Consider the following 144,179-nt stretch of genomic DNA (forward strand, 5'->3'; position numbering starts at 1 on the left):
ATGTCTTTCCCTCACATTTCTGCTAGTGGCACAAAAAGCAGGTATAGATGCATCTTACAAAAAAGTAACTCCCGTCCAAGAGATTATATTAGTACATTAGAAAACTGAAGTTAGAAAGTTCCTCAGTGTTCCTAGTTTAATAAGCAATCATGTCATAACTTACTTCCAGGAGTCCAAAATCTAAAGAAGATGCTTTCTGTTTTCATGGTAACTTTCAATTTTCAAAGCCGGCAATGCTTTTTCTAAAAAAATCAAGTCCGAATGGGCATAGTTTTATGAGTTGCATTGATGACATTTATTGTTCAGCTATAAACGTGAGGTCTTTAATGGTCTTGAGCAAGCTAAACTCTATAGCTCTGTCCATAAGCATACAAATATTGTTCCACCCATGTTGAAAGTTATTTATTGACACTTAGCAATTTATATGAGGTCATCGACCTTTAAAACAGGTCTCTTTTTGAAAATTTTATTGCTGTGTTACATTGCATGACTAAAAATAATTAACTATCTACATTGTTTAATGACACTGCCAAACTACCAACAATATGATGAAACAGAAATGTGAGACCTTGGAAAACTCTGCCTCCTGCTCACTGACCTTTTTTTTCTATTCCCGAGGGATTTGTATGGTCTAATAACTGAAGCATCCATACTGCCTCCTAGTCTTTAATATATTTTCCTCCCAACACCTTTACGAGAGAGCAAAAGGATTTTTTTTTTCTTTCAACAGATGGATACCTGAGACATGGAGTAAATAGGAGTGGACATGACACGGGCATGGACTGAATTGTGAAATGCTGCTGGCATTAGTTTAGACAAGCAGGAAAACATTTTGGAAAACAGTTCTTGCAGCAAAATGCCCAAGTACGTAACTAGTTTTTCACCCCATAGGCAATACTTGAGCAACTGTTGATAATTACTTATTGCTAAGTGTCTCGCTTTTCCTGTTGCAGTGATCATTAAAACAAATAAAAAAACCTTTCACCTGTCTACCCCTGCAGCTGTCTATAACTGGGAGTATCTGGGCACGCCTTTAATTCTCTCACATGATGTTGTCTATGACATCATGATGGGAAAATTCCCTGTGACAAGCACTTGCAGGAGATTTCTGGAAGAACCAAACACTGCCTAATGGATGAATTATGAAGGATGGAAGCACAGCCAGCAATAAGACTACGCTCAAGAATTTTAGTAATTGATAATGAATAAATACGATACCTGACAGTTGAGTGAGGGCGTGGAATAATAATCTTTTCAATATCTCGCAGATGGTTCAGTCTCATTAGCTATCTTGAAATGCATGAGAGAGTGGGATCTTTTCATATTCTCCCTTTCTCAGAGCTTTCTTTTATAAACTTGTCTGTAAAATGAAAATAGTAATTTAGTCTGTCTTTTTGATTTATCTTTTCACAGAATTAATAACCCAATCTTAAGTAACAGAGATTCATCCCTCTCCGACAGCTTCAGTCTCCCTATGTCCAGTGGAATATGGGAGATGGTTTAGCCCAGGACAGGGCCACAAGCAAGGGCTTGGGAAAGAGGACTGAGAGTTTCTCTTGTGTCTTTTTTTGCCCCAGATCCCAAGTCAGCTATATGACCACATATCAGTGGCTCTGTATCCAGTAAAAGGGCTCTGCAGCCATTTAGAAAATCAGTTCTGAGGGTTTCTGGCTTGCTCAGTTCTCTGCAAGTTAATGTGCACACAATTTCACAGTTGATTTCAACCCAAGCCACTAATGATGGTAATAAATATTTTCCAATTTTATTAAGTCAGACGTAATTAGATTTTTCAAAGAAACAAGAGGAACGAGACAGATTAGATCTATGAAAATATGAGATTAAATTCCTCTTTCACTTGTGGCAGCCCTATTTGAGTATCAGAATTGGTGCCTGTGTACTACAGGTTTAAGTGTACCTATTTATCAGTAAATTGAATACCTGTGCACATATATAATGGACCTCAGTGCTTTTAAAAGCAGAGTTTGCCTTATTCTCTCTTGAAGGAAATGCGAATTAGCACAAGTCCCAGAGGCAGTGGCAAGCATTTTGCTTGGGAGGCACTCCTTGTTCTGCCTGTGCCCTTCAGCCCTTGCAAAGTGAAACTTGCTCTTTTTGACTGAGTTTAAGGGGAAGAAAATCCAGCCACAGGCTTTGCACATGTTCACAGGAAAAGGACAGCATTGCTCTACCTGTTAAGCATGCTCTGAATGAAGGAGAAGACAGCGTGTGTATGTTGTGGTGGGTATTAAAATTGACTTTTGGGTATTCTGGAGACACTCTGCCTCCCTGCCCTGCCTATGCCAGGAGTCTTTTCCCGGTGACTAGACACTACCTACTGAATAAGAACCGCAGAGACCCCAGAGCCTGCATGTCTTTAAAAGAATAAAACATTATTGGCAGGAAAAATGGAAACAAGAACAAATGCATATTAACTTCAGGGCTGACAGGTTTTTACCTCAAAGTTGCAAAGGCAGCAGTCACTGAAGTAAAAGCATGAACCATTTAGATGTTAAAGGAAGTATTTCTTTGCAAGAGCCAAGTTGGATGATGCGATTAGTTGGAGGGCTAATATGACTGACTTAAAAAGTTAATCCCACCCAGGTGTCAGAAAAGACCTGCATAGTGCCTAATGCATGTATACATTTTAAAAGAATCACATTTTAGACTCACAGGCTGGAAGGGAGCCCTGGAGGCTGCCTGGCCCAGCTTCCTGCCCAAAGTAGAGTCACTGAAGCATGGAGTTGTAGACAGGAATCAAGATTTGACAGGCCAATAGCTTATTCTACTGAGGGTCCTAGAAGAATTAATAGAAATTGAAACTACACAATGATAATAAATTATATTATTTACATTATTCCAAATCAATGAAAGTTGAGAATTACTGAGTTTGATTAGGCTGAAAAATAAATGGAGCAGTAAGGCTAGGTATTACTTAACCAAGGATGCTGTGTGGCAGTGTTGCAGATATCATACGTTTCTTCCCACCAGCATCCTGCCCAGGTCTGAGATTCCACTGCCTTTAAGAAACATATGAAATATTAAAATGCATAAACAAATTCCCAGTGTAACTGTTGAAGCAGTCTGCATGACAGTAAGTTGGACCAATTGCTTTCAGATGAACTGGCAGTCTTATCGTAAATCATAACATCATCAAGCTACTTTCATGTTCAAGATGATAATCATTTGAGTGTCACAGAAGAATGTGAGGCTTCTACAGTAGAGTTTGGACCATCCCCTCTCAAATCTATTTTTTCATCCCAAGTTGGAAGGACTTACCATCCACTTGTGTTTTCCTTCAAACAATGACACTCTCTGAAGACTCTAGGTTGATATCTTGAGCAGAAAAAATAAAAATGGATGCCTCTAAAGGAAACTTATCTCAAGGGAGTTTGGTAGCAGATCAATATCATATTCTGAATATCTGCCCAGCCTCTTATAAGTTTTTATTATTACAAATGTATGGAACTTACAGGAAGAAAAGCTAGAAATTGTATAACTATTGGGGTCTTTTTCTACCTTTCTTCTTTTTAACCACTTTTTTTATGTGACATATGCACAGTTTTGTATTACTGAAGTCCAAGAGTGCATTGATCCATTTGTGCCTGAGAATCCTTTAAGGTACTGTGCTGAATGCAGACTAGGTAACATTTTTGCAGCATGAGAAAAAAAACACAACTGTAAGGCTGATCACTTAAAAGACTGAATGTTTTGTTCCTCTTCCTTCAGCATGAGCTGCTCTAGCCAAGAATATTAACCCGAATAACAAAAGGGATGGCTGAAGGGGAAGTGCAAGATGAGGCTTAACATCCTCCAGACCTGAAAGTACTTTCTGCAGCCGAAGCTGCTATTGTTGCTAAAGAGGCTGTTGTCAGTTCAGGGGCACAGGAGCCTTTATCTATGTTGCTTTGACTATATTGCTTGAAATTCAAGGAGAGTAAATTACTGGAGTTACAGTATGAAAAGAGTGTCTTGTCATATGAGAACACCCAGAAGATGTTCTCATATGCAACCTTGTGAAGGTCCATATTTTTCTAGTTGTTAAGGATTCATTCCTTAACAGTGAGTGTCCTCTGAAAGCCCTGAAAATGTGTCCCTGAAAGTCCTGAATTTCACCCAGTCAGGCCATTAGACAGCCGTGCTGTTTGGAGGAGGGGGAAGGAGTGGAGCAGCCAGCTTGTAGTGCCTGGGTCAGCTGAGCCTCAGGAGACCGCAGAGTAGAGAAAGTGTCTCTGCTTGCACATCCCACCATCCCCATGGGGCAACTGTATCTTTCTGTTTTCCGTGGGTGAACTCAGAGCCTTTGCTCAGGCCGAGATGCAAGTTCATCAGTGTTAGATGAAGTACCAAGTCAATGACTGGCCGGAGACCTGCCTGGTGTAATTGCCCAGGCATTGGACCACAGAGGTGTTTCCCCCAGGGTGCACCCATGACTGTCAGGCAGGGACCTGCTGGCACCCTGACTGTGATGTTGAATGCTTCTGGGGCTGCTCACAGACATGATGAAATGGGAAAAATTGTGACTCATTCAAATAATAGCTGGCCCTCTAGTCAGAAGAACCCGTTACCAGACACAAATAGGCAACCTAATGCATATGCTTTTTTTTCCACTACCCCCCTTTCACAAAAGAAGCCATTTAAGGCTCAGAGAGTGTTTCCCACAAAGGCAGAGGGCAGTGGGTTAGTGGCTTCCTTCCTTAATGGGATGTGGACTGTGAGGCTCCCTTGGCTGTGTCGTGGCAGGGGGCAATGAAGGAAGGAAGCGGATAACACACAGCCATCCTGCATGCACCAAAGGGGCACAGAGGAAAAGTTAGATGTTGTGAGCTGAGAATATCTGGGTTGAAGAATAAAAGCCAGGTGATCTGCAAAAGGGGCTAGAGATCCCTCCCAGCACCGCTGCAACATCTATGAGAATACACAGGAGCTGAGTGCCTCCTGCACCTCTTAGGTAGCACCTATCATCCAGCCATCCTGCCATTCTGCCATCCTGCCACCCTGCCTCTGACATGAGCCAAAGGGACAGGCTGTTCAGGGAGTGGCATGTTGTGATCAGAAAAACCCAAGCAGGAGACAGGGAGAAATTTCAAAACAAAGCTAAATAGTCAACAGATACCATCCTCCCTCCCAAAAATCTTGAAGGAAATAGTTGTATCCACACTGTTTTTCACCCCATCTGTGGTTTTATACCTATTATCTGTCTAAAAAACAAGTAGTGGTGTCAGGTCAATGTATCATATATTATCGTCTATATATAAGTTTACTTCTCTGTTCAGCCTTACTATTTGATGAACAGGAAGCAAGAAACAGTGACTGGTTTTGGTGAGAAATTCCCAATATTACAGTTAGTTTTGTATTTTAGATAATGCAGAAAATTGGAAAAGCACTGTGCCTACAAAAATTGCAGTGAAAATCACAAATTAAGTATTATACCAGTATCTAATTACACCGAAATCTGAAGGAAATGACAGAACATCTAAGTAAGGTGAAATCAACAATAAAACTCTCTTTCACTCTTGTGGTATGCCTTTCCCCAAAAAATATACCAGATTAACTAAAGGATTAAAAGCAAAGATGAGGAAGAAAAGAAAGTGGGTGAAAGTGGCAGCAAATGAACAAAAAAAGGAAAGACAGTAAGCTCTTATGCTTAAATACAGCCTTCCACAAGGCTAGAGATTGGTGTAAGATAGATTGAGAATACTTTTTTTTTAATTCATGTGTCTCATGGTTCAAAGATGAAACACTGGAAACATCTGTGCTCTTTTCTGCCCTATTTAAATCACTTCAGGACAAATCCATCCCTGTTGTAAGTGGGTGTAACTCTGTTCAAGCCAGTGGAGCTGCACCTGCTTACACTAAGGCGAAATTTGGCTCAGTTTGGATCCAAATTAACTCAACATTTGGAAATAAAAATGAGAGGCTTGGCATATTCCTGTATTTCATCTGGAATCTCATAAAGCTTGAGATTAGTTTATCTAATAGATTTACAGCTTGAAAAATATTTTATTCTGCTATCAACTCAGTCCAAAACTCTCCCTTTCCCTGCTCCCTTCATCCTTCTTCCCTCCTCTCTCTGGGCAGGAGGATCGGTCCTGCCTTGGCCCATGTTGTCCTGTTGCAGCTGGTGGGGAGCACAGCTAATAACAGCACATCCTTTATGATCTCCAAAGTGCTCCACAGGAGATTGTTCCTGTCGGTAAGGCTGGCCCTGCTGCACTCATCTGCCACCTTCTCCTCAGACCGTAAGGATGTGAGTGCCTGAGGAAGAAGAATGCTTCCTGTACCAGCACTGCCAATGACTGGGCCTGCAGTGTCTGGCATCACCAGGAAGGAGGAAGTCCCAGGAAGGAGGAAGTCTGGTTTCCTCCTTTAAAAAGAACTGATACAGAGGCTTGTGTGGGGAGGAGAGTTATATCTTTTTTATTATTTTCTTATTATTATTTTTGCAACTTAGTACATCTACATTTCTTTAGGAGTCATCAGGGCCAACTAGTTAAGCCTGGGAACTGGTAAGCATTTAAAGGGATGTCTTTCAAATAAATGTAAGCACGAGGAAATGTCGAAGATCCTCCACACCAAACCCACCCATTCAGAAAAAGCCTGAGTAAATAGATAGGCTCTGCAATGTGTTGGGAAAGTCAACAAACTCGGGCTCTCTCACAGGAAGGGGGAAGTGAATCCCTGAATTAAGGATTCTCTCCTGAGGAGACCCTGCCCACTACTCTGAGAAGTATAGAGTTACAGCCTGTTGATACAGTTTCTTGCTTAGCCCTCCAGAAAGACTAGTCCAAAAAAGCACCCTGGAGAATCTGGCTCAACAGAGGAGAGGAGCTTGTGTTATGCTTGGAAATGACCAGCAAGACAGATTAGTCTTTGCATTACATGTTTGCTATGTTTGAACTTTGCTATATATGCACAGATAGGTGTATGATACCCCAGCCTTCAGGGATAACCAAGTGAGCACATTGTCATGGTCCAGGAAGGGCTGTGAAACCACTGGTAACATTTGCAGATTTGGCAGATGGTAGGAAACACTGCTTGGAGAAGAGGAAAAAAACATACGGCTCAGCCAGGAAGGTAGTGGTCTTTCTTGGATTAAGTACTTGCAGAATCACAGAATGGCTGAGGTTACAAGGGACCTGTGCAGGTTTAGGCTGAGGTACAATTAATTTTCTTCCTAATATGGGGCTATAGTTTGGATTTGTGCTGGAAACAGTGTTGATAATTCAGGGATGTTTCTGCTATTGCTGAGCAGTGCATACACAGCCTCCTCTTCACCCCACCCCACCAGTGAGGAGACTTGAGATGCATAAGAAGCTGGGAGGGGATACAGCCTGGACAGCTGACCATAACTGACCAGAGGAGTATCACAAACCATATGGTGTCATGCTTAACCTATAGAGCTGGGGGAAAAGTTGACCAGGGGCAGCTGCTTGGAGGCTGGCTGTTCATCACTTGGTTGGTCGAGAGCAATTTGCATTTGTACCGTTTGTCTTTCTTCTGTTTTATTTTGCTCTCTCTTTTTTTTTTTTTAATTTATCTTCCTTTTCATTACATTATTGCTATTACTGTTGTTGTTATATTATTATTATTAATATTGTTATTTTTACTGTTACTAAACTGTTTTTACATCAACCCACAAGTTTTCTCACTTTTACCCTTCCAGTTCTATTCCCTCTTCTCCTGATGGGCAGAATGTGAAGGGGCTCCTGGGTGGTGCTTAGTTGCCAGTTGGAGTTAAACCACAACAGTACCTCTGGAGCTGACCTGGACCAAACTCTCAGCTTAAGCAGGGCCATCCCTAGATCAGTTGCCCAGGACCATGCCCAGACAGCTTTTGATATCCCCAGGGTGACAGACTCCACAAGCAACCTGTGCCAATGCTTGATTAATACTGCCCTGGTAGAATTTCACAGCCCAGCATCTCTTCATCTTTCAATCACAGGATTGCCATTTCAGCCACGTCTCAGCCCAGCAAGGGAACTGAGCTGCTGCCTTGCCTGTGTGGGATAACCGGTGGGTCACCCGATGGGTCAGAAAGGTGCTTATGCCACCACAGGACACAATGTCCCATTGCTTCCCATATCACCTTCATATCACATGACTGTGCAGGTTATATCTATCCAGAACACACCACAAACCACAAAATTCAGAAGTTAATAAGTTCGATTTTCTCTATGTGGAAAGAAAGCAGCAACTCAGATGGAGCATGATGGCTTTAATTCATAGATATGTTTCTGTCATCTCAGGACCATCAGAGCAGCATCTCATGGTAGATGTTTAAGAATCGTCATTTCCGCCAGACTTTCATCTCTTATGAGAGGGGGAAAAAAGTGCATGCTAGTGCATGGACATCTGTAAGCACAACTGCAGCATCTATCCCTAATCTCCACTCAAATATGAGTCAGTCAAATGATCCACCTTGTCTTTGCTTGTATGCTTTTGTCACTACATGGTTTTTACAAATACTGTTTTATTAAACCTTTTTTATCAAGCAGAAGACAGGAGCTTGTTGATAATGTTGTCCATGTCAGGATAAACCTGAACACATTATTTGTCAAACGGTGAGGCTTGGCTTTTCTGAAGGAAGCTGTCAACAGCTGTCATGAAAGCTGTTTGAAAGAAACCGCTATTTGCCTATAAAAATTTTGTCAGCAATGAAGAATCTACTTTAAAACCACAAATAACAATCAGCTCACCTTCCAGTTCCTGCTAGAGTTTTCCTATTTAAAGCACACTGGATTAATTTCTAGCAGCATGCAAAGAGCATAGTTTGTTTCTTTGTGCTCTTCTTTAGCTCATTGTTGATTCAGAGAACTACACCACCGAGACCAGGGCACTGAGAATGAAGAAACCTTATATTAAAGCAGATGTAAATTCTTGTGTAATGAAAAGAAGTGGGAATTTTGCCATTTACTTCAAACTCCTCTGCTCTGATCCATAAGAATTTGAATCTAAACACAAAAATACAGCTCTAAAAGTTTGGACACCAAGAAGAACAAGATAAATTAGTTGTCAGCAGACGTGAGATATTACATATTTTTTGGCTCTGTTTGGGATCTTTTGGAGCCGAGAACTTTGATAAGTATGCTTACTATTTTACTTTATCCAGGAAACAAGCTAGTTTTTCATTTTTCCTTCAAATGTTCAGAAGTGATTTTTAGAGTCGGTAAGTCCACAATAAGAAGGATGAAAAGTCAAGCCCATTGTGGTGTACCTTGGATGAAAGATTAGCAAGGATCAGCAAAAAAATTTTAAAGAACATATCAGACTGTTTATTCTATAATAATTCATAACTGGAAGTTAACTTCTTCTATGAAGAAATCAAGAAGTACTTCTTCTTATAAATGGTTTCTAGTATCTCTGAATTTTCTTCCTGTCACATGGACTGGTTGAAAGATCCAGCCAGTGTAGCTCGTAACACAGATTAATTGTGTCATCTGATACATAAAATCTAGAAAAGAATTTGTTCATCTTGGCTTCTGATGACTCTTGTACTGGTCATGTCATCTAACTTGAGGTGGGTTTTTTTGTTTTTTATATTTCACCAAGATGCAAAATAGAACCATCAAGTTTCGTCTGTCACTGGCACCCAGATTCCATTGAAGTCACTTATTTTCAAGTCTGGAATTTACCCAGAAAGCAGGAGTACTTTTGTCTTTCCTGCAGATGTCTGTGTGACAAGCCTATCAATCTGTACAGCTGATAGTGATTCCACATGCTTGTAAAAAGCATGCTTGTAGCTGCCTATGGTAGTTATTTGCTTTGTTTTGACTAGCTCCATTACTTATTTTCTCATGTCTTGCAGTCAGAGAAAAGTAAAGTTGCTGATAAACAATACTACAATGAAGTGTTCAGAGTTGTGAATTAAAGAAGCTGGAAGGAAGGGGGAAATAACAGAGGGGAATTTTATCATATATCTTTGACCTGAAGCAATAATAAATGTGAAGTCTGTATAATCATGGGTGATGTTTTTATATACGTGTCATATTTTAAATGGGTTTGGGAGAGAAACACATAAAATTGATTGGCTGGTGATGTGGCAGTAATTATGCAAATAGAGACACTCGACCATAAAACACTTTAAAGGGGAGAAGGTAGTTCACTAACAAGTAAGCATAAAAAAATGTGATTATTGCATCTGTCCTAATGCCCTGCTGTCTCTCCTGCCAAAGCATGAAAGCAATGGATGTTGTGTAACAAAATTAAAACTTTATAAAATGTCAGATGAAGGTCATAAATAACTTTTCCTTATGAAAACCATGTCTTTAATTGTCAGCTGTGTCTTTCTTACAGTTTTGTTCAGTCTTGGGCAAAGTTCAGTTTTATGAGACCAACCTTGTGTAGCAAACACACCTTTGCTCTGCTGCTTTACTGCAGCGTTAATGTTTCGTTTGCCTTTGGGGGCGGGGCAAGGTAAGGGCTGTTGCTGTTCTAGCCTTTCCCTTATGCTGCTCAAATGAGAACTCTGAGGTAATAGTTCATGGAATCATTCCATGAATTATTCTCAGTTCCTGCGATAGTAAGTAATGGCAGAGTGTTCCCTCGCTGCCCACTGCACAGTCCCTGTATTCTTCAGCTGCATGAATTGTGGTGTAAAATGGTGGATGCTTGAGAAGGGGGGGAATAAAATTACACACTTCTTCATCCTGATCCTAAATGAAGCCTGAATAAAAATAGTCTGCTTTTTTTTTCTTGCCACTCGCTTTTGTCCAAGATGTTTTGACCCTATCCCGGGCCACATGTATCTCTATGTGTCATCATGACCCCAAACAAACTCAACCCCGGTCTACATTTGCATGTACCAAATGCCCACAGCCCTTCTTCAGCACGTGGACTGCATGCTCTTGAGGGATCCAGGTTTTGAGGTATTAGAGGCAGTCATTTATCAGAAGGGGCTTGGCAAGGATCAGCTGTCCAGAGTATCTTCAAAAGTTGACCTAGGAACCGTCAAATGAAGCTAATAGCATCAGGGTTCATGGCAAGCCAAAGGCGGAGGTTGTTCTTGCAGCAGGTGCTAGACCTGTGTAGTTTCTTGTCAAAAGACACTGTGGATGCACATGATTTCCATGGGCTCAGGGAGGAACAAGACAAGCTCTGGACAAGAGATCCATTGCAAGCTAATAGGTAAACAAACAGCAGGGGCTAGGAAAGTCCAAAACATTCTGAGCTGAAAAGAGTGTAAGGGAATTAAAAGAAAGCATACATACTTGTCCTGTTCCTATGCTTCCCAAGCATGTAGCCAGTTGTTTGTATGCAGTTTTATAGATGGAGTATTGGGCTAGAAGGATGTTTGCTAAATGCTTTTCTGCCATCTAGATAGGACATAATAAATATATAAATAAGAGGGATTAAATCTTGGACCTTTTAGTCTCTCAAGTAGAAGATCACTCATACCTCCATTATTTCACAACTAGTTACAGAAACTAGTTGAAACCAAGACTGAAAAGGTGAAGGAATCTCAGCCGCTCTCAGTGCTGTTATAAGGCAAGACCATAATCATGCTAAAAATGCTCATGATTATATAGTCCAATAATCAACATGAAACCAATAGGAGTTGATTTCTCCCATGTGTAGAAACTGTATTTTAATACCGTATGGTGAGATCAATAGGTCATAAAGCAGCAAACACCATGTCACGACATGCAAAAGTCTGTCTGCTCTGGGAAACCAGGAGCTCCTGCCCTGTACAGTTTTCAAGGTGACAGTGCACATACATTTATTCTTTTATTCTTATTTCGTTATCATGCAGGTTTCTGGAGCCCTTATCAGGCATGAGGTCACACAGACAGAGAGAGCCACAAGGGTAACAACTTTCATGGCTCCAGTAAACACAGTAGCTCGGTGTTACCAGGTGAGATGCACAGGACTTGGTAAGGCCATGCTTTTTAGCCCTATTGTTGTCATCTGCATTTAGTCCAGTGTCCATCTGGACTAAGAGAGAATTAGCTTAGGAAAGATGTATTTATTTTCTGACACCAACAGCCAATATAGTCAGGAGATAGTCCTTCAACACAGTACATATCAGACACCAAAGAAAAGGCATCATTTCAGCCCATGTCCTGCAGCTAGTCCAAACACAGAAGCTAATTCCTGATGGAGTCATTTAGCACTTAAAGGTAACTAGTAGGGAAGTGAAAAAAAAAAAAATGTCCATTTCTGATTTAAAAGCAATGTTTGAATCTGGCGCAGCAGAAACAATAGCCTGTTTCCCCAAGTGGAGATCAGGTATATTTATTTTACAGAAATATATGGGTTTGTGACAATCAAAAGCAGATGTTCATTAACAGGCGGGATGTAGGTAGGTTTCCAAGGCATAAAGCATGAGGAGAGCAAAGAGGCAAAACATTCAATCTCCTGCCTTGCACCTGAATCTGCCCAGCCCCTTAAAACAGTTTTCAACCATGCTTTTTGATTTTCATTTTTTTTTAAGTTACAGCTATGCAGATGCTGTTTCTGCTAGCCTTGCAAAACATGTATTTCAGAGATCATTTTGTTTCCATTTCAGGATATTTCTCGCTTGCCTTTAACTTGACCTAGGATACAGAGCTAGATTTGAAATCTGATGGCTGAAGATGTGCAGAGCTGAAAGACTTCTTTTATAAACCCACTGTGACCTTCAGTTTGGAGTTGAGTTTCTTCAGATCCCATGTTTGGTACAGAGGGATCCCTGTGGACATGTTATTCCTTATATAGTTTTTTTGTGTCTCCTAACAGTTTGAAACTCCCTGACTGGAGGTGAGTGATGTTGCACTAGACCAGGGCAACCTTATTTCAAGCAGGAACTGTCAGCAGAATCGGTGCAAGGTCAGCCTCTCCACTTGTTCCTTTCAGGAAACAACTCCTCTTACAGACACCCTTACACTAAACAAACCACCTCAAATACATGTGCTGCAGCATTCCTCCATATGCTGGCGTCATGAAGACTGGCAAAAATGCCATGGCAGCAAATGTTAGCAGACTTCCAGACCAAATCAACTCCCATTTTCCCTTGTACAAGGACAATGCCAAGATAACTTGCCAGTTGGCTGTGTTTCTCTTCCCAAACAGTGCGGCAGAGTATCAGCAAAAAAAGTCTCAGGAGTGTTTCTGCCAGGGAAATTGACTGATGGAACTGGTAACTGGATCCAACACACCGGCAAACGAATTATTTTTATCGACTGACCCTGAGTACGCCTATAAGATCATGGGTTTTAATTTTTGTCTGCAAGGGTGTCTGAATCGCAGTTCCAAACCAAACTGGGGTCTACATGCTGCAGATCAGTCACTTGCATGCTTTAAAACTTAAAAAAAAAGTCGAGAGAAACACGGTGGATTTTGGCTTGTGAAAATTCCCCCAATGGCACACTTTCCTTCATCAAAAAGCCTGAGACATCTCTGTCCACCCACCCAAGTGGTTCACGCTCCCAGAACATGCATGGTCTCAGACCAAGAAGGCTGGTTGCACATTAGACGAAATGTGGCCTACGAGTTATCCTCAGTGGAAATGCTCATAAGCCCACCTTGCAAAACAGCTCTGAAGAGGAAGGGACTCAGCACCTTAGCTGCTGCATTTCAGGGATAATGGTCACAGTAGCAGAATCCTAGTCGTAACTCCTGCACAAATCTTCCAAACCTGTGCAGTTATACAACATGATACCACTAACATAAAGATAATAATAATATTGACTATCTGAAGCAATAATGACCAGGTTGAGTCCTGGTTCTCATCAGCAGTGGCTCCTGGGTCCCTGGTACCCTGAGAGGGAGTTGGCAGAAAGAAACTTCAGGACAGATGAGGGAAGGACTCCAGGGACTCTGGTGGGCCAAGGAGCTCCTCAATGTCCCCCTACACATGGTGCAGAGAAGCATTTTGGAAAGGTCTGGGAGCAATGGGCATGTAGGTTCCACTCCTGGCACAGACCCTGAGGCCATATGAGTGGTTAGTAGGTCTATCATCCACATACATGGGGGATGCAGGAGCTGGAGTCTGAGCCATGGAGAGATCTCTGCACCCCCCGCTCTGCTCTGCTTCCAGTGCCTGATCCCTGTACTACAGACCATGGGACAGGGCTAACAAAGTTAAAACAGGTATTTGTCACCACAGACCTTATTTCACTGTGTTATGGTAAGTCACACAGAGCAGTCTTTATTTCCCAGGCTCAGCATTCAGAGCAAACACACTGCTGTAATCTTTAGCAAATACATTTTTGCTTGCACAATAAATCTGTTCAGAAATCACACATTTCCATTCAAACTAGTCACTAAAGAGTCACGTGTTGGGGCCTATCTCTGCTTTGTGCTGACACTGCATGGGCAGAGAATCACGTGCCTTCATGAAAACATATCCCCAGTCTTGAGGCAGGGCTTGGCTCAGGGTCACATAAGACTCATCCATATTTCATATCATGTTTACTCTTCTTTCTTCACCAACAAGTCTTGAAATATGTCACTTCCGTGCCAGCAGACCGACACACACCACAAAAACATGCCAAGTGGCTGTATCTATGCTGGGAAATAAAATGGGCCAGCGAACAGTTAAAGGAGGAGTACTGCGAAGAACAGCCCATGTTCCTCTAGCTAAGCTCTCACCCTCCAAAGCAGGGGGGGCAGCAATCCAAACCAGGAGCACTCTCTGGCCCAGCTGCTTTTCCCTAACCATGGGCAGCAGTTGGGAAAGTGTAGGTGGTCCCAACCAAAACCATGCCAAATAGTAATATGAGCTGGCACACACCACTGCCTGTGTCCTGGCACTGGTGAGTCCACCATCGGGGACACCATCTGAGACCCAGAAGGTGCTCAGTAAATGTCTTCTCTATGAATGACTCCTGTGAAATTTTAGGGAAACTACAGAGGCTTTCTAATCCCTGTTGATCCATAAAATGGAGATAACAAACCCCACTGTATGTCTCAGCAATGGAGGGAGGACAGAGCATTTTGCATCTTAAAAGTAATGGGAAAACATGAGAGCACCCCGGCTGTACAAGTAGGTTTATCCCATTGTGTTTGATAATTTTCATCTGAACAGAGAGCAAATACTGATTTAAGTGAGTAATTCATAATCAGAACAGAACTTTGGTTATTGCTTTAAATTACAAAGAAAGCCAGTCATCTGCATTGGAAATAGACATCTTTGAGATAAACAGGAATATATACCCTTAAAATATACAGTTAAAAATATTTTGCCATATTCTGAAATGAAGTGTTCTGCATTTTATTTCTTTTTGATATATATCTTTTTTTTCTTCTTTCATTTGTGTGAGTGAAAGATGATTATCCATTCTATTTTTATGACCTACTTATTGCTGCTATGTGGAATCATATCGCTACATGAACTTCAGTAAACACAGACACAACTTTCTTGTATTGAAGAATCTAATAAGTGGGGTGGAAAAAATTCAGGAATTGATTTTATACAGTGCTGTGGATTTAAAGATTTTTTTTCCAATCCCTCAATTGTCCAGAAAATATATGGGAGACAAACCTGTAGCTGGGAAGAAACAACCCAAAATGCATAGGATGGAACAGAGTGGGAGAGGGAGAAAAAAAGGGAAGGAGTGGAAGAAGGAAGGAGGCAAAGCAAGCAAAAAGAAGGAACCACCTGGGTTGATGTTCTCTTGTTCACTTATGCACCCACATGCCACTACAGCATTCACAAGCCAGCAGCTCCACAGGATGCAAAGCACCCCCAATTTTCAGACTTCAGTGCTGAAGATCGTCCAAATTTTGCAGCCCATATGTACAGCTACATAGAGATATATGTTTGGAATACCTAGTTTAGCTATAGATCTTCCAAACTACCTGGCCTTCCCCTTATATATTAGATTTCCATTAGATTTTGCAAATTCTGAGGTATGAAACACTTTCAAATGCATATACTTGATGGGTGTGGGAAGCCCTAAGTGTAAAACTACATCTTCTGCTGCCATGGGTTCACAAAACTGCAGTGATGCTAGAAGATGGAGAATGAACACTTGATACCAGGTGAGGATCAGCTGCAAAACATATTTTTCCATGTGGAAGAGTTAACTGGAAAGATGGTTAAAAAGCAATATTCCATGACGTCAGTGGTGTTTATGACATGTCCTTTAATTACCCTTACCAGTAAATCAGTGTGTGCACTTTAGTACCACAAAGTAGGGCATACTTCAGAGAAAATAATAGCTCTGTTGATTAGCTAATGAATATGCTATCAGAGAACTCGAGGAGCCTTTTCACTACTGCTCACTTTAAATAATAATGCTAATTAAAAACATACTGCAGGCCTCAAGTACACTGCTTAACTTTTCAGACAGTGAATCTCTCACATTCATTCTTTCAGTTATCTGCTCTGTATTTATTAGTAGAAGGATGTTGTCCTTTTCCCTGCCTACATGCTTAATTCATAGGAGCGTAATAGTATACAAAGAACAGAGGAGTGAATCTGTTCTGTGATCTTATCTGTGTCTAGAAAATGAACCTCTCTTCTCCATAGGGCCAGGGAAGCTCTCTCAGGATGCACACTGTCCAAGCCTGCTGACTGAGACACAGCCTCAGTGTTCATGTATCAGGGGCCATCCTGCAGCTGAGGATGACAGTGTCAGTGGCTTCCTCTTGCCCCCATTCACCTGCTGATGAGGCTGAAGACAGCATGGCTGATGAGGTTAGGTGATTGAGAGAGCTCAGATAGTCACTGCTGTCTCTCCCCGGTGCTTTTACCTTGTCTGCTTACATAGCTAAGTCCCCTCTCTGCTTAGAATGATTTTACCTAAAAGATCATTTAATTTGGGCTATATTTCCTTTACACATCCCTAAACTCAGACTTTCTGGGCCAGGTTATGCCCTTCTGGAGGACTCTCTTTTGGGGGCAGTTGTCTTCAGGACAGCATGTAGCCACTGTGTCTGTCAGTGTCTAAAAGTATTCTCAGATGCAAGCAAGGGAAGTGCAGAACATGCCAAAATTACTGCAACAAGAAGTCTGGCAAATTATAAATTTCCCTTAACTCCACTAAGAAGTTTGCTATCAATAGAAGAGACAACCAAAAATTCATTTTCTCAACCAAAGAGGTTCTGCAAAATATTTGTATTCCTGTCATAGAAGCCTGGCTGTAATGAAAATGTTTTGTTGTTTTTTTTTAAACCAGATACTTTCAACTCATGGAATTAGAACAGCAAATTAAATATCTTCAAAAACTTCTGCTGAAAAGACTTGATCTTCTGATCACACTACAGCTTCTGGTTCATCCTGCTTTTTCTCTTGTGCTGCATCTGTCCTTAATCTTAAATCTGAAATCTTCTCCCTGGAAAGGTATATTCCCACTGCCTTCTGTTGCAATGCTTTTTATTAGCAGAGCTCCATCTGACCCTTACTACCTTGCTTCCTTTCCACCCATGCTGAGTAGGTAGCACACACATTTTTTTTAAACACGGGGGTATCCTTTAAACTGGCCATTTTTGCTCAAAACCGAATTTCTGAGCCTGAAGTGCAAGTTCTCTCAGCAGCATCCCAGATGAGCACCGCTCTCCTGCACCACCACCTGGGTGCTGGAGGTGGGAGTATGACATCTAACGCCCCAACAGCAAAGGGTTAACATATCCTCCCCCAGGTACAGGTGGTAGTCAGGGCTTCCGATGGCCAAGATTGCCTGATAGCTCTGGCACCTGGCAAGCCCCTGAACCACAGACTGGCCAGCTCAAACTGCTTGGGAAAGCTGGCTGAAGCCTGCCCTGAATTCCTCTGCTTTTTACAAGGCTCCTCCCAATGACTGGGGCTTGATCTAAGTAGCTGCCTCATTAATTACAAAGGTGTCAAACTTGCCTTTGTTGCTAACACAGGTTTCACCTCAAACCAGGCTACTTGCTGCTTCCCATGTGCTTGCCTGCTTTAGTTGGCCATAATGTAGGGCTGGGCTTGTCTCTTTTGAAGTTTCCTTATGGAGCTCACCTATGCCACTGAGCTGTGCAGAGTTCCACTCCTGACTGCAAGGGGAGCAAGAGCAGGCCTAGGGCTGGGAGGGATATGGAAGATGTCAGTGTAAGTCTATAAGAATAGAGAGGCTAGGTTAAGATTTATCACAGCTGTGTACGGCTGAAACCTCAGAGTTAACATTTCACTCCCATAGGTTTCCCCATCAATGGAGTACATTGACTCATGACTAAAGCATCCTGACCACCTTTCAGGTTGCCCAGAACAGGAAAAGCAGAGTGTACACGAACACCATAGTGCCTCAGTATAAAACAGGTGTGAAATAGGAGTTTCTTTCAGTTTTTCCCTGAGTTTTCTTATATGTGGCTCATTTCAGAAGTTCTAATCCTTTGCTTTAGATAAGAAAGGGTTTTGCAGAGTGGCAGATTTGACCCTGTTGCCCAATCCTGATGCAAGCGCTCCAGCTCACATCCCTAGCTACCTGCATAAGGGAAAAATGCACGCCAAAAACTAATCCTGCAGTGGGATCAGGACTGATTTACAATGGAGAAGAGGTACAGAATACAGCTGTCAGTGCCTGTCCATGTCTTCCCTGGTGAGCCTGGACGCAGAGAAATGGTAAGACATCAGTATCTTGTTTACAAAACCCAAATCTGCTGGAATCTATGCTTAAAGTCTCTTACCTTTGCTGAAAACTGATCATGGAGGCTTAGAAAAACAAGTTGTTTTTTCCTGAATTTCCTGCTTATACAAAGCTTTCATTTAGTCCCAGGAATTTTATCACTACTCAGAGCGAAGCATAAGACTGGGTAACAAAGTGGGAGCTCTAAAGACATCCTTTGCCTCCTTCTGCCTTGAGCACATTTAATCCTAACAATGCTTTCTGAGAAGTCGCCTTTTTTAATTTTCTGAGAGTTCCTGAAGTTTAGAGAGTAAAATTGTTTCATGCCTATTCTGAGTGATACCTTGAAGGTATCACTTGGTGGTTGCAATAAGAATAAACATTTTATTGGTCAGACTTTTGAGCAATTTTTTCTCCCTTTTGTTAAAATTGTAATGCTATTTTCCAGTACCCAGGCTCTCACCTTGATCTGAAAAAAAAAAAAAAAAAGACATGTCAAAGTTATTGGAAACTATAGGACATCATCTTCTTATAAAGAAGGGAGTGTTGCTGTCTTTGGGAGACTGTTTCAGGCTGAAAAGTTCCTAACAGTTTAAAATAAAATAAACTTAAATGAATCTTGTGACATACTTCATTAACTCTGTGAAGAACAGAGGGTATGCCTTATTTCTTGTCCAACTCATGAAAAGTCAAAGAGGTGCCCCAGGCCGGGTGTACAGAGTGTTGGGACAGGTGGGTCTGCCCAGACCTCATAGGTGCTACTTTTCATCTCTGTCACCGATCTAGAGGTGGGCCATCATCCCAGAACTATTTTTAATAAACTTTGATTCAGGTAAAATGGAACAATCACAGGCAATTGTGGATTATGGTAGAAAAAACCCAGAGAGTAAAAGATCTAATTTTAAGAAAACATAGACACGTGCACACGCACACACACATGTGCACGCACACACACACACACATAGAAGATGGGGATCCCCAGCTTGCCAGAGGTCCTTCCAGGCTCAGATAAGGCCAGTTTCAGCTTCTTGGTCCTCAGGTACCTTGAATTACAGTGAGCAGAGCCTGCCCATGAGCAGCTCCTAATGATGCTGCAGTTGAGGCACAGCACACCTCCCCTCCATCAGGCCTCCTTCCCTCTCCCCTCTACAGGCCCCTGGCCAAACATGCACACCCTCTCCTGTCAGCAAGGCCACTCCTGGGAGGCATGTCTGCCAAGCTTGTGCAAAACCCCTTCAGAGTGGGAGCACTCACCAGGATCTTCCTGGCTGGTTTGGGGCTCCTCTCTACTGCAAAGGGATCAGATGAATGACCAGCCAAACAGATAAAGCTCATCCCCACTCTCTCATGCCACAAGACCAGGTCCTCTGCAAGCAAGGCACAGAAAGCAGCATTATTTTAAGTGTTATTTATTCCCATTAGAGGAACAAGTAGAATTTGGATCCCAAGTGGGGTTCAGTGCATTAACAGAAACCTCCCATCATGCTGGTTTTTTTTTTAAATTGCTACATTCGTAAGACGACCCACATGCCTCTGTTCCTTCTTCAGGCTGTGGTCTTCACAGCAGCGAAAGGTCACAGACTGAAGACCTGCAGACCACAGTCTTCAGAAAAGGTTTCCTTCCTGCTTCTCCAAGAGCAGGGGCTGTTTAGCAGCCCCTGTCTGCGTGCTATGCCATAAGACGGGACAGAATTTCATGTCTCGTTTGTTCAACTTTAAACACGGCCTTTTCTTCTATAGAACTCAGGTTGTATTTAACAGGAAACAATAAAGATGTGGGACAGTTTTGGAGAGGAAGTAGGACGTTTTAGGTAAGCAAAAAAATAATTACTTACACTGAAACTGGGTCAAAACACCACAGTGTTTACCACTGCTCTCAGGAAGAGTGCCATAGTTTTTTTAATAACAACAAAAATTCAAGATCTCAGCATTGGGTCTCATCCCAAAAAGTTATACGGTTTCAGACAAAATGGAAACTAATACAGCCTATAAATCATGATGCAGCAGATGTAACCCGCTCAGTCCTGAACCCAGTCACTTTTGGTCAGCTAAAGCTGGTCTTCCAGCCAGCTTTGTTGCAACGGCAACAAGAGATTGAGCACTCGTCTTCCTCCCTTGCTCCCATCACTAATTATGTTTGCTGTTTCAGCTGAAGCTAAATGATCGTTTTAATTAATCCAGCTTCACCTTCTGGCCACTAGATCTTGTCATGTCTTTCTCTACAAGGTCAAAGGCCTCCTAGCACCTATCATTTTCTCTCCATGAAGGGACTTACTACACCAGTCACATTTTAGTCTTCTTTTAGGTATTCTAAGCACACTGTGGTCTTTAAATTTATCAAGACTAGATATTTCCCCCAGTTCATCAATCATTTCAGTGGTTCTTTTCCCTACCTTTGCCAATTTTTAAACACTCTTCAAATGTGGATGCCAGGTCTGGATGCACATTCCAAAGTAAAATTACCTCCTTACTCCAACTCACTGTTTTCCTGATTCTTTGTTCAAGGGGTACATTAGCGCTTTTGGTTACAACATTGCTTTGACAACTCTTGTTTGACTGCGTATCCACCCAGGCACCTAAATTTATAGGTCAAAGGTTGGACTTGATGATCTTGAAAGTCTTTGCCAATCTAAATGATTCTGTGATTCTGTGAAATTCTACTCCCCTTTCCTACATATGATACCAACTTCCACCAGATCTCTTTAAGGAAAGACTAAGAAGTGTTTCCAAAACACATTACAAATACACAGTGAAGATCTCAAGCCTTTTGCAACATGTGGAGCAGAAGGCACATGAAACTGCTCCTCAAGCCCTCAGTTTCCTTCTCGCTGGCCCACTGCAATAACCCTTGCCCTATATTTTAATACTGAATTCAGTGTGTTTGACACAACCCTGGAATGTCCAGTGTATACAGATTTAGGAACTGGAGGATCTGTGAGGAATGAAGTTCATGACAGCTGGATAAAGGAAGTTCTGGAGCTGTGAGCACACAGAAGAGTTGAACATTTTGGGTTTCTGCAGCCTATGCTCAACTAAGGCTCACAGTAGCAGGGGCAGGGTGTTACTCTTAAATCTCTTCTTCTCTTAGACAGAAGCAGAAGTTACATTATTTTTGTGCAGGAACAGATACTATATTACCCAAGTTCTATACAGCAAATCAGCTACTTTGGTTCCTTACTTCACACACAGGTCCTTGCCCGCTGATCATTCATATGAAACAAAGTCCACTTGCAGTTCTAGAAACAGACAGGCACCTATTACTCCCTTTGGGCAGCATCCAAGGCTGCTTCTCTTTGCTTTACCAACCAAAACCCAGCAGCTGTTGCACCCTCAGGTACCTCTACAGCACTCAAACCACAGCAGTATACACCCTAAATGCCATGCTGAAAAATACCACTCTGAACCACAGTACGGATTTCAACTTATTTCAAGCAATTTGAACAGGGAAAAAAAAATATGAGTGAGGGTGTCAGTAAGACTACTAAAACAGAATCTATGACCTAGGGAATATTGGATGCCAGAGTAACACACGTGGCCAGGAGCAGTCTGATCTTGGGGGGCCACCCAAGCAAATTTGAGCCTTTGAGTACTGTTTGGTGGGGGACCCTGAAGCAGATGCTTTGGGACACTGGCTATTTAATTTTTACTGTTTTCAGAGAAAAGGTACTAAAGTGACAAGTAGCCATATGCCTTCTTTTCCCCCACAAATGTCAATTCTGAAGCTTCATGACAGTACTAAAGAGATGCTCTGGGGTCAATCTGCCTTGTTCAGCCTCACTAGTAACCAAAACTCACAGTCAAACTCTTTCTTTGTTCTTTCTCAGCCCACCCCAGGGCTGTCACTGAAGAGAAATGGAGATAAGAGAGGAAAGCAGTGATACTGATGATGTATGAGCCACAGCAAAGTCCAGCTCACACACTCAGAGAGCTATGCCAGCTCAGCAAGAATAAAATGAAAAAAAAAAAAAAAATGCAAAAAAAAAAAAAAAGGAAAAAAAGAAAAAAAGAAACTTTTATTTCATCTAGGAATAGCAGCTCCAGCAATCAGTACATTTGGAGAGGAGTTTTGGTAAGTAGGGATGTACTCTTCTTACGATCTTTTTCTATGTAAAATCATAACAAGGCACCTGGCTTTGAGCTCCTCAGCACCTACACAGTAAGGCAACATGGTACTGCATCTGCCTTTACTCTTAACAGAGGGTTGAAAACCTGATTGCACTGCTTCTGGTCCAAGGAGGCAAAGTATTCCATTCTTGATTTGTTGATGGAAAAAAAATTGGAAATACCTTCCCTATGAAATATTGGGGGGTTTCTATGGTTCTTTTGCCCCTAAAAGAGCATTTTTATCGTCAGACCCAAGAGGAAGGTTCATATGTTCCCTGCAAGACTGTAGGAACCACCCTTAGATAGACCCCGGGTCAAGGTGGTACTGAGAAGGGAGCAGGGCCTCCTAGGAGTGCTCTTAAATTGTGCCACAGGGTTTCAAAGCAATGTGGCCTTCCACAGGCTACCAGCAAGAGCATCAGCAAACAGCAGCACAAAACTGGAATACGCTGCTCTAAACCTTCTGTTTTATGATAACTCCAAGAAACGCAGCTCCGACATACCCAGCAAGTATGAGTTATGTGCTAGGCTCTTCAGAATTGGCACACCAAATTTCACCCTGGCAAGAAAAAGGGAAATAAAAAATGATGCCGACCCTAGCTAAGGCTGAACACTCTGCACTTAGCAACAGCTTACTGGAAAATCACAAGTAAGGGCATTTTAGTCAATAAACGCTTCAAAACAAAGGATATTCACCCTTCTCCACATCTGTTGCTTTCTAAACCCAGTGTTTCTCTGCATGGCTCACCTTGCACTTAGATAGGTATTTATTTTTGTAAATCACAAAATCCAAGGCCCCAGGGCTAGCAGGGCTGGGGTACCTGGCCATATCAACCCACAGGCAGCAAGGATGTGAGGTAGCCCAGTACCAAGTGTGGCACGAAGGTCATGCTAGGAAGGGTGAGTGATCCCCACTCCTGGCTGGCCACAGCAACTTAAACCCTAGGTAAGGCTTGGCCTGACTCCTTTTTCCTGTTTTCCTGCTGCGGCTGTACAGCATCATTCATTCCACGGTCCTCACAATACCCCCGGGGTAAGGAGGCAGCCTCAATGGCGAGGTTTGAAAACCAAGGGGCAGATTCTTGGCTGGTGCAAGTCAGCACAGCTTCACTGCAGGCCAAGGAGCTATCACAATTCACCTAAAAAAAGATCTGGCACAGAGAGGCAAAAAGATGCATTGCAGCCACTCTGCAGGTCACTGGGTATGGAGGTTGGGCATCCTGGCTTCCAAGTCCAGCAGTACTGGTGACATAGCTGGAAATGTCACACATGGCAGTAAGTCTTGCTCCAGTCAGCTGAGCAATGAAGAAAGAGGACCAGTTCTCAGAGCCAGCAAAAGGTTTTCCACTTCCCTCAGTATCTAAAATTCACTGTCTTCTCTTTTCAGCAGCAGTGCCATCAGTTTTTGGTGCCCTTCACCTTTGGTCACCGGAGGATGCCAGCAGGCACACAAATGCTCTGCCACTCAGCAGCTGTGTCTGCAGTGGGTGACATTCTGGTATTTGCCCACTCATCACTGGGTAGACCCTTTAGCTACGCTGTGAAGGCCAAGAGAAACCATGATAGTCCTCACAGGGCATGGGCTCAGTTCCCCAGACGTCAGAAAAATCTCACATGTGCCCATGTCGAGCTTATATTCATAGGTGAAGGCCCTAGTTTTACATATCATCAGAGGGTATATTGAGGGAAGCTGCAGAAAAGCCACACACAGTGCAGACTTAGATAGACAGAGCAGGCACTTCAGCTGGAGACCTCTGGGGAGCCATCAGACATGCCACCTGTATCAGGTACATTTCCATAGCTTTTAATGGAGCTTAACAATTGTGTCTGAGACAAAGGAGAAGGCACACTGTACAGGAAAAAAAATCTCAAAATGATACCCTTTTATTTTTAAAGCTCTGATGAAACAACTTTCCAAATGACATCCCACTTAAAAACCAATGGAAACCAACCTAACTATATGTCAGTCACACTATACAGATTGCATCCTACATTTTCAAGATGCCTTCAAGATATCTCCTGTAGTATTTACAAATATTTACCTAACTGATGTTAGGTAGTAAAGGTTCATTGCAATTTGTTTCTTTCCAGCACGCAGTTACTCAATGGCAAAAAAAGCCTTGGGGATGCATTTGCATTTTTGTACAACACTTTTGAGCAAATGGCTAGGGCAATTTTCCTGAGAGAAGGCTTGTTCTTTGAAACTCTTGCTTTAACAACTGGAAATACAGAAAGTGGATGCATTTTTGTTGAGCTAAAAAGCCTAAGGATGCCTAGTTAAGTTTTTCTTTTAAATTACTTACGTACCATTAAGTTAAAATGTTTACATTCATTCGTATAAAAACCGTTGTTAAATCTTATGCAAATGATTTAACACTGATTGCTGCAACGCAAATTGCACTTCTTTAAAAAAATTATTGTATATATGGAAGAAAAATATCTGATTGCTACCCTGTTTACAAATTTTGACTGACTCTATACAGTTCAGCCAGAAAATATGAACTTTTCATAAATCTCAGTCACAGTGTACTTTAAAAGTTATATCGTAGTCTTGCAAAGTGAGTAAATATCTTAAACCAGGAAAAAACCAACCCCAAAATCTCCTTAACCAGCTGGACCTTGTGGGACTTGTACCAAACATTGTGATTTCTTCCAGGGGCATAGCTGGGCTCTGAGGAGCAGAGCAAGGCACACTGAAGATGGAGGGCAAAGGAGGGAAGAGGTCTGACAGGGCGAAGATATCAAATGTTCAGTGCAAGAAGTCTGTGCCGACTCAAGCCACACGCACTTCTGTCACTCATTAAAAAGTATCTCACTATCTCTGGTAATTAAAGTCTTTGTTACTTCTTCCCCGACAATGATGGCTTCCACCAAATTCTTAGGGGAAAAGGCGATGAGAGAGTGAAAACAACTATGCAATCAGAAAGGCAGCGCTGCTGGGTAAGTTGAAGATGTATTTCTGGAACCCGTCAATAGGTCTAGGTCTATATGTTTTTTTTTCCTTTTTCTTTTTTTTTCTTTTTTTCTTTTTTTTTAATTTTTTTTGTGGGGGTTTGAGGGTTTTTTTGAGATTGTAAGGCTGCATTAGCTATCCCCCGGTGGTCGTTTGCTTTCCCTATATTTTTCTTGCATAGATGAGGAACTGGATGCTTTGGCAGAGCCTCTTTCAGAGGTTGAAAAACACCTCTGCCACCAAGGCTCAAAAACTATTTCAGAGGAATGGTCTTTGCCAGCACTCTTGCTTCTGCTGCAACCGCTCCACAGGAGAAACTGTGTGTGGACATCTGGGAGCTGCCGTGCAGCACCAGGATCCAGCTTCCCTCACATCGGGATCATGCCAGAGCCAGGGCACACCAGGGATCCTGCCTCACAGATGCTGTCACTTCAGCCGTGGAGGTCAGGCTGACTCCTGTGTATAGCCCATCTTGTCCTGAATACTTAAGGTTGCTGCTTTCGGGACTGGTGCTCTCTCCTGGGCCAGACATCACTGACGAGCTCGCCTAGAGGGAGGGAGAGAACAAAGAGAGAGGCATTGAGCAGGTGAGCTTTGCACACACTGGGTGCAAGTGAGAGCACAGCAGGCCCAGGGCACAGTCATTATCCCAGGATTTCTGCAGAAAAACAGGGTTTGCCCTCTGCTTGCCCCTGTGCCTCCAAATCCTGAAAAAACCCATGTCTCAGCATCAGCCCAGTCACTGAACCCTGCTGATGGGAGAGATATCTGTGTTTGGAGAGGTGGAAAAGAAAGCACGTGATGCGCACAAAAACCTGGAAATCAGACCATGGTGAAGAAGCCCGTGTGTGTGTGTCCCGCTGCCCCCTACTGAAGAGACATAAGTGACAACACCAAAAATGTGATCTGGGAGTGGTGGCACCTGTAGTTTTTCTTCCACAATTGGAGAAGCCTGATACATCCCAATTCTCCAGCAGTAGATATGGAACATCTCCTGGAGATCAGCCTTCTTTGGGTCCCTCAGACCCTGAAATGCCTAAAATCATTCCTCACCCTTCAAAATGCTAGCCACGACCACTTCATCCCTGGACACTAAAGGAGATGCTCTTTAATCTCCGGCAGAGAAACACTATGCCTTTGAAGCAGGAGACTTTTTGTTCCGCTGCCTATACAAGATAACGTGCAGGGGAGCCCTGGTAGGCACGAAGATGAACCTCTGAACTTCACTGGAACCAGTCCATTTATTTTAACAGAGAAATGGAGAGTTACAAAGACAAAGGAACAATCATTTTTTCCATGAGTCTGAGCAGATCTACTAAAGAGGAAAAATTCACTGTGCCAGACAGAGAAGGGGCAACATTTTCACCTGATAAAGGAAATGTTTAAGAGCTGACTTCATGCAAAATTAACCCTTGGATATGTCAACTTTAAAACCTTAATTTACTTGTTAATGGATAGCCTTCGGATGAAATTCCTTAAAAAAAAAAAAAAAGGCTATCCTAAACTGTGACTGCAGAAGCTTCCTGCCTGCTGTTTAAGTGAAAAGTATACATATTTAATCATTTTACAAGAGTAGAGCTCTTGGCTCTCCTGGACCCGTGCCAAGCTAGCAGTCCTGACACAAGAAAAGCAAGGCTTCATTTATTCAAAGGTAATTTCCAAATGGTGCAGTGCAGGGTTCTTTTTGCCATGCTTAACCCAAGGAAAACCTCACCTTCTGAAAGAGATTCTCACTGTTAGCAGTCATTTTTTTCTGAAATAACACAGACTGCAATATTTTCTTTAGCTTTCATTAAAATGACTGACAGCCACTACTCTTCCACCCAGTCATCAACCCCGATCCCACTCCATTACTCACTACCCAGAAACGCAGAGAAGGAAGGAAAAACTGCCTGTCCCCCAAAACCAGCCAAATAGCTCTAAGAAATATGTTTTATCGCTCTCTCAAATATACAATTGCCAACCAATGATGATGAATCTCTGTATCCTCTTTCCCTGTGACTGTGCATGGAGAATTCAATGAGGCAGGTTCCATGTCATCCTTTTCATCTGGTTTTGGTCTTGCATCAGCCTAGCTTTCCAAAGCCTTTTTTTTTTATTTCTAATACAACAAATTGACTTCTATCAGCACAAAATACATAATTTTTAACAGCTTCAGAGTCGTCTCCCCACCTTGGAAGGATTTAAATTAGTGTTGAGCAGTGTTTGCTCAACTTGAGCTAAAAATACTTAAGATCTGCTTTGAAAGGTTCTCGTTTGCCCATATTTGCCACTGTTGTTCCGGTAGGCAAATACCTTATCAGTACCTGTTTTTTTCCAGGCTTGCAAAGTGTAATTCACTCTTTTCCTGATTCAGCCCTACAAAGGTGGCATGCATGGACCCACAGTTTCCACGTGGGATTATCAGGTACCCCTCCCTCAGGCACCCCGGAAGGGAGGACTTGAAGGCACGTCCTGTTTGAAGACTGCCCATCCCTGCCCAACCAAGGCTGGATCCTGGCTCTGTTGAGCCAGAATGGGCAGGACCTGGGCAGGGCTGCCAGGCCTGGAAACCCCACCCCGGTAATGTCATGACGAATCCAGGCAACTTGGGCAGCTCCCAGAGTGAGACACGAAAAACAAACTTTAGCTCATGAAAAGGGACGTGACTGAATCGCGGCTCTGTTTCTGAGCCTTCCTACCTCTGCTTTTACTTCTCCAGCTTTAAGGGATGGAAGATGACAGAAGTTGCACTTAGTTATTAGAAGACATTTATCACCTAGAATAAATAAACTGAACAATGCTGCTGAAGTCAACAAGATCTAATTCACAACAACTGGCTCTATCAGTAAAAAGGTAATGCATTTATTTTCATTGTTGAAATCTGGTAATAGAATAGGTAATCAATTGACGGTCAGTTTCCTGAGGAAAAAAAGAATGAAGCCCATTGGGAAGACACTGCCTCTCAAACAAACTGGAAGGTTGTGTTTGTATCTACAGAAGTTCTTTTTACCCAACCAGCGGGAGCTGGTCAGGAGTCATTCCCCCGGTAGGTTGTCCAGATCAGAGGACCTGCCCACCATCTGCACAGGGAGACTTCCACTAGAGCCACAGAGCGATTCAGACACCTAGATCGTACCCAAATCTGCTGTCAGCACCTTGGAGCCGAATTTATCCCTAATGAAGCTGCTCCAGATCAAAACCAGGCTGTTCAGCCTGTGCTGGTCAACATCAGCAGCTCTGGCAGAAAGAGTCCTGCTTTCTTCCATCCGCTCCTTTCTGCACCACCTGCCTACCACAGAAAGTAGGGAGAGAAGAGGGACTCTTTTCCCCCTGGCCTTCTCCCACACCTCCGCAGGCAAGAGGGAAATGCTCTGGGCAAGGACAGCTGGAGGGGGTGGTGAAGGGCCTTGATCCAGACCTTTGCGCTACCAGATAGACCTTTGCTCTATCCATTTCACAGGTTCAAAATGCTCCATGAATTTTGGACATTACGCTAAGTCTGTAATAAGCAGAGCCTCAGCTGAGACTCTCTTTCTCCTCAGTTAGCCTAGTTTAGTTTTGCTACACTTAAATGATATCCATAGTCAACCAAAACACATTTGCAAAGACTGCTTTCGCATATAAGGTGCTGTGCCAAACAGTGGAGTTCCTAATTTTCCAGTCTCAGCCTCCCTACAATAACTGCCATCCTCATCAGGAGCACATTTTCCCAATACTGTCACTCCCCGGATTCTGAAGAACAAGTCTCAGCACTGCAAAATGACGGCTTTTTTTTCTCATATAACGACCCTCTTAGTACACAAAATTGTCATTTCTCATTAGTCCAATTGATCCTTTTGTTTATACGGCAGACGTGTAAGTTTACATATCTTCTAATCTCTCCTTTGTATTATAGCAACATAAATCTGTGGTTAATACTTCATTAATTTCCTAAGGGAGGCAACTTCCAGCATGGCTTGGAAAACTGATGACCCCACTGCTGTCAAGGGCTGTATGAGTAACCGACTTTATTGCTTTGGCAATAAAACAAAACCAAGCAAAAGGTATGTGTCCATATGCATATAGAATTTTGGGGTAGAAGCAAAAATACTTTTTCCTTGGTTTTCCCTACTGAAACAAAAAAGATGGATTGCTTCCTTCTGTTTCATACAAAAATGAAATGCTCTCTTTTGGATACAAGTACACAGAGCAAAGAAAATTAATGACTCCATGTATGAAACTGGGGGGGAATAAAGTAGCTTCCCATTTCGTCCAGGAGTGAGGACTAATGCAGAAGAGGTAGGAGATCAAGAAAGATTTAAATTAGAGTGTCAGATCTCCCACAGTGCCCTGTCTACCACACTATTTGGTATGGTTGCCATGTTCCTCATACCTCCTCTTGATCTTATTCCACCTGGTTTAGATAAATATTTATTCATACCAGGACTAATGCACTGTGTTCCCATTTTCCAGATGAAAGTCCTACCAACCATGCTGATGAGCCTTTCTCGTGGCAACTGTCTCAATGGCTACAAAATTATTCTATAACAACTGAAATCTTATCGTCAGATAATGTGAAGAAGACATTCAACTTTCCAATATCTAGGTGACTAGTACATTGTTTTAAGAGATTGAGTCTCTGGTTCATCCAGACTCTGGGACATATTGTATGGAGCCTGATTCCCCTGCATGAATGTCCTACCCACTTGCTGGCTGAACAGGAGCTAACAATGCCATCTCTAACCAGATCACGAATCTTCTTCTGAAAACAAAAGAAAGCAAATGCAGGAGAAGCTGTCCAGATAATCCAGCTCCATCTGTTTGGCATTTTGGGGACAGTTAAACCTGCGTTTTCCTCCTAGCTTACCACCTGCCAAGGCCATCTCAGTCAGCTCTCTTACTTCCCACCCTAAAAAACAAAAGAGCCAATCCTCTTTGGTTTTGGAGGTTGAGTAAACCTCCAAGGGAAGTAAGCACTTGTTTTACCTCCTGTGATATTCTGTGGTGTGTGATTATGGTCCTTCTGAGAAAGCTCCAAACTGGAGGCAAAGGACACAGAAAAGACTTCTCAACGCTGCTGAGCCTTTCCTGACATCAGGCCTGGCTCAAGGAGCCTCCATGTCTGCCATAAAAAGCAGATTTTACAGCAGGTTTCATACTGCCTTTTATCCTAATAAGGGAATAAAGTCCTTCTGGTTATCACAGTTGTTGGAGCTCCTGCATGGAAATGGACAGGTTCGCACTACAGACTGTGTCCTTTGTTTAGTAACTTATTTGGTGGAGCTTTTCTCTGTACAGTTTCAGCAGCATCAAAGGGAGACCAGGTATAGATGCAGATGCAGACTGTCTAAAACCTTCAAATCTTCTTTTTACAGGGATGTAAAGCAACTTCATATATCATGCAGCTGGACCCTTTCCATATTAGTAACACAGGACACCCAGTACTTATACTTCTTAGGAAAACAGAAATGGGCTTAAATCCTAGATCCAGATGTGAATTTGGCAAACAGTCCCTTTACAATGGGACAACAAAATGTCTCTGATCCAAACACTTCTATACTTTTGGATGTTTGAAATCAACTTTGCCCTCACAAAAATTCATTAATCATATCTTTTAAATGTTTAAACTTCAGTTAGAACGTAAAATCAACATTTAAGGTTCTTGCTAATTTGTCTCAAAATTGGCATCATGTAAGATTCCCTCCATGAAATGGATATTCTCAAAGACATTGCCAAGAGTAATTGCTGCCCTTCTCTTTTTCTGCCCTCTCTTCTTTATTTTACTTTAACAGAGATAAAGAAAGGTAGGGCAAAAAGTGAATGTTACTGACACAAATGAATTCTGCTGAATTTCATTTCCATTAGATTTCTACATAACTGGAAACTTTTTTGGCAGCCTCCCATAAAAGGCATAATAAATTGCTTTTGTACCAGTACAGGAATTCATTTTCTCTGTTTCATTTAGCAACAATATTGCTGTGAATTTCACACAACAGTTTCTAAAACGTCATCAGATTTCTCTGCCTAATGTCAATCTGGCATTTTTCCCCTCTTCACAGAATAAAGGCTAGAGAAGTGAAAACAGAGCAAAACAAAAACAAGTTGCCATGCCTGTTGTGTAACGTGGGGAATGAGCCAGGTTTGCTCTTCCAGCAGGTGCCTGTGTTTCGGCTGTGTCACCAGGACCAGTAACTGGAAATCAATGCTGGTCTTGTTAAAGTGACCAAAGATTACAGACTGGATTCATCCATCTGAGGGTTTCTTCCCTCCTGACATAACCTGGAGAAGTTTATTCTCCTTGTGCAAAGCCATTGCCTATTCTAGGAATAATTACAAACCTTTGACCTATCAATGGATCAACTCAAAAGGGAAAAATAAAAATAAGCAAGGAAAACAGAAGTCTAGTAGAGTATCTTTACTTCAGCATGTGACCAGATTACAGCCTGCCTCACTCTAAAATGCTGACACCCCTTTACTCATGACAACTTCAATGGGCTTTATGAGTGCTCAGTCCCTTTCATGGGATTTAGGTCCCTAAGAAATTATTTTGCATCCTTTGCAGTCAAATTACATCTGGAGCAACAGGATCCAGTCTTAACAGCCACCTCCTTCTAATTTCAACCTCCAGTCTCCCCAGTCCTCAGTGCTTTGAATTACAGATTCTTGGATAAAGCCAGGAGCTCAAGTGAAGAACATGAAGACGTCATTTACATAGTTACGGTGTCTTCATTTACATAGTTACAGGGCTGGGGTAGAGGGGTGGGAGATCAATAGCCCTTCACACAGTTTGGGAGGGAGTCGGGGGGATGCCCATATATTGGGTTGCTGCTGCAAATTCCCCTCTTCAGTGTGTCATAGCCTCTCTCCATTACTTCCTTTCATTGAAATTTTCCACGACAGGGAGGGTATTTGCAAATGCTTTGCATATGCAAGGCACATCTGATCAAATCATGGTGAGGATAAAGCTGTGCAGGTTTTATACCCACAAAACTCCACACAGTAGAATAATATTAAAAATGGTACTATTACAATTCTAACATAAAGATTATTAATAACATGTTTGATATACTTTTCTAGGGAGAAGGACTACAGAAAGGAAGTCAGGCTTTAGCCAGCCAAGAAGGCAACAGCATAGTGGAAATGGGATCTCATCTATATGGCCTCTCCTTCCCCAGGTAACACATGGCTGTGCTGCCACAGCCTACACCGCTGCCTTGGTCTCAGCTGGGAGTGTGCTTCCATTTCTACCCATTATATAAATCTCAACATATTGCTCAGGGTCACTAGTACTGCTTAAGGTAATGTAAGGAAAATTTAAGGAAAATTTGGCTACATTTTTTCCTTTGCAAGTACTAGGGGAGAGCCTAAAATAGTGCGTAGTAGTTCACTGGGGAAGTCTGAAACTCATTCTGAAACTGAAACAGTTCACTTTTCAGTTGGTCTTTCTCTTTCTTTGATGTGATCTGTTTATTTTATTGGATTGACAGGGTTTTCTCATGTCAAAGACAAGCCCTTTTAGTAATATCCTAGTCTCATAGGATCCAAACCCCAAACCCAATGCCCCTGAAATTGGGTGGCCCTGTCAGTCCACAAACAATCACATTTACTAAAAATTGTTTTTTTTTCTTCCCCTTGTACAATGAAACTTTGCACATCAGAAATTAAACTTTTGAAAGTAATTTGGATGTGGGGAACGCCAAGACATTGAAAAATAGTTATCATAAACTATGTCTTCATTTTATTAATAAAGAGCTACAGAAAGCCACATTAGGAAAGCTTTTCAAAGAAATTGTGTGGCAGATTAAGGGATACAGAAGGCCGAGAAGTGAGTGTGGATACAGGTAAGTCTAGCCAAGGGGTTAGAAAATAATCTACATGAAGCTCCACAACTTTAGCAGTAGTATTTATCCCACATGCTAACTGAGTAAGAAAGGAAGTTTGAGATGGTTGGAGTACAAGACATAAAATAAAAACTAAAGCAGGGGATGATCAGCAGTCCTCTGGTGCCACTCTGGAACTCGGTGCTGCCAGATGCTGAGCATCTGACCCCTGAGGAGCTGTCTGTGGGGAGAGGGCTGAACCGCTGTGCACTGCAATCAGCAGGACACTACAGCCTGATTTCAACTGGGTCTGGATCGAGATTTAATCGCACATTTTAGTTTTACAAAAAAGCTTTTATGATTCACTTCATACAGCAGGACAACATTTTGCTGGGGTTTACCAGGTATTCGGGATAATGAGTAAAAATGCATATATATATATGAAATAGCTTTTGAAAAACATGACATCAGCAGCAGTGCCTGGAACTATAAATTCTTATCAAATCATATCAGAAAAAAAGGGGTACATGCACAATTGTTTCTTGAAAGGATCGGCTGGGCATGAGTTATTGTCTTCCCTCCTAAAGAAAACCTTTGAAATTAAAGAACCTAAACATCTCGAAACAAAATGTCTAGGGTTAAGCTGTGGCTAACTTAATCATAACAATTATATAGATCTTAATGAAGAGGTTTGTAAAGTACTTCAGCTTGTCGCTCTGTTTACAGCTATATGTGATATCCTCTGAAAATCTTGTTCCAGTATCAGCTAACAAAACTGGAAAGTTTATTTAGATTATTGTTCTGTTAGATAAGATAAAAGCTGTGATAACACTGCACAGTGATCAGCCTGCTTACAGATACAGACACTTACCCCGGAGGCTGCAGTCTGTGCGCTGGGAGAAGCAGTTTTGCTACAGTCATCTGAGTTAGTAGAAGATGTGGATGTTGGAGTCATAGGAACTGCAGCAGTACTGTTCCCTGAAAGATTGAGAACTGGTATTAAAAAGAAATATTTTCCAGCCAGAGAAGAAACAAAACTCCTGAAAATAAACCAAAAAACCTGAAACAACTATAAACTACTGCTATTACACTTTCTTATCTTTTTATATTTACCAGAGCATGCCTTTGATTTATTTATGTTCTTAGGTTTTCGCTTCCTCGTCTGAATTCCTTCTTTTTTCATAGCAAGAGGTCGGGGAACCTGAAAAAATTAAATTTCCACACCAATCATAGAGTTGTATATGTACCCTACTATAAAAAATCAAAATACACTACAAGATCAAGTGTGGTCTTTGAAAATGCCTCTATAGCAACTCACTTTTTCCTATGCCACAGTACAGATTTTATAAAAAGTTTGCATTTTATTTGGGCAAAGCAATGGTTTGATTCAAGGGAAGTTTTAGATGAATAAAAAAAGTAGGGAAACTTCTTGATGTAAGCTAGACAGAAAACCAGCATACATTTAGGGAAAATCAGCATCATTCGGGAATAGGTCATAAGAAATTAAACTGGATGGGGTATATCTGATCCTTGACTGTTTATTTCAGTCAGTTAGGAATTATCTCCAGTGCCTGATTCTGGAAAGGAAGAATGCATATGAGAAGAAAAAATACTCCTCGTCCTGTGGACCAGCTGCACAAACCAGATCATCACCAGTAAATGTCTTAGGATGGAACCTTTAGGCCATCATCAATTTAGTAATTTTTCTTATAAGCAGTTCTGCCCCTAATACAGATTTATATTTTCCAAATTTATATTTATACTGATAAATTTATATGTGCTCAAAAATAACTGTTTTGTTCTGTGTGATCACAATGATAATCATTATACAGAAAAAATCGATTTAAAATATATTTTAACTTAATGACAACACCAGTGTGGGGAAAGACAATTCAGGTGCATGCTTACTATCATTATAATGTTTAAACCAGTGACATAATTTACTTTTTTCTTGAGGCCTAGACCATGTCTCAATCACTCCTAACGCCCTTGCTCTTCAAACACTTTTTGCTTGACCATAACGCAATCCACAGGGGTATCACCTAAAACGTACTCCATCACATTCAGGATAGAGCTTTTTTCTTCATCTTTTATTGCCTAGCAAAGGCTGAAATTGCATTTAAAGTTTTGCTGGCATAGCCATCACTTGAATTACATTTGAAGTTTTGTTGGTATGGCTATGAAAAACTGTCTTATTAAAGGTCTAGGGTTTTTCTGCCCACTGAAGAGCTGTTTTAAATCCCAGTGGCAAAAAGACCTCTGCTGTTCATCCAGAGGTCGTTACTTTATAAAAATCTGTTGAGAGACTATACTGCCAAACACGTAACTTGTCAAAAGCACAGCATGCTAAAGTGGTATAAGTATTTTCTAATGTCACACAATTTTCAGTTGTTTTATGCACCGTTTTTTAGCTCTATGGCCCAAGCCACGAGTCAAGACCATTAGGATCAACAGAAACATCTCTCTGACTTGAGGATGCTTAGTGCCAGCCCCCAAAGACCCCAGGTACCTGCCAGCAGGAGGACCCCCCCCTTCCCCAAAGGAGCACCAGAGCTGGCAGGAAATCTCCCTCAGCAAAGCAGCCACTTACCCCATGGAGCTTCATGTAGAGGCCGCAGGCGTTGCAGACGGGCTCACCCTCCGCATTCCTGCGCCACAGGGTGGTGGTCGTGGTGTGGCAGTTGGCACAGGACAAGCCCAGCCGCCGCGACGAAGGCTGGAGGTAAGCACAGGCAAACGTGCATGAACAGGCAGGCGGGAGCGCATGGTTTATGTCTTTATGGTTTATAAGAAGTACTTTAACACATGGTGGGGATAGTATGAGATTTTTTTGTCATATCTATCAGCAACATCCCAGAATTAGGACAGAATTATCCTCATTTCAGAGAGTGGAAAGCTGATGTGAAGAAATACTGAGAGTTTGCAACCCCAGGCAGTCACGGCAGAGGCACAATTCATATTTGGGAGCTGCTGACCCAGAGACCTGTGTTCAGACCTCCAGGCATTAGTTCTTCTTCCAGCAGGACAGCAAGGAAACATCTTCACTATAGCTCCATCCAGCTGACGAGAAGGCACATCACTCCTGTGCCGCCTCTCCAGTCAGTTCAGGGCACTCTCCCCTGTGTGGTGGGTGAAGAGTCAGCTCTGATCCTGCCACTGATACTCCCAACTCATTGGAAAAAATCAGTCACTTTAATCACCTGCCTTCAGTGGCACTGTAGCTGAGAAAAACTTTCCTGGGCATCCGAGGGGTAACACGTACAACAGCATTATCTCTGTAAAAAGATCTTTTTATCATCACCCATTTTATCCTCACACAAAAAGCAATGTGCCTTGGGAGCGTGTTTTACCGAGCTGAGCTTCCCCTCAACCAGCAGAAAAACTGGAGGGTGACAACAAGGTCCCCATGGCAAACAAGCCATTTATGACACTCTTCCGTGGAGTTTGGAGCCAAGATGAAGCAATCTTGTATCAGAAATAACCATATAACCTAGAGCTTTATGGCCGCAGGCTATATATCATAAGCGAAGGCAGTCCTCATAAACATGTGAAATGAAGGTGAATGGGTTATAAAAGTTTCTGTAACAAGTGATCTCTTTTACGTTCATCACAAGCAAAGAATTCCAGCTACATCATAAATCTAGTCTTTTTCAAAGTATCGCATTGTCAAAAAAAATATAAAAAAATCTGTGCCTAGCTCTGTGTCTGGCAGCTGAACAAGTTTACATGGAGAAGTCAGTTTTAGAGGATTGCATTAATCTTATTCTGACTATAAAGCACCTATAACTGAAATTACTAACTTAAGGGTACAATGCCCTTCCTCTTGAATCATTTACTGCTGGGTTGTTAGATGTAACTGGGTCACCTTTGATACCGCAGATCTGCCTGCCACTTGGGAAACTGATAAAAATGTTTTGAGAACGAAGAATATTCCAGAGCAATAACTGAGTTTCTTTAATTTTATCTGTTTGAGTGTCTCTAGCAGTAAGCCATCATTTTACACTGCAGCTCCAAAAGAGCTCCAGATTAAATACAAATTTTGTAATCTTGAATCAGTAATCCATTATTAATTGCACTGAAAACAAACCAAACCACCCAGCCAAGTGTAATATAGGCTGAAGTACACACATATAGTTTTTAATCTTAAAAATCCAAGTCTCACGAAATTTTTGACCTCGCTATTAAATACGTATGCACACAGTGTTCAAATCACACCCTTGATTCAATATGAGTTTTATGTGCATCGAGTGAAAGAAAACTGGTCTTAAACACATATGCTTCATTTTCTTTCTTTGCTAGTGAAATGCTGTCAGATGTTTCACTCTGTTAAATCCTTCTCTTTCCTATGCAGCCTGGTATAAATCTTCATATATTTTATTTCAATAGCTTTAGCTTATTCCCGTATCTAAACAAACAGGGGAATTTTGGCATGTTTTGAAGCTAAAACGACTTTTCTGCTGCAGGAATTTTATCAGAAACTTCGGGGCAATCTAAACATATTTAGCGTTTTCAAAACATTTTCTCTTCTCACCTACATATTTCCACGGTTGATTTATAGTTATGGGCAGGGTACTCGGTAGGGATTGTTACGCGGAGCTATTTCAGAGTTATTTCGCTGAGGTGTCAGGCTGAAATCAGGTTGTAGTCTGACTCTGCTTTAGTCTCCTCACCCCCACCCCTCCCTCCTCCTCCAAAAAAAAAAAAAAGAAGAAGAAGAAATAGAGAAATGCTAGAGCCGAGTATCAGCTACTTGAAATCTGCCTTGGGCCAGGATGCCACAGACAGTGGGGCTCTGATGCGTGAGACAATTAGCAGATCTGTTCCCTCCGCTGCTGCCTTTGTTGCCCGTGATAACACCTTGTGTCACGAAATTTACTGAACGACCAGATAGAAAAAACGGGCACCTAGCAGTAATTAACGTCTGGCTTAAAGTTAAATTAACTCTTTGGCTTAAAAAAAGGCCTTTAAGCAGGGGCGGTTTGATTCTCGAGCGCTTACTGTCTGCTCGGATCATCGTTCGTTTTGTTTCCCCTCGCTCCGGGGTAAGGACCCTAAATTCAAACGGTTGTGAAATAAAGAGCGGTAGATGTAGTAACACAAGGAATATAGTCACGGAGCGAAGCAGCTGGCGTGACTGAAAGGCGCTTGAAAAGCTGACGGGTTTGATACACTGTCTCCATACACAGGGGTCCAAACATCAGCTTGGATTATACCGGCGTGATTTATTGTGGCTCGCTCGGTAACAGCCATTACTGAAGAGCATATTCTTTCTCACTGCTGACCTCCACCCAGATTTGCTAAACATAATGTGCAGTTCCCGCTTGTTAAATTTTCTCCTTGCCTATTCAGTGCCAGCCTGAGTTATAAACAGGGGTTCTGGTTTGTACTATTTATTTCCCCCCCTAGTTTTATGAGTATATTTTTAGAAAAATTGTCGCTCATTTCTTTGGAGTAAAACAAAACAAAGGCTATTATCATTGTTTAAACAATTGGTTTTCTTTGAATTATATACAAAACTTGCTTACATTCCCAAGGATCGAGCTGTCAGCAAACAAAGCAGGTCTGGAGAAATTCCTAGCCCTCTGAACAAACACTTTCCAACCTTGATTTTTTTTTTCTTTTGGAAATGCCCAACATCACCAGCACAAATTTCTTCCAAGTCACTGAAGCCCCCCTCACTGATGGGGTTCATAGCTCAAAAAGCCAGACTGGCCCATGCCCCGTGTGCAGCTCACTGGGGACGCAGAGGGCGATTTCGCCAGTGCAAGGCCTGAAGGTGGGTCTGAAGCAGTTCCCAGAGGGCTGCCAGCCCTTTTGCTCCTCATCGTGACCACTTTGGCCTGCAAAACTGGTCAGGAGCCCCACTCGGTTTTGAAGCTGGGCAGACCACCAGGCTAATACACTCTGATTGCTCTCCCACATCCTTGCCCCCCGTTTCTCCCTGGCTAGCGCTCACTGGGGGCTCCTTGGGGCCCAGCTCCTCTCGCCCACCTCCTCCCCTCCCTCCCCACTCACCACTCTCTTTTGGGGCTTGATGAGGGGTCGGCTGAGGCCGTTCATTTTGGTGTAGAGCCCGCAGGCGTTGCACAGGTAGTTGCCGGTGCCATCTCTCCTCCACAGCGGGGTCTGGATGGAGCCGCAGTTGACGCACTCCCGGCTCTCGGACAGGTCCTCCAGCAGCTCTGGGAGGCAGAAGGGAGAGGCGGTGGGGCACGGCCGCAGGCGGGCGCGGAGCCCAGAGGAGCCCCGCGTAGCGCGGCCCCGGCCCCGCCGCGCCGAAGGTCTGGCCCCGTGCGAGCAAGCAACCGGCGCTGTTCAGCCCTCGGAAAAGCAATTCCCCGGCAGCGACGGCGAATATGAGGTGATTTTTTACAAAATCCATCCCCTTTTCCCCTTTTTTCTTTTTTTTTTTTTTTTCCTTCTATTTATTTAAATGTACCGACCCCGGCGCAGCTTTTGCTTTCCAAACCCCAGCGGAATCGGTGCGCTCCGGGACGGGCTGGGGGACACCGGCCCGCCGGAGCGGTCACTCCAGGCCCGCCTTGCACTCACGTCGGGATGTGGCCCTTGGAAAAGCCGGCCGGGGTCCGCTCGAGGGGCGAAACCCCCGCCGTGGTGCCCACCGGGTGGAAAGGGAGGTGCGCTTGGCTTTTGAGGGGAACAGAGAGGGGAGTTAGATGCCTGCCAGAATAGCCACTCGCAGAGCCACCCTGGGAGCCAGATATAAGGAGTGGTCGTTTTGCCCAATATTCCCCATGGTCGAAGCTGGGCAAGAACTTTTTTACCCCGACTCTTATTTTAAATGCCTCGCAACTAGTAAAGCTTTAAGTTTAGAGGCAGAGTTTGAGGCTCTGGTGTGCCAAGGCAGCGACGGGCAGCGACCACTTTGCCTCGGCTATTTGGTCAAATTCGAGCTAGTTGGTAGGAAACGGAGGAAATGGAAAAATACGCGGTATTCTGCCTCCTGCTTTCATAGTTACTGAACACTGAGAGGAAAATAAGGTCTAAATGCACGGGGAAAAAAAAAAAAAAAAAGAGAATCCACCTATAAAAGCTGACACCTTCACCCCTGCGAATCCCTGTTCTGATTCAACTCCCCATATTTCAGGGAGGGGAGGGAGGAATAAACACGGTTTTTACATAGACGGTGCCACGTTGTGCAGAAATAAAAAAGGAGATGTTTGGATTTCTACAGCAGCTTTCGAGTCGAAGCTGGGAATGTCTGTTTCAGACTCAAGAGCTTCATCACTGATTGTTTTTTCTTTTTTTTTCTCCCTCCGCTACCTGCTTTAATTCATCATTGGGTTACTCTTTTACGTTTCGCTGTATAGCGAAAAAGAGCTTATAAACCTCGAGCAGCTTTGGACACAGGGCTGAGGTGCCACGGCGGGCATTCAGCTGGGAAAGAAACGGCCTTTTGGCCCGCACCCACCCAAATACTTTTCTCTCCTCCCTTCGTTTGCAAATTATTAGGCGCTAAAGAGGAACGGGCACACGGCACAGTCCAGAGAGCACAGTTCAACTGACATTGTCAGCGTGTAGCTCTTAGCACATCGCTAAGATTAATAAATCTTTGCACTAAAAGCGCCATAGAAGACTAATCAGGAAAATGCTTAAGGCTTCAAGGACGCTGAAGTTAAACAGTTATTTGTCTCAGCTATTTACTTTATAACATTGCCTTCGTGCCTCCAGAAACAAATTCTGCCGTGACAATAATTCTCGGGCATTTAAAAAAAAATTTTTCTCTTACCGCGTAAGAGTTTATCTTCAAAGAAAAGAAAATAAAGTTTTAATGTTAGATACTGTTTTAATATCTCTACGAGTAACATTAAACAAGCTTTGTCAAACTGTCTAATAGTTAACCGTAAAAAATATATTTCCTCTACAATTTCCCTGACAATTTTCCTACAATTTTGAAAAGGGAACATGCGTGGCTTCGGCTTTGCTGGCGCGTTTTGCACTGTAGTACCAGAAAACTCGCGTGGCCCAGGAACTGCGGACTGCTTTGCTCCGCGTTACACCGCGATGCGGCTCCACTGACACCCGTCCTTTCCCTCATCGAAAAATTGGCTAGCTCCTGCCCCACTGGTTCCCAGCACTGGGGAACAAGGGCAGGAGAGAGACCCCCGGGACCAGGGGAAGCTGGCGTGCTCCTCCGCGGCTGGCTTGGCACTCCTGCCCCAACCTCCTCCAGCGCCCGCCTCCTTCCCTTCTCTGCTCCTTCTTACTCATCCTTCTCTCAGTTCCGCGAGATTCTAACCCCATGTCTCTCCCGGAAAAAAAGAAACAACAACAAAAAACCTAACAACGAAAACCCCAACAGATTTATTTTTCCTTCATCGTCTAGTTTTATAACTTTTGGAAACTGAGTTAAAAACTCAACTTCCGTGTCACCCTGAGACCCGGCTTTTCTTAGCACCACTACTTCTCTCTGTTATATTATTAAACACCAAGTGGGAAGCTTAAAATGCTTAAATCTACCGGGTACCATCGAGAGAAGGGACGAGTATTACGTATACCCCTAAAGAAAGATAAAAAGCCATGGGGTCATTATCCTCAACACTGCACTGAAAGAAAATCACGATGTCTATAAAATATACCCACCTGGTGGGTAGTTTACGACTAAAGCGAGTGTTGATCAAATCTGTGTATGCGCGTGTGTATGCATACACACGTATATATAAAAACATATACATAATATATATGCATAATATGTAAAAATATGTATACATACCCACACACACCTCTCTATACACCTTTATTTATATATACATACATATATTCTAAAGATAAAGAAACTGCAATAATCGTTAATCTTTCTACCTCTGACTAAATCATTGCAGCTCAGCCTCCACTTCTACAATTAATTTAGTGACTCCAAGAACTTCCCACACTAAAACAAAAAATAAGAACGGGACACCTCGGAAACGAAAGCAAAACCCCATCAGGAGGTGCTGTATTTTAACAGCAGTTTATAAATGAAATTTCCTAGTTCATATCCGAGGTTTTGCTTTGTTGCTTTTCTCTTCTAACGAAGCAGTGTTTTGTAGTTGAAAAAATCCAAAATGGGTTAAGGGAGCCCTAGCAATTTTCGTTTACGCTACAAGAAAAACCAATTTGCAGTGAATTTGTCACCATTTCTCGGCCAGAAAACCACACATAGGAAAAGGAGGAACGTAAGGGTTTGGAAAAATTAAAAACTAGGTTTAAACCGGGCAATTCCTTTTGGGATCTCTGGGTTTGTAACCCCGATCGCCGTAGTCCAAACAACGCCGCTTTGGGGGGCTGTGTTCCCTCCTAATACAACACAAACGACGAGAGCTACCTTCACTCCAAAAAGCCATGGTGTCGGGATTGCCATCCTGCCACAGGCACCAGGGCCACCCCACGCCGTCCCACCTTGCCAGCGAACCCCGCGCATTCCGGCACCCCCGTGGCCCCTCCAGCGGGCAGCCCCGGCATGCAGCGACCCTCCCTGCCCTACCCTACCCCGCCCCGCCCTTGCCCGCGCCCCCGGCGACGGGTCCTACCTGCGCTGGGTGCCCGGACGGGGATGGGGGCGGCCCGGCCCTGGAGGCAGTGCAGCATGGAGTTCTCGAAAGGCGCCGTGGGCCAGGCGGGGGTGAGCTGCGGCCCCACGTAGGACGTGTAGGGCCCCGGGTAGGAGCCATTGAGCGGCCGGGCCAGGGGGCTGTACTGGTCCCTGGCGCCCAGGCTGTTGCTGTAGGCACCGGGCTCCCGGGAGGCCCCGTTGGCCACCGGCGGGCTGGGCGAATAGGGGAAGCGGCCCGAGGGGTGGGAGCCGCCGCCGGTGCTGTACGAGGGGCTTTCCGCGGCTGGCTGGGACCAGACGGCGTGGCCGCCGCCCGGGTGGCTGGGCTGGGCCGCCCCGCTGCCTTGCAGGTACGGCAGCGTGGGCAGCATGGAGCCCACGCGGGTCGTGGGCACGTACACGGGCGAGCTGGGCGTGGAGTGCATGAAGCCTCCCGGAGATCCGTCGTAAGGCGTGGGGCCCTGGGCGGCCGAGATGGCGAGGGTCTGGTACATCTCCTCGGGTTGCTCGGCGCCGAGGGCGCTCAGCTTGGGGCCGCGGCTGGACCAGATCAGCTTGTTGGTTTGGTCTAAGTCCGCGAAGAGCAGAATGTCCTCCCAGCTGAGCCGGCCGGAGGGGTGGGGGGCCCCGAAGTGCACGTAGGGGGCGAGCAGAGACCTGCCTTCGGCGGCGGGGGGCGGCGGCGGGGCCGGCCGGTGACTGTCGTCGGTCTCCGGCCGAGGAGTCTTGGAAGAGCCGCGTTCACCCTGGGAGCCGGAGGAAGACGAGGAGGAGGGGGGCGAAGGAGGAGACGGGCGCGGCTCCCTGGTGGCGAAGGGGCAGGAGGGAACACCGGTGTCCGCAGCGCACCGCTTCACCGCGCACCAGCCGCCTTCAGCCACGGCCATCCAGGTCCCCTTCTAGCCGCTGGGTGTGGATGGGGAAGGGGGAGGAGGGGAGGAGGAGGAGTGGAGATGGGGGTCCGCAGGGCAGGGCGGGGAAGGAGGACACAGAATAGCAGGGAAGGGGGGGAGAGAGAAACAATAATAACAAAGTTTGCAAACAGGACAGCACGTCTCCCTCCCGTAATGAGATTCATCAGGGCTTATCTGGACCCTCTGAACGCTTAATCAGTCATGTCGCCTCGGCGCTGTTGTCCCTCCCCCCGGAGGTATGGGATCAGGCAGACCAGATCAACACGGGCCGGGAGTCGCCAGTCCCGCAGGGCCAGGGCTGCGGCTTCGACGCCGCTCCCCGCGCTGCGGGCGGGCTGCTCCCTTCTCCTTTCGCATCCCGGGCTGCGGATTTGAACATGAAGCACGCCGGGGAGAGGTGGGCGGGAGGGCGTGGGGAGAGAGGGGGGCGAGGGACATTTTTCCCTGTCTGTGCCGCAGCCCCTTCCTTGGCTGCTGTCGTTGTTATGATTATTTCAATGAATGAGTCATTTGACTCGGTTCCACCGAGAAAACAATTAGTAAGGCGATCCCTTTAAGGTTACTTCTCCGGAGAGCAATGTTAGCTTTTCCGCGCATCGCCTCGCTTGTTTGCTTATTTCCAGCCCAAGGTCACGGAAAGGAGGAGAAGGAGGAGGGAAAGGCACCCCTGAGACGGGAGATGCGCACGGCCAGGCGCCGAAGTGTGCGCGGCGGCGACGGGACACGGACCGGGGCAGGGGCCGGGCCGGGTGGCATGTGCCTGCCGCGGAGGCTGGTGCCAGCGGACAGTCCTGGCTGAGGGCCTGCCTCCAGTCCGAGCACAACTCTCGGGGCTGACACCCGTCCCGAGTCGACCGGTCTCAGTTCGGAGCCGCCGGCATGAGAGAGGCTGAACAGACAGACGGACACAGAGCGTCCGGTGCCCAGCCTCAGGGAGAAGGGGCAGAAAGTGAAAGGGGACGCGGAGAAGTGACAGCAAGAGAAGCGGGCGGTGAGGCTCTCCGCTCTCAGCCCACCTCGGGGCTCTTCAGATAGCCATAGGCACAAGAATACAGGACACACACAGAGCCCCCTCGCAGACAGGCACCAAATACGTCTCTCCCTCCTGCGAGGTAACTGGGAGATAAGGCTCCGGCAGATAAGGGCTCCAGGCACCGGCATCGGATATTTGCCCACAGAGTCTCCCTCGGGCTCCCCCAGCAAGGCGCAGCCGCCGCTGCGCCGCGCTGCCCTCAGAGCGGCCGAGGACGGAGAGGCAGGAGCAGAAGAGCGAGGAAAAACAAGGGAAATCGCGGCGAGGCAAGAAAAGAGAAGGGGGCCAAACCTGGTGCCGATGCCCCGCATGAGGCCGGGGCGCGAGGCCGCGGCGGGCGGTAAATCCAGTGCGGCGGGCGTGAGCGGCGGCGGCGAGTCCGGCGGCGGCGGCCGCCGGTTCATGTATAAAAAGGAGAGAGGAGGCGCCTCTCGCAGCCCTGCCGGAAAACTGCAGGCAGCCGGCCCTGATTGGGCTCGGCCAGCCCTAAACAAACACGGGACTCCGCAGGGGTGCCAGTCCCGGCGGCCAGCCGGCCCGCCGCGGCGCAGTCCCGGGGGTGGGGTGCCCGCAGCTACAGGGCTACGGACCCTTCCTTGGGGAGCGGGAAGGAGCAGAGAGGGGACTGCCCTCTCAGATGCCACAGTCTTTTATCTTCCTGTCATGGTTTCAAACCATGACACTTCCTTTTTTTTTTTTTTTTACCCAGAAATAATACACACTCTTCCCTCCTCCCCGGATAATATCTTCTTTATGGTGAATATTCAGCGTTTTGGTTTTTTTTTTCTTCACACCTCCCGGCATCTCAGCGAGCATCCCCTGGCAGCGGCCCGGAAGGATGTGTGCTTGGCTCCCGCCCTAAGCAACCAGGTTTCCCTCCTCCAAATCTCCCTATTTTTCCTCCTTAAAATAAGAGCTATCCGAGGGTAAAAAATGCGGCTCCTCCTTGAGTTGCCCTAACCGTCAGGTGAAGCCAAAGCAAGCTGTGGGATGTGTCCATCCCAGCAGCTGGCGGTAGGCATTTTCCCTCCGTTTCTTTCTTATCCCCCCCCCGGCCCTCTTATCTCAGCTGTGTACAAACTGATATGGTACTTAGCAGGAAAGTGACTGGAAATTAAAATAACTTCGTTCACCAGAGGTTATCAGTTGGATATCTGTCATCATCAGTTTGTACAGAGAGTCATCGGCGGCTAAAGGCTGAACTAGAGCAGAGCCCGGCTCTCGGCAGCCGGCAGGCATGAGCCCTCCCGACAGAAACCGAGCCCAAACCTGCTGATGCGCGGTGCTGCCGTTCCTGGGGTAGGCACGGCTTTTCTTTCGGTCTTTCCAGGCAAGGTGAACGGGAGGTGAAGAATTTGCAGTGCTGGGGGTACGGCAAAACTCTGGCTGTAGCCATCCGGTCTTCCGGTGTGGGTGAACCGATTGTGATTTGGAAGTTTTATTATGCGCGTTAATTTTTGTCGTATAGCACGGCAGACGTTTGGTCGGAAAACAATCAATTTCTCGATAAACCGTTTCTCTATTAAATTGTACGATTAAAGGTTATACTTCTTTCTTGTCAGTTGTCTCTAAATAATATCCTTAAATAATATCGATCACCCTGTCATGTTGAAGTGATTTCTTTTTATTTTAGGTGTATTTTAGTGGGTTCAATATTAAATAGAAAATAAGCTTTTGCAATCATGGGCAGGGATTCGTTGTCTGCCAGAGCCCGGCTCGTTTTCCGATCCCAACTTGCAACGTAAAATATTTTCCCATGGTTTTTACCTGCAAATGTGCGACAAGAGCAGGAGAAGACGCGGGAATAGATGCCCACGCCACTTCTCCCCAGCTTGGGTGCTGCCACTGCAAATTTGTGTGTTGAAAAGCGCCGAGCTATCGGCTTTAAACCCTGCATTTCCTTTCAGTCATTTGGATACCTCTTTTCCATTTAAACCCGAGAGTATTTCAAACACGTGTAAGGGTGCATATAATGCGAGAAATACCGTGAGGGTTTTTTTCAAGCCAGCGGCACATGCCGGTGCCCGTGTAACCCCAGAGTGGGGAGTGGGAACCTGCCCGGGCCGGGGGGTATCTGCCCGAAAGTTGATGGTGGCTGTGAAGAAGAACGGCCGCGCTGGCCAGGCGGGCGCCTCTTTCCCTGACTCCAAAGTGACCCGTGTTTTACACTTCAGGCGCCTTGGGTTTTTTTCTTTTTTTTCTTTTTCCTTTTTTTTACTGCCGATTAGCCTGTTTACCTTATAGCCGGGCTACAAGTTTCATTTTATTTCCTCCGACAGATACGATAAGAAAACCCGGCTTAAACTGGGACCAGCGTGGGAAACCGTTTTCAGTCACCCCTTTCCTCTCCTTTTCGTTTCGGGTTTGCTCTCGAACCGCTCAAATATAGTCTTCGGTTCCTAACTTTTCATTACGTCACTCCTTTCCCAAATCCCACTCTTCTGACGTAACTTTCGCCCCGGAGCTCCGGGAGGCTCTCAGGTATCTCCTGCCCCGGGCCTGGGTTAGGCACCCGGGGGTGCACGTGTGGGAGCATTTTTGGGGCCGGGGGGATGCTCGCTGTGGGAAGACACCGCTGGGGAGGTGGTGCCAGCAAGGTAACCGTCGCTCCTGATCGCTGTGACCAAAGAGGGAAGAAGGCAGATTGGGGAAAAAAAGAGAGTTTCGTATCCAATTAAGGCAAATTCCCTCGTGGGCACTTCAGCCTCCCAAAAAAGGGTTGGGGGACAGACATGTGCACGTGCAGAGCAGTTGCTCCTTCCCCCACTCCTTGGTCTCTGCAAACGTGATCCCTTTGCAGAGATGCACTAGGGAGGAGGGGCAGGTTCGGTCCGGCCGCATCTCCGCCGCCCCGGGAGCAGCGGGCATCGCCCGCCGTGTCAGGCCGCGATGCTCCCGCGGTGCTGCGGCCGCGGGGGGCCGGCGGGTTCGGGTGTGAGGCGGTACGAGGGGTCACCTCGGTGACTATCGCAGGTTGGAGTGTGTTCTTTTCCGAGACGTGTTTATGTAACTTAATGTACTTTAGAAACTGCTGGGGAGTTTAGGCCGGGCTGATAAGCGCAGCGGTTATTACGGGCGACGTGCCGGCACCTCTCCGCCTCTCTTCTCCCCTTCGCTTATCCGCACTACTTAAAATATACTTTTATCAAGGCCACCCCACGATATGGAGTGTTTCCATCCCGCAGCCGCTGTGACATTGAAGCGGACTTATCGATCGGGGCACCGGCAGCGCTCAGGCGCGCCCAGGTCAGCGGGGAGCTGCCGGCCGGCCGGCTCCGAGCAGGGCTCACGCTCCCGCCGCAGGCACCGCGGCTGAAGCCGGCGGGGCAATCCGCATCCACCGGGAAAGAGGCATTTCAGAGGGATAGGAGCCTTTGACATCACCCATCACCTCCACCTCGGGTCGGGCGGGACAGCCCTATGGAGCTCAGGGTAGTGGTTAATCAAATTGACCTCCAAAGCAGCAGTGTACTGTACACAGCGCAGCAAGGACGGGGGCGGGCATAGCGAACGTGCCCTTTGCAATAGATCAGATGTGCCCCGTGGGGAAGGGGGACACCCAAATTCTCAAGGGTGAGGAGGGATTCTTTTTACTTTCTCCGAAACTCCTAGCGAAGGGCTGCCAGGTGCTCACAAGTCGGGTTTGAGCTCCAGCCTTTTTTGCTGGACGCAGATAGCAGACTCCGAGCCCCGCGGCTGCCCCGGCCCTGGACAGGACACCCTGACCAGGCTCCGAGGATCGTTGTCCGCTCCTGCCCGATGGTTCGGCTCTCCCCTGGGTTGAAGCCGTGCCCAGTGGTGGGGAGTGGGGCAGAAGGTTATTCCCCACTGCAGTAAGCAGCCTCCCCGTCACTTGTGACCTTGTGCCGCGTGCTTTTGGGTGATTTCCACGGTGTCTTTCAACCCTTGACGCTCAAATAAGCATCAGGCAGCAGAGAGCCCACATGGACATTTATGCAATAGGTGTCCAAGCATGTGGGTTTTGCGGTTTGTTTTGGTTTTGGTTTGGTTTTTTGTTGTTGTTTTTGTTGTTGTTTTGGGGGGGTTGGGGGAGTTGTTGTTGGGTTTTTTGTGTGTGTTGTTTTTTGGGTTTGTTTTGTTGTTGTTGTAGTTTTTGGGTTTTTTGTTGGTTTTTGTGTGTGTGTGTTGGTTTTTTTTTTTTTAATAATGATCTACAGCTTCTTTTTATTTGCCTGCCCTCCAGTATCCGAGGTCCGGCTGGTTAATGATTTCAACCTTTTAAAAAAAAAAAAAAGGAGAGAGATATTAAAATCAACAAAACGCGCGGAGGAGGCTCCTGTTGCTGCGTAACCTGACTCCTGGAGCCGGCGATCCGCAGTACCCGCACGCTGAGCCCCGCTGGGGCGCACAGGACGAAGGCAATGCCCTCCAGCTCTCGGGGTCGCTGGGAGGCAGACCCACGCAGCACCCTAAAAAACAAAGTTATGACTTAGATGCTTCTGTCCAATGGGCCCATACGCGCTTTGTCTCTTTCCAAACTCATACACGGGGACTTTGAAAATGAGTTAAGGATTAGTTGTACTGCTTCTCGGCAGTTTTAAAGGTTTTTAAGGGTCGGTGACTAAAATGGCCTAATTTTGACTCTTTTATCAACGGGCACCTCCATGCTTACTACGAAGCATTGGGCCTGTGTTGCACTTATGCCTTGTGGTGAAGAATACTATATATATATACACACACACACACACAATAATTGCAGCAACCCCTTTCTGCGCACAACTGCAGAGATAAATCAAGTACCTCGACTCTGTGTGTGGATTGGCTTCTGGCGCCCCGGGTGAAAGAACCCGTTTCGAGACAAGGCCAGAAGGAAAGGCCCCCACCCTGTGTCCCGCCGCCTCGCCGAGGGGACGGGGCGGCAGGAGGGTGAGAGCCGCCGCCCCCGCCGCCCGGGGCCGCGGGGTGGGAGCCCGGTGCGCTCCCCGGGCCGGAGCCATGGGAGACCCCTTGGATCACTGTCTTTTCCTGCCTGGGTGCTAGGGAAGGCTTTCATGGCTCTCTTCTGCTGGATCTGACACGAAAAGCCCGGGGGAAGGTTTCTGGGTGTTCTTACTGTGAGAAGTTGTGGGAGAGAGGGATACGGAGGGATGCAGAGCATGGCGGAGCGGCGCTTCTCTTCCCCAGCGCTTCAGCGCCGGGCTTCTCTTCATCCTCCCCCGTTCCCTATCACGGATGTTAGGCGATATCAAATCCGATCTGCAATCAGCTATCCTACCTCCGCCCCTATTCCCGCAGCACAGGTTGCAGAGACTTCTTTCTTTCTCACTTAAAAAACCAAAACAAACAAACAAACAAACAACCCCCCCAAAAAAAAACCCAAAAAACCCCCCAAAACCCAAAAAAACCCAAACCCAAACCCAAACCAAAACCAACCAAACAAAAAACCCCCACACCCCACACAGGCAAAATCCACCGTCACCAACTGCTCCCTGGACGGTTGTCGCCACTGCCGTGAAAGAAATATCGTTTTATGCATCGAAACCTGCCATACAACACTCCCCTGCCTTAGTTGTCTTCTTACTTCTCTGCCCAGGAAATAAAATGAACAATCAGAACAGATAAAAATCTTCCAGTTAAATGTTTTCCACAGGACAAAATGAATGCGTCCTCCTGGAAGCATTTTTCGGGAGTAGTTCTGTTTCATGCGTGTCCATGCTGAGATCCGGCGGGGCCGCTCCATTTCTCTTGGCATCGCGACAGACTCTCGCCTTTCTTTTTGAAACCGCTTTTCTCGCCATTTACCTGCCTGATCGAAATGTCTGAGACCTAGTGCCGAATAATAATAATAATAATAAAATTCCAAACAACGACATTCGCAATCTTAGCTAAGCAAATCGCTTCCCTCCATCCGAACTAATAATGTTTTCACTAATTGCTTTCGTGAGAAATGCCAAAATTTGAGGACTTTGTTCCTGCTTGGAATGAAAGTTGATTTTAAACGTTAAAATAATATCTTCCAGAGCGAGTCTGACCAGTTCTATAAATGGAAGCCCTACTGGATTGGAAAATCAAATCAAAACAACCACATCACAGAATCAGAGATTTCAGAGTTAGTAGATCGGGGTAATTAGATAGCCTATTAATAGCCTTGCTCCGCGCTGCTATCAAAAGTAAGTGGATGACTCCTGCCTTCGGAAGGTATGCGTTAAGCATGCCACGGGAGGTAGCATGCAGACCGAGGAGATGAGGAGAGGTTTCCGACGAGACGTGTGGGGCCCCACCGACAGGCAAAATGGGTGTACCCCCCTTGGCCTATCATCCCCGCAGACGCTGGCTCTGCCCTTCGTTTGATAGATGGAGGTGTCGAAGGGAGCCGCGGAGGCAGTTCCCGGCCGTGTGGGTCCCATCCCCATCGGCCCGAAGATAAGCGATGCTGCTAATTCACCTCCGGGGGCGCGACGCCTTCCCTTTTGCCTTTCTTACCCTAGGTGTTAATGGCTTCGCGGACATAGCCCTCTATTTGCAGTTAAAAGTACAAATATATACGTTCGCCGTGGGAATACCGCAATTCCATTTCGTTCATGTAATCACTGGCAGTGTTTATCCATTTCGCTTAAGCCTCCAGGACCAAAGAGGGCGTGCAATTAAGTCGCACCTTTCGATTACTTTAGGAAAAGGTTGGTTTTATGCAGCCGTTGTTGCTGCTCATGTTGAATTAATAATTAAATATTAAAGGACACCAGTATTTGCAAACCATAAGAAGAACAATTAAAAAGCCGATTGTCCCCAAACTGGGCGGTTATAATGTACTGTTCCCCTGCTGTTATTGACTGATTTTAAAAGGTCACAGATGACTGAATTTTAAGGAGTCAAACGACTTTCTTTTAATTCTAATTAGATGAGCAAGAAGTAGTGTAGTTTGATATACATAAGGCATTTTTCATGTTGTTATTTTTTGCATTTTTTGCATACAAACACTTTCTTAATTTATCTTTCTTAATGGACATAATAGTTTTACTATTACAGATGGAACACCGTAACAAAGTAGATAGGTGTAATTCTGATGTTACTCGGGTTTGAGGGTTTTTTTTTGGTGGGGGTTGGGTTTTTTTGTATCCTTAATGTGGATAAAGACAGCAGCCTTTTTCTGAAGTAACAATCTTCAGAGTAAATCAGTGTGATGGCAGGCTGTAGAGTGACTACTATTTCCAAGGAGAAAAAAAAAAAGGACCTGCTCACTTTCAGTAAACTCTAAAGATAACACCATGCAACAGTATTACAGGATAACTTCAGAGGGTTGCTGCTAACATCCTCTGCCTGTACTAACATCCACATCCATCATGGATGGTATGTGGATCATGCTTTTAGCATTTGCCAGTGACCATCAAACATAAGTTTAGCCACGCACAACTTTAATATTCACCTGTGAAATAATGCAAAACCAAAAAAAAAAACCAAAAGAAACAACCCAGTGTTACTATAAATTCACATGTATTATTTGTTTTGCAGCAGTGCATTTGCATTGTGATGTTACTGTAGGCTGTTTTTGTTGATAGTGCATGTGAAACAGGGCTTACAAAGAAGCCCTGCTTCTGTGTCTCTGCTCATTTCTCCAGATACTAAAAATGTCTGAGGCTGCTCATTCAGCTGGAATTTGTCCCACGATGACTTAAGCATGAAGAGCCAGTGCCACAGACCTCCATGGAAATTCCTCTTGAAGCAATAAACCTTACTAATGGATCCGTTCTGAAGTTCACAATGAGAATTGCCACTTGGCCCTTCAAGTCATGGTTTTAATTTAACTAAGCTGGCTTTAAGCAGATTCTGTTAAAAACTCCAGATGCATATTTGGTCAGCTAATGCCAAGTTTTCTGCTGTCACAGCTCGGAAGCTGTTGGTCCCAAACAAACCCAATCAGCCCTAACTCAGCAGCTACCATAGTTCCTGTAATGAACTTAATAGTAAAGGTAATGTAGATGCTCTCTGTGATTTATGTCAGGCTCTGTCAGGTTTAACAGCACCTCTTTATGATGCAGATGTCGTGCTGTTGCATGGACACTGAAGATGGCAGATCCAGCTCTGTGGCCAGTACACCCTTATAAACTTACATTGTGTTTACTTCCGGGGGCCAGTGACCCCAGCAGAAAGGACAACAGTGAGCACTGACATCAGTGGCATCTCTTGGTGCCACAGATAAATCCAATAGAGGTGGGACTGTCAGAGCCTGGGAGTGCTGGGAGATGAAAACTTTTCCCTAGCTACTTTCGGCTTTCCTCCAAGCACCCCATATGTGACACCCTATGCAGTACCACTCCCCACAGATCTCCAGCTGGGCTGTAGTGACAACAGCTTTATGTAGCACTACTTAAATCAAAGTGTTTCATCTTCTATACTAAGCCAAACTATTTGCCTCCAGAAAAGCTCATATCAATCCAAATGTTTCATTTTATCCAAAATAAAGTTTTTGTGCTGTTTTTTGAATTATTTCACCCTTTAAAGAAAATCAACTTGGAATCAAATTAGCAACAAGGTTCATCTTGAGAAGGCAGACAAAGTGGTTTGCATTTTCCTCTCTCTTTCATTTTGGTAACAGGCTTACACCTGGGTAGGTAGGAAAGGTCTGTCATGCCTGAACTAGAAGCCAAGAACCTCAGCTCCTGATCCCTGCTTAGCCACCAGAAACTACAGCAAAGCTTTTGTTTTCTGCTTGGACAGCAGGACACAGGGAAAGCAACAACCCCTGAACTGGCTGAAACTGCTGTCTGTACTCTGGGTTGAAAGTTTAAAACCTTTTTTTTTTCTGGAAAAGGTAGAGTCTAACATGAATAAGTTCCAAGATATTTCACTCATGGAACTGGAGAGGAGTATAATTCAGCCTAAAATGAGAATTAATGCTATACTCTTATTTTAGTTCTTACTACCTATGAGAACCGTTCCTACTCATCTCACAAACTCTGTGATCTGCGCTGTTTTCAAATGAATTTGGTTTTGCTTTTGATAACTTCAACAGAATTGTTGAATGAAGTTTCCTTTAGAAGGAGTTTTCCAAAGAAATTAACCTAATTTCTGCTTGCAAGAAATGGAGAAAACATGTTTTTCTTGTGCCTGCTTGGAACTACATGTACCTCTGAGGTCCAGAAGGTGACATATCTTTCACAAGTGTTTCCTTTAATAAGTGTAGATAGGAGAAACTAATGATTGTGACCTGTAGCTACTGGAAGGGTAAAAATATTCTATACTGAAATATGCTAACCTTAGCTCAGCATTTGGACTTGTGGAGCATGGAGCTGACTAGGTTGAGCCCATGGAGAGAACTGGAAAGCAAACAATTAAAGCTCAACTGGAAAAGGAAGCCCTATGAATTAACCAGGATTGGACCAAGTCAGCAGGACAAACCCTACAAGAGCTTGGCTGAATGGTAATATGAGTATTTTTGGGTGAATTCTTCATGTCGTCTGGGCCTTTTGGATATAGCCAGCATTATTACAGTGAAAGTAGGATATGTTAAACATTTTGTTAGGATTGAGGGTAGGATTGGAGAAAAATACTAAGTGGATGGGAGGGGGGGAGAGTGATGGGGACAATCCTATCCAGGGCTCTGTGACTGTAGCTAAGTGAACTGAAAAAATACAAGTTTGGATTCAGCAAGAGCTGCAGTAACAAGGGGGAGTGCCATTGCCCAGGTGCAATGCAAGGAGAGAAGGACCCACCATTGTCCTTGCTGCTTGGAAGATGGGGTGTACAACTCAGTCCCTGCATCCCTGGACGGCAGCAGGGCCCAGGTGAAAACACAGCCCCCAAATGTGCTCTTCCTCAGCACAAGGAAGAAGTGCTGTCTTGGGTCCATAACCCCAAAGCAGGCACGAAGCTATGGCCAACAAACCCATGGGGTTTCAGTGGCTCTGGTTGGCTCACAGGTTACCTTGGATGAACCCAACTCTTTGCATAAAAGTAGAATCCAGTACACCTGAAATTACACTTTACTAAGAGGAATAACAATGCATATCCTTTATGTTACTCAGCACTATGATACTTCCCGTATCTGTCAGTCTGAATGTCAAAAATACGCTGTTTAACAGATTAAATTATTTTATCATTCCTGTATTTGGAAGACAGAAACCTGCTGTGCAAAGCTCAAGGAGAAAATAAAATCTGTTGATGAAGGACCAGACTCCTATGGGACTTTTGCTGGAGAAAGGCCTACAACAAGTTTACCTGTTTAATTAGAATGCAGTAAAATGCAATTTCCTTTACATCATTACACTCTAATGTCAACCTTAGAATCACAAATTCATTGAAAGCTGAGCAAAACAGTTCATCTGTGGTTACCTCTTGGTAATAAAAAAACCCACAAAAATAAGCTTTTAAGGAAATGTGTTAATAATTAAAAATAAATTTAGTGTTCTAAATGAAGAGTACTGATGGTGCTAAAAAGAACAGCGACTTAATTATTCTTGTTGATGTCAGTTATTCATTTGTGGGCCATCAAACTATAAACCAAGGTACTTTATTGACTGCAATATTCGCTGGATATGTGCCATATTATTCAAGCAAAACAATACACTGCAAAAACAATACAGAGAAGAGGTAATTTGTACAGAGTTCATGAGACAATTATATCATCTAAATACAAAAGTGAGTCACTATGCCCTTGGTTCTCTTTATTAAAAGAGAATTGAAGGATATACTAAACATACTCAGACCCTAGTAATTTCAATTTGAATCCTGCCCATACACCCAAGCACCCAGGGATTGGTGTGATCCAGCACATGGATCATGAGTCCCAAAGAAGGATGCATTGATGTGGGACTCAGGATACTACTTCATTTTCCTGTGTGCTGGAAGTTAAACTACTGCCCCATTTTCCTGAGAAGAGCTTTGAAACTCACTCAATATCATAGAACAACATGAAAACATACACACAAAAAAGTACTTATTTCAAAAGAGGACAGCAGTTTGAAAGCTGCCTATATTTTACAGGCTTCAATGGTGCAGAAGCATTTGGATGCAAGTAGATGTGTTTCCTGTTCAAACAGAAGTGAATCACTGAGATGCCTGAACATAAGAGATAACCAAGGCTTTGCACATATCACTTACTTGTTCACAGAGAAGCTCATCAAAGCACAGAAATGACCAAGGCCAAAACAAAAGTAAGTTGCTGAATTATTCTGCGAATTTCCAGATTGTAGCTACACTGCAACATTTTGAACCCTTTTCAGATATTTTTCCTTAAACTTTTCATGCTGTTTAAGGAACATATAAGTATTTCATTTCTTGATCATGTAATGAACTTTATTCAATAAAACATTTTTTAAATCTCTTCTGATGTTTTTTATGCTCAGTTTACTGTGCATTTTGAATAGACTTTAATGGGTGACATCTAACCATACTATAACAAATTGTGGAGGAGGCTAGTATTCAGAATGATTATAAGGGGTATTTGTTTATAAAACAGGAAAAAACCTCAGTGTCTCTTTATTTGTTTTTGTTAGTAGTAATGCTGGCTTGCATACAATAATTTTTAAAATGAATGCTAAGACGATCTAGGAGACAGAATAGCAAATGGAGAGCCTGGGATACCCGAGTCTGGTTTTGTACCAGGCAGGGAAGACATAATTCTGCATATTGGAAGGTACAATTCTATAGCACATTGGCCTTGATGCAATCCTTGCTTAAAAAGTCTTCTCCCTCTGCCAGGAGGGAATCTTCTGCCTGGAGGAGTCACTCCAGTGCCAGCCAGTGCAGCAATCCACTGCCTTCTCCCAGTTGTGTTAATGGAATTCCTTGTGAGCCCACACTGGAAGAAAGACCATTGAAATTATTACAATCAAAAATAGCTCTCCCTCTTTTCCTCCCACAAAGAGTTTATTTTTAACTTCCATCACCTCAGTGTGCTGATTTTAGCACTGCTGTACACACAGTTGTTTTGGCATGACTGAGGAGGTGACAAACTGCAGGCCGGAGGTGGAAACAAACATCTGGGGCAGGAGCTGGTTGCAGCAGCTTAGCTGCCAAAGGCAGTGTATCATGGGACTATGGTGTGATGGTTCACAGAATGAACTTAAACTTTGCCTTTCCTGCCATGAGGCATCTCTGCTCCAAATTCCTAGTGCAGAAGTGCTGGACCAGTGTTACTTTCCTACCCCAGCCTGGTTCATTTACATTAGTGATTTGCAGTCATGTGACCTATATCACTGGAAAACACAGTGCAAGTGAAGCCTCAGCTGACTCATGAGGCTTAAAGACATTTAGATGGCTAACTTTCAGTCAGGAGAAGGCTTAAATGGACAGGGTTAGGAGCAGGCATATAGTCAGTGACAATGCCTTGGACACAGGACAGAAGCCACCTAGGCTTACAGCTTTAAATGTTTTGCTTACATGCAAAGGATCAAGCTGTGTATATGACTCAGGACTGAGTAAGAACTTCTGCCAGGTCATTTTGGATTCTTCCATCTTTTCTTAAAGCACAGGCCATGAGTCACTTGCCAAAATCTTCTTTCTTATCTCTCCAACTTCCTGACGTTTTTTGGACCTCAGGCTATGGCGGCCCTTTGACTTCTTCAGTCCCCTGCCTGTGCTTTTTGTCTTTTGAGGACTTGAAAGCTACAGCCCAATTCAAATTTTTGGTAACACCTGTGTAAGCACTTGGGTGAACTTGCATAGCCTTTAAGCATAGGGGAAGTCAGATAATATCTAATCTTATACCCATTAGGGTAAAAGTGTGTCCCTAGCACATTGGTTATTAACCAATGCATTGTAGAGCAGGCAATACGCTGCATCACATAACCCATCCTACAGTTTCCTATATTAAAACCAATTATCTGACTGGTTCACATGTGACAGCGTCACAGCATGATATCATCTAGAATCCACTGAAGTCAATGGAAGAAACACCAATTCAAGTGAGTTTGGAGATCTCCTTTAATGCCTCAGGTAACCTACCTTACATACACATCACAGTCTGGCTTTTGAGCCTCTACCATGTTCATAAGCCTTTATTTTTCCTGCCAGTCTTGACCTAGACTAGGAAACTGGATGATTTTGTTAATCATGATGATTGGCACTTCTGGCAGATTTAAGACTTCAGTGTCAAACTTTTCAGTAAGAAGACCTTGTTTGCCTGCACAAGCATATGGCTTCTCTTCTACTCCATGTGCACTGTTCCAGTCCTCCCTGAGGTTTGCAGACCTTCTTGTAATGCAAATAAATTTAAAATATATAACATCGCCATGGCTCTAAAGGAGCACTTCCATGGCACTCTACTGTATCCTCATGTCATAAACAAAATGCCGAATTAAAAGTCAACCTTGAAAATCATCTAGCTCACAAAAGCATGATTTTGTGATGGAATGGAGTAGCCCAAGCTTGGCTGGACTACAAAGACCTCCAATCCTTTAAGAACTCAATAGAGCTTTAGTCCATTGTCTACAGAATTAGCCTTGGAACTATTTCTTCAAAGGGTCTCACTGATTTCAGGGACTTTACCTTCACTGGAGTATTTTTCTGTTTATCTGTTAACCTCCTTCATGCCTTTTCTGTCCTCACTTCACAGGGGTAAAGCACCAAACAACCTGCATGGAATATACAGAATCTACACACTCCGGAGAGTGCGATACATGGCATGCAAAAAAATTTTTAAAAAACAATGTATTTTCCTAGGAATCCTTACATATCCATCAAGCTGCAAGTTATTTCAGAGAATACTGATGCTACTCGTAAAAAGCCATTACCAAAGTCAGCCAAAATTCCAAGAAAAAAAAACCAGAAGGGCAGGCAGACAACTAATCCATTTTGGAGCTGTCAGGTTGTGACCTGCGGTATGTTTTCACAGGAAAGGCAAAAATGAGGTTCTTTCCCAAATGAAGAACAACATGGTGATTTAAATAAGGAAGGATAAATGACAAACATACAGTTCTGCCTGCACAGAAAACATTCCCAAGAAGAGGACTGATCCGACATGTCAGTGTTGAATCAGAGCTCCCACTCCTGAGCTCCCTTTCCTGGCTGCAGCTTGTGTAAAAGACTATAAGGAAGGAAAACCCATGGAATAATGAAGATGAATGCAATAAATATACCTGAGCCTGTCTACTTGTTCTAGTTGTTAGTGCCACTAGAGAAACCCTGCAGGGCTTTAAGCAGTTCTTAGTGATGAAGATTTATGAAGCCCTTTTAAAAACTTCATTAAGGGGTCAGAGAGATTTAAGTGGCTTTGCAAGCTCCACGCTAAGCCAAGAGAATCTCTTTGCAGAAACTCAGCCAAAGGCAGCAAGGGCATAGCTGGCTTGCAAGGGCTCTTCACACACTCTGGCCTGGGAGGAACAACGATGGGTACCCTATGTATCTGGGCAGTACAGCATAATGCTGAAGTCCCAAGCAGGGTTGTGGCAACTAAGATCGTTAAAGGAAGCTGCTTAGCGAAAGTATTTCCTCTGAACAGTGTTAAGGCCAGCATACTCTGGTAAGCAAGCCAAGTCTGCATACACTGCTAGCATAACTTTCTTCTTCCAGTTTCCCTTAGTTTGTCCAAAATATGGTAAAACATTTTTTTGGAATTCAGACGTGTTTTCCTCCGTCTGATGGCAAGTGCTGCCCAAACCTCATAAAATCATTGCCCAGAAACATGCCTTCCCTACTGATGCCTCCCAGCAGTTGTTTAGGACTATGATTATTTAGATATAAATAGCAGTGCTCATTAATCTAGCAATCACTCCCAGCTACGAAAATGCAAATTGGATTGGCTTGTTTGTGTTTTCAAGAGAGAGAAGGTGGTGGTGGTAGGTGGGAAGGGGAATGTTCCCCAGGTGCTGCTGTTTATCACCTTTTTGTCTCACTGTGAGCCAGGGAATGTTTCATCTGCACCCTGCAGAGCTTTGCTGGGCTCTGTTCCACCACCATTGAGGTGGGTGTGCATCATGCACATCTTGTAAAAGTGGTTCTTGGACTGACAGATTGGGTCAACCCCATAAAAAAAATTCTGGACTTTTTTTTTCTATAGGTATGCAGTGGAAAAAGCTCTGGTAGCTGGCAGAGCCAGCGAACATTGACAGAGCAAGAGATGAAAGCTGCTTTGGTAGCTTCACGGGTAAAACTACTATTCCCTTTGTCTCACTGAAGCTGCTGGGCCAGCAGGAAGCAGCCATGATGGAGCAGACCTCATGAGCTGTCACAAAATTTGGTATAACCAAAGCAGAAAATCTTCAGAAGCTGTGTTTCAGCTTGACTGCCCACCTGAAGTGAACACCCTTTGCTAGATGGCTTATAACCCAATACACTGTGCTTCAGATGGAGTGTGGGAGGCAGTACACAGCCTCAGTGCCTAGCAAGGAGGAGAGGGCCTCCGCTGGAGCTAGAAGGAAAAAAGGTAAAAAGAGAAAGACAGTAGAGTATGGAGAAAGAGAGACCTGAAAAATCTGCAGCAAGAAAAGAAATGCTAGACTGAGCCCTTGAAGACCTCCCTCACCTCACATCCCATTCCTGACAGCTGCCACTTACAGACACCTCCCAAAAATGCAGTATAAGGCAGCTCGTCTGCTTTTTTTTAAATTGTTATTATTATTATATCCAACATGTTAAGTACCTTCAAATCTAAATACCTTTAACATGAATTGAAGTGAGCATCTGAATTTTTGCAGTGTGTTGGACAGAAAGTTTAATAATGGAATCAATTGAACAACTAATTTTCTAGATTTTAAGGGAGATTGTTCATACCAGCCTTCATTTAGAAACACACTTTTTAAATTCACAGAGCTTAAAACACCTGCTTTACACTAAAGGGGAGGAATGGGTAGAACCATGCATTTATGAACAGGGCTTGTCAATGAGGTTTCATGGCAGAATGGCTCAAGCCTGAGGTAGCCTCTGGTAAGGGTTAAATTTACGAATGATGCAAGAGGCAACTCTCTGGGTGACAACGCTATCTGGCACTACTTTAGCATCTATTAGAAATACAACACTGGCTATAGACTTTCCCAGTTGAACTGTAGCAATACTTCCCAAACAGTTATTTGATAAATGACTCAATATTAATGAACAGCATAAGGAATTTTGTCTACCATTACCCCCATCCTGCAGTTTCTTATAGGAGCCTTACCTTTCTATCCTCATTTGAATACAATCATTTCTGGTGCATTCCTGAAGCTAGCAACAAAGTCAGGAGGTGTCTTCCCCTCTGCAGGAGCAAGCAGAGACTCAAGAGTGAGTGGATTATGATTATGGCTGACAGGAAGGAGAAGCCTCCCTCATGACAGTGAGTCATGAGATCTCGGCCTTGACAAGGAGAGCTACTACAGAAGAGCCAATTGCGTAATATCCCAAAGAAGAGCGATTAAGTGGTTTCATTGATAGAGGCTTTGCATGAGCTACACACTACAAATAGCAACTTCATTCAGGCCATTTCAATGACACATGCTAGAGACAGGAAGATCCAAGATAATGATGTTTTGCCATGGCATTTTGGGAAACTGGAGATCAGGAATTTTTCCAGAATGGGAAGCTTGTTTTGCTCCCTGAAGGCTTTGTTTTGATTTCAAGCACTGCCGACTATGCACTGTTGTCACATTGTTTAGATACCTTTTTTTATTGCTCCCTTGATCGTAGGGCACAGGGAGATTTCTTCAGTAGACAAAGACTTTTCTGAGGCATATGCTATAACAGTGGAAGGAATCTGCTCCAGAACTTCCACAAATACAGGGTTAGCTCACGGTATCTACATGCCTTTACATCAGGAGCATTGTTCTTGAATATCCAATGGAGACTGGAGACATAGGGTGACAAAGGGAAGCAGTGGGTGGTTCAGGCACCCGGTGGCTGAGTTCCTGGGTGCCAGTGTCAGCCCTGGGTGCTGACAGTTGCCTCCACAGCCCTGAGGTGCAGCAAGTTTCATCTCTGTTGGTCGTGTCTGGCTGCTACCCCTTGTGAGATGTTACAATGGCTCAGGTAGGAGAGTAAAGCTGTCCTGGGTCTGCTGTACGTAAGCCTATCCCTGACCTGTATGGTTTAGAGTAATAGCAACTTGGATGCTATTAGAGTAAAAGCACTTGGATGGCTTAATAACAGTGCCAGAAAACATATTACAGTGAAGTGTACCCTGATCCTTCATCTGCAGCTGTATTCATAGTCTGCCAGAGTAGGAAATGTCCAAAGTGACAGGAATCCATGAATCAGGGGGCCATTTACATTGTTGCTTGTTTTTCTTTTTTTTTTCCCTTTCATTTTCCACATGCAAAATAATATAGGTTATCATTAAACTTAGGGACTTTTGATGATCCCCAGTTAGCACTCTTAAACCTTCTGCTCCCTTCAAGTTTGTGACTGAAACAAAAGATAAACCAAAGTAGAATGCAGTCCCGAGTTTCCTTGAGTCAGCAGGAACTTTGCCAGCACTTGATTTTTTAAAATCTGGTTTCCTCAGCTAATTCAGTCATGCAAAATTAGCAGCCTCAAGAAGAAAAGGGTAAATGTGAGTGTGCTACTCCTGTTATACCCAAAAGTGGGTTATGTTTCCCAAGCAAAACCTGCGTACCTGTGAAGCACTGTATTTTTTTTTTCCTGTCTCTCTCTGATGAGACTTTAGGGACACGTGAGCAACAATGTTTCTTGCAAACTTTCTTCTGGGCTTTGGGTGCTGTCATGGCTCTTACCGGGGGCTGTCAGCCCAGCCATCATATCTTATTTCAGCAAAGGAGAAGGAGAACATTACTCTTTCCTTTCCCCTCCATGTGGTAAAAAGCCAAAGGGAACCACAGAGCTATGTCATCCTGAATTGCTGTGACCGATTTGCCGGGGAGCTTTTCCTACTGGAAGGCCAAAGTACCACAAACTGCTTGTCTGCCTGTGTGTGTACCCTTGGCTGTGTGTAGGAAATGGGGTTGGCAGAGCAGGTCCTGCCCAGCACAACACTGTGAGTGGTTTCCTTGTACCATCGTGGCTGCAGGAGAACATGGAGCACAAGCAGGAGTGAGAACATCTGGCAGTGGCAACTACCTAAAACTGCCATGTGGGCTCAAGTCTCGCCTGCTGCATTGTCTGAAATGAAACTGAGTATTTCAAGGCTGACTCATCAAATGAAGGAAAAAGTAAGTGGGTCTTCAGGTAATGGGCTTCAAATATACAAATTAGGCTGCTGCAAAGAGAAAAGGAATATTTTGTCTCTGTTGGCAGATGAAAGGTACAGACAATGTTGAAGATCCATCAGAGAAAACTGGAGAATTGCCATTGCCTGTGCTCTTAAAAGGAGGTTAAACACCCTAGGAGAAGGCAAGACATAGATAAAAACGCATTTGTTATCCCTCTGAGGTCCTTCCCAAGGGAAGACCTCTGTGGCTCTGCAAATGTGTGATTATCCACATCTGTCAATGGATAATGCATTCACGGGGAAGAAAAGTTTCATCCTTGATGAATCAAACAAATGATTCATTAAAAATCAGCAGCCCACTCCAGGAACAATCCACTGTCAATGTAGTCATGAAATCAAGAGGAGTTGAAAAACGAACAGCTGTGGCACAGCAATGAAACCTCTCAGCAATTAAAGCCCACCGATAAATATTGGCGAGTGCTGGAATGAACTTTTATATTTCTAGAAATTATTTTAGCTGTGGAAAATGTAAACAGTGTCTTCCCTGCAGACAGAGCCAAAACTAATCAAAATACTCCTCATAACACAAAGGAAATACCTCTGGGCTGCGATAAGAACGATGAATGTAGTTCTTTTATGTCTCCACTACCTAATAACAATAAGATGGACTGGTGGCACTGTTTTCAGCACAGAGATTAATAGTCAGGGAGAAACTGAGAAGGAGAAAGTACACTTTCAGTTTTCTTTCCGATGGCTAATTAAAAAGCCCATATCTGAGAGGAAACACTGTGGAAATGAGAGTTATTTGGATGTGCATTCTCCCATATACTATCACTCTGCTTTGTGAGGAATGCTTTATTAACGCTAATCTCATCTCTGTGCTTTGACAGAAGTTACAGTTTCCTTCCTTTGCAGCCGCTAAGGCTCAGTTCTATTACAGGGTTTGTTTAATGGGAGCTTTATTATTTTACTAAATTACCTCATCTTCTGGGAACAAACTTAACCTTGAATGTCGAAGCTAAATGTCTTTTTAATGATGCAAGTCTGTTTGGAAATTGTACTTTGATGACTCTAAATTTTCTTCATTCTGCATGTTTAATATGTGCAATATGCACAAAAAAGTAATTAATTTCTGCAGGCTTTCCTGATTCAGTATTTAAAATCAATTTGCTGCAATTATTAAGGTTAAGAGAAGAGGGAACAAACATTCTTAATGGTATTCAGGCACCAGAGAGGAGCCCCTTGCAATCACTAGAGAACCCATCTTCAGTAAACTGGAAAATTATACAGTATTGATGCTTAAATATTCCATACTGAAATGTTTAAATTCTAAGATAATATAAATAATACTCCTAGGTGCATTTTGGAATGGAGCTTTCTTGTGCTGCCATGAGACCTAATGAGAAACTGTGAGAAACAATGAGAAGCTACCATTAACCCAAATGAGATGGTGATTTGATCCATACTTTGTAGTCAGGCCAAATGAATGTGATTTTCTAGAACAGTCTGTGATACAGTGGATCTCTCTGATTCCAGGGAAACAAGGCTTTGGTTACAAGGTGGTTTTCTGAGCACAAAGGTGTGAAGCAGGGTACGAGGCTATTTTGTTAAGATCTGATGTACACTAGAGGAATTACTGTCTTGGTTCCTGGTTGATTCCCTCCCAAATGCCTCTGAGTTGCTGCAAACCCACACAAAAGGCTTCTTGACTCTAGAAAAGTATGTGTCTATGTTTAGGGTGTGTGCAGTTTGGGTACTTCTGAGGCTGTATTGCCCAGAGGTCACCTTTGGGCTAAGTTGGGGGCACTGTTTTTTGTTTGTGTGAGACTTGAGTGGGAAGAAATACATGAAAATCAAACAGAAATATGCTGTTTGCCAGTGGGGTAGATACACTGTGATGACTTATCTATTTAGGAATATTGTTAAAGCTTGTGAACTTCTTTCCACATCTCCATTCAGAAAAGTCCTGTACCTTCCTGAACTAGGAGCAGAGGTCTGGGCACTGCCTCCCCTTCCTCATCAAGCCCACACAGCCAGGCACAGTCTCTCCGGTGCTTCCTGGAGACACTGAGTTGCTCCAGACCTGCTGCATGTGTGTGCACACACGTCCCTTGCCTGTCACCTGTGAAAAATGGTGCAGGCATCTGGGCTGGTTAGGGAATCAGCATTGGAAAGATTGATGCTTTGGGGAAACAGCAATTTCTTCCCAGCCACTATATCTTCAAGTGAGAAGAGCCCTGAAAGAAATGGCAAATGTGTCAGGTTGCAATACCAGAATAGCTCCTCTGGGGTGCCAAGAGGTTCCCAGGAGAGAAAGATACCAGGACCAAAGGAACAGGCTGGATAAGTTGTTCTGAGGGCTCCAGACAGCCCTTACCTGCATCAGGCTTCCAGTTTTGCCCCACACTGCTAAGGTATTAGAAGTAGAGTTGCCATGAGCAGGTCACTTTTAGCACAATTTCCATTCAGCCTTTCTCATCCTATGAAATAGTCCTGGCACATCTTGTGAAAGCAGATTCTCTGACAACAGCCTCAGAATTGACACTAGTTATTTATTCTGTTGTTAGACACCTAAAGTTAGCTAAATATGATCCAGAAGAAAAATCAACAGTTCTGATACCTGTTTTCCTGGTCCTTAGAAGTTGCAGACTTCTGTCTGAACTCAGAGGAAGAGAACTGGATAATCTCATCAGATGATCCACTCTTCTACTATAATGCACCCCAATCACTCCAGATCAAACTTTTTATCCCTTTTTGGTGCCATGCCAGTAAAATCACCTCTCATTCTCTTACTGTAGCTTTTTTATACAGAGACTTCTGCACTTGCCCCAAGGAATGCTAGTTAGTTGACCTGAAAAGATCACAATCAATCAAGTGCTTCCCCACCCACAAACTTTGTATTCCCTCCAGCACCCCCATTCCTGTAATAGTCTTGGGCTGCCACAGCGTTATGAGTCTCTGAAAAACTCTCTTGCCCTGCTAAGCAGGAAGGCCAACTTTCCCCTAGGCAAACTTTCATAGATGTTTTAAAACCTTTTCGAGGCAAAAGGCATGAGACAACATAATGCTGTGGGCATCAGAAAGCTGAGGGAGGAGTTCTGGCTCAATTCGTTATTTGAGGATAGCAGCTATTCCACATTATCTTTCAATGAGATGGGGATGATTTGGATGTGGACTGGGTTACAATGTCATTTAGTCACATTAGTACCAATTAGTGCCATTTTGCTTCCCCCAGCACCTGGGATTGCCCAGGAGCCTTATGCCAGTGCAGGCCCAGGGTGTCTCTGAACTGAGTATGGAAAGAGCACTTGCCTTGCACAAGGGCTCCCCTTGTGCCTTAAGCAGCTTGAGCACCTGTGCTTTATTCCATCTCTGACTGTAGTGTGAAGATAAAATGCCCTGCAAGAAGCCACTGAAAGTGAAAAGTCTGTATTTCCTGCAGATCTTTTACATGCTAAGAGTATATTTTCGTATTTTCTTCTCCCTGGCTCTATGGTTAGGTACAAGTTTTATGGCATTGCTTGGAAATTCAGTTGACAGACAAGGTCCTGCTGTGCTACTAAACATAAACATTTCACCTTCTTGTTGTGTTAAGCCTTGGTTGGATTTCTTTTTATCATTTTTTTTTTCCCGAATGGGAATGCAAGCAGCTGAAGCCCAGGGAGAAAACATGAAAATAGATTTCTAGGAAAGTAACCAAAAGGGCTTTACCAGCACGACAAGTTGCTTATCAAGAACTATTTTAGGAACGTGAGGAAATGAAACTTTGATGAGAGAGTTCCAAGAGGGAAGATTTACTAGGGAGCTGAGGGTTCAAAGCAGGATGACAGCACAGATATCAGGAAACCTTCTCTGCACCTGTTTTTCAACCAGCTGCCTAACCATACTCCCCCTCCTTTCTGCTGGCAGCTGAACAGCCGAGATCTCTGCATCCTCTTTTGTACTAATCCGCTTCACCGTCTGTCTGGAAATGTTTGCCAGTCAATTCATTCCCTCCTCCTCCTGAGTAAAGACATAAGACACAGTTTCTGATTTTAATGCCCAGCTGTGCTCCAGAGACCTCATATAAATCCAAGTCACACTCTCAGAGAACAGGGTCTCAACATGCCTCAGTTTCCCATCTGTACAAGGGAAATATGTTACAGCTTTCCTTTCTTCTTTATACTGTCTGTGTATTATCTAGTGAGGCATCAGGCTCCTCAGGCTGGTAGATACTTCCTTCGCCTCCTTCCTATACCCAGCATCTAATACCAAATGAACCACCTCAGCTTCAGTTTACAGGTGCTGTCATGATTTAATGGTGCCTGAAGCACTTCTATTATGGTCCTTTGGTGCAAATTTACTGCAAATCAAAGCCCTTTTAAGGATGATGATGATGTGTAGTCTTCCCCTGTGCCACTGCTTTGCACATGGGCATTTTGTGAGATCTCCTCCAAGCTGCATGACTGAGCCATTGGTTTCACAAGCAGGAGTTTTGCCTTCCTCCTGCAGGCTCCTGCCCTGGAGAAGTGCCCAAAACTCCTGCTTGTTGTGCCAGATCCCAGGATCCCAGAACATTGCACTTCTGCCCCTGTGCTGTGATAAGCCAGCATGGATGGCCTTGCTGAAGTCAGCAGATCATCGTACAGTGTCTTGGTTTCACATGGGATTTTGGAGTCAGTTTAGGATGATGAAGCTAGACACCTCATAGGCACCAAAGAAGGCTCACATCCCCTTTTTGTGTCAGCAAGTGATTCTACGTCTAGATGAGAGTAATTGGGAACAATATCCATTTCAGCCAAACTCCAGCTCTATCCCAGATGGAATTGTTGGTTTGCAGTGGTCACAGCACCAACCAGCCTTCCCCACTTGTCAGCTTTTAGGAAGGAGTGGGATTGTGGAGGAAATAGCGCAACAGACTTCTTGTCAGCAAGCCTGGGACAGGGTGACAGAGCCTGGTGGTCCCAGGGACATCCTCAGATGCTCTCCTCAGAGCTGCACAATGGTGGCCCAAGCTGCAGTGTGGGGTGGATGTGGTGGTTGGCAATGTCTGAGTTGATAAAACCTGGAAAGCAAACACGGCTGCAGAGCCTGCTTGCATGCATCATGGGGGAGATGCCTCTCTGATCTGTCATCACCCACACACATAGGGCGTGCACTGGGCTGGTGACAGGCTCAAAGCAGTGAAAACAACCACCTACAGCCCAGCATCCGTCTGCCATCTTAGCACAACTGGTGGTGTGAGCAGGATATCGATAGGTCCTTGGGCACCTGCTCCAATAAAGTCCAGGCCAGCTGTTCGAACACTCTTGCTTGAGCCTTGTTCTTGCTTGATCCCACATTAGAGAGGGCTCCTGGGTTCCAAGCAGCACTAGAGAGGCTGATCTTGGGACATGACACGTGGGAAGTGACTCAAGCCATGGTGGTGTAGCTTGTAGAGGAAAGACCAATCCGGAGGGTCCACTCCTCAGCCACAATGAAGGGATGTCAGCACATCTCCACTTTGGGGGGTGAGGACCTTATGGAGACCTTCCTTTGAAGCATGGGCCCATTGTTTTGACACTGTTCATCGCAGAGACAGAGAGGGCAGAGTTGGCTCCCGTCTGAGCATGACCCAAGCAATCTAGGAGAAGACCTAGAGGACTTCTCTCAGAAGAGTGCTGTCCTCTCTGAACTTGAACTAAATCCCATAATATCAAATAAAGGGTGGCCCACTTAGATAGCTGAGGAGTCTGCATCAAATTCCCAAGCTTTTCCTCCTCCCTGACGAGAAAATAACTTTTAATATCTCTTATATATCAGCTTCATGGCCTCCTTAAAGAAAATTATTCTCATTTTAACATCCATGGCTGAAATACTTTTATCAGTGTGTGAGCAGTTTTAAGGACATAGCTGTCTCAATCACATTAGGCTCCACTTTACATGGTTTCTTCTGCTCTTTTCCATCCCTGTCCTCCCTTTGCTTGCAGACCTTGCCCTGGTTGTTGGCTACTGTAAGGATGGCAGAGGTGGAAAGAGTAGCTGATTGCAGATGAGAGGCAAGGTGTGGGCTATGCACTTGGAAAATTTGGTCAGACACGTATCTTTCATTGTATGAATGCCTCTGTGGTTTTCAGCAAACTTATGGGACTGTTGCTCCTGTCATTGCTATTGCTGTTACTCAGGAGAACCAGAAGATTCATCCCAAGTACCAGACCTTTTGAATTAGGGAGAGAGGTAGAGAGAGTGTGCTACAAAAGCTTCTGGTAGGAGATATATACATAGTGCAGAGAAATTTGTACCAGTTAGATGTATGTAAATATATAAGCATGCACATTTTTTGCATGTGTATTTATCTTACATGAGTGTGTTTGTGTGTATATATATATATATATATATATATATACTCACACACACACACACACATATAGACATCTCCTATCACTTACAGCTCTCTAGGAAGCAGGACTGTGTTCTCAGTGCCTGGCCACAGTGAACATGTCTTCAGTGTCCCCACTGCATTCACTATCAGGAGGACCCCCTAAACTTTGGGGCTCTCACGACCAGTTTCCCCATATCTGATTGTACAATCAACGGCTGGCTTTGGCTGATCTCTGCTTTGGGCATCTTTTCTGCCTGGACAGGGAGCTCAGCCTGAGCTACAGCCTGTTCAAAGTACCACACTGATTACATCTTTGATTACAATGATGTCTTTGAGACATCTTGTAGCAGGAAGGCTGTGCTTCAAGCTGAAGAGGCAGACAGAATAGAGTGGATGTTGTTGCATCCTCTGCAGAAAACTCCTGGGAGAGTAAGACCAAATCTTGAAGCTTTCACCCAAGAAGCTTTGACGGCCTTGAAAAAAGCTGCCTTTTCCCTCTTTCCTTCCCCCTCCCTTAGCAAAACTCTGAGCCTGTGCCAGTCCTGGGCCTCAGGACACTGTGCCACTCTGGTGCAGCCGCTCTGTGACAGCCTGATGGGGTCGGTAGGCGTTTGAGGCCGAGAGGAAACCCAGCACCTTTGCACACTGGAGCCGTTTACAATGACTTTTGTTGCTGATGGCACATGTTTGGTTGTACTTGTTAAATCTTGTTAAACAGGAAACAGGTTTTGAGGCGAGAGGGTCCCTTAGAGTTCAAGCTCCCGCTTTCAAATGTTCTTACAAGATGCACAATTGGCACCGACTTACAGGAAATATTTAATTGGAGTCGGAAGGCGCTGGCTCCACCGACCTTGTATTACATTCCTCTGTGTGCTCCTTTCACAATGATTTTCACCTATAGCTTAAATCAGTGTTTTATTTATACCAGCCAATGATGAATCCAACACCATCAAGGGGACGAGCAGACCATGGATATGCAGTGAACTAAAGGGAGGAGCAAGCAGCAAGGAATAGTCTTATGAAGGAGAAGGGGCTGCCGCAAACCCAAGAGTGACATATTTATGAGTCCAGTATCGGTTGCCTGCACTGATAAGCTGCGGTCATTAAAGGAAGGAAAAGTCACCTTTGTGTATATAAAATATACAAGATTCATAGTCTGAAAAGACTTGACAGGAAAACATTAGGTAAATAAAGGATATCCCATAAAGCATAATGTGAAAATTAAATTACCTCAAAAGGAGGGAGGCTGTCTGTCCCAGCAGTGAAAGTGAGGAAAAATGAAATTCCTCTTTTCCATCTAAAAGCTTATTTGACTTTAGGGTTTTGGGTGGATCTAGACACATTGTTATTGATGTCTATAAAAAAAGCATTAGAGTCCATTATATTGGACTGGAAATGCTGCAGCTTCCCATAAATTTTCACTACATGCTCACAAGGTGGTGAGAAGCATGTTATGCGTTGCTGCTCACAGTGTCCAAATAAAAGAAGTACTATTTCAGGGGTGAGTTGGACTTTTAACATTATTTCTAGTTTTCAGATCTCACCAGATTTTCTTTTCATCTGATTTTGGGAGCTGTAGTTGTAAAACACTTGGAAATTTTCTGCCCTCCTCCCCAGACTTTTCTTTTCTGGTGAGTGAAACATATCCAGGATCCACCTATTTTTGCTTTAACTGGTTGGTGCACCTCCAAAGCTGAGGAAATGTTGAAACATCAGGGAGAGGCAAAAGGAGGGAAATTGAAAGAGTTCACTTATTAAACTACTCAGTAAAAAAAATAATAGGGGGGGAGGGGAAGAGAAAGAGAAAAAGAAAGATAATCCAGTATTTAAAAACTTCATAATTAAAAAAGCAATTTTTTTTAAATTTATTTTTACAGAATGAATAATTTCACAAGTAAGAGGTCTGCTAGAGGCTGTCTCCATGGAAGGCACGCACAGCCCCTGCCTTGCATACAGGTGGCCAACAGGTGAGCAACGTATGGGTGTGAAGCCTCAGCAACAAGTCCCTGCAGGTGCAGCCCTCAGCCCCTCCAAAGCTGATAACCAAAAGCCTCACTGATGCCCAGGGTCTTGGTAGTGTTTTTGCTGGGGAGGAGCTGATTCAATCTGAACCAAGCCAGTCTCCTTTTTTATTTTAAACCTTTATGCTGAAGACACAATCCCCACAGTTGTTAGGTAGATCCAAATACAGTTTGTAGCCACTATTAAGGTCACATTGATTTTTTTTCCCAACGGAATTCACAGACCAACATCTGTTTATGAATGTGACAGTCTACTTTATTTGTCCATCTTAATGAAAGTCACTTCTCCAGTGTGCTGTGGGATTTTGGAGTCATAACTTAAGCAAAGAGCTCAGCACCAGTTCCTTGGGTTTCTGTTCCCAGAGTCATGTGCCAGAGTTGCTGATCCAATTGAAAACCATCTGATTGTGGTGCATCACAGAAGCACAAGTCTCTCTGGTGCCCAGTCAGGGGCTCAGGAAAGAGAGGCACTTATTCAGCATAGCCTGCTTTTTGCACTGGAGTTTGCATCAACACCTCTTCCCACCCACTCTTCTGTTTCAGATCTTTTCAGGTCTGAGTCACATTACTGTCACATCTCAATCTGCCTGTGAAGCCCTTTGCTCTCCAGGAGCTGACAGTGTCCTCTCCAGAGCATCTCCAGCCCCTCAGGATTCTGCATCAGGCAAATGTACTGAGCATTATTATGGGTGACCACTGAAGGGAAGAAAGAGACCGAGGAACTTATTCTGGGCAAACTGAACCGAATCAGGGAGGGTGAAACTTCGTTATGTTTGCAGACCAGTTGTCTACTGGCATCACTTTTGCACATCAATACTACTATTAAAGGGTCACCATAAAGAGCTCTTCTCCCATTTTTGAAATATCCACATCACAGATGCACAGCGTTAAACTTAGAAGTTTCCTTTCCAAGTCAAAGCAAACACAGGGCTTTCTGATCTTGGCAATCAAGGTTGCTTCAGTGACCTCCACTGACCTGGCTTTTACCAGACAAAGCCCTTGCTCTTCTGGAGCTGCCTTGTCCTTCCAAGTGCATGGGAGGAGGTCCCTTGTTTTTATCATATATCTTGGAATTGAAAGGTGCCTCTGAGCAAGGCAATCACTGTCACATCCAGGTTTGAACTTAGGAAACTGTGACTAGCAGAACAATAAATCACCGATTTTCCACCTCTGGAAATACAATTTAGTTCAACTGTGTGGCATTTATGCACAGCCCTTGGGGATATTTCTTTATTTGTAAGGAGTTTACTTTCAGAACTCTGCATGTGATCCCCCATTAGATAAACAAAGTGAGATCCAGAAGAGAGATCAGGTTTGCAAGAAGCCTGCTAGATGAGGCAGCTTCGTTTCATTTGATCGAGAATTTTTCTTTTATTCACACTTTGGCCCTTTGCTGATGTCTCAGCTCCCTCTCTAATAAATAACTGGTCCACATCACTAAACTGCTGCACATAACTCAGAGCAATTTGTTACTGTTGACAATGTCTGTGCAGCAGGGGCCCAGGAACAGGCCAGCATAGAAGCAGTAATACCTCCCACTCTTCAGGAACATGATTTCTGCCTGATTACAGGAGGGGTCATTGGTAGGACAATGCAAAGAAGGTCATATACAACTGCCTTCACACAAATTGTATATGCTGCAAGATACTCACATGAGCTGCTTTACCCAGGAGTAGCTGACAGGAGAAATCAGTTCTGTGATATCAACAACAAAGATGCGGCAGGACATTAAAAAAAATTAATACATATTAATAATAACCAGAACACAATTAAAGTATCTGAACACTTGATACAGCCCTGGGCCCAGAGGGTAGTTTAAAATACAGAAATTCCTCTAGAAACAATGATATAATAAATCCAGTAGGCCTAAGGTCCTTCCAAAGATAAGACAATAAACACAGTCTCCAAATACTTGGTGAGACTGTAACATTAAGAGTCATGTATAGTTTTAAAAAGAAATGAGAAAGGACTACGTTTTTCTTTCCCCCCTTGATCCTCATCTGTCTGTCCTTCATGAACACTGAGCAGTGCAAAGAGGACACATTCTCACGGCATTGTTACTTTGATGGCACCCACTGAGAGTCAAGATGCAGAGAAAGAGGTAGTTTCAGGGTCTTTGCTGGAACAGGAGAGCCCAGCTGTCCTCTGCCTGCAAAACAGTTTGAGGGTTAGCTAAGGGTATGTGGAACTATGTACATGGGGCACCTACTTTTTCTCTTCCCAGAAAGGTCATGAGAGCTGAGGGACAAGGAAAAGCAGCTCCTGGTCTTGGGAAAAAAACCCTCATCCTTGTACATGCCAATTGCTCCAGTTCAGTGGGGCCTTTCTCAGCTTTCCTTTGTCTACACACTTATCAGCATATAGTGCCTAATGCACCTTTCTCATTATAGCCACCTTCCTTGGGAGCCCTTTCAGACACACGACATGGAGAGGAAGCAGAGGGAACATTATTTCTGTACACACTCCGGTCTTCTGTTGCCAATTGGCGGGTCTCTGTGGATGTTGGTGTTTGAGCCTGGAAACCTTGGGGCTCAATGGAATAACATCAAATGGAAGGTGAAAAATAGGTCAGCAGAACAACTGGAGGGCAACTGTGGTTTCCCGGGGCTGTAACATCTGGGCTTAGTGGCACCGTGCGCCAGTGCTTTCCAATTTCAAAGCTGTCTTATTTGTTTCTGTGGGAATTTCGGGGAAGTTTGTTATTTGCTGTTGGTTTTGTGTTTTTGTTTTGCTTTTTAACAAAGCACCTTTAGAAAGAGTATGCTTTCCAAAAAGACATTGTTTAAGGTAATAATACAAGAGGGAAAATGGAGGATGTGGGGTAAGGCAAGAAAGTAGCAAAGCAGACAGAATCTCCTCAGTTGCTCTCAAAAACACTGGGTCTATAGGGTTTGTCATGGATTAAAATCAAGAGGGCCTCCTGGAAATTTTCAGATACATTTCATGGAAGACCATTTATTTGGGGAAAAAAGAAAAACCTCATTTTATTTCTTGAAATGTTATGTTGTTGTTTAAGATCATGGGAGAGGCAAGCAAGGAGGAATATCAAACTCCCAGAGCTCTCATGCACAAAGCAGAAAGATCTATGGCAAATTGGGTGTTGGCTATGGCTGCACTAATGATCAAAATAAAGGCCATTTCCTGAGGGAGTTATGGAAGCCTTGAATAAAAGACACGGATTACCCAGGACCCTCACAGCCTCCACCACTTGGTCTTTGGCAGAACTGGCTTGCCTATTTCTGAGGAGGCAGTCAGCTGGAAGAGGAAAGTGATACAACTCAAACTGGGGAAATTAAGGTAATTTGAGCTTCTTGGCTCCAAATGCAACAGGAGGCAGCAAAGGGAAGATGAGGGAGCAAGGAGGAAGGCTGGGGCTCAGAGAAGTATAACATCCCATGACTCCACTCTGTGAAAACAAGAGCAGGCTTCCTGCCCTGTATGCCACCACTTTGGCAAATTCTAGGAAGGGTAAGAGCATAAAAGGTGACCAAGCTGGTGATGGACCCTTCCTACGTCAGTCATCTGCAGAAAAGAACAACAAAAAGCAAACCTGCTGTTTTTGACATCAAGCAGAAAGATAAACTCTAATATCAGAAGGGGCAGGCAGAAGATCATCTCTTTCCCCATCCTTTTTAAGATTTTCCTTGATCAGTCAATGATTAACACTAACATGCAGGTACCTCAAATAATGCACAAGGTTCAGATAGTACCAATGGTTACCAATTAATTGTAGGAAGGCAATAACATGCTATTCATGAGAGGTTGATATTAAAGTAAAATTACTAGTTTTACTTGCATAACTTATATTAGTGACATCTTATTGGGCAGAAGGGTGAACCCAGGCAACTTGAGATGAGGACAAACTTGACAAGATGGTGGCATTCACCTCATTCTGGATGTTTCACAAACATCTGGATACTTAAGAAGATCTCATAAAAGAAGAATTTTGCAGCGTATCTCTCTACCTTGTAACACTGATCCTCTGCATTAGTCGCACAAAATAAAGGAGCTACTCACACTCTTAAAAGTCAGACACAGCTACTTGTCTTGCTGAATCAAGATCAAATCTCTTGTGTTTCTCAAAGAGAACTAAATGAAACTAAAAATCACAAGTTCTCATGTGATTTCCAGTATTTCCTATCTTGAGGCAGGCTACAAATCTTGCTTGAACATTTAATGGCACTACACCTTGCAAGCTAATTCTGGTCAGACACAGTATTTCCATTAAAATGGAAAATAGTTCATGTAAGGTATCTATGCACATTCAAACTCCAAGTTTCAATGTAAGCTTGGTTCAAGTCTGGGTTTTTAAATTAACTTTGCTTACTTACTTATTTTTAAGCTATATTCATTTGCCTTCTCTTAACATGATTTCTGACATGTTTATCCTTTCCTGCTCTTGCCCAGCATTTCCAAACTGGCTAAATCTGTCCCTTTTACCTGACTTATTTCTCTGGAAAGAATGAGCCCCTCCTCCTTCCTCCCCCTTATCCCTGTGTAAGTAACATCCATCACTGTATCAGCACCTGACTGAGCAGCACCAGGGAAGGGTCAAGGTATTATTTCCTACCCTTGACAGGTGTTATAACAACGTCGAACTACCTCAGCTTATAAAAGTTTCCATTCTAAAATCTGCTATGCATACTTTTCTTCTTTCTGTTCCACCCTCCCTGGAGGTTTCTTGGCTCTGCTTGTGCCAAGGCAAAAAGCCACTCACACTTCTACAAGTACAAAAGCAAAAGACAGACTTTCCCCATGTTGTGCAGTGCCAAGAAGAGCCACCGCACATGAAAGCAACCTCAGGGGTCTTCTGTGATAGCCACAGCTGGCATTGCCCCTCGTGGGTCAGGTATTGTCTGAGGGACGATGCTGGGAAACCCCTCACCAAGCAGGGCCATGCTTGGACTGAAAGAGGAGACCCAGAGGTAAAAAATAACCACACAGAGACACAGGACAGCTGATAACCATTATGGAAAAGCTGCAGACTTCCAGCCTCAGAAGCAACTGAATAGTTAAAGATTGACTGGACCTTTTCAGAGGTAGATTGACAATATTTCTGGCATTCTGAGGCTGGCAAGCCAGTGGAGAGGATCCAAGCACAGCCCCAAGCATTAGTTATTTCTACTTTCCACTTGGACTCCTGCAGACTTAGAGGTGAAATAAATGACATTACAGCAGCCTTTGTCCATCAGAGGCATCCCTCGAGCTGAAGAATCCTTGCAAAGACTGCCTTTTTAGAAAAAAAAATCATCTAATTAATTCCTTAATTGTGATTAGTTGTTTAACTTAGTTTGACTATAATTCATAAAGTGAGTTTAGACATCTGTGCAGCAGAGACACACACAGCTTCTTTGACAGTGGCACTGAATCTCCTTATGCGCTGGCAAAAGTGCTTTCAGTAAAACCCAGAAAGAAACTGAAAAACTCTATGCAGAGGACAAAGAAAAGGCTAAAGTCAGCATTTTATCTGATAGACTGTCTTCAGGAAATGCCTGTGAAAACAGTTTTGGAAAGGAATAGCTGATCTGGCTGCAGATATTCCCTGAAATAAGAAAGGTGCAAAATCCTGGTGCCTTTTTTTAAAATTTTTTTTAAAGAAAACAAAATAGTTCTCACCAGAAGAAAAGTATTCTGCCACCCCTCGAAGTCAGAGTGCCTTATTATGGGTAAAGTGTTAGAAGATACAAAGGTGACAGGAGAAGGATTCATGTACTTGTAAGAGCAAAAGGAAATAGCTCTGCATGAAAAATGAGGGAATGGAAAGGGAGAGACAAATACAAAGGAGGCCACTATGATGTTGAAGTGTTTACCTAGCTAGGCTCTTTCTGAATCTCTGAGTGCCATCATCACAGTTTTCCTCATTCTCAGAATTTTTTATGTGGGTTTTTTTTGCTTTTTTTTTTTTAATTGACAGACAGTTGTACCCATGAAAACCTGAACCCTGATCTGCTCTGCTGCATACCTTTTCTTCTTCACTCACTTGATGGCATGTATTCTGTGGGAGAAAGAAACAGATGGAGAGCTGGCAGGTGTCATATCCCATTAAAGACAAGAAATATAGCTGCAAAGCTCTTTTAACTGTTATAACCTCCTGCCTAACCACTGCAGTTAACCAAAGCACTGTAAGTGTTGCTCCTAAAAATGAGCTCCCCTTCTTTCCTCATATTCACACTTACTCAAAACATACATGCCTCTTGCAATGGTAGAGGAATTGATCTCACCTTTTTCTGGGGGCAGAAGTTGAGTGCAATGCAGAGTAGACATATCTGCAATGCAAATGATACCCTAAACATGTCTCCAGAAAACAAATGCACAGCACATGGAAGCCCTGACAGATGTACTTGTCCTGAAACCTGGGAGCAGCATAAATAACACTGACCTCACTGTCAGCACCCAAAGTCCTGCAGCAACACTATCATGGGGACACATTCGATTGCAGGGGGATGCTGACGCGTAAGAGGGCATCATCTACTCCAGTTTATTCTTTATTCTCCATTTCTTTAAAGACAGTGGGAGGTTCCTGGGGATGAGACATGGAGAGGTGCTCCCATGCCTGGAGCTGGAGGAGTGGTCCATAGGGGATCCTATGGCTACTTGGATGAAATGGCAGCTCAAAGTTTCCCTCAATTGTGGTTTATGGTTTCTTGGGAGGAGGGGCTCTCGATGGAGACAAGGGAGATGATGGTATAAAACAGACCATAAAGTCAAATGTCAACTTTTATGGCCAACATGAGTATTTGTAGGAGCATATTCCAGATTGCCCAGGCTGTTGCATAATGGGATGGCTCTTACTGAGCTGGGCAATAGTTGGATCGTGCAAGCAGCATAGTGAAAGTGGAAGATCTGACACATTACAGGCAATACTGCAGTTGGAATCACAGTGGGTAGACTAAAATGGGTGTTTGGGGGCTGTAGAAGCACTTGCATTTTAGTTATCTGTGGCCAGTTTTCAATCTCCAGCTTTAACTACTGGGTTGCAGGTGAGGGAACCCGAAGCAATGCTCAGTAGCTTTGGGAAAAACAAAGACCTCGACAGGATCCTTATATGGGGGAATCCTTCCCAGAGCCCCTGAAAGTGTCTGATATACTAAATACTTGTAAGCTCAGGTACTGGATGAAGCATGCCTGGAAATTGTACTATAGAAATGAAGTGGCAGCCTGCCATCCAAGTCAGCCACTTCAGCATCCATGTCTTCCTCTCATCTAGTGCCAGAATCAATCAGCCAAACCTGATTTTGATCTGCTATAGCTGTTACTGGCATGAAAATGGGAAGGGAACCATACCAAACAATAACAGCAAAATGAATATCTCTTTAGAATCTGTTTAAGCAAACAGGCACAATAACCTAATCCAATCAAAAATAAAAAATGATGCCTCTCAACAGCAGCAAATGGAAGATAAGAACTAGCCTTTATCAAGTCCAGAGGCCTCCTGGACAGAAGGAAAAACAAGTGGAAGATCAAATGGATTGTGGGTCAAGTAAAGCACTAGGCAAAGAGGTTTGAGCCAAACCACAGGACACATTTGTCAAACTCTTAAAAAAATAGAAATGCAGGATCAAAGCAGAAGCACTTTGCAAATATTAACATTTGTCACCTACTTTTACTTTTGATGTACTTCATTTTGAAGACATTTTTCCCTTTTCTCTCTTTTTTTTTTAAACAGGATAATCTAATCTTTCAGTACACACACTTGCCTCCTTCAAAAGAAACACAATGACAATATTACTGAAACATGGAAGACTTTAATAAGAACATATTAAAAGAATTAACGCATGGAAAATAAATAATAAAAGCACATTAAGCAGCAGTCCAGGGAAATGTTGTTGACATTGTTGTCAAATATTCTAATATAAAGGTTTTGGTAGTTCTCCCAACAAAATATAAATGAAACAATAAGTCCTTGATTAACAGGATCAAAATATGGTTTAAAAAGAAAAAAAAGAAATTAAAAAAAACCTTGAAAGCTCCATCTGGAGGATTTTCAGCTGTGTGTTCGTCCCTGCTACACCAGCCCTGCAGCTCATGTCCTTCACACAAAGACAGCAAGAAGAGTTCTAACCCAATGGTGTACTGACGTTTCTGCAAGATTGGGTTACAGCTTTGTTTTCTTCCACCCATCAGTCAGAGGATTTTCATGTCTCCACTGACATGCCAAGCCACAGGACTGTAGAGGGTTGGAGCAGCACTGAAGGACTTTCATCATTGGAGGACCTTCAGCATGTGTTGAGAGCAACCTCCTGCACACCGAGAGATTGCAACCTTCTGCAAGCTGCGGCCAAGGTACTGCTTTGCATGGCACAAGATACACAACAACAACAATGCCTCAGGCTGAATTTAGGAAATTTGGTAATTGTCAAGTGTGGTAAATCATCTTTAAAGCAAACACTCTCAAAATCGAAGCGATAAAGTTCATTACCCCACAATAAGGCAGTAGCGAGGAATACGGCGAGGCTGTGGGCAGGGTTTCAAAGCAGCGCCATCACATTGGGCGAGATACTGCTGCCTGCTCCTGACGGGATTTCTGAGACTGCTGGCACCAGGGCGACAGGCCAGTAATCGTTAACAGGGGAAGTCTGTCTGGTGCCTGCTCTTTGTTCCAGCCCCACTTTCATATTTGAGAACCCTTATGGTATACTTTCTATTCACAGCAACATTTTAGCCTGTCGCAAGTGTGGCCCCAGTGATTATAGTTAGGCAAATACAGCAAGAACCCACACATGCTTGAGCGCTTCAAAGTATCTTCCCCCCCACAGTTTCCACTTGTTAATATTTGACTGAGTCTGTAGTTTGAACAAGTACTTCCCAAATATATTTCAGCTTTCAAAAAGAAAAAAAGAAAAGCCTCGGAACGTTTATGGTGTTCAGAGCATTTATGGCTGAAACTCGTTCTGCAAGTTCAGCCATCTGTCTTGCCCGTCCTTGCACAACCGTTCCCTTGTAAAATGCAGTCCCTCATCTTATTGGGGAACTCACAACACTCCTGGCACCACATTCAGTTCCTGGATATCTCAGCAGGATGACTTCTTGGAAACAGTAAAGGCAAGGAAGAAGCTAGGAAGATGTGGCTCGAGATGCTTACAGCTGCAAGGAGGAAAGAGGCATTGAAATGCAGATAACAATCTCTCCAGGGATCCACCTGGAGGAAGGACATACCCAAATTGGGGATTGTGATCGCCTCTGCTTCTGACTACATGAATGGGAACTGCAGTACTAGTAGGAACATCAGAGATGGGCCAGTGTGATTATTACTCAAATTAACAAGTCGGATAATTACCATTACTAACTGTTATCCACATAAAAGAGCTTGCAAAGGGGATCCATTCTTGCTATTCACCGTTGGAGAAATGTACCTGGAATTTCACTGAAGCTGGAATACACAGGGTCCCATTAACTCCAGCAGTGGCCCTTCCAAGCACTTTAGCACAGATGACTCAATTCGATTTTACACAAAGGCTTCTTCATTCTGCTTTTGGCAATATAAACCATTTTAAAGAGGATATCAATGATACCATTCCGATAGAAGCTATAACAATTGTTCTTATGTGAATTTTTTCGTCTGTTTTAAATCTCCTTAATCCTATGACTGGACAAATGTGAAATCAGAGAATTTTACAAACCCAGCTTCTTTTTTTTTCAGCCATGCACATATATCAGTCCTGGATTTCGTATTTCTGTACATAAGACTATTCCCTGTACGGTGATATTGTTTGTTCACCAAGTTTGGCAGACAAAGACACTGCAATATTAATAACAAGGCAGCTCATTTTCCCTTTGAAGAAAAGCTCTTCTTTAAAAATAAGCTTTGTGATATATGTAAATAATTTGTGTGTTCTTAGAAATTAGAGGTATTTTTTAACATGAAAATATAACATCATTATAATAACCACATGATCCCACACTGGCCCTGCAGATGTCCTGGGTGAAGACACAGTTTCATTGAGGTGAGTTCTACATGGGCAATTAAATAATTACCAAATTTTCCATTGTTTTCTTCCCATTCTTCTCACAAGCCATAGATGCTGTCTTTCCACCTCTGCCATTTCACTGACTGTAGATGTTAATGTCACCTCTCCATCATGTCTCCTCTGTTACCCTTTCTTCCAGGTGCCTCTTTACCTTTGTAGACTCTTATTCCACTGTATCTTCTAATCTTCTAGTTTGCCACTGGGCAATCATAGTTGGAACTGTCAAGTAATTTTCTCCCTGGAAGACACCACTTTTACTGTATCTCATGGGAAGATCACAGCTTTTCCTTCAGTAATAACATCCCACCAGCTCAAGCAGGTAAGCAGAGGCAACCTGCAAGCTCTGGTCTAAGGGCTCTATGGGTACTGCCAAACAACCTGTTTGTAGCATTTCTTCCTCCTGGAAATGCATCCAGGGAGCAGTTCGCATTTTCAAAGTGTAAATCAGGCTCATATCTTGGATGCAACTGGTACAGTTGGAGCATAGTCAGTTTAAATCAGGTCATAAAGTGAAAACTAAAAATGAATGAGCACAGAAAATCAGCTTGGCAAAATTCCACCACAATGATTTGTTTTCCAAAGGGCAGCTGATTTACAGATTTCAGGCCTTCATTGGTGCTCTCTAGGTCTAAAGCAAGATATTTCAACAAAAATTATAGCTGAAGAGCCATTCTGCTAATCCAGGAAATGTTGTGAGGGTGACAGTAAATGCTCGAGGTATGTGTGAGAGGGGTATATCCCAGCTGGTACTGTTATATCTCCACACAAAGCAGCCAAACAAGCAGAGTTCCTGAATTTTTTGGCTTTCTAGGCCCCTGCCCTGCCCATGGCCCCAGGGCCGCCCCACTACCCCAGTGGGCCAGGTGGGGTTTTTGCCATATTCCTGCAAATTCCCACCGAAAAGGCACTCTGTGGCTGGAACGGGAACAGGGAGGCATGGCTGGCTCTGTGTAGCTCCCAGTTACCCACCACCAAAACCACCCCTTCTCATGAGGGCAGAGGAAAGCCTTCAAGACCTAAACCACAAGAAACAGCCCTTGAAGGAAACAAATGCTAAGCAAGGCACTTCCTTGGGCCTGCTGCAGTTTCCCTTAATAAAAAGAGAAGAAGATCTCCATATCCTAGCTCCTATCTGCTTTCCACTCCTAGCTTTAACTTGGATCAAATTCTTGAGTGAGGAACAGTAAGTTCTTGGAGAGACTGACCTACTAGATCGTAATGGAGGTTTTATTCCTTAATAAACTGGAAAGTGACTCTATTTTGATGACAGAAGCACTGGTAGCTGACATCAAGTGGAATACCTGACTTCTCACCTGCCAGCTGTGGGAAGGTGCCCACAGGCATTTTGGAGCTCTCTCGGATGGATCTTTTTTTTCTACAGCATGCAATTAGATGATGGCAATTTAAACAACCTGAAGACACAACAAAGTGTCCATCAGAGATTATATAAGCAGTACAACCCTATTAATTTCAGTGTCCTGAGCATGAGGATCTATATCCACCCTGTCAATTTAAAAAGCAAAACAAAAGCAAAAAGCAAACTCAGTAGGATGAACCATGCCCTCACTTCAACTCCTATACTGCACTTAAATCCTCTGGTATAAGGATGTGATTAAAGGGGTCAATTTGTCTTTTAGGTGACGTAACATTGTCTAGGAAAGTGATGGAAGTGTTTATTAACAGCTTCCTCGCAAATAAAAATGGTGAAAAGCGTTCATTAAACTTCCAAGCTTCTAAAGTTAAGACAGACACAACCCATTTTTCCATGTATGATGTGAAGAATGGAAAGAGAGAGCCCTTCCACTCTGGGGAGAAAGATGGCTTTGTTTCTAGCACACCTGAACTCTAGGAATTATGAAGAAATGGAGATTTCGAACTATTAGTTTACCAGGGTCTATGGAAAGAGAAGCTTAAAAGTTCTGCCAACAATATTCTCATGACTAGAAATACCAACAGTTATCAAACCACCCCCAGGAAGCTGGGAAAGGCTTTAAGAAGAAGAACTTTTACAGGACAGAAATTGGAAGGAGAGACACTCAAATTACCCAGAAATTACTTGTCTGCAAGAGGAGCTAGTCAGAAATGTAAATTCGGGGTTAAAGGCATGAGATTTTCAAAGCGTCAATTTGATGCCTTGCACACCACCACCTGGACCTTTGCAGCATGTAGATTTTGGTGGTGTAAAACCAGCAGTGTATGGGGTACCCTCTCCAATAAAGCCATAGAGAGAACTGAGTGTTGCAGAAAGCCCTGTCCTGATGTGAGGATGTCCCCACTGAATAAGCAGGGGGCAGTAATGCTCGGGGGCAACCAGGAAACATGGCCCTGGCTAGTCCAGCTGGGAAAACAGGGCTGGACCTGTACCCTCCCTGCCACCCAGCACCTGCCCAGCAAGGCATTCAGAGGCTCCTTTTTCAGTTTTTTCTTAGAAAAAAAGAAAATGTTTCAATTTTTCAGGACTTTTTCCTTGCTTCACTTTCTAGCCCTGGCTTCTTTCACTCTACAAAGTCTTCTTCTTGAAGAAGACTTTCTCCGTGATTTTCTTTTTCTCACAAATGGAAGTATAAAAATGTCAGAGGAATAATAGAAAATTCTCCAAGAATTCTTTTTTCTGAAGAAAAATTCTGAAATTTCTTCTCTTTATTTTCACATACAGATTTTCAAGCTGACTGTTTTCTATATCTGTAAAGTAGCCTTGGAAAGACTTGATAACTCCTAAGGGCATGTGAAACCAAACTTACTGTCCTGAGACTTAAAATCCTCAGAAGGGCAGCACTCAGCAATGCAAAGCATGAGACTATTACTTCTTGTATTTGCACATCATTGTTATCTACTTGAAACTGTAGCTGAAGGAGAGACAGGGAAAACCACAGAGCTGATTTCATGTGGCTACCAGAGAAAATTTTCAATTGCCTTTATGTGGATAATATTATTTTGTCATCGAGGTTTCCAGGAAAGTATAAGGTGGCAGCTTGGCACTGTACATGCCATTCACACAGAGTAGCAAGTTGGCAGCATGAGCAGAAGTTTGGGTGCTTGGGCTTTTTTTTTGCAAGTGCTTTACTATTTTTTTTCCCCCAATAGACCTGGGCAAAGTTTTGTGTAATTTTCCAGTGACCTTGATTATGCAATTGGGTATGACTGCTGCCCTAGACAACATGAAAGATGCCACTCTCATCAGGTGGCAGGCAGCCCTAGCCAGGAGAGGGACACCCTGAGGGCTCCCAGCAGTGCCAGGGGCAGACGGCTCTCCAGCCTGCTTTGTTTAATGAACTTCTCTTGGGGAAGCTCTTGTTGCTCCATCTCTGTTTTTTTGAAAGGGGGAAGTTACAGAGCTGGCAGTCATAAAACACACAGAGGCATCGTCATGTAGATGATGATTATATTGCAAATCGACTGCATCTGTTTATTTCCTCTTCCAAATAGAGAGAGGAAGGTCCCAACCCAGAAACGGCACGTGCTTAACTCCAACCAGGAGCTCAAACCCCACCGAAGTCAAAGGGTTAAATTCATCCCCCTTTGAAATCAGAAATGGCAACCCTTCAGCTGAACAGGGCCAGTTCTTTCTCCCGGTACTAAGTCCTTTGATGAATCCACACTGTAACACCTAAACAAGGTGCAAAGCAACATCATCTCTTCCCGGGTCCCTCCCTGAGGCAGGCACAACCCTTTTGAACCAGGCTGGGGCCCGAGCTGGGACATGGCTCCTCCACTCTTTCTCCTATAAACCATCAGGAATAACAGGTAAGAAACACCACCCTCAGTCAGTCCTAGCTCCTCTCCTCAGCCTGCCCATGGGCAGACACTAAAGACCAATGACGCTGCAGAGGCGATGAGGTGAAAGAAGCAGAAGTGATGTTTCCCCAAGCTGTCATAGGAGTTCCTGGTCTTGCTTGATAGACCTCCTTACCAACCTTACAGGTACAGGAGAAAACCAACTACAGTCTCAAACTGCAAAAATATGCCTAACATTACCCAGAAACCCTCCCATCACAGCCAGATTCAATTTTACCATAATTCAACCCTTCCCCCAAAGACAGATGAAAGCCACCTACACCCAGTGTTTCAGGTGGTTGAATGTAAGTTTTTTTTGTGGTAGGATCTGGAAAACTAACCTGTGAGAGGTTTCTACCTGCTCCTCTTTGAATACTCCTCTCTTTTTGGTCCCTTTTCCACAATTTCTTTTCCCTGCAAGCCTGGGAGGGAGACTTTAGCAAGTAGGTGACCCGTCTCCCAAACACTCTTGATACAGTGAGACAGAGAAGAATGAAAATTGCCCATTAATCCTTGGTTTTCAGAATTTTTTTGCATCAAGAACTTTCTGATCAAAGCAATTAATTTTCAAAGCACCTTTTTTTTTTTTTTCCAAAAAGGTAGAAAATTGAGTGAAAAATAAGAAGGAAGAAAAAGAAAAGATAAGCTCTGGTCAATCAAGCCCCAGGTCTCTTGTCTCCAGTTTGTGATACGTTTTATGATCTCAGACACAACAGATTGTGAGCCTGCAATGTTTGGAAATAGTAGATGATTAAACCTTCTGGCCAGGTGTAAATGCAACCTTTGTCTTCTGATGACTTTGTGAGAATTACCTTCCTTCTCTAAGTCCCTGACCGACCCTGGTCTCTCCACTGTTACAAACATCCCTGCTCGGAGCTACAACCACAATGTGCTTCCACTTTATTTCTCATCTATCCACAGGCACCAACACAACCCATATCACTCCAGCTGTCCTGAGACAGGGGGAAAAAATGCTAAGCAAGCTACTAAAAATTTGAAAGATTCTGGCCTGTGAGTTTTTCTACTTCTTCTCCCAGGGGGATTTTGTACCAGGTAAATAATAAAAAATGTGTAATGATTGACTAGGCTTTTAAACCTGAGCTGAAGGTAAGTTTGTCTTGCTGTTCCAGTTAAATATTCCCACTAGCCCCCTTCTCTTTCTCCAGTTGATCATGCCACAAAGTCCTATTCAGCCTGATGCATTCTTTAGAAATTTGGGCAACAATCAAATCTGACCTTTAGAGCCATAAACAAATTAAATTGTTTCACAACAAAATAATACGAAACAATATTGAATAGCTAGGCTTCTGCTGAGTTTCCTCTTAAAGAGAAAGAAGCTCCGAAACAGCACAGACATGGGAGATAGAGGGAGAGAGATGGAGGACAAGGCATGCTGATACTCCACACAGCAAGGAGGTGGTGAAGCACTGGGGTTTGGCTTGGGACTGACAGGTGTTAGCACTGTGGAAGATGTTCTGAGAGGTGTTTATTATTATTTCCTCTTCTGGGAGCAGAGCGCTCCCCAAGAGCCATACCCCATTGCAAGCCTGCTGATGCACAGACACCAGTGCCAGTGGCACCCTGTGCTCTGGCTACGGTTCAAGGTGGAACCCAAAGGTGGCCAAAGTGGCCTCAGTGCCGCTGGGTTGGAAATTATTTCTCCTCTCCACTGTTTGCCTGAACTTTGGCTGCATGCAGTCCAGCCTTCCTGCACACACAGCACCTGATGCCACACACGGTCCCGCTGACACAGGTGAGGGGCAGGGCTGTGTCACCCACTGTCAACTCTGCAGGAACATCCTTGAGAGCAGGGCCACAGGGCCATTCCCTTCCCCTTGGCTTGGGTGCATGCAGGAAGCTGACAGCTCTTGAGGTGGTGAGAAGTGAGCCCTCTTGGGAGAGATGCTGTGGGGTTCAGAACATTTGTGGAGCATCGCTGGAATGTAAAGCATCTGGGGCTGATGTGGAGATGTGATAAGGTTTCTTGCTGTCCTTAAAAACACTATGAAGTGGCCAGGTAGGGATTCCCCTGGCAAAGGGGGATTCCCCACCTAGTACCAAGCAGATCCCAGTTGCCAGTGAGGCTGTGGGACCACCACAGACAGCCCAGCCTCAGGCCCTCTGGGAGATCCCGTCTGATCCCCCCTCTTCTGTGGGTGGCACTCAGGCGCCTGCTCACCCTGTTGCCTTTGCAAGGTGACAGCCCAACTGGGAATAGGCCACCCCTCTCCTCCCTTGCCTGTGCAATCAGTTATGCAGTTTTTGCATAAAATCACCAAACAGAGAAAGAAACAGAACAATAAATGATGCCAGTGCCAGCTGCACAGTACAACAGCTATATTGGGAAGGTTGGATCCACAGACCCCTTGCTCTGACAGTGACACCATGGCCGTGGCCAGCAGAGGCATCCCTGTGCTCCTGGACACTCATCTGCACAACAATGGGCACCACCAGCATCTGCACCAGCATGGGGACCCTCCCCAGGAATGGTGCACTTCTGTGCCATGCCAGCAACTGAGCCTGGGGAAATTCACTGTCCTTGTCCCCACTGCAGCTCCAGGCTGAAGAACCAGTCATAAACTGGGCACCAGGAACACCTGAGCACTGCGTTGGTGTGACCTGTGCCTAAACAACAACACTTTGAGATCAGCTCGCTCACACACTAAAGTGATATAAAGAGATCCCAAACCACGATTAATTCTTCCTGTACGTGATGTCTGCACACAAGACACAAGCAACAGTCTGTTTATAGGAGATGTACGAACAACACTCATAGCTGCTGCTTTTCTCCTAGGCTGGAGACTCAGCTACAGATGTGCTGTGGATGCCTAAACTGCCATTACTGGATGCCTAAACTGTCACTGATATGAAAAGCTTCTAATTATCTATAGGTTTGTGCTGTTCACAGAGCAGAGGCGACAGTCATGAAGCACATTTGGATGCCTTAATTAACTTGAAGAATTATGAAGCCATGCCTGTAACTGAAATATAGTTTTGCCTTTTGTAAACCATTTGACATAAGAATGATGAGTCTAAGAATTAAATGTAGGAATACATCTAAATATTTATTCTACGTTCATTACACCAGTATCTGAGTGTATGTTCATGTTGTAACCTCCACTTTTACATCTGTTAATTCTGGTTTGCTGTGTAACCCCGTGTAAGCCATTGCATGGTGCCATGGGTGCCCTTCTACACGGACTGACTTGGGTCCGGGATGATTCAGGGTAAAGCCCTTTCTCTGGACAATATATTTCCCCTCTTGGTGCAAGACTTGCTGAGGCCTCAAAACCAGGACACAGTATTGAACAGATTCCTGATCTGAACCAGGCTGGCAACCCCTACCTTGTATAGCCCCAACAAACTGAGCCTCCTCACGTCGTATCTCAAAGTCCTCTGACACAAACACAGCTTCATCCACCACATTTCATTACAGCAAGGAATTACTGTGGCCAGGATCCAGTAGCTGCCATCATCAAAATGATGACAGCAACTGAGGTTAAGGGTACTAAATGTTTCGCTCATAACAAAGCCAGTGCAATGAGCTTTTTTGAAGACTAGGGAAGAGGAGGACTGTGCCAGCAGTGATCCTGAGATACATACAAAACTGTGAAAATAACTTTGAATAAGGTTTTACAAGTCTTCTAACTAGATAAAATACATCTGCATTTTGATCAAATGTTTTCTTCTACTTATAATGATTTTTTTTTCACTTAAAATGTTAACAAATAAAGTGAAGAACACTAATTTTGGGGAACAAAGTCAACACAATTGATTTTGAAAAGTTCAAAACAGGACTTCTGGTGTCTTGGCATTTTGCTCCTAAAATACATTTGCTAGTAAATAAATTGTTATCCAGAATAATCCATCTAATTCTACATTTATTATAATAAAAAGCAATGTTAGTAATTATACACCCTCACACACTCACACAGGAATATACCTTTTTTTTTTTTGCCCGTGGAACAGAACTGCAAGTGCTGCAGGCAGAGTTTTTGACCAAAAGGTGTTTTGGAGCTTTTGTATTAGAAAGGTAAACAATTTGAACGGGTATTTCTAATTTTTCCTATTAGACACCATGACACTTACCCTTTGCCCCATTCCAGAAGATCTCTTACTGTCAGCATCTTCAAGGAGGTGGTCCCATCAGAGGCTTTCCCTCAGCATCCTCTGCCTTCCCAGCCCATGTCTACTGTCACTCCAAGCACTAGACACGGTGTGACCATAATCTCAGTGAGTGACAGCTCACAAAATGGACTGACATTAGTCATTTAAAACTGCCACTCTCTTTCTACTAAGCTATTGAAAAAAGACATTGTCATTTCCATGAATGCATTTCTTTCCTCACCGGTCAGTGCCCTGAGCATGGCACTGGACAGTAACAGTTCCTTTGCCATCCTCTTTGAAGAATGACTTTTGCTTTGCAAGGGACAATTTAATTTTGCCAGCAGGGTGAAGAGGAGGAGAGTCATCCTGGTCTTGGCAGCTGCATTCCCCAGGGAGTGGGTGGGAGATGTGTTGGCCACTGCTGGCAGCAGAGCCTGAGAGAGCCAGTTTAGGTGGGACGGGGATTTGCCCCCTTGACACCAGCAGCCCTTGTTAGCGGGTGGCTGCTGGGGAGCCCAGCATGGGTAGCCCAGGCTCCTTGCTCAGGGTGGGCTTGCACTTGCACTGCAGCAACATCTCTCACCTCCATCTCCATATCTCATAGCAATTCTGGTTACTGGAACTCAGCCCCAGACTGTTTCATGCTATTCCTGTTTCATCCACCTGCTATTATCTTCTGCTGTTCTTCAGAAATTACTGCCAAATTATGCTGCTCTTTTTTTTTTCCTCTCCATCATTAATTTCTTTTCTAGGGTGGAGAGCTTCCCAGATCACCCTCCACCCACTTACACACATGCATGCACACACACACACTTTATAGAAAGTGTTTACTTATGCGGGGGCAATAGTTTAAAAGGTAAATGAAATAGAGGACGCAGCATGGATTGGCTTAGCAACACAAACAGTGCCAGCAGGTAAAGGGCCCAGGCCTGTTCCTTCCCACCTCAGAATTGTTTTAAAATGACACCCCTTCATAATTAATTGCACAGCACCTGATTAGTCACTATTGACAGACCTACAGCCAATTCACTCTTTTTTTTTTTTTTTTTTCTTTTTTTTTTTTTTTTTTTTCATCTGGCTGGGGAGAAAATATGAAGTGCCTGCAGCCACACACACAATATAGGTACTGGCGATTACATCAGGCAGCTGAGCAATTAGAGCTGGTAGTATCAGCTTAGGAGCTGGAGGCTGCAGTAGCAGGATCACAGCCAACCTTAGCCTTTAATATGAAAATGAAGAAAGGAAGCAACAAATCCAATAAGCCCCAGAAGTCAAACAAAGCCAACTGGGAGTTAGTTTGCTGGTAAGCCGAAGGAAGAAATGGGGCTGATAAAGTCGAGTGCTTCTTCTACTGCCCTGGTCTCTCTCCTGGATGGGGGGGATGAAACTACTCAGGAGGCAGTCCCAATCCACCCAAGAGAGAAGGCAACCCCAGTGGCAGAAAATGTGTGTGTGCTTCATTAGCAATGGAGTTGGGTTAGAAGGGGTGGGTTTGTATCCCTTTCTACTTTCAGGTATCTGTGAATGCTTTGCAAAGCAAATGAGTTTGCTTCAGGACAGGACAAGGACACATCACACTAGGTGAAGGTACAGGCAGCTCTTGCTCACGTTGATCTAAAATACCATTATGTTGCTGGAAGCTTTGAAAGAACAAAGTCAGTCTCCACTACCAGGAATGCAGTTGAGGTCCTCCATCTCCAGATCTCCAGCAGCCCACTTCCAGACATGCTGCTTTCATGCACCTCAGTCAGCCCGGTATCAGTTCAACTCAGCCATTGTACAATCCAGTAAAGCCGAGTCCTGCCACTGTGCAAACACTTTACTCTCAAAGAAGAGGATCTGTACAAGACCTTAGCCAACTTCGGAGTACTTCTGAGTAAGGTATTAAGCCAATATCAGTGCCTACATAGGCGCTTGCTCCAGTGTGAGTTAATCAGTTTAAACCCATACCTTTAGGTAAACACTTGTGTGCAGGCAGACAATGGCTTGGGATTTGACCAAAGCTCAGTGAATACAATGTGAATGAGTGTGTGCTCTGAATAAATAAATAATTAAAGACATACATAATTAAGGTTCTTCTCATCTTGTAGATGAGACACTGTACGCAGAAAACTTAGGGGTCAGCTCTAAAGCAGATTACATGAATATATCAAGGGATCTGCTGTTCTGGAAGCTGAGGAGTTCATCAGGAATATTTTGCTCTGAAAAAAATTCTCCTGCATGGAAAGGCCTCCACATAGCCTGTATTGAAACTTCTGAGACACAGATGATTCTACATACGAGGTGTAGTGACTTCCAAACTTAGACCCCAAAGCACAGGAGACTGCAGAGCAGAGATCTCGCAGCTGACTGATATGAACCACTTGACTCCAGGAGAAATCCAAGCCACCTTGGGCCAAGGTGCAAACCCCTGCTAAATGTGCCTAGCCCTGGAGTGGGTTAGTAGCATGGTCCAAATGCGCTCAGAGTTACTTTCTCAGTTTAAATCAGTATAAAATGCAGCATATGGTTAGTAGAGGTTGCACCAGTTAAATAAGAACCATATTTATAGTTACCGTTTAGGGTTCAATTCTCTCTGGAAGAATGCAAATACTGTACCAGTTAATGCCCACGGAGCACATAGGTGAATCCTGGGATCAGGAACATATCACAGAATTACTGAATCAATTAGGTTGGAAAAGACCTCTGAGATCATAGAGTCCAACCTTTGCCAGAACACCACCTTGTCAATTAGATCACAGCACCAAGTGCCACGCCCAGTTGTTTCATGAGCACCTCCAGGCATGGCGACTCCACCATCTCCCTGGGCAGTCCATTTCAAAGTTTAACAACACTTTCTGTGAAGAAATTCCTCCTGATAGCCAACCTGAACCTCCCCTGGCACAGCTTGAGGCTATATTGTCCTCTTGTCCTATCACTTGTAACCTGGGAGGAGAGGCTGACTCCTACCTTGGTACAACCACTTTTCAGATAGTTGTAGGGTGATAAGATCCCCCCTGAGCCTTCTTTTCTCCAGGCTAAACAACCCCAGCATGCTCAGCTGCGAGGAAGAACTGTCTGGGGGTGGCAGGGCAGTGCATTCAGGCTGAGTGCTTTAGGCCAGTCACTGAGGAAATTTTGGCAAATATGGATGGTCTGAGCATGGGGCACACCTTTCAAACCTTTATGGGAGTCCCACCTTGATCATCAGGTAAGACCTACCACTGAGTTTGTACTCCTTGAGTTATTTATCCCTGACATTCTCATGCTGGCTCTGGCTGTATTTTTCCAGCTTTTGAGTTTGGAGGAATGTGAGGAGGAAAAAAGAGAAGGAGACTAAGAGGTGTCACATCATGGTGGTTTTACCTCCATAGGTTTGAAGTTATACTTATGTACAAGAGATGTGTCTGTACCCATATCAGCAGATACACATTAGCCATAGGGTTATCTAAGGGATATTCTGCGTGTAACAGAATATCAGCTCCTACAGATTTGAATTATTGTTCCTTCTCATTAGTAGTGGCTAGAAATGAGCATTTCTATTCTGCAGATTATTTTACCATTATAAAATTTTGTAACATTTTGACACCAAAGTATAAACCTCAATTGCTACTTTATTTTAAATTACAGAACAGATATTTTGGAAAGCTTTGTTGGGATAATTCCAGGAAACTTCACTTTACCGAAGATGATCATTCAGTAGTTGAATAGAACCTAGAGCTACTTAGAGCAAAATACTGAAATAACAGATTTTAATTTCATCTTCTGCATGAAATACGGAAGACTTAGTGATTTGTTTCAATGTATTCAGTTCCATCAGAATGGGAATTCTTTTTGTATGAAATGTTTGGAAATTTCAGAAGGAGTAACTATTCCACTCAGGATTTAATATATCCTGAAGTTATACCAAGCATCACTGTTGCTAGTTTGCATACTTTTTATTCTCTTTTTACTTTGCCTGTGAGCATTAGCCAAGAGGTAGGGCCCAGAGGAAGATAATTTAAAAGACTTGGTAATCCATGAATTAACTATCTCTGTCTAGGAGAAACCATAAATTTTGCCACAGTAGTCCAGCTCTGAGTGTCAGGATGCTTCACAGTACTACAACAGCATATCATATTCCAGAGGACCATTAATTCTGGCCAAGTTTTGCTTGTTTTTCAGTACATATTTGACAGGGTGTTTGTCCAAACTGTGCAATGATACTCTGAAGACACCTACGCACGGGCAGCATTTGCTGTTTACTGTTTGCATCTTCTACCGTCTTCAAGCAATTGAGTAGAGAGACTGCACCATGGTAGCAGGGCAACGTGCCACAAGTTGTCTCTGATAAGTGTTTTATCAGATAAGCAGCATGTTGATCTAAGAACTTGTCACAAGGAGAAAATTTGTTAGACAGCTTATTTCCAAGAAAAACTTGATCAGTTTGAAACTTGGCAATCTCATTCCAGCACCAGTCAAGACCTAGTGAAAGAAAAGAAAATAAACCCATAATGCACCTGGAGAATTCTTGTTACAAGAAGGATCTCTGCCTCTGGCCTAATGCTTCTGGTAGGATGGTAAGGGTGTAATGGGGTCTTACCCAAGAAGGGGCAGGGGAGCGGAAACAGTGCTAGTGGATTATGGCTCTTGATCTGGTGTCCACACTTCCAAAAACACCAAAAAAAGTGGAGAATATGTGGGAAAATACAGATCAAAGGCAACATTTCTCAGTCAGTGTTCAGCTTTTTAAGAGAAGGCTGAGTTGCCTTGCCGATGGCACAAATTCATTCAGAAAGACATGGCATCATGTAGTAAAACCCACTTAGTTTTGGTAGGGAAAGACACAAAATAAAGAGCTGGAAGTTGAAGCCAAATTTGGGAAAAAAAAAGGTGCTGTGAGAACTAAGACCTACATTCTTCCTAGTGAAGCATGAGCAGAATGCCAGCAAGCTGCCAGGTTCAGCAGAGGGATGAAATGCAGGGAGGAACTGTGTGGACAGCATGAGGTGGGAAACCAATAGAACTGCGCTCTGGTGCCTCACAGCCGTCACAAATAACGTAGGAAGGACTAAACCCACTAACACTTGTGTTTAGCTGCTCCTGTCAGTAGCCATGTGTTACACAATTTTTTCATCTTTCACAATCATTTCTATTTCTGTAGGAAAACGTTTGGAACCTCAAAAGCATCTTTATCCACTTACTTCAGTGCACATACAATTTTTTACAGGACAGACCACCCCCATCCACTTACTAATCCCTTAGCTTTTCCAGATTGTTGCATTCCCAGATGCTAAACACTAATCACCAAGCAGGGAGGCATGTACGACCACCAAAAATAGATCTTTTACATCCTACATGAAGTGATGACAAATGACTTGCCATTAATGAATTTCACCAGGACTAGCAGGGTGGGGGTCGCAGGTGTGGTTTTCAGAAATCCCAGCAGCAGTTGTCTGAGGTCCAGCAGCCACAGAGACATCAGCAAGAGTGCCTGCAATGGTCAGACCCGAGAAGAGTTTGTCCAAAAGATGGAGACATGAAGAGATGCAAGATACAGAGTGGCCTGAGGTCAGTTTAGGCGGACATTGCTTGAACAAATCCAAGCTGTACAAAAGACTTGTTGATTTAGAGTGCTTTTCCCCCCTTTTCTGCTCTTGTTTTTTAAGGCCTCTTCATCCATAATATGCCTTATCCTTTGATTTGTCACAGTTCTCTCAGTCCACAGTTCCCCTTTCCATCCCTGGCCTATTACTTCTCCACTGCTAATGAAGTAAACCTCAAGCAGAGGCAGCACTAGTGGGATCATTGCAAGTTAGCCCTCCACAAAGTCAGTCTGGTTCTGGTCCTGCATTTCCTGAGGGTGGGATGGGGTCACATTGTGGTGCTTTCAGTAGCACCGTTGATGATGCCATGCTCCTCTGGCTGGATGTCCTGCAGTTTGTCAGACCAAGGGACAGTGGGAGAAGCTTCCTGCTGCGTTCACACAGAGATGCTTATTTCTTCAGCCCCTTCACCCTGCCTTGCCAAGAAACATCCTCCCTAGCCAGACATCCCATATTATGACTAAGGCAGAAGGCCACAGGTTTAGTCAGTTTGTGTACAGTTTGCAATTATTCAGCTGTTTTAATGAGAAGAAAGACCTTGAGGCCCGTGATGTCAGAGATAAGAAAGTGTGGAAAGCAGCAGATGTGTGACCTTGCGGCTCTCCTATTGCTTTCTCCTTTGTTGTGTGTGCTGCAGCTCTTCAAGGTTTTAATACCAGGAAGGGGTGAGGGGAAGGCGAGATGCAGGTTTCACAGTATCTCAAACTCCTGGCTCGTGGAGCAACCCCCTGGTTTTTAATACAAGCCACTCTGGGTAACTTAAATCCAGCAGCTGCTCAAGAGTTGTGGTCTTGTAGGCTGCAGCCCTTTCCAGCACCCAGGTATTTGTTCTCATCGGTAAGTTGGGATAAAAGTTCCCAGTATCCAATATCTTCCCGGACAGAGAAGTTTTACAAAACAAAAGTGCCAGTTCATGGACACTGGGAGCCTTTTTCTTACAGTGTGCCATCGCCAAGCACATGGATATGATTGACTGAAACATTTCAGTTTGATCTGTGTTTGTGCCCTTTGGCCTAACAGGGAGCGCTGCACTGTGAGAGCTGGTGTCAGCAAACAGGCATAGGTGCCTAAACCAAAACTTCACAGTCCCAGAGGCACCTAAGTACAAAGGTTGGGGCTTCATTTTTCTGCCCAGGTGCCATTATGCCCTTCAGACCTCTGGGATGCACTTGACTTCTTACGACATGGCCAAGTTGAGCCGCAAAACCCCCAAACCCTACAGCTGTCTGTGCCAGGGTGTCCTCTCATCTGTCTTGCCAGCAGCACCTTCTCTTCTGAGCACAGTCTGGAGGTGGTGTGGCTGCTGTCTCATATGTTTTCAAGGAAACCAGAAAAATACAGCTTTGACGCAAAACTGGTTGGATAACGTGGTTCAAGGAGCAGCTGTTTGTGGTTCATTGTCAAAAAGGGGAAAGATACAGAGAGGTGGGTACACAAGGCTTGTACCAGCTCTACCTGGCATCATTTGTCAGAGCAGAAGAGAACACAGAGTGCAGCACCAAATCTGGCAGATGCAGGCATTTGGGAGAGAGAATCGGACTTTAAAATTTAAGAAAAGGGAAAAAAAGGGGGAAAAGAGACATTGTTTTGACAATTTAGAAAAAGGATGTGACAAAACTCAGTGGAGAAAAGTACAAGGATCTTCAACTAGACAGAAATAACCAAGCAAAAATGGCTGATTAAGAAGCAGTTCAGCATAAAAGACTCTAAATCACACTATTACCAAACCCAAAAACAATAAAGCAAACATCACATCGGAAGGGAATAACAAGCAACATTGCCCATACAAAGAAATGGCCCTTTTGTTCAGTGCAGCCATGGTATGCTACTGCTGTTATAGGGTGGCCACTTTCGGGCAATGTATTTCAGGAAAGATATGGACCCTTTGGAGAGACTCCAGAAACAGCAGAGGTCTGGGAAATGCAACCTGCATGGGAAGGCTGAAAGAACTGGGCAGCCTGGGTCAGAAACAAACAACTGAGGGGGATGCAGTAACAATCCTCAGCTACACAGAACAGCTCACAGATGAAGACGGGAAATGTCTGCTCCCCTGTTCTTAATTGACAGGGAGAAAAACCTTAATAATGGTAAAGGGGACCCTTAAGAGTAACCTAAGAACACCTTTCACAACAGTGTGTGTACAGTTGATCCCTTCTTGGGCAGAGAGATGCTTCTGGAGATCCCTTCCAATCCCTCCATCCATTTCTGTGCTCCAGGCATGGGATCCCTCACCTGCAGGCAGGCAGTCACCCATGCCTACCCAGTGCCAAATAAACATCCTCACCACTAGCCTTCAGGCCTGGTTCCCTTTGAAATTATTCCACTTTCCACAGAAGGACTAAGAAGCCATTTGTCAGGAATGGAAATCGCACTTGCCTGGACTGGTCTGTGCAGGTCTGCTCAGAGTGGTGTGGATTGGAAGAGGTTGTCGCAGCTGAGGGTCCCTGGCTGACCATCCAGCTACTCCCCTGGGGCATTAATAGGAAAGATAGGCCTATTTGAAGAGTATTTAGAGCATCTGTGTTACCCTCAAAAATATTTCCTGAGGGAGTTTCTCTCCCTTCCTCAACTATAGAGTTGTCTAGGATGATGAGGAGGCTAGATAACCAAACTAGGTGCATTGGCTTATATGATCTCCCTCTTTCCCAAAATGCTCCACTTGTAAAAAGTGGCATTTTTGCATACATTTCACAGGACATTTAATTACTTTGTTGCCATTTCTCCACAGAAGACACCCTTCTCCCTTGAACTGCAAGGGAGAAGCTAAATATTAAAAAACGTAAGCCAGATGTGATATTTATTTTTCAAATGAGAAACCCGCAGCACAGCACCGTATTGATTGCAGCTGGAAGTCATGACGGCAGGCTTTTCCCACTTGCAAATATTTTGCCTGACACGTCAGGGAACAACAGATCCAAGCAAGCTGTGCCAGCCACAACACTAGGACAAATAGTGCCTGCTCCCAGAGCTTGCCCTGTGCCTGTGAGGGGGCCACCACCCCAGCCCCCAGCACTGCCAAAGGGATGAAGGAGAGGGAACAGAGAGACCCTAAGGCTACGATATTGGCTGCTACATTCGTCAAGGCAACTTTTTGGTGCAAGGTGCTGTGTTCACACCACCCGCAGCAATATTGTGGCCAGAAAATACCCCTCTTCCAGCCATACGATGTCTTTCTTATACTTAACCCTCATGACTTCCCCTGGGACCCCTCCCTCCTTTTATACCTTCAAACATGTATTAAAGGCCAGTGAGGGATGCACGGCAGGGTGCAGGATGGAGGGCGAGTCCAGGCGAGGGCAGCCCCACAGCCACTCTCCCTTGCCCCACGGAGCAGGTAAGTCAGCCATCAGGGCACTCCCCACTCGAGGCCCCTGAGCACCCTATTGTAATTCTTATCGGGCTGATGCACATTTTTCACTCAAGGTGGCAAAACGCCCAGGACTGCCAGGCTGCCAAACTTTCTGCTAAAAATACCCCTCAGACACTTTTCAGACTGGGCTCATTAAAGAAAAGAAAGAGCAAGTGTATTCTGGTTGCAATGGAAGTGACGTGGAATAAGGCAGGGAAAGAGAGAAAGGGAGAGGGAGATAGAGGGAATGAGGTGGTACGAAGGCTGGAGGGCTGCCCATGATTAAGTCAAAGCCAGGCTGATCCTGAGGGAGGTGCTTGCCATCCCCAGGGGTGCTGAGTAATGTCACTGGTGCTCCATCCTACTCCCCCTTCTCACGCTGTAGAAAATGTTTGTTCTTGCCATGCTTCCTACATGTGGTGCCACCAGTATGGCAGTAAAAGAGGGAGCACTCACTGGGATGTCCCCCAGCAGTGCTGCAGACCTGGCATAAGGGACAGAGGGACCAGGGTGAGGGCAGGAGGGAGATCAAGAGACCAAAGGGAGCCTAGGCAGTCAGAGTGAAGGCAATCTGATATGGAAAAGGAGGGAACTTGAAGAGAAAAGTTGGGAGAGCACACACGGCTGTGCATGCAGAGCTTGGGAAAGGACTGAAAGGAAAGGGGAGGTGATGCTGGGTGGGTGGCAGGAGAAAGGGAGAGGAAAAGATGAAAAAGAAGAAGAGAGGAAAAAAGAACAAAGGATAGTAAAACACTCTTAGCATGAAAATCCCCTGGCCTCATTCTCTATCAAGAGGGATGCCATTAGCTTGAAGATCACCGGAGAAATCCATATTTTGTGAGTCCTGCACAGTGTCACATTGTTCATTGACTTTCCTAGCTTTCAACAAAGTCAACTTCCATTAAGTGTAGCTGATTCTGTTTTACCAGTATTGCAAATGGAAGGAGAAATTTGGGAGGACAGGGGACGGTTAGAATGGGGCTTAGGTTTTTGAGAGTCAGGACCAACTAACACATCTTGCTTTTCTTCTTATTTTTAACATATGCCTCTGTGTTTAAACTGTATGAGAACTGAAGAACCTTCACTAACACAGCCTGTACTTCTCTCTGACCTTGCAGATAACCATGAACCAAAACGCACAGATCCCTAATTGCTGTTCCTGGTGGCACTTAACAAGCTTATGCTAAATTTAACAAGGAGGAGGACGAGAACCTGACTGAAAACTTTCCCTAACGTTTCTTTCCTGTGGCAGGGGGAAGGATTGGAGATGCAGGAGGATTGAAGTCATGGTGTGCCTCCTATGTAGGGCGACAAAAGTGCAAGAGATACAGAAATAGCCAGAGAATCCAAATTTACTTTATGGAGTTAATCCAACAGGAGACTGGAGCCTGTATGCACTTATATCAGCATATATATGCCCATAGGGCCATAACAAACATAATCCCAGATTTCTGTGTTGCTAGTCACAGTCCCTGTGCTTTGGGTCCTGCCACACACACACATGAGGTTGGTATGACCAGAGAGAACCCAAGGCATAAGGAGTCTCTCCTTGGCTGGGGTTCCTTCTGCTCCACCATCATGGGGAGACCCTGCATGGTGGCAAGTATGTGAGGCAGCAACTGGGTCCACAGGGATGACATGCAGCTTCTGGGAGCTCAGCACCAGCCAGGGCAGCATTCCTGGCACACAGGCACGCACACGCCCACACCGAGCCAGCCTTGGTGCCAGAACATACCACTGATGCACTATAGCTGCTGAAGGGTATTTTCTTTTTAATTTTTTAGGGTTTTTTCTTTCCCAGTTCTGTCCCTTCTGGCCTGGTATATTCCACACTTGTGATATGTCAGAGGAAGCAGATGTTGCCCTGACCACAGAAATTGCCACAGTGTTTAATTTTATTAGTCTCTTAAGGAAAAGACTCTCGGCATCTTTCACAAGCTTCATATGCCAGCCTGAGAGCTTCAGATGACACCAGACAAAAGCCTTCCCTTGGGAGGATCACAGTGTATCCAAAGAAAGACCTTACAACAGGAGACAGCTTGAAATTACCTGGTTGTTGACTTAGTACTGCAGGGGAAAAAAAGGAAAAAGAAAAAAAACCCAAACAAACAAACAAACACCAAAACTCAAACAAACAAACAAAAAACCAACAGAAACACGAAGAATAAAATAAAAGTTATAACGATCAGAATATTTGCTGATCAAGTAAAAGTGGCTATAAAATCTATTTAGAGTTGATGTCTAATTTGGTGGGCATCTTGGAGCCCTGGAAAGTCCTTCATGAGCAGGAACCTGGATTTAATTACTCCTTGCTCTAGCGCCCATCTTCCCTGTGCCTCCTCTCCCTTTCACCCTCTGCAAGCTTCTCAGCCCAGGGACTGTTTCTTACTTGGGTTTTGCATATTCCTGCAGCAGTGAAGCTTGTTTGCCTCCCCCCTCCGAGCAGTGGTAGCAGGAGCAGCAACAGCAAACCAAACCTTTGGGCACTCTGGATGTCAACAAGCACTGCTGCTGACTGTGTCAACAGAGCAGAGACTTTGTACCACATCAGAGCCCTGGCTGTTGTGTCTTTTCCAATTGTATTGTATTGTTTGGCTTTGGAAAAGAGGAGAAACACGTGACTTACAAGGACATGGGAGATTCTCCCATGTCCCCATTGCATATTTCAGTCAAGCAAAATTTATCTCTTCATAGGAGATGAAGATTTGGTGTGGGTAGAATTACAGTGAGCATGGTGAATGTGGCAAGAAGGAATAGAGCAGAAACAAATCAATTCACAGAGGAAACATAAAAAGGTGATGCAGATAATCCAGTCCAGAAAAATATGGACCAGCTTCAGAGAGCTACCTGAGCTGGATAAAAAAATACAACAGCATGTGCAGTACATGACAGATGAAAACCCAAACTGGTCTGAAGAATTAGAAAGCCACATCGTTCTAGGTACATATGGGCCAGATGTTACCATGGTAGTGACAAAAGTCACTTCAGCTTCTCAGGAAGTATTTAAAGGAAGACACTGTTTTCCGGTGTGTGAGGGACAAGGGTATGGAGGACATACTGAGGGAAGGAGCTATGGATGAGCTTCACATGGGAGAGGAACATTTAATAATACCTGCTTGTGTTGCAAAGAGCCTGTCATCCATTTATTTTTCCTGAAAGAGCATTCAGCCTTCAAATAGTGTAGGAAACACCAATTAAGGCAAACGCCCACACTCCTGCAATGCAAGGAGATGGGCTGTCAGCAGTTAGAGTACCTGCACTATGTTTTTTCCCAAAAGTTGATGTGTTAAACCATCCAGCTAAAAACTCAAACTCCTGCCCAAGCACACTAGACATTTTCCCACCTTCCTCTCCTGCCTGAGCCTGCCCGTATGTGTGGCTGCCAGCTGGGTGCTGCGGCATGGGGAGAGAATATAAGCAGGTGGCCCAGGACAGCGATTCCATGGTGCTGCCTTAACACATCATGTATTAAACAAAATATCTGAATTCATCATCAGTACTTTAAGGAATGAGAAACATGAGGATTCAAGTCTAAAAGGTCTTTCCTGTCTCTAGCCATATGTGGATGTGCTGGGATGAAGTACCTGACAGAGCCTATGTGAATGTTTGGTTTCTTTTCTGCTGGAATCCAGGCTAGAGAAATGACCTTGGGTGGCAGACAGGAAAACAGCAATATTGGTAGAGTTTGACCAAAACTGTGGCCTTAGAACAAAAAAATACAGCTCTTGACATCTGCTCATATTCCCTCTGTTCCTTGCCAGCACTGGCTCCGAAGCTTACTGCTGTGGAAAGCTGAAGAAACTCTAACTCTAGTGCAAGCAATGGTGGGAATTTTTGCCCAGAATTAGCTGGTTAATAATAATCTTTACATTTTTCCTAACTGCTGTGTTCCAGGACACTTGAATTAACAATTCACCAAACATGTTCACTTTGAATGACTTCATTGAAATCAGCACAAACTCAAACAGAAGCCCTATAAAAAGCCAGAGCTTTATCGTGTGCTCGGTGGTGGCAGCAAGGAGGCCTGTGGGAAGGAAACAATACCCGTCTGAGTGGAGCGGCGGTTTATCTGCTTGCCATCAGAACAGGCCAGTCATGTTGTTTTTCCGCTCGTTCACCATGTAAGCCAGCTCCGGTGTACAGTACCAGCCTGAGCAAAAGCCCGCGGCTGGGTCTTTCTGTTTGTGGGGCTTGCTGACATAAGGTGGAGTTGGGGTTATTGTGGTGTGGGACGTTTCCTGCCGTGGCCGCTGATAACCGCAAATCCCAGCAGCCTTACAGGCTCCCTTTGTTTGCCAGTCCAGGACCTGAGCTATGTATAGCCCACACCCGCCCAGCCCAGGGCAGGCACGCTCGCATCCCTGTGCCTGAGGATGCTTTGCTGCACACTGAGTGTTTCCCCGGCGAGCTGGGTATGCTGAAAACCTTTCTACACACCGAGTCCAGCTGAACTTTTTACCTCCAGAAGAAAAGGAGGAGACTGAGGATGGGTCTGTGTGGGGCAGTCCCAGCCATCGAGCACACATTCTTTCACACCAGAAGTAAAAGGATTCAATTGACTGCTAAAACCTGGCTTCATTTATACCAGCTGAGGTGTAAATGAAGACCTTGCCACGAAAACAGCATTAAGCTCCCTTTGTGTTGTCTGTCTCAGTGTGGACAGCGACAGGGTAACACCTCCATGTCAGCATGTGTCCTCTGCCCGTCCCCCTGCCTGGGCAGTGTCAGTGTGGTCATGCCAGCCGATGCGTGTGACGACATGGCTCTGTGTGTGGCTCTCATAAGCAGAAAAGCAGTGCAGGGGATGTGTTTTCATAAAGAGGTGATACAAGAGTAGGTGTGGACAGTCGGTCAGGAGAAGGATGAAGTGTGGGGATGCGGGAGAGGGGAGCACAGGCACTGGAAGGTTTGAGCACCAGCTCCCAGTACAAGGGCAGTGCAGAGGCACTGCAGCAGGCAGTGCAGAGAGAGAAGGACTGCTCTGGGAAAAAGATGGAGCAGCAAAGGGGTAATACACAACAGAGTGCAAAACCAGAGGGTGTAGAGCCCCAAAAGAGTTCCCCTGAAGCCAGGGCTCTCTTCCAAGCTGTGCTGCCTACCTGCTGCAGGATCACCCTGGGGACCAAGCTCAGCCTAGTGCTGAGTGCACACTGCAGCAGGGAAGTAAAGGATAGTTACATCTCTCTAAGTAAATAAAATGCTTCAGGGCTGTCCCCTGGTCCCAGAGCCTGCCAGCCCAGTGCCACTAACAGCCATGTGGCCAGTTCTCATACCTCTAAAAACAGATTTGCCACAACCAATGTGCTCAGTTGTCACAGCTGCTGCACATACCTTAAACACTCTAATCACAGAGTCACAGTTGGGGTTGGAAGGGACCTCTGGAGAACGTCCAGTTCAACCTGCCTGCCAAGGCACGGTCACCTAGAGCAGGCAACACAGCAATGCATCCAGGTGGGTTTTGAATGTCTCTGGAGAGAGAGACTCCATAACCTCCCCAGGCAGCCTGTTCCAACGCTCTGCCACCCTCAACGTAAAGATCTTCCTCATGTTGAGGTGTAACATCCTGTGTTTTAGTTTATGACCATTGCTCCTTGTTGTATTGCTGGGCACCACTGAAAAGAGTCTGGCACCATCCTCTTGTCACCTGCCTTTGAGATATTTATATGTATTGAGATCCCCTCTCAGTCTTCTCTTCTTTAGACTAGACAGGCCCAGCTCCCTCAGTCTCTCCTCATAAGAGAGATGCTCCAGACCCTTCATCATCTCAGCGGTCCTTGGCTGGACCCTCTCCAGTAGCTCCTTGTCTTTCTTGTACTGAGGAGCCCAGAACTGGCTCAGCATTCAGTTGGATACAGCACTACGGATGTGACCTCACTAGGGTCAAGTAGAGGGGGAGGATCACCCTCCCTCGACCAGTTGTCCACACTCTTCCCGATGCACCCCAGGAACCCATTGGCCATCCTGGCAGCAAGGGCACACTGCCAGCTAATGGTCAATTTGTCATCCGCCAAGATTTCCAGGTCCTTCTCAGCAGAGCTGGTCTCTGGTAGGTCAGCCCCCAACGTATACTGATATTTGGGGTTATTCCTGACCAGGTAAACAATATCCTTGTTAACCTATCCTGCCATGCCATCACAGATGGCATGACCAATCAGATTGGTCAAGTGTGATTTCCCCTTGGTGAATCCATGCTCACTACTTGTGATGACCTTCTTTTATTCTACATGCTTGGTGATGACCTCCAGAACAATCTATTCCATCACATTTCCAGAGATGGAGGTGAGGCTGACTGGCTGTTAATTTCCTGGATCCTCCTTCTTGCTCTTTTTGAAGATGGGGGTAATATTAGCTTTTCTCTAATCACCGGCCGCCTCTCATGTTCTCCATGATTTTTCAAAGATGATGGAGAGTGACTTAACAGCAGAAGCCCAGAGAGGTGGTAACTGGCATGGGCCAAAACCATGCAGATGCAGCGCTAACAATTCAGTGATACAGAACAGCTACATCCTGGCCTCATTTAATTTATTGGCATAGATGTTGCTGGTGACATGGAATCCTCTTTCCTTTTTTTGATCCTTTGTGTGTGGGTGACAGCCCAGACTGGGTGCTCTCTAAGCTGCCCTGTACTGATGCCTTCCACATCCAGACTCACCACTCAAAGCACATAGACTATCATTCCCACTCAGGCAGGCTCTGCTACCCTGACACCTCATTGTACCAGCCACAAGAGACAACGTTGGTGCTGGAAAGATCACCTTGGTCTGAAACTTCGGTGCAAGGCAGAGGGCCAGAATCCCTTCCATCAGATGGGCATTGAGACTGTGCTGCAGGGAACACCAGGCTCAGAGCAGGCAGAGGGGGCAGCACAGCCTCTTGAAGACTGGCAACCCCCTGGTTTCAGGGTTAGTGCTGATACTTGGCAGGGAGGTGTTAACAATCAGTAGTATTTTACCTAGACTCACATGAAGCCTCAGCAGGCTGTGCCCTGTGGCTGTGCTGTGCTGCTGAAGCAAATGGCAGTCTCCCTGAGCACCCCAGGGGGCTTACTAGGTGTCCCTGGTGGTATCTGTTATCCCAGCATGAAGAATTTCTCCTCCCCACCCCACCGTGGTGAGCAGACCTGCTCTTCTCAGAAGATGAGGCTGCTCAACAGCGCTCATGGAGGGGAACACAAATATTGCCAGCTCCCTGTCCCTTACCCCAGTACCCTGACTGCTCACCAAAAACCTGGCCATGAGAGGGTTTGGGTGTGGGTCTGTGCACGGCAGAGCAAAGAGTGTGGTGGGAGTAATTAATTCAAACCAGGGCTTCGGGGTCTTGGTGGCTACACCTTACTGTGCCTGAGATATGATTCACTTCTTGCCTCCACAAGTAGCTCAGCAGCTCCTGTTACTGCTGGTACAGAGCTGGTACAAAATGTGGGGTGCTACCTTTTTCCCACAGCAAGTCAAACTGATGTGCCCTCCAGGTAGGAAGCACCGAAGACTTTCACTTTTGTACAGTATTTGCTTTACTGCATTCACACCAACTTGGGAAAAGAGCACTAATAACATCAGCCATCAATGTCTGCCTCCCATAATCAAATATCCTGCTCCCTGTGAAACTCAGACACCAGGAAATTAACATTGCTACTCCCATGAGGCTGCAAAGCAAGAAGATCCCCCATCTCCTGAGCAAATTCAAGTGAGAAAATAATCTGAATAATGAGTCCTGCTTGCCTCTATCTGCAGCTGTGATGCCTCACACTCACAAATGACCCAGCCACGGGAATCAGACCAGATCCCATTTAACACAAATGTTAATTTATCATGTGTTTCATCTCTCTTAAATGTTCATTTCACTGCTGTTGGATCAGACAACATCCACATCTTTCATTTGGCTCAGTGTTTTTTCACCTCTTTGAAGGCTCAGGGCTTTCATTCCTCTCTTAGAATTTGTTAGTCAAAGTTTGCCCAATCTGGGCACTGCCATTCTCTCTGAGCTGTGCCCCCCTACACTTTGTGGGGGCAAACTTCTATGCCCAAGGATGCTGCTTCACACGTGGCAGTGATGTGGTGGCAGAGGCTGGAAAAGACCTTGGGAAAAGGATGAAGCAAACACAGCTTAGGCAAAGCCACTCTCATATGAAGTCTGTAACACTAATGGCATAGTGAGTCAGACCTTGGAGATTCCTCTTACCTGAGCTATGGTTCCCTGTGGCCTGCCAGAGTCCAAGCTGTGACATGGGCATTGGATACTCTTCCCCCATCCCCAAGGCCCTTCCACCAGGCAAAGGAGTTCACTGAGTAGTTTGCATGGAGCAGAGACCCTTTGATCTCCACCCTGAAGGCAATCTTTTTGGTGTTACCACACCAGTGAGAGAATGCCCTCCCTCCAGCCACATTTGAACTGGAACTTCTATCCCAGCTTTGCTAGAGCCCAGCAAGCTCCTCTGACCAGCCAGCTGTGCTAGCCTGCACACCAGCCATAGAGTGCGTAAACCAACACATAGAATGGAGCAGGGAATAAACAGACAGAACGTAGATGGCTGGAAATGTACAGGCTGGGACTGGAGCAGATCCACTGGCTGTGTGTGGTTTGGCAGGGTTCTGCTGGTAAGAAGCAGCACAGGTTCAATGCTGCGGAGCAATGAAGACTGGGAGGGAGGGAGAAGCCTCAGATTGAATCCCAGTGGAAGGAGGGGAGCATGGGTACAATAAGCTAGACCCAGGGTGACATCTCAATCAAGGCCAAACACTCCATCCATCTCACTGTGCTAGTCACTGCCGGCAAATTTTTCTCTCTGTGAATATTCTACCCGTCTCTCTCAACTCACCCGGATAATGGCATTTCTATTCCAGTTGTTTAAACTAACAGCAGCACAATTCGCAGCCAGCGGCCTCGGCCGCTTTGTGTTCATTTGCTCAATCAACATTCACCCCCTGGTAAGTGACTTTCAGAGAAAACTGTCACCGGCAGACAATGGGCTGGCAGTTAACAGCAGCAGTTCTGTGTCTAAATGTTTGCAGACGCTGGGGTAAAATGTCTCAACCCAAATTTATAAGGACAGTCACCTCCCCGCGGTGCGTGGGGTGGGAGAGGCAGCAGGGAGATGAGGATGCCTTTCCTTCTTCCCTGTCCCTGTGCTGGGAAGGTCAGAAAAAGGCGTCTCCAGGCGGTGAAGCTCAGCGCTCCTGTTGATGCTCGGCCTCCTGCCCTCCCTTCGCCTCGCACCAACCACGAGGAGCTCTTTCTCCAAAGGACATGACTCCGCTTTGGAATACTGCTGCAAACATCCACGCTGCCTGGGCTTGACAGCCCCCTGCCACCAGCAGCTCCCTGGCATCTTCCCCAAACCTCAGAACTTCATGAGAATAATTTGCCTCCCTTTCTGCGGCTCACTTAAAACATTTATTTTGACAATGAAAGCGACTATTAATTCCACCCATTGATTTATTTTTCCTAAAAGCCCATTGTTACCCCCTAAATGTGCATGATAACTTGCCATTTGAGATACCAGCAAGTGGTTTATAGACTTGTCTACCAGAAAAAGCCATGTCAGTTTATAAACAGGCTGGTTAATGTGGCTCCCTTGTGGCAGTGTCCTTATTTTGCTTTGACAGTAAAGCTTGATAGTGTTTAAACTTTAGACAAATCATTACTTATGTAAATTAATATGATTTTCTCATGCAGCTGAGACCTCACACCTCCTGTTTTTGATCATGCTATACAAGTACTATACACCAGCAGGTCATCCAGAAGCTACTGTTGGATGACAGGCTCCTTCTCATCCTTCTAACAAGGGTGAGGTCCTGAAATGTGACCTGGTATGTCTTCCCTGAAACTTTTAGGAGAGTCTTTTAAAAGAAGTCTCTACTTTCATGCCTAAGGAAAATGAAAAATACATTTCTAACCTTCCTGACTGTACAGCAAACCTTGACAGATAGATCTTCTAAAGATTCAAAAGCCAGAAAGAGAAAAATGGGGAGTGTCTTGGATTTTTTATTCTGTTTCTTCAGGTTTGCAAGAGTCTTCACCTCCTTAAGCCAGACCTGATTGCTGCATGTGTGAGGCTCTGGCAGTGCAATCTGGCAGCCTGGACTCCTGTCAGGTGATGAAGCTCCAGGTTTTACATTGCTTGAGAAAACAGTGTCTGTTTTCTACCACTAGTGTTTCTCACACAGCATATATTAAAATGAAAGCCAAGAGGCTGTGCTGACATAAATCACCCTGTGAACCTTCTGCCTGCTCATAGAGACCTTGCCTACCCCAAGACCTGTGGCCCTTCAGAGGCCCTCTCCCTCCCTCTCCTCAGTAACACCACCAAGACCCCGCTCTCCTGGGGGTCTTTCCCTAGGGACATCCCAGGGATATCCCCTCCCAGGACCGACTGGCAGATTGATCCCAGCTCCACGACCCCGAGCGGCGAGCCTTCCAGCGCACCATGCATTTTGGGAAGGTAAATACACAACCAAAATATCCAAGCTGCAGGGCAGCTTGACCTTCGAGCGACCCTTAGCCTGACCTAACACTGGTCACTCTCACCAGCAGATTTGTTTATCTTGGGACCTGGAGCCTCCCAGCCCGAAAGCACCGGGTTGACTCCCAGCTCCAAGGCCTGTCAGTGTTGGCTGCCAGCCCCCATTAGAAATGCCCAGCGAGATGCAGATTTTATTTTTAGTCCCGTCCCCACAACCTCATGGTAGGCAAGCGGTTGCAATCCTGCTAGAAAAGCCCCGTTAAATTGGAGTGTGAGCCCCTTCCCCAGCCTGCAGAGCAGCTGTAGGCATTCACTCGGGAAACGGCTCCAAGAGGGGCTTTTCCTTTCTTCAAAGCTTGGAGGAAATTTTGCACAGGGGTTTCGTCTCTATTGACTGGAGAACTGCAGTATGGAGCAGGAAGCAGTTAGGGCAGCAGATGCAAAAACAGGGGGAGATTTTTTTCTTACATGGGAGAGCAGGACGAGGGGGGTGGGGAGGGGGCGGCAGCAGGACGCATCATTTCGGGAATGTCTGCTATCCCAGAACTGAGTGGAAAAAACCCATCTGAAATATGCAGAGCCATTATCAGGCCAAGGCTTAAATAAACTTTACTGTCCATTCAGTGATCAACCTCCCTGGGAGCCACCGGCTCCATTCATCACTGTCACCTTTTCAAAGTGACTGTGATGACAGTTCATGATCATTAACTAGTAATGGTGTGCTTTGCATTAACAGGAGGGCACATCAAACGAGAAGGCTCGCAGCTCGAAAGTTAACGAAATTATTTAATAAACATTCTCCAGCTAACCATGTACAGATGGTGACAAAAGGTGGGACAAAGTGGCATGCAGGAGAAATCGAGGAGTGGGAGGATACCTCGGAAGAAGAAGCACTTTGGCACCTACTGTGTCTACTTGCTATTGATTAGGAATAGCAAATCATGGCTCTCCAGCCAGAGGGACCAGAGCTGCTTTCTGAAGTTGCAGAATTTTTACTGTCAGAGAAGTTGCTTTAAGGTTTCACAGTTCTGCCATGGCCATGGGCTTTTTTCTGTATTTTGTCTTTTTTTTCTCAAATGGTATTCATTGCGGGCAAAGCTGAGGCGCTCCGGGCATAGTTTGGATGGGAAAGATTGAAAACTGAAAAGAAAAGGATGTGAGGAGGGAGACTTCAAAAATTTCCTTCATCTCAAAGGGCTGGGATGGCTCGTCACCACTTCCTGCTGGCACAGAGCATCAGGCTCCTGTGCATCCACAGTGTGTGCTCTGAGCCAGAAGTGCCCAGCCTTGATCAGGCCCACCAGCTCAGCCTTGTTCAGAGAATAGCTTGGGAGGCAAGAGCTCCTAGCACAATTCCCAGTACAATCCCTACTGACTGAGAAACTTTAAAAAAAAAATTATTTTTTCCATCTATTCACAAGCAAAAAAGGAAAAAAAGCCATAAATCTATTTTAGCACAATTTATTATATTATACTTGTAACCAGATCTTTCACACAGAAAAAAATGGTGCCTGGAGTTGGGTTCTTAAGTCCATAATTCAGCACTTTAAGGAAATGGAAATATATTTTAACTGGGACTTCAGCAGGAGCTGCTGGATGCTCAGGGCTTTTGCAAAAGTCCAGCAAAATTCCAACAAATGCACTGCAGCAAAGGGTTCTCCTGCCCTAGACTTCAGCAATCTCTCTACTTAAATGCTTAACTATAGATTTTAAAGGGTTTAGTTTTAAGTACACATTTTTTAACCATTCATCTTAATGTTTTAAATTAGCACATGGCCACAATCAGGCAGACTTTTGTGTTCCCCATGACTTAGAAATTACAAAAAAATTCATCAGTCACTGACAGTTTGTCTTCCTTCACTTCCCCACACCTCAGTCCCTTTAACAATCTCTCGGATTATATACTTTGCCAACATTTACCCCATTTCATATCTACGTCTTCACAGAAAAATGTCCCAGAAAACGTAATCTGGACTCAGCTTTTATCCTAACCTAAATAGTTCCTGGAGGGGAGGAGAGGGAAAGATGATGGCCTGATTTTTACAGTACCTCTCCCAACAGTTCTTCAATCTGCACTTGAAGAGCTGACACCCTTGAATGATGCAGGAAACATGTTTGGACATGTATTTTTCAAACCAATCAATTTTTCAATGCTAAAATTGTTGCGGTGTGGCAGTGGAGGGACTGAATTTTCTTCTAACTGCATGTAACCACCTGTTTTGAGGCACCACTGAGCAGAGTAACTTTCCCACTGGTTCGCTGTAGCTGTGGGGAGTGTTGTTAGAATTCAGATTTTCAAAAGAGGTTTTTAGATTTAGGTCATCCGCTGTTTGGATGCATAACTTTGAAAGCATGTGGCTTTACTGTCTAAGGTGCCCAGAGCTCCCACTTGTGTCAGGCAGGGACAAAATGTACCAGGTGGGTGGAAACTCCCTGGAGATTAGGTCACTATTGTTCTCAGGGAGCTGAGAGACCTGCAGACAGAAGGTCCTGTCCAAGTATTTGAGCAGACGGATTGCACTTCAGAGCACAATCATCTGTCACCTCCCCTGTCCCAGAGGTTGCTGGGCCCCCACGCCAGGGCAACAGTAGAAGAATATGAGCTCTCCCATCCCAGCAACACTCCTGTTGGCTCCAGCTGCTGACAAAAGGAGAGCTGCTCCAGTACAGCAAGCTGTGAACTGCTTTGACTGAGATACAGCTCTGCCTCTGCCCCTGCTTGAAGCAGCACCTCAGGGAAATGGGCAGAGCAGACATCAGCAGCAGCTTTGGCCATCTGAGCACTTTCCCTCTGAGGCACAAGCTGGAGCCCTTTGCATTCCCCTGCCACTGTGATCACTTTGTCCCCAACTTTCCTGGGTCCATCCTATTCTGAATTGATGTCCTATCCTGGATGAAAGACTATGCCTAGTCTGGGTCTTGTATAGCACTGGCTGTCTGAGCGACCCCATGCTGTATTCAAGCCACATTGAACAGCAAAAACAGTTGTCAGACACTAAGGCGAAACATGATGTGAAGTCAACAATTTAAATAAGGAGGCACGGGTATGGCAACACTCCCCTTCAAGGCTGAGGAGATGAGAGAGAACCTTAAATTCTCCTACAGCTGCCCTTGTCTCCTTTAAGCAGCAGGAAAAGAAGTGACAGTGTCAAAACACTAGCAAGCCAGCTAGGACACCCACTGTCTTTCACCCCTCCTCTCATGCTCTGCCAGGATCCCAGCTGGGCTCCGCTGCCTGCTCAGCACAGCATTTCTCCTTGGGAATATGTTGGGACACCAAGCATATACTGTCCTACAAGGGACGAAAGCCTTTCAGAAATCAGATAGAATGAAGAGGCTGCATTATTTTCTCAGGAGATTTATATTTCTTGTGGGATGTTGCTTAACAGATCTTTCTGTCCCTCTTCCGTGGTCCTAAAACAATGTTTCTGACAGAATAGAAAAGCAGAAAACTACAACTGGTTTATGATTTTTTTCTTTTATACATGCAGATGTTCCATAAACATATTTAAAACAACAGTCCACCCTGGGCATAGTGGGCAAGAGAGGCAATACAGACGAGGACTTCTGGGTCCTAGTCCTAGTCCCATCAGTTGTCAGTTGTGTCATCTTTCCCAAGTCACTGCAGGATTACTTTGTGCCTCTGTGTCCTGCCTCTTTTGCTGTTGCCTTTCTTTAGATGGTGAGCACATTGCAGGGCAGGAAGGCAGAAAACATTCCTTTTAAAATATTTGTGCAGCATCCAAAATAATGAGAATCCTATGTGTGACTGTCTTGTAAATGAGATGCTTTGTATTTTAGCATCAACATAGTCTTTTAGGCATCCCTAAAGCTGATAAATGGGAGCTGATGAACTCAAATGTACTCACAGCAAAACCAAACAAACAAACAAGACCTGAGCCATAGTGTAATATTAACCATACACCCCCCCATAGGGGATTGACAGAAATTTTGCACTTATTCCTGGAGGTCTGTGCTGGACTAAAGGTTACCATATGCAATAGGAATGCTCTGCAAACACCAACAAGTGGCCATGAAAGTTGAAAACTTGAAGTTACTATACAGTCAAAGGTGGTTAATTGAAGCTTCTACAACCTGTTTGCCCAGGTATATAGAGCATTTAACTGCTTAGTTACAAGGGATGTTAGCTTTTCTCCTCACACATGACTGACTAATTTTCTACATACCATTCAAAAGAAAATGCAAATAAAAGTGGTTTTCAAACAGAACAGGATTTCTTCTCCAGTGTGGCCTCTACAAACCTTTACGAGTTCTACAATGACTAGTCAGGAAGAGAAGTTCAAGAGCCATAGCTGAGTGGCTTAGAAAGAAAAGGGAATAGAGTCTTTAGCATGAAAAGCAAACTCTGATATTGTCAGGAACTGTTTTCTGGTTATGCTGTAAGGTCTCCATCTATTTCACAATCAGTTAACTCCTTCCACACACCTCATGCATCAAGAAACTTCCCTCAGCCTCCGATGTGGGTAAGGGCATGTGATAAAGACTCTATTTGCCAGAAATGCTCAACTCCTTTATGTGTTATGGATATTTTATTGTAAATAAAGAGCAGGAATGTAGATGGACATTAAGGAACAGGGATCCATGGAAGCTACATTTACAGTGACAAATGGTGACCTGTTATTCTTCAAGGACTGTGAAAGCAGGGACAAGAAAAGTGTGGCAGACAAGCACATCAGAAGCATGAATGAGATTGGGTTTATATCATCGTATAATCAACAGAAAGGGAAAGAAAATAGCTGTATTGATCTGCCAGTATCTCCTGAATGGAGCTGTGTTCAAAGTGGAAGATGCTCCTCTATCTGAAAGTGTCTCCTTATTCACAAAAATCAGATGAAAGAACATGCTAAGACGAGGAATGACAACCTAAAATGCAATAGAAAAGTGTTCCTAAGGCACATATGAGACTTTCTCTGCCATTGCAGGGTAAACTCAAGAACACAAATTATAGAATATATGTAGGTACAAAGTCCACCAGAAATCAGTTTGACAGGGAGGTGGAAGGCAGGGTGGGAATTAGGACTTCCAACAGTATAATCCAGCCATTCTCCTACAGTCTTCATTCAAAAGCAGGTAGTGATTTAGGTTTTTAATTTCACCAGAGTTCACTGAAGCACCTCCGCCCCCATCATGTGAACAGTTGAATAATCTTTTGCAAAATGCCAGCCCTGGTATATTAGCAAAGAGCTAATCCAAACCACTGGTTTCTTTGGAAACATCTGCCCCCAGGTACACTTGATTCCTTCTTCCCAAACAAAAAACCCCCAAAACCCAAGAAAATTTAAAAAAATGACAAAGCCATTTCCACCTGGTAGGAGATATGAGAGACATCACTAGTAAAGTGAATTGAGGAAGAAATCATGTCAAAAGTAATTTAATTAATTCAGAAAGATTGGAAAAGACAAGGTGCAGGATTCTGTTGCTAAGATTTGCTCTAAAGGTATGGGAAACTTAGGCAGGAACTGAGCAAAAGGGAAAAGAGAGCAAACCCTAAATACTGAAGGCTGGAAAGAAAGTGTTTCCTGCTGTGCTCGATTGCAGATTAGATACCTGCAGCTGGAATTCCCACTTCCCGCTTTCAGGAAAAAAGCTCCAAACAGAAAATGGCAGGCTCAGCGCTGACTAGGAAGCAGGTCTGGTTAACGTTATGAAAGGGACTGTATTTCCCTTCCCCCGGCCTCTTCAAGAGCCAGAGATTTGTGTGCAAAATAACTCCAGTTTCTCCCTGTGGTCAAAGTCTGGTGTTTTATTTATTTGCGGTCAGTAATGCTGGACTTCTGTCATATTTTGCTGTGGTACTCTATTATTTAATAAAGTCCCATGGAAACTGGCCAATGCCTTTGCTTGACAGGGACTACTTTCTGACATTGCACCTGGCCGCTTTCTTTATTGAGAGAAAAATTAAAAGTACAATAAGAAATTGGTTTCTAGCCCAAAGGAAGGGGAACTGTCAACCCTTGCAGTGGGTTTTGGTTTCTTTTTTTAATGAATTAGATGAATATTGCTGCTTATGCCACAGAGCACTTGTGTGCATATATGAAGCTGCTTTTAAATCTTCTTAAACACAGCACACCTTGGTGACTTCCCCTGTGACCAAAGCCATAGTGTGCCCAGCCACTGCTTAAGAAAGCTTTGGGTTTTATCCATTCTAAAAGTCCGGAGACTCCTTGAACAGCTCCTTATTCCGCTGTCCCAGGAAGGCAGCTCAGCTCTTGCACTCCCTTATGCTGAGAACCACCCACTGTAATCAGGTTTTAAAGTCTTTCCTCAAGATGAGGACCCTTACCACTGCTCACCACCAGCCCAGAGCCTTCGTTACTGTCCCGCAGATCTGAATCTTGATACTAGACTTTTCGGATGGAGGTGTAATGCAGCAGCACCATAATACCAAGTCCTGCAATTGCAGGGACAAAGACAGTGTGAAAACAGGGACCTCTCTGCCTTCTTAGTGAGAACATTTCAAGACAGCAGCTACTAGGCCTGGGAAAATAAACCAGGGGAATTAGACAAGAGAAAATTATAAACTGTTGAAGTGCTGGAGTACTTCCAGGTATTCAAACAGGTAATAGACTTGTTTAAATAAGTGGAAATCGTTTCAAAACGTCAACTTTGCCACATTGTCTAGCTTCTCATTTCTGGTCTAGCTCCAGTCTGGGAGGTTTCTTAATGCAGGAGCTCAGAGAAAAGCACTTGCTGCAGAAACATAGCAAAATCCACAGCATTTCGGCAAGGGGATTTTCAGCTGGCACATGTCTAATGCTTTCATGATTTCCTGTTGGGCAGATAGCTCTGGGGAAATGCTGATATGACCTACTGCCCAAATAGCATCAAGGAACTATGCACAGAACTAAATAAGCAAGTTAGATAAATGCAACCCTTGTTACTCTCTTCCTTGCCACAGTCCTAAAGGCTGTTGGATTCTTGATAATCCAAACTCGTATTTTGGCCAAAACTTTACAGCTAATTTCAATTATGTAGGTAACACAATAGAGCAGTGACCCTAACGACTCCCAAAGCCCATCAATATATAACCATATATATATATATATATATATATACACATACAATATACATATATAGACTATATATATAATATACAATACTAATCAACAAGTAAATCAGAAATAAAAAAGTATAATTATATTCCATCTAGGATGCAGCACATAAGTATATTTGCATCTCAGGGGAATGATGGCATTTCAAACCTATGTGGATAACCCATTACTCCACACATGGTTTATTTTAAGACTTTTTACTGTCCCAATATCCAACATTAATTTGCAACAAGGACTGCTATCTAAGTATTTCCAAAACTGTTCTTTTCCTCTGCAGCCCTGGCTAGGACAATAATAATATACTCATGAAGTATAACAGTCTACCTGAAGATATTTTATAATATAACTCACTGTTTCTGTAGATGTTGTCCTTGACTGAGAGTTATGGGAAAACAAGGCAGACAGTGATTATTGGATACTCACGAGAAATGTTCCTGGTGAGGAGATGACACAGACGTCACAATTCTCATCAATGTTCACACACTTCAAGACATTCCCCTTTATTTATGTAAATGATCACAAATTGGCTGCAAGATGTATTTAGCTCTGCATTCTATGTAACTGAACCTTGGGCAAGCCAAATTTGACAAATTGAACTCAAAGTTAATAAGTTCAACAGAGCTTGTGAAAATATACAACTCCATAGAGGGAAGAACAAGGGAGAGAGAAAGGAAGAGAGAGAGAGAGAGAGATATCGAGATCGATCTGGAGCGACCAGCATGGTTCACTCATAGAACAGTCGAAGCTTGAACAATCCCCTCCAGCAAAAGCTGATGAAAATCTGATTCAGTTCACTCCATTGCTCAGAGAGTGACTTGTTCCTCCATATGCTCCATAACAAAAGCACTCCTGATGTCAGTAACATGTGGAAAGAGCAAATATTTCTCAATTGCGAATGATTCATTGACTCAATAAGCATCTGGCCTAAACATCTGATATATATTTAAAATTCCATCTATTTCCTAAGAAATAGTCCTTATTTTTTGAATGATCTAAACCAAACGACAGCAGTAAAAAAAGGCAATAAGGTAGTCTTTTTTGATGCCATTTGTGATCAGAGGCAAAAACTATTTACCATTGGTGTGGACCAGACTGGGAGCAATTCTTTGCTAAAGCCCTTCAGCTGCTCCTTTCTCAAGCAGAAGAAACTGAACACAATGCCCCTAACTCCAGGCAGTTAACAACCATGGATGCTACTGGGGTCTGCTTTGGCAGGGTAGGTGATGATAACATTCCGGTGCAGAGGGCTATCCCCAAAAGCAATCAGTGACTCAGGCTGCCAGGAGCACACCCACTCCAGGCTCTGGCTCCAAGTCACACCCTTCACTGCTGGTCCCTATCAGATGACTTTTACCACGCATGGAAACCGGCATAAGTTACAGATCAATTTGTCACATCAGCCCTTCAGGTCACTGTGGCTCCAGCCATACGTGAATCAACATTTAATATGGCATTAAAATTCTCTTGTGATTGCTTTTAACTTTTGTGCAGTGTGTGCTTAGGATTGCAGAGTGGGGGTTCTCCTGTGCAGCATTTTGAATGCCAGTTTCAGCTGCATGTCCAGAGTGACATTCCTCCCCTTCTGGATGATCCAGAACAACACACTTGAGCTCCCCGCACCCATTTCCCCTCTCCTTTCCTATCTAGAAGTAAAGCAGCCTGGGCGTAGGGATGCATCCCTCTGTGGTGTGCAGAACAGTAAGGATGAGAAGGACTATGACACAAGGGCAACTTGTTATCATTTACTCCTCCAGCATTTTAACTGCTTTTTGTTTCCTTCCCTGTTTTTGCTGGATTAAGCTTTTCTAACATAGCAGGGCTGACTCTGGGTGTCTGGGCTAGATTTAAAGTTCAGCGAGGTTCTTTATTTTCCGGGAAACATTCTTCCTTCCTCTACTTCCATGATTGTTCCCACAGGTTTTAGTTTCTTCTTGTTGTTTTTTTTTTTCTCCCTTTCTGGGTTTGACCTTTGTCCAATTGCTTTATTAGCAAGAGTCTTTAGGGTCTCACAGCAGGTTTCAACACAGTTGTGCTTCCAGTCCAAAAGGGGACTTAGCTGGGCAGACTGTGAGTCTCAGAGCTGGAAGCATGGGCTCAACCATTGCTTGGTCACCTTACTCCTCACAGAGATTTGCACCTCCCAGAAGACTGCACAGGGGCTGTTGCTCTCATCAGCTCAAAGAGCTCATTCCTGCCCCTGCCTACCACAAGCAAGGATGGCTACAAGACGCAGCATACTGAAGCAGGAATACCTTCCTAGTCCAGACATATCAAGGCTTTTCATGAAAACTACATATATATGTGTGTGTGTGCATATAAAATAATATAGAAATAATACAGAAACAAACTCTGTGGTCTTCCTTCATCACTTCCCACAAGATTCTCTTCTCTACCACCAGGTTAAGCACTTACCATCTAATAGACTTGAATACATTTATTCTGAGCTGCTTAATACCGCTCTACTGGCAGAGAAGACAAGACATCAGTCAAGTGTTATCTGACCTAAAGCCTCCACATCTTTTCTGTCTTTCCAGCACAATTTGTTTGGCTAAGGACTGCTGCTGCTCTTCTTTCCTAAGGATTCCTCAAACTAGGCCACTGTTGTAATGAATATTGCCCTGCCTGCTGCCAGCTTGATTACCTGTCTTCGCTAATCTGATAATATATGTACTAAACGCTTTAAACATTCATCAGGTTGTCTAAGCTACTCATCCTGGAAGGCTCATCCAGAACCTCATTGCTCAAATGGTGGGAATTTCCTCCTAAATCTGCAGCCCATACTTGTAAATCTACACTTCATGGCTCTCTCTATTTTATGGTCATGTACACTCCTTATACTTACTTACACTAATGTTTTCTTAGACTCAATGTTCTTCAGTTCTAGTTCCTCCTCTTTGCACCTTTCCCCTTCTGTACACCTTGTGAGTTGAAGCTGGTTTAGCTTCTCAAAAGACAGTTTTTCCAGCCTCCTGGTTGTTCTACTAGCCATATGCTGCACTTACTTTCAGCATGGACTGTTTCTTGTTTCCAGTTCTTTCTATGAAGGCAACTGCCCAGAGCCATATGCAGCATTTCACACGAGTCCTCTCTCCCCAGCACCTGGTTCAGCAGTAGGGCTACAATGCTCCCATCTTCTCTGGAAAGGGTTGCATTGGCACCCCATCCAACTTAAACTTCCTGTGACTCACTACAGCACCCCAGCTTTCACCTCCTCTGAACCTTCAACTCCAGTTCATTGCCAAAACGTTTATTATTTCTCCCTAAATACTGTGAGATCTTATCTTCTGCAGTATTACATTTCACACAACTTTTGCTACTGTGGTTATTTCATTCTCCTTGTGAAGATCCAAATTCCACTCCATGGAAAATGCTTCCCAACTCCAGATCATCAGTATACTCCTACATTGACACTTGGTGAAAATATTAGTGCAACTTAGTTGCCAGCTTTAATTTTATGGAACTCTGCCAAGAAAACTCCCTAAAATCTCTTATTTCTTTCTCCTAGGTAAGTCATTGTTGTTGTCTTAGTAGCCAGTTCCTTATCCATGTTAAATAATAATTTTAGCAGAATCCAAACTTTATAACACGAATGAAAATTTTACAAAATTTTAATAAAGTTATGAAAGATGAAAATATGTGTATTTTCTATCTATAAATAAAGATCTATTACAAAAGGAAACAAACCCACTAGTCTGTCATGAATACTTTCTGCTCTTTTTTTTTTTTGTTCTTTTGGTCACTTGCCTGCATGTATTTAATAATTCTTTGCCTCAAAGTCTGTAGGGAATATTTTTTAGTATTTGAGGCTGGATTGACAAGGGGGTAGGCATTAAAATCCCCTAATGCTGCCTTCTTAATTAAAGGTTCTTAGATTTCTTGTTCATTAACAACACATTGAATTCCCAAATTCAATAGTTCGAGTCAAAGTTCAAGCAAAAGTCATGACCGATAATTTAATGTGTGAGTTTTCCTTAGCTTTGTGAGACAGAAATGGAAATGGAAAAACTTCTTTCTATAAATCTTCTATCGGTGTTACATGTGATAGCTCTGCCTTCACTAACTAAAGCAAAAGGAACAGGCACTCTTAATTTGAGCTATCGGAGTAAAAATCTGCATTAAACATAATCAAACTTGCAGGTCTTTATGAGTTAGTAGGTTTAAAGTTCTAATAACCCATTTCCTACAGTCTTTAATTTAATGGGCTAACAGATATAAAACCTACAGCATCCTTTACTTGGCTAGACTCTACTTTGAGCTGATGCTGCATTAACACTCCTCTCCTGGTAGTGAGGAGAAGACCTCAGACTAGCAATGCCTAAGATCCTCCAAGTCTTTGACACAGTCTTTCTGGTACATTTGGCCCATGATCACTTGCCTCCCTCTCCAAAGAATCCCTTAAATATAAGCGATATGAATTGCTTTGCCAGATGCTTGATACAATTTCTCTTGAAAAACACAGAAGTTGATGTTAATCTCACATGACATTGGGAGATTACAAATATACTTCCTTCAAGGATGAAAAAATAGAAAACATCCTAATTTTTCTCTTCTATCCTCATATAAAGCTGGCTACATGGAAGAGAGCACCCCACAGGTCTTATCTACTGAAATATTTCCTTCAATCATCCTTCTGCATCAAATTGCCCTGAATTTGTGACTCTACAGCTATGAATTGTCTATGTTTCCTTCATTCCCAAACAGGTTTATGGGTTTGGAGACACCTTACTGACCAAATACAGCAAGAAAAATCTTATTTCCATCTCTTTGGATCAGATCTAATGCTGGAGACCAATATAAAAGAAAAGGGGGAAAAAACCCAGGTATGAAAGAACAAGAAGCTGCAGCAGCTGAGGACAAAACTCCAAGTCACTCACCCAATATTACCACGAGCAATTCTGTTAAACTAGTAACATCTGCACGAATGCCAGGCAAGGCAAAGACTCACACAGCTGATCAATCAACTCATTGGCACCAACCCAGCTCTCTGGTAACCCACCACACAGCCTGTGTTTCAAGGTCCCAGTCTCCTATCATGGCAATGTGGTGGACCAGGGAGTTCAGCCCCTTCTCCATTCCTGCTGGTTTTCCACGATGGGCTCATCACCCAGGAGCAGGCCACTGAAGATGGGCACATGCTCTGCTGCCAGTATTCACTAGCAAGGACTCAACATGCCTGCAATGTGAGGAAAACCGGGGTTGCTGAACGTCAGCGAGCTCAGCATCCTTTGCTGTGGGTGCCCAGTGCCTCCAAAGATCAGGCCCTCGGGTACTTGCTGTGCCATGAATAGACCTTTCTCTCTGCCCTTACCGGAGACACTGGCACCATTGTTAAAGCACAAGCACAACCGAGTCTAAACTGGCTGAAAATTTGGCTGGCCTTTTTGCTTCAGCGTGATCAAATGGCAGCATTGCTCACCGAGTGTGAAGGGCATGAAGGGATTAGCCGCCCTCCCCCACCAAGCAGGTGAGCCGAAATCCTTTCCAATTCACTACATGTCAGTTTACAAGTAAAACATAAGGTATAAATGCAGCTATTGTTAAGGTGAAGCAGCCATCCTGGCTGGGGAGTTAGATTAGCAATTTACCCTTTGTAAAAGGATTAGCAGAGCCCTATTGTTTAAGTGTTTATTTATCAATCTGCATTTTTAAAAGGGGACATATATCTGACAAGGGCCCACGTTCTCCATGTACCCTGGGCCACACCATTTCCTTTCAACTCCCCACTGCCAGAATCTACCAAAGCATTTTCTAGACCAGAAATCAAGGAGAAACCATAACTTTGCCACCACTACTGCTCACATAACATTTTGTTCGGCCGGCCGGCATTCCCGCATCTTTTGTCTGCTAGCCCTGCAGATCAAACACCAGAACTGGTTTTCCACTTTTCCTCAAAGAGCTGAGCTGAATGCACAGATATTTACAGCCCACTCACTGTAGTTTCTAAGGACATGGGCTGCAGCACCCAGCCTATGGCAGGTTGCTCCCTTACATGGATTGGAGGCACCAAAGTAAGGAAACCTTTGGAGGAAGCATCTCTGTAATTAGCACTGATTCCACACTTGCAGTCTTCGAAGTCCCTCAAGTAATTCATACAGCTTCCCCCTGGCTCACAAAAGCCTGTTTTTTTCACTGACAAAGGTAGTGGTGAATAAATTACTTGGTTCATTAAGCACAGAGGTTAGCACCAACACAGCACTTCTTGGCATTCCAGTATCTCCAACGGATCCTCAACTTTAGTTGTGCTGGGTGCTTACAGAGTCTTTGGGAGCCTTGCAAATGAGCATTTATTGCTGCAACGACTAGTTCAGTCTCCACGTGTTGCAGGGACTCCTCACTGGAGTTCAAGTTGAGGGAAGCGGTTTCACACAGAGCTGTTTGCAGCATGGGAGAGGGGGAACGCTCACCCCAGAAAACTCCGCCAGGAGCACAGACTGGCCATTTGGCAGACAACAGCTGCTCACTCGGATTAGACAAAAATTCCTTCATTAGAGGGAACAGGGATGTTTTGGAAGGTGAGAGAGCAGATTTTTTAATTAAAGTCACTCCAGTACATTTGTGCTCTGGTGCAGTCCCACACCCCACTTCTCCATAAGACGGCGATTTAGGAAGCTATTCTTTTAAACCATAAAAACAGTTTGGAAGACGAACAAGCATCCAGCTGTGCTAAATTATTTTCCTTCTCCCCTAGGACCCAGCAGCAAACTACATCATGTATTTTACAGGCATATGATTTATTTACATGGACTAACATACAGGTATTGATTTTGACCCATAAACCCCTCTATGGCTGGGGGCCTACACATCCCAAAGCCTTCTCCCAGCCCGGGCTCCACCACCACAGCTGTGCAGGAGCAGGATCTCCATTTGTAAGAGGGGGAGAAGAAACTGCAGGGTGTTCTCTGGCTTTTTGTAACTCCTTCCACCCGTACATTTCTTTTTCGTTTCCCAAACAGTTCTAGTTTGTTGATCAGGCATCTCACACAGGCAATTCATTTTCCCTGGTCATGGGGGAAATGAGGAGGTTCCAGTGGGACATGCTGTTAGATCTTAAAATACATTCTGTGCTGCTGGCTTATTACAGATACTCTTTTCGACCATGAATCAGAGAGGCCACGAGTGGTCTCGATTAAGTACATGAATTTAGGAATCATCAAGGTGCACGTAAGGCAAGTGATAGGAATTCTGCTCTGAGGATTGTGCACAAACATAAAATAAAAATAAATTAAATTAAAAACATAGAAAAGGAAGGGAGAGAGTGCAAGGGACAGACCCTGTCCCACAGGGCTTATGATTTACATTTAGATTAGCACAAGTAGAAGCAACATTGCAGGGAAGATGGATAAGGGTTACAACAACAGAACTTTGTGGCACTGTAATTTCACTAATTAGAAAAAATGAAAAGTTTCTAGTTAATTAATCAGCGCTATTGACATTTCTATGAATTTGAGGGAGGTACACAAATACCTGTGGGATAAATTCTTTGATTGGATTTAGCCAATCTACTCTCAAGAGTAATGGTTTTCAATCATCAGTCTTTGAGGTCTGCTTTGAAGATTTGCAAAAGATATCTTAAGAAGAAACAAGCCTATTCCCTAAACTTACATTCACTGTATATCCCTGAATAATTCTGGCGGGCAGGAAAGAACAAATCACATAATACTGTAAGCAATTGCTCTAGAATGACAGAAGGAGATAAAATATCTTCCTGTTTTTACTCCACTGAGAAAATCGATTACCTCACCCTCATGGACAGAGGCTGGCAATCTCCCAGTGCATGGAGTTACTAACCTCTCCATAGGAGCTGGACTAACCAGGCTGACCACTGGTGAGCATTCAAGTGTCTGTAAACACTGACCTATATACGGATGCCACAACTCACAAGTAAATTTTCTCAACAGATCTGCAGAGGCCTCAGTCATCTTTTAGATTGGATTAGCGTGACTGTTAGCAATAAATACCTAATCATACCCCAACACAGCAACAGCCTGCAGACATTAATCTATCACCAGGTGCCATGGCTACCACACAACACACCACAGCAAAGCAATGGCACCCCTGGCACCATCACTGTGCTTTATCGGTGCTGCACGCACCACCTCCCTTCACAAGGCAGCAGCATGCTCTGGGAGGGTAGTGGTGTTGGCACACAAGATTATTCATGGCTATTCCCACAACAGGGCCTCTCTTTTTTCTGATTTGCCAAGTTTCCTCTCTCAATATGGAAGCAGAAAAGTGACCACAACCCTCTGATACCTCTTGAACCTCCTTGAAAGGCTGGTGATGGCAGCCTAAGGTATGTGAAGACAGCTGCTGATGCCAAACACTGTAGTGAAGTGTAGTTTTTGTTAGCTCAATGTTCAAGGTTTGATAGTATAGGTGGAACAACTACCAGGCATAGCCAAAATGAGTGCTGTGTGAATACAACTGAATATATTGCCTGGTCCAAACAATAGTAAAAGGAAAAAGTCAATTACTCTGCTGAAAATGCTTTCCCATTCAGCTAGCTAGAAACATATCAGGGATCTCTTGGTACTGTTAATATTTAAACCACTTTATTTTTCTATACTGGATTATCACCAGGTTTTCAGCCTAATATTCTGTTGTCATAAACCTTTTGGATTTAAATGAGGAAACCGAAATCAATATACATTCAAAGGCAATTGAGTTTTTGGATGGCAACCATGTTCTCGAAATTTAGTACATAAGCACATGTATCTGGGGTGGGACTTGGGCACAGAAACTGGAAACCCTTCCAAAGGTATCTTTCGTTGCCATACTTCAGATTCCCCTTCCACACCTTGCCAAAATTGCTCACCAAACGAATGGGGTTTCCAGAACTCAGTGACTGGCTGGAACCTTGAAATTTTCCATCTTAACTCGAAGACTACCAAAAGGCAAATCAATTACGGTTTTTGAGTGCCCACAGTCAACTGTTTTAAGCAAAAGGAAAGCTTGAGAACGAATTCTAGCTTTAAGGTAAGCTTAAAAAAATACTGTACTGCGGGATGACCAGAGAGTATTCCATGGTCAAGGCTAAATGGACACCAGTGCACCAGGCAAATATTCTAGAGAGTATTGTGACTACTGTTTAAAGGCAAATAGAGCGAATTGATAAGACAGAGGTCAACAACTGGTTCTGATATAAAACATTTCACAAAAAGCAGACCAGATCATGCTGCAGTAACTTTTATTGCAGAGATCAGTAGGCCAGCACAGCTATTCATAAGTACTATGTATACATAAGTGCCTCATGCTTACGCCAGCCAGCACAGGGGTAAAATGGAAGCATATAACCAATTAGTGTTAATAGGCAAACAATCATTAGAAGTGTTAACAAGTGATGGTGGAGAGGCTCTGTTTTTCATTTTATTACTGATCTCTAGTAAGTGTTATTATCCTCATAGAATAACATTCTATTATGAAATGCACATGCACAGCATTAAAGCCTTTGATAGTCCAATGCTTGCCAGCAGCAGCAAAATTGTAAACTAAGTGAAAGAATAATTTCTAAAATGCCAACAGCCATCAGTATTCACAAAGTTTATAGGATGCAGAGAGCCAATATGTAAATAACAGGAATTTACTATGACCTGGGGATCTAAGGAATCAATCGAATATTCAGTTTCTTCCTATTTTTCAAAAGAGCCTAAACATACATGCTTAATCTCCATTGAGTTTTGCCTGAACTAGGGTCTTGAGTCTGTTACATATTTTCAAATCTTTTCAGCCAATAGATGCCTATAACATTTCTCTCTTTTATAATACTTCAAGCAGCTGCAACTAATCATATTTCATTATGGTTTTGTCTATCTGTTTTGCTTTAAAACAAATTTTACTTAACCAACAAAAATGCAACTGAGCAACTTCTGCTCCCTGTAGAAACGAGATTTTTCTGAATCTTGTCAGAATTGGACATGGCATCAGATACCATTAGGAAAATGTATGTATTTTAAACTATAGTTAGGGAAAGGACATGGGCTGAAGAAAAAAAACCACAACGAAATTAAGAAGTTTACAGGACAAGACAGACTTAATCTTTGCCTACTTTCTGTTACTGTTCACAGACAGATAATCTGAAAATTATGGATAAATTTTATATGACTACCTATTTACTGCAATCATTTCTTCAGCTCTGACATACAACCAGAAAAATAAATCAACGATTTCTGTGTTGCAAATGTGCTCCAACTATCAGGAAAAGCTGCAATGGGAGCTCAGTCTACTATATCATAACTGAGTAACACCAAGCCCCTCCCGAGCACCTTCAGCAGCAACACAACACAGCAGGTAAGAGCACACAAGTCGCTTTACTGCTGTGTGTAAGCTAAACTTAGGAAAGTTTACTGAACTATTAAATAAGTGATTATGACAATGTAAGATATTAAATACAGATAGGGTTGTGTCAACCAAGCTACTAATTTTGGTGGGTTTGGTTTTAATTCTTCCCTGCAGAAATATTAGAACTATTCAAGTAAGCACGATGCCTTCCCTTCCAACACATACCTCTTTCTTCAGAAGATACCTAAAGATCACTAAAGAAAGAAAGACAGAAAAAAAGAATGTAACACAGCAAAGTCCTACAGGGGAATAGGGTTTTAATGAACACACAAAGCAACTAGGTGACATCTTTATCAGCCCTCATAAACCTTGATTGAATACACAGTGATAAGGCCTGTTTAAACTGTCATCCTCATGATAACACGGGCAGACAACGCAGGCCTTAGCAACGACCTGTGCAAGAGAGGCCCTTCCCAAAGTGCAGGCTCCGCTAGGTAATGTATATCATGTAAACAATCCAAAGCTTGCACGGCTGGTCTGTTTGTGCTGCAGTGGATGGTGGAGGGCTGGCCAGGAGGGTACACGCACATCTCCTCATGGCATCGGCCTGGAAGGGCCCTTGTTTCAGAACCAGTTTGGTTTCGGGGATGGCCAGCTGTCTGGGGAAGCTGGGCACTTTGAATCAGAGTCACCTTTAGCACTTTGGTCTGCAAACACCAAGAATGCCATATAAGTGCTTTTAAAGGATTCAAGGAAAGGCTTTTTGGGGTTCTTTGGTGTTCAGTTTGGTTTTTTTTTAACCCAGCATCATCTATGAGGTGCATAACACTCAGCATTAGGAAGCAAGTTGGCACTTGGGGCCAGCATGGTTATGGAGGTTGGCAGTGACATGACTTCTGTCAGAAGACCTGGCCCTGACCATCTGGGATACTTATTAAAAAAAAAAAATAAATTAAGCATTTCAAATCCTTTTAAGTGTCTCCAAGAAACATTTTGGCAAATTGCAAAGTTAGCAAGTAGGCATTTAACTGTTCTCCTGCATTTATTTCTAATTTAAAAAAAATAAAACATACACTTGAACTTTTATTCTTTCTACCCAAAATTGTTCTGTCACTTCAATGCTTGCAGTGACACCCGCTGGCTGTGGGAGGTCGAGTTTTAGAGAGTACTTACTAAAATGATTCAGCACACTGGCAAGATCATGAACAGACAGAACCTCAGAAAAACGTTGCCACCCAAAAGCTGGCATTTTGTCAGTTCACTTAATAATTCAGTACCTGTATTCAATACAGCTCTTTTTCATTAATAGCTTTAATAAGGAAATAATGGTCCAACGGTTACTTGTTAAGTATAATAAAATATATACTTGTATATAATTACTAGTTAATTAATAACTCCCATTGCTTGGGTGGTGGAAGACATTAGTTCATTTTACACCTATTTGCTCTTTAGCAAGACTGTGAAGTAGCACTAGTACCAGGGTTCAGTTTTCCATCAGGACAACACTAAACTGAACTGGTACACCACTGTGTGACTGGCTGGCAGGGGAGGCATTTTAGCTACTCAGGAACTGATTAGTGCTTTTGCAGGCTTCCCTGCATACACCATCAGATTTCTTTTAGTACCCCCAAGCAGTAATGTCTTGTTTCACACTTCATAACGAGGGGAAACACAGAACTAAGTGACTTGAGTAAAGACTCAAGGGAAAACCAAGGAAATTAAATCTAACCAATCACAATCTAATGGCCTCAATTAGAAGACGACTTGTTTCTTCAACTCTGTTACAGAAATTTCTCTATATCATACGTAGGTTTCTTATGTTTAAACAAAATTATCCAAGTTTAGGCTGAAACACAAACAAATCACTCCTGTTATACAAGATATTCACCAGAAGAAAAGGCTAGGTTTTAATTTAACTACAACGCAATGGCTTGGAAAGGATCAAGGGAAATTTCAGAAATACTTAGAATAAAAAAAAAACTAGAAAAAAAAGAGAATTATTTTTGCCTGCTCCATGGCACGAGCCAAGAACAAACAGCTCTTGGCTGTGAGCACGCAAGGTGTGTTTGCTGACTTACTCAGATTAAAAATATTTTAGTCAACTTTATGTTATTTTCCGCATCTACAGCCACTAATGTTCTCTCCAGAGAGTTAGACGCAGAACTATTACATTAATGGAAAACACATTTATACAGGACTTCCCGCTGAGCTGGAAAAAAAAAAAATGTTATCCAATGCCTTCCCAGCCAAACTTCCTCCTGAAGTGAAAAATCCTTCCCTTTGATAAGAAAGCTGTGTCAGACTACATTTCTGTCCCTGACAAAAGAACCACTCTCCCTTGGCTTGCTCCAGTTTTGGCAGCTGTGCTCAGCAGAACCACGCTGCTCTTCCCAGCTAGTCACCACGCTTCATAGAATCACCAGCTTATCTTTCCCGAAGAAAAAAAATAAAAATGAATTATGCAGAAGCAAGCAGTTACTGTGGGTAACACTACCCACAGCTCTGAGGCAGGCAGTTCTCCTCCAGGTTAGAAATTCCATCAATAACATAACACATCATTAAAGATCTCTCTCTCCTCTCCCCTCTTCCCCCCCCTTTTTTTTCCTATCCATACCCAAAGCTATCTACAGAGATCTTCAATGCTGCATATACAGAGTTTGCAGCAAAATAAGCTAGGCTTGTTAACTTCCCCTCATTCTTTCCATATCAGGAGGAATTAAATTAATAAAGTAGAAGGAGGGACACTGTCACTTGAATATGGAAAGCTGGTGCCTGTTAGATACTCGTTTCTAATCCACTGACAACCAATCCAAGGATACACATTGCTGCTTAGCAATCTTGTTCTAGAGTTTTGAACTAAGTGTACTGAGCACCATGCAGTGGGCTATGTCCAGGTTCTGTGTGCTACCTACCGACCTCACCTTAGGCTACCCTTCCAGAAAAGCCAGATGCACCAACTCTTGAAAAACCTTATGTTATCATGGATGCACTGCACTTCTGCTGTCAGTGCTAGCTACTACTGTACCATCAAGATGCCTTAAGCTATATCTACCCTTCAGACACAGCAGGTCACACAGCATTGTCCAAGTTAGCATTTGGCCATGACAGGGAAGAGCTTAACCTAGGATGTGCTAAGCCCTTACCTATGGCTCCCTAGAAAAATCTACCAGATCCAGCTCACCTCTATTAATATTCCTATAATCAGAGCTAGCTACTTTAATGGTTAAACACCTGTACCTGATAAAACAATCAGGCTTAATTTTTTAGGAAAGGACATGCCAAATCCAAGAATTCCAGACAAAGCAATGATACCATTTATTTCCTCTAAAAATTCCAGGCCATTTAGAAAAAAGGAAGGCATCCCTACATTTGATATTTAAAGATGGTCAGAAAGAAAAAGATCAGACCAAATGAACTTTAAATTCCTCTCCTTGTCCTGAAAAGCTCTCCTATAACCCCACAAGTGCATACTCATACCCTCTGGAAGGATGTTCTGGGGAGAGGTACTGCGGTGGTCAGCAACAGATGGGACAGACACATGGGATATATGTTTGATTTTGGCTAATCCAGAGAGCAACTAGCAATTACGGCAGCATTTTTGGCTAAATGAAAATTGGCAAGAGAAATTAAAAACTAGGCACAGTTCCCATCCAGTACAGCGAGCTGAAAAAAAAAAAAAAGGGATACTTCTCTTCTGAAATACTGTCTAGATGCTTTTTTTTCTTTCCTGAAGACTATTTGACTATGTCCTCAAAGTCGAGAACTCCTGCAAAAGCAAAACTATGAAATCAGCCAATGACTAACTTTTCCTGGAGTGCTCAACAACTGCTTGCCAAACCTTGGCGTCAACATTTGATTCAGATAGCAGATAAAGCCTAAAATTAAATGTCTGGTATCCCAATCTTGTTAATGAAGATATGCTTTTCATATCTAATTCATTTCCATGCCACTTACTAATAAAGCAATGTCAGCTCAGGACAGGTAGGTGCCCAGAGGGCTTGGCCCACTCAACCCTACTTGGCTGCAACACTTTAAAATATAAGTGGCTCCCAACTTCTGCCTGCTGCAGGGCAAGCACCTCACACAGCTCATTAGTGAGTAGTTGATTTGCAGCAGCTTTTTTATGCTGCTGCCTGTGTGCAGACAGCCATAGTTCACAGTAAATCCAAGTCAAGATCACTTACCCCGTTACATCCTCTGTGTGTGTCACAGGAAGAGACCTGTGTCAAACAGAACAGAAGATCCCTAACTTCTGCATCAGGGACCGGCTTTTAACTCCCATGCCCTTCCTCCTCCATGTGTGGAATAGTTCCAGTTTAACTACAGAACATATTACTTCAGGGAGATTTGAGGTGGAGGGACATAGCCAGGGTTGTGGGACGTACAAGATGCAAGAGACAGCAGGGTTAATTACAGCAGGGTTCAATGTATTCATGCTACAAGGTGTCAGGAGGGGAACAGAAGAATTTACAATTCCTTAACTTTAGTAGATCACTCTTCTCCCAGTCAATTTGCCATCTGAAAAAATTTAGAAGAACTGGATCTACTTCAGCTTTAGGTTTCCCCATGCCCTTACACTAATATACTTTTCTATCCCAACAAAAAGGTGTGAAGTGCTTCCAGACTATGTCCTCCACATGAAGCGGTGGGAGAATATTTCAGAGGACAATAATGACATGAAGGCTTCCTCAGCCTTACACAGAATCAAAATCACCTGACTAAAACCCAAGACTAATATTAATTAGGTGCTTTAAGTGCCATATGCTATAGAACAGAAAAATACAGTCAAAACCCTTGACCATGATGCTTTGAATTGTAAGGCTCCAACAACCCAAGGCCTTTGTGTTAGGAAAAGCAACCTGGTCTAGACAGACCTGAGGTAGTCGTTATTTTACAGGTCTTTCACAAAGACAAAAGAAGAAAGGAAGAATAATAGCATTGTACTTCAAAGCCCACAAACTATATGACATGCCCATTGGGAAATAAATACTGTATAATTGCTATTTATTTTATATAGCTTTCATATAGAATATCATGAGACCTTAAAAATGTAAGGTATATGCACAGAAGGGATTATGGAATCTTAGTAGAAAAGTATTACTTGGAATGTGGTTTCAGATTAATTTAATTCAAAGAGGCAGAATTTTTTCCCTTCTTCTTTATGGAGGCAGCAAGAAGCCTCAAACCAGACCCAGAACTTCCTCAGGTCAATGTAAGTGGGCAAGATGTGCGTGACTAGAAGACAGTAACTTCCATTTAGAGTGACTTTCTCTGAAATGTTCCCTAAGTTGTCACCAAAAATTGAGTCCAAGATAGAGCAAAAATGAAAATTTCAGGAAGCCTATGGGAAAAAAAAGACAACGCCAAAACCAAACAACCCTGAAACATTTGTTTCTGAATTTCCTCATGTGGCTGAGGACAATTGTAACTAGACCAAAAGAAGTGTCCCCACCCTTTCCTCGGGTGGTGGCCAAAACCTCTTTCTTATACTGCCAATAAAGAGAAATAAGGTATGTCGATAAATTAATGTGAAATTTTCTTATGACCAAGTTCAGGAATTCCTCCTATCAGTACATGACATTAAGAATGGAGTCAGATACAAGGATAGGTCCCCACTGTGCTTATGCCAAAGCACTGTGCCAACCCCAGCGTAAAGGAGGACAGAATGACATTCAGAAGGGATACACCAAGAAGGAAGGGACACAGTTCTGCTATCAAAAATACAGATATAGAAAGAATTGAAATGGAGGATTTGAGTAGTGGGGACAGAAGCTCTGAGGACATGAAATGCAAAACCCACAATAGACGAGAAACAGAGAATAACAACTTGCAAACACAATGTTAAGGAAGGCCCCTTGCTACCTCAGCAAGTATAAGAACCTGTGCCAACCTGAACAACACTGACCACCTCAGATTCCTATTTGTGAAACATCAGTACAAGGGTTGGAAATTTTTGTTGAAAGAAACAGCTGTCTGTCTGTTCAGCCTCTTGGTAGAAAGATAACGAGTTACTTCAAACTTCTGCCTTCAAGTAACTTGCATACTCAGGGAAGCCTTGAGAAGCTGGACATTCCTTCCACTGAGCAGACTGATAGGCTTCAAAGCATATTTAACTATAAGCTGTGTTACTATAGGGCAGAAAATATTAATCAGCTCTAGCCATCTAGGGAGAGTGTGGTTATCATTAAGAATATGTTGGACACTCATACAAGAATTCTTTTCCCCGGCCTGTTGGATGAGCTCTCTCATATAACTTTTCTGCTTCCACTGCATGCTTTTGAAAAAAAAGCTAGACTAAATGAATACTTTCAACTAGAGCTAAAGGCAAACACTCCACTGGAACTTTGCCCTAATCAATAGTAGCAATGTTCATGTCACATGAGAGTCAGAGGATAGAATATGGTGCTTACTGAAGTCAGCAAATAAGCTAATTATACTTAGGCTGCTTGAAGAAGGGGACAAGTGAGGTCTGGTCCACCCACTTATTAATGCAATCATCATTATCCTTATCCCTTGTTTACTTTGTGCTGAAATTGTAATAAAAACTTGTCTCAAACAGAGGGTGCTACTGACCCCTTGTGGGAGAAATACTCATACATCTTAGGATGCACAAGCGTCACTGGGGAAATCGGCTCAGAATTAAGTTTGTCTCCTCCCACACATTTATTTTTAAGAAAAAAGTGAAACGGTGTTATAGTGTCACAAGTGTATTCTCCTGACTTTAGGCAATTTTGCAGAAATTCATAGTTTTTACTAGCTTCTTTGGGGCATTCAAGTAAGCGTCAACAAATCGTAACCACAATAGATACTGCACTGATTTTAAAGTCTTGTACTGTTGAAGAATAAAATTTATACATTACCAGTAGGCAAAGCTCTCAATTTTTAATGTAACTTAAACTATTTTAATCTATCACAGCATCACTTCCTAAAGACTACTTTTTAAAAAAACAAAAAACTTATTATCTCCTGGAAAGCAAGGACATACTACTCTCATTCCTGAGAAAGGAACAAAGTATTTAGATTCCTAAAGTATTTTTCAGCCAAAACCTTCTTGTAAGAATCAAGAAAAGTTGATTCGATTAATTCTTAAAAGTAAAAGCTTTCCAATGCATGCTACTGTGTTGCCATGAACAGGGCTGCACAAAGCATAAGAAGATCTTCAACAATTTTGTTTCTGACAACTGAAATTATCCTTCCATATGGTAGAAAAACAAGTCTGAAAAGGAAGGCTATGCTTCTTATTCAAATACTACTGCTAACCTTTCTTCCCTAAATAAAACAGAGCGCACCCATGAGGAACTACCCTCTGCATTTCATTAAATGTCAAATCCAAAGGAAATCTCCATGGACTTTCACTATCCCTGTCACACACAGCTGCATACAGGATATAGCTGGAATGAGTTAGAACAGGAAAGCACATTATACAGAGATTAATTATACTACACAGTACTTACATTATAATTGAATAATTATTTATATTGTACAGTATGAAACAGCTTTCTCAAAATCTAAACCCATCAATATCAAACATCGGCAAAACCAGCAGCTTCCACTGCAACCAACAGCAGGGGCTGAAACCCTACAGACCACAGAGACCAAGTCTTAATCCAGTGCCAACACTGTTCCCATCACATTCAATGAATAGGTATGGAGAAGTACGTGAGCAGCTTGTAAATCCCAAAGCAAAGAACAAGTGGCTGCTGAAAACATATTTTAACAATTTGCATTAATTATTTTAAAATAAAGTTTTTTCAAAAGTATCTAAAAATACTATCTTTTCATACGTACCTGTCATATAAACCAAGGCTGAAGAAATCTTGAAAAATGAAAAGAAACTGAGAAAGAGAGCAACAAAGTTTTTATTCTGTCAGTTCATTTTTTCACCTGTACACTATGATAAATTAAAACACTAAGTCATTTAAATTAGGTTGGTTTTGATGACTTTGATTACATACACTTTTAAATGCATCCATTAAATTGAATCCTAGAAGTATAAACTATGATGCAGCATCTGTTGTCTCAGAATATGGAAGTTACTGTATCTGGCGGATGTTTAAATGATCACATTCAGGTAGCCAGATCTGGAAAGGCCATTCAATTACACATAAACACAGAATCTAACATACACTTAACAGCAGCTCTAGTCAGCACTATGAGCTGCATATTTACAGAAAAATTTGCACATATGTCACACATAAAAATTTTAAATCAACCTTTTTGTTGTTACAACATAATTCACCCTTCACAAATCTACTGTGCTGCTTTAACAATGTTTGAGTATATGGGAGATTCAAAGGCACGTAGCACTTCTGATGCTTCTATAAACTCTTCAGAGATAAAGGAGAAGCAGATTTTTTTAAAAGTTTGGATTGCAAACTTTCTCAATAAAGTCTGATGCACTTTTAAATACTGTATGCCAACAAGTAACTGAGTTCACAAACATTCTTTCAAGCATACAATTTTCTAATTCCATGGTGACATCTAACATCACTACAACCAAGAAGGAGGAAGACAAATGAGCCACCACTCCTTTCCCACTGCTGTGTGCACAAAAATCAGTATTAATTCGGTCCAATTACACTTTCAAGTCAAAGCTTTTGAAAAAGTCAGTATACATCTTATATGACAAGTTTTATTAACCATCAGCATTTCCTCTGAAAAACTTAGACCTTGCTAAGCAGTTTTAAAGGAAGCAATTATATAATGCTATCTGCATACAGAAATTGTTACAGGCAACCTTAAAATTCTCCAATGAACAGTCATGACAAAATCTACAATTTCCCGAAAATACAAAGTTGATTTTAACAAAAGCAAAAATGTTCCTGCGGTTCAGTACAACCTGTTTTCTAACATTAATACTTTGCATTCATAAAGACACTAAGCTTGGGACAAAGAAAGTATCTCCTAAAAGCTCAAAATGAGACCAAAACAGTTTTCTAACTATGAAATGGCATGCAAACATACTGATTTGTTGTCACTTTTTTCTCTTATAAAAGACTTACTGGATCAGAGTAAAGCAGGTATTTTACACGTTCGTTGAGACAATGACCTCTCACACTAAAAATGTCACATTCAGAACATTTTATCACATCTTTGACACGAAAGCTGCTTCTGTAAATTTCAATATTATGCCCTTTTTGATGATTTTCCTTTACAGAAAGTATATACAAGTTTATAAACCCATGGCAGGGGTATTACAATTATATTAACATCAACTCATTAACTGAAATCAAAAGATACTTGCATCCTGTAAAGACTCTATGGCTGATGCCCATTCAATAGTTCTATCAAGGCACTATACAGTCATTAAATCTCTACTATTCTCCAAGATGTGCTGAAGAATATTGTGAACGTGTTTAAGTTGTTAAAAAGCCCTGAGTCAGAACTTGCGTATTTACCACAGGGTTAGTATAAAAATGACACATACTAAAACTTCTGGAGATAACAGTTTTGCTTTGTCAACACAAAAAGGTTATGAAATGCACAAAAAGACAACAGTAAGAATTCCAGCAACTTATGCAAGAAAGCTATACAATGTACATTGTGGCAAATCACACACTGCTATTGTACGTAATTTATACAGTCAGTAAAAAACCTTGAAAATGTATTCATACATCAAAACAAAGCAAAACAAAACTGATGCATTCCCCATCCCTTCCTGAAGACAAAGAACAGCTAGAGAAGAATTCAGCACTTTGACAGAAAGGAGGTAGCACTGCTAAGGTTAGGCTGTAAGTGTTGTTGGGGATTTTTAAGTGAAAAGTTGACCCATGCAGCACAAAGAACAGGATAGGCTCTTCGGTTCATCAGCTGCTACTGGAAGAGTAAAATAAATTTCTGGTACATTTAATTTTGTAGAGGAAGCTCAGATCACTAGCTTAAAGCAGCTTCTTCAAACAATTTAGTGTTTACAGAAACTGCAATTAATACTGCTAAAGATAATTACACGTACATAAACCTTAATCTCTATAAAATATCTACACAATAAGTACTTAGATTATTTTTGAAAGACCATTTCACATCTTTAAAAGAGGCTAAAATACCAATTGTAAGACTATGCTAACAAGGCACAAGTACTTGTGCAAATCTGCTATATCCACATCCAGTCCAAGCTAAGACCACCACCTTCTAATGGAACTTAGACATTTACAAAGTAACTTGTTTACTATTTTGCCAGTGCAGTTTTCAGTATCCACTTCAGGAAAAAGAGATTGTACTAACAGCCAAAATTTTGAGAAGTTCTATATAAGCTTGGGGTGTAGTAAGTGATAAGAAGGTTTGGGAGGGAAAAAAAGTCAAAACATAGTTATATAAAAGTTAACACACTACAACTATTTAGAGTATTCTGTTAGACTCTTAGGTTGTCTTTATACTTTAAATCACTGTGTACTGATGTCACAGTATTTATGTCTTTTACTAAAAGGAAAAGAAAGTATTTTACTTAACCATCTCCGCATACCTCACATCTGAACAATACGTATTATTAGGTGCCTTCTTGTTTCAAGAAACAAATCAAGATATTTCATTCCATTTAATTTTGAAATTGCTATTAAATACTGGGGGATAATCATAATAAACAAACCTTGCAACTCTCGCATTTTATGATTTTACAGTATATTAAACACCTTACTGATTTTTCTCATTATCACTTTGCTCTGGTGAGATTTACATGTTAATCTTTTGCTGAAGACGGAGGCACAGTGATATATCCTCAACTCTCCTACTTGTTGTAACACCCTTTGGCTTCCAACTGAACTTCCGTTTTTCATCCTTCTACTATGTGTTATCCACTTTTAGTCTACGCACATTGCACAGATGATACCAGACTAAAGAGAGTGAACAAACTCACTAGGTTCCTCAACAACACCAGCTCACCTTCTACATCAGAATCCAATGTGTGAATATAAATACCTATTTCAAGAAACAATACTGGATTTGCAAACATTTTTCCTCATTAGGTTTTTGAAAGGCAAACACGGTGTAGCCTTCCTAAGACAAGATACAGCTCTTCCACCTGTCAATAAGAGGCCTATACTAATAGTTCGACTGTTAGTTGAACTATTATGTAACTGTGGGTTAACTTACCTAGTTTTCCCAATTCAGCTGTTTCTCGTAGCACCATAACAGCATCAAGCTGACATACTTCAATTTCAACTGGCACACAACATTGCCAAATGAGTCCAATCACAAACTCCTATGCAGTCACATACATCTCTGTTTCCATAGGACTGTGATGGCATTCAAGTACTGAGAGTGTTTCAACAGCTTCTCTGTTGAAAAATACAAGCCCAACAGAGAACTCACCTATTCTATCTATGTTACGGTATGTGTCTTCTGCAGTCAACTAATATATAACATCCAAATCCAGTTTCCTACCCAGGATGCTTTAGATCTGTTCTTACTCAGCTGAATTTTTCAATTCATGATAAGCTGGAATACTTTCAAGTAATTCTGGCTTATTCCACTAAAAAAGAATAAAGAAAATGCCAATTGCTATACTGAAGTTTCAGTTGCATTACCAAGAATTAATTACCAAGAATAAATCCACCCTGCCTTTGTGCTACAACAGTTTATAGAGGTCCCCATGAAGAATTAAGAGGACACAATTTTCAAAATATGTCTACCAGAGACAGAGGAAACCAAGGTACAGATCTGATGCGCTACAGGCTAAAATTCAGAATCGATTGTCAAATGGCATATATCCTATTATAGAAGTATTTCCAGGGGAAGCCTGACAGGAAACTGAAGCCTACTATAGAAAGTTCAGCTGTCAAACATGCTACCAAAAAACCCCCAAATCAAACCAAAAGAAAACTGCCCTCTCCCCCCACAAAAAACCCCACCACCGCCACCCAAAAAACCAAAACCACCCTCAAACTTAGTGACATGCACATTGGTCAAATGAAAATTGCCATGAAAACTCAGGTGCACTCAGAGTTCAAGTGGAGATAGCAAAATGCTGAACTGAAAAATAAGCCTTATATCAGAAACTTTCCAAAGCTCCTTGAGATTCTAGTACCTTAGGATGGGAACCCAAGAAGCAAAAAGGGAAGGCTATTTCATTTTGCCAAGAATACAGATACACAGATTATCTGAGAACAGATGACTACTAATGTACAAAATACACCAGACTACTATAATGACTCCAGATTGTGATTCTGTCCAATGAAAAAACACTGAAAAGAATGAGTAACATTTGCAATGCTGGAGCAGGATTAAAGATGTGTATTACATCACTTTGCAATGTTAAAAGCTACTCTACATACACTTTTCCAATATATCACTGTAGCTGATTCCTGGAAAACTATTCAGTGTTTAAATCTTATTGCTTAAAGGTTTGTCTGTCTTTATAGTTTATTAGTACCATTCTTCTGAGACTTTTGCCAACGTTTGCACAATTCAGGCATATCAACATAAGCTTCAAAAGAAAGATTCATTTATCTGAAGAGACCACAATTTTATGCCTTTATCCTTACTTGGATCTTTCCCTGAACTATCTCTTTGTCCACATTTTTGACATGCAATGAGAATTAAGTGATAAGTTAATCTTAGCTGCAAGTAAGGCACCTAAATGACTTCAGCGTGGATTTCTTTACTGTCCGGCAAGAGCACATCCAAATGAAGTCTGCACAATGGCAAAGGGCTACATGAACTTTGCACTCACAAAACTGTTGAATCACTTGGAGTAGGCACACATTCCTTTTAGCTACAAGAGATCCTCAAATCAGCATATTTTCTACCATCACGAATGATGAAAGGATGTATTTGTTATCAAAATGTTAATAGTCTACAGTTCCTGACATTAGAATTTTTGGGGTCAGGAACAGCTCTTTGTCACATCAGTGGCAACAAACTCCTTTAGCCAAATTCAGCTCACCTAAGCAAGGCTCACAAAATTCACTGTTCTGTCAGCAATATCTTCATTTGCAGTATTACCCAGTAATGCTCACAGATAAGTTCTGGTGTTAACACCCAACTCAGATGAATAAGCAGTATTAAATCTTCTCTTTTGCTCTTGACCCTGTTTGCCTGGAGATGATAAAACCCACTTAAAAAGAGAGGAAATGTTGCAAAAACTCTAATTTTTCCTTATTTATATACCCACAATTTTTAAAAGGCTCCACATGTATATGTTCCTCTACAACTGATCAAATGCACTCACCTGAAATGGATAACTACCCACTGCTCAAACATCTTCCTTTCCAGTCAGGTTAAAAGAAATTCTGTACAAAGTCATGTGACTAGCAGAATTACAATGTTCACTATTTAAGTTAGCTAGCTTGAACCCGTTAGACTAAAGTGCAGTTTTGGGAACGTAATGTTTCTAAAACAGATTTTTCTTTTTACTATTTCCTTCCCAGGCCATCCTCAGCAACAAAGGGCACGATAAAGTTAGAATTACCTTATTGTATCCTGAGGCCTCATCTTATGGGAATGGTATATTTATTACTAGTGTGTATATAATTTGTATTGATTTTTCATGATTGTATATTTCAAGATGGAAATTAATGTGAATCAGAACTATCACAGGAAACGTGTCAACATTCTCCAGAAAAGCATAAAGCAAAAAAAATCCTAAATATTTATGTTTGGTAGTAACTGACAATATAAAAAAAAAAAATCCCTTACATCACCTGACATCTGATACGTATATGGTACACATGAACAAAACCAAAACAAGAATGTCCCTTTAAACTTTAAGGGGAAGAAGACAAAAAGAAAATGAAAAAATGACTGCTTTAAATTAGCTTCAGGCTTAGATGTTTTAGAAGAGTAAAGGTAAAAGCTGACTGTTCAAATACTGTTCTTTTATTTGGTGTGTTCACAGTCTTTAAACAATTACCATGTAATGAACCTGTGCTACAGTATTAGAAATGTTTCCACTAGAACCCTTTACTGCCTTTTAAACTTACAGAGATTTAAACCATCAAAATGACCTTAATATTTCACAACCTAATAAAAGACACTGGTTCCACTATCTAATACAAAAGAATCCTTCGCTCAATTGCCTTGCGGCATATTGGGCATTCACTCATTCGGTCTCCACAAAGTTGACACGTTCCATGGCCACAGAGAAAGATCATATTCTTCAGGCGGTCCAAACAGACAGGACACATAGTCTGTAAAAGATTTTGACAGATTACATAGTCAATGGTAGCAGTTATACAGTATTGAAAATGTCAACAATTTATATGTTGCATATAACAACAAATACAAAATCATCTTAAGCATAAAAGATAATTGCCATAGCATAACCCAGCCACTAACCTAAATTAGTTTGGGCTTTTTTTAATCCCATTTTTACTTGATTTAAAATATGTGGGCTTTTCCTACACAAACAACTATGCAGCTTTTTTCCAAATATGACCCCTTTAAGTAAGACAATCCAGTAGAAGGCTGACATCAAATTTTCAATATAATTGTCTTAATGTTGCAAACTTGAGGATTCTTCAGAAACAGTCTCCTATATGTCATGTAATCTTCCAGGGAGCAAACACCACAAACAGTTTTATAAATGCAATGCTTGGGTAATGATTTACAAATTTCTTCTCAAGTTATCTGGCCATTCGTATACTTACCTTAAAACATCAAGCACTGAACACATGCAGAAGCAATAAAAATGCTGCATAATCAATAATATATGTAAATATTCAAGACTTTGTTTGTGGAAGTTATCTAGATTTTCAACCAAAAGAACACCTCAAGTTTCAAATGAAGAACAGTTTAATAAATATCTGACCTTCAGTCATAACAGTAGCACAGCAAACTTTTAAAATCAGTTTTAATTGCTGAACATTACAGTGACAGCCAATGCCCAAAATCTCTAAAGGTTCTTCAACAGCAAAATTAGTTTTGTACCAAGCCACTAAGGAACAGTGTCCTTCACATTTTGTCATATGCAGAAATTTTGGTAAGGCATGTTCCTTCACCATAAACATATTGCAGCCACATTAGGATTTCATTTATAACAGTTGATCAAAAGTTAGTAAATGAATAGATGTTACAATAGATGATAATTGTTAAGACCATTCTATAGTCCACCAAGTCAAATCTCAGATCTGAGACACACTATACATATCTAACAAATATAAATGTTGATCTTGTACATAATATGAAATACTGAGAGGGTTCATATTTCAAATACAAATTCATTTTATCACCGTCTTGCACCTGTGACTTGTTTACATACTCATCATTGGGTGTTTACTTCAATTTGTTCATCTAAAGAGAGAAATCCATAGTAGGAACCCTATTCAGTATAACCTTTAAAGCACAGTTTCTGTGGAATTAAGAGATATTCACAGAATCAGGTAGGTTGGAAAAGACCTCTGAGATCATAAAGTTCAACCTAAGACCTATCACTATCTTGTCAACTAAACCATGGCACTAAGTGCCACTTCCAGCCTTTATTACTTCCTAAGGTAGATAGCTTAGTTGAAGACCAAAAAAAACCCAAATCACCATCATTCTGCTTATACAAAGTTTAAACTGGCATGGAGTCTGGCCAAATGCCTATTTTAATCTTCAGGATACCAGTGTAATGGAGTAGCAGGAGTATAAAACCTTATGCCAATTTATGTTTAAAAAAGTCCTGAAGGGGGGTGTTCTCCAGCTTTGCCAGATTTCCATAGTACTATACCAAAACACTCTTAAACAAAAAATTTGCCCAATACTGAGCATCTGTCAATCAGTCCCACTCATTTTTCCTTTCACACTAAGTCATCAACTTGACATCCCAAGGGGACAAGTAAGAGTATTCTTCCTTCAGTAACTCACAGACTTCAAGTATCAGTGAAACAGCTATTTCCAAGGCAATGAACACAGAGCTGTTCTGTGACAAGTGTCTATAACCTGACAGCATTGGCATGATGTCTTTTGACAAAGGGCTGACAAAGCAAACACTAATCTTATCTTTTGGGGAAAAGCACAACAACTCGTAGCTTTTACGTTTTAGCTAAGGGTCTGTTTCGCTCCAAATGACACAACATCATTTAAAAATGAAAACATTGATCAAGGGACTCAGAAATAATAAAAATTAAAATCTGTTTAAACACCATTACTTTTAACTGTTTCAATCAGTGAAGCACAGAAATCCTAACATGTTCATCTTACAGATATTTTCTGCAATTGCACGCAGTATTAGCAAATTGCCCAATTTCTACTGCTTAGTATGAAAGCAGAGAATATAAAATACATTAGCTGTTTAATTTCTCAACATGATACTAACTTAAATGTTAAGTTACTTTTACACAGTAGGAGAACACAGCTGGCAGGACAGTGAATCTTCCTGTTTGCTACACAGGGTTTTCTTGATTAGCTCAGCAGTTTCCCAGTGAGACAGAAGCCCAGATAACTGAGCTTTCCAGCTTCCAAGGAGAATTTCTTACTCAACTAGGAGTTTATAAGTACTTCTACAGAATAAGCAGTATCTGTTTCTATTGTACTACTAGTTTGTTAGAAAAGCCTCTGCACCAAAGATTTGACTACTATCTTTTGAAGAAAAAGAAATAAAAAAGGACTATAAAAAAGGCACTATGCCTGTTCTCTATGAGAACTACTTCTTTGGGTAAGGACTCTGAAAAAGTGCTCATAGCCACCTTAACTGGTTTTGCAATAAAAAAAAAATTTTTACCACTAACAAGGTGTTTTAAACTGTTTGAAGTATCAATTCCTCCTTACTAAAAACGTTTTTCCAACAATATACAGGTGCACAGTGACAAAATAAATTTATTTTTAAGGAGGAAGAAAGTGATGTAAGTATGGTGAAGGAACATACATAAGATATTAGACAGATGATGATGATGATCATGTATGAAATGGAGTGAAGGTATTGCAATTACAGTCAAAAGGGTTCACATTCAGGGAATCCCTGAAGAATGGTGTGGTCATCAGATGTGGGAGATTCTGTTGACATCAGCATCACTTCTGCTTGCCACCAGAAATGGTTTTAAAAGCTTGCTGCACTAACATATTAGATTATCATTGAAGGTATGAGTTGAAACAAAGGATTATACCTGCTGAAAGAGAACAAATTAATTTTAAGTAGAAAATATCAAGACTGAATTGTTACAGCATAAATCAAAAGAATACACAGTTATAGTGGACTGCTGTGCATCACTTCAAACACAAATTTAAAAAATGACATGATGAATTTTTATCAAATCCAACTTGCTACTGACAAGTATGATATTCAACTTGCCCAATCACAAGATCTAAGCAGAAAAGATACTAAGGAAAATATGGAAGAGTCTCAAGCCAAGATGCACACAAGAATGACCAGAACCACCTCGTTCAAGTCAGAAGCATTGAATAATTCTGGCTTCTGGCTAACAAATCTCAAAGGCAAGACAAAATTGTATAGAATAAAAGAGCACCTAAGGAAAACTGAAAAAAACCCTGAAATCACATCTAATCAAGAAGAAAAACTGTAATACAGTTTTCTTTTCATGTGCCTAAGAGTATTAGCATACCCAAAGAGAAATCTTTTATAAACTCCTGAAATTAACCAGAAAAACATACATCTGAAGAAAATAGATTACTTGCATTTATGCATTCATCTGCATCTTTCACACATATCCTTTCAAATGCCAAAGAAGTAACCATATTCTTTCCATTCAATGCTAAAAAGTAAAGCAGAAGCTAAACAGTAGATGTAAGATGTCAGAGATATCTAGACATTCCAGATGTTACTGTTAAGACAGACATGCATTTTCAAATGACAATTTTCCATCTGCATGTTCTTTTACAGACAAAAGCTACACAGGAATCTGTTTTGAATTTCTATTACTGGGGTGCTGGCCCAGTCACCATATGACAGGAACAGCTCTTCACAGACATTCCACCGAGCACATCAGCTCCCAAATTTAAGGCATTTAGAGATATGGGCTGTAAAACTGGCAATCTAAACACTATAGCCTTAGCTTTCACATGCATGAACAGCTGAAAGCCACAACTACCAGGATGAGATGTGATGCTGCCATCACTGAAGTATTACTGACTGCTGTAAGCCTTACAAGAGGAAAAACCAAGTTAGAACACCCCTGTTTCCTGTATCCATGAAAAGTCTCTTCCAGTTTTGTTATACATAGGGAAGCCAAAATCACGTTATTAGGGTTCTAAGAGAGTAAGTTCATACAATAATCAGATACTCCAGGTCCTTTACTAGTGAAAAATCTAAAAATCAAGTTTTTCTACAGATGGAAAAGCAATGAAACGATTCGGTAATTTAACACAACAAAGTTCTGCATGTAGACAACTACTTTAAGCATTTCAAATGGAACTAGACTTAGAGACGTAACACATTCAAATAGGTCAGTGGAAAATTAATTTTTCCATTAGGTTTCTGAATTGCATGTAACTTAACCAACGAA

General features: G+C 43.3%; 2 protein-coding genes and 1 long non-coding RNA gene across 9 annotated transcripts in view; 1 reads left to right on the plus strand and 2 right to left on the minus strand.

The window, feature by feature from the left end:
• Positions 1-22,515: 22,515 nt before the first annotated feature.
• On the minus strand, positions 22,516-45,217 carry GATA6 (GATA binding protein 6). Its single transcript, XM_017832787.1, has 7 exons — positions 45,133-45,217; positions 42,872-43,800; positions 39,357-39,523; positions 35,932-36,057; positions 34,455-34,542; positions 34,213-34,319; positions 22,516-26,107 (listed from the first exon to the last, which is right to left on the minus strand). The coding sequence occupies exons 2-7, from the start codon at positions 43,779-43,781 to the stop codon at positions 25,940-25,942; spliced, it is 1,566 nt and encodes a 521-aa protein (XP_017688276.1). The 5' UTR covers positions 43,782-43,800; positions 45,133-45,217; the 3' UTR covers positions 22,516-25,939.
• A 765-nt stretch (positions 45,218-45,982) lies between these two features.
• On the plus strand, positions 45,983-79,559 carry LOC108505081. 4 transcript variants are annotated; one of them, XR_001877385.1, is made up of 6 exons: positions 45,983-46,140; positions 55,783-55,952; positions 71,093-71,182; positions 73,627-73,803; positions 74,459-74,533; positions 78,903-79,559. It is a non-coding gene; the product is annotated as an uncharacterized LOC108505081 (long non-coding RNA). The 4 variants fall into 4 exon arrangements; XR_001877389.1 differs by lacking the exon at positions 55,783-55,952; XR_001877387.1 differs by lacking the exons at positions 71,093-71,182; positions 73,627-73,803; positions 74,459-74,533; positions 78,903-79,559 and adding exons at positions 57,646-57,735; positions 58,355-58,860.
• A 54,090-nt stretch (positions 79,560-133,649) lies between these two features.
• The window catches only part of MIB1 (mindbomb E3 ubiquitin protein ligase 1), an 84,593-nt gene continuing 74,063 nt past the window's right edge, over positions 133,650-144,179 (minus strand). For all 4 annotated transcript variants that reach the window (XM_017831866.1, XM_017831876.1, XM_017831857.1 and 1 more), the window contains one exon: positions 133,650-139,928. In XM_017831866.1, the coding sequence (XP_017687355.1) occupies positions 139,788-139,928 (141 nt within the window). In that variant the 3' untranslated portion in view covers positions 133,650-139,787. The remainder of the gene's footprint in view (positions 139,929-144,179) is intronic.

The sequence above is a fragment of the Lepidothrix coronata genome, unplaced genomic scaffold, assembly GCF_001604755.1.
Source record: "Lepidothrix coronata isolate B3197 unplaced genomic scaffold, Lepidothrix_coronata-1.0 Scaffold6, whole genome shotgun sequence".
Lineage (NCBI taxonomy): Eukaryota > Metazoa > Chordata > Aves > Passeriformes > Pipridae > Lepidothrix > Lepidothrix coronata.

Coding starts and splice junctions, on each gene's coding strand:
- GATA6 (XM_017832787.1), bottom strand. CDS start 43,781: ATGGCCGTGGCTGAAGGCGGCTGGTGCGCGGTGAAGCGGTGCGCTGCG. Junction 36,058..39,356: donor TCAAGCCCCAAAAGAGAGTG/GTGAGTGGGGAG, acceptor GCTTACCTCCAG/CCTTCGTCGCGGCGGCTGGG. Junction 26,108..34,212: donor CACAGACTGCAGCCTCCGGG/GTAAGTGTCTGT, acceptor CCCTCCCTCTAG/GCGAGCTCGTCAGTGATGTC.